This window comes from Urocitellus parryii, chromosome 9 (genome assembly GCF_045843805.1).
Source record: "Urocitellus parryii isolate mUroPar1 chromosome 9, mUroPar1.hap1, whole genome shotgun sequence".
NCBI classification, from domain to species: Eukaryota; Metazoa; Chordata; class Mammalia; order Rodentia; family Sciuridae; genus Urocitellus; species Urocitellus parryii.
The window spans coordinates 21655586-21799152 of NC_135539.1; the positions used below are offsets into that span (position 1 = coordinate 21655586).

The 143567-nt window shown below is 41.0% G+C and overlaps 4 protein-coding genes, 1 non-coding gene and 2 pseudogenes across 11 annotated transcripts; 4 read left to right on the top strand and 3 right to left on the bottom strand.

Annotated features, from left to right (window-relative positions):
- Positions 1-270: 270 nt before the first annotated feature.
- On the top strand, positions 271-8585 carry Trim72 (tripartite motif containing 72). Its single transcript, XM_026400320.2, has 7 exons — positions 271-462; positions 1007-1403; positions 4020-4115; positions 4203-4433; positions 4948-4970; positions 5611-5729; positions 6616-8585. Exons 2-7 carry the CDS (start codon positions 1014-1016, stop codon positions 7188-7190), a joined length of 1434 nt encoding a protein of 477 aa, XP_026256105.1. The 5' UTR covers positions 271-462; positions 1007-1013; the 3' UTR covers positions 7191-8585.
- On the bottom strand, positions 1412-4013 carry Pydc1 (pyrin domain containing 1). 4 transcript variants are annotated; one of them, XR_003301833.2, is made up of 3 exons: positions 2865-4013; positions 2559-2602; positions 1412-2378 (listed from the first exon to the last, which is right to left on the bottom strand). XR_003301833.2 is itself a non-coding variant. In XM_026400324.2 (2 exons), the coding sequence occupies exon 1, from the start codon at positions 3162-3164 to the stop codon at positions 2895-2897; it is 270 nt and encodes an 89-aa protein (XP_026256109.1). In that variant the 5' UTR covers positions 3165-4013; the 3' UTR covers positions 1412-2602; positions 2865-2894. The 4 variants fall into 4 exon arrangements, 2 of the variants coding, with proteins under 2 accessions (XP_026256109.1, XP_026256108.1); XR_013344354.1 differs by having other exon boundaries at positions 2854-4013; XM_026400324.2 differs by having other exon boundaries at positions 1412-2602.
- Positions 8586-36223: 27638 nt separating the features above from the next.
- Trnaa-cgc (transfer RNA alanine (anticodon CGC)) lies at positions 36224-36309 on the bottom strand. The gene has a single exon. It is a non-coding gene; the product is annotated as a tRNA-Ala (tRNA).
- Positions 36310-40002: 3693 nt separating this feature from the next.
- On the top strand, positions 40003-102487 carry Itgam (integrin subunit alpha M). Of its 3 annotated transcripts, none has more exons than XM_026400383.2 (30): positions 40003-40074; positions 59627-59732; positions 62105-62208; positions 62521-62591; positions 62738-62855; positions 71894-72024; positions 72375-72520; positions 73608-73761; positions 75120-75270; positions 75796-75869; positions 76042-76171; positions 76461-76603; positions 82048-82188; positions 82282-82494; positions 93368-93498; positions 93580-93743; positions 95355-95509; positions 95602-95733; positions 96066-96139; positions 96384-96525; positions 96623-96745; positions 97541-97620; positions 98443-98526; positions 98864-98939; positions 99683-99790; positions 99962-100045; positions 100192-100305; positions 100391-100492; positions 100724-100834; positions 101275-102487. In XM_026400383.2, exons 1-30 carry the CDS (start codon positions 40026-40028, stop codon positions 101344-101346), a joined length of 3483 nt encoding a protein of 1160 aa, XP_026256168.1. In that variant the 5' UTR covers positions 40003-40025; the 3' UTR covers positions 101347-102487. The 3 variants fall into 3 exon arrangements, with proteins under 3 accessions (XP_026256168.1, XP_026256169.1, XP_026256170.1); XM_026400384.2 differs by lacking the exon at positions 40003-40074 and adding an exon at positions 58396-58469; XM_026400385.2 differs by lacking the exon at positions 40003-40074 and adding an exon at positions 58396-58469 and having other exon boundaries at positions 82285-82494.
- LOC144256876 (protein SET-like) lies at positions 63108-64075 on the bottom strand (annotated as a pseudogene).
- A 16296-nt stretch (positions 102488-118783) lies between the features above and the next one.
- Itgax (integrin subunit alpha X) lies at positions 118784-137733 on the top strand. 2 transcript variants are annotated; one of them, XM_026400381.2, is made up of 30 exons: positions 118784-118841; positions 119440-119539; positions 120218-120321; positions 120617-120687; positions 120839-120953; positions 122465-122595; positions 122714-122859; positions 123093-123246; positions 123509-123659; positions 123980-124053; positions 124216-124345; positions 124434-124576; positions 124741-124881; positions 124974-125183; positions 128487-128617; positions 128754-128911; positions 129053-129207; positions 129869-130000; positions 130087-130160; positions 130368-130509; positions 132895-133005; positions 133094-133173; positions 133279-133362; positions 135692-135770; positions 135880-135987; positions 136106-136189; positions 136365-136478; positions 136604-136705; positions 136987-137097; positions 137607-137733. In XM_026400381.2, exons 1-30 carry the CDS (start codon positions 118805-118807, stop codon positions 137703-137705), a joined length of 3471 nt encoding a protein of 1156 aa, XP_026256166.2. In that variant the 5' UTR covers positions 118784-118804; the 3' UTR covers positions 137706-137733. The 2 variants fall into 2 exon arrangements, with proteins under 2 accessions (XP_026256166.2, XP_026256167.2); XM_026400382.2 differs by having other exon boundaries at positions 118805-118841; positions 119416-119539; positions 130368-130508; positions 132888-133005.
- A 1612-nt stretch (positions 137734-139345) lies between these two features.
- LOC113190870 (protein odr-4 homolog pseudogene) lies at positions 139346-140714 on the top strand (annotated as a pseudogene).
- Positions 140715-143567: the final 2853 nt, after the last annotated feature.

Consider the following 143567-nt stretch of genomic DNA (forward strand, 5'->3'; position numbering starts at 1 on the left):
GGGGAGGAGTTATAGGCAAGGAGGAAGGAATCCATAGGGTGTGGAGGTGGACGTGAAGAAGGGGAGAGCTCTCCCAGTTTTCTGGCTTTTCTGTGGTGTAGAAGGCTCTGTCTCCAGTCTGGGCTAGGGAGAGAGCAGCTGATGGGCCAGGACAGGTGGCCCTGATATGAGATGCCTGCCTGCTGACTACTCAGCCCTCACTTTTAGAACAGTTTCCAGAAGTGATGGGAGGGGATGGGCAGGACAGCTAAATATAGTCCTGGGGCCATGGCTTAATCTGGGAGGGTCTGACTTCTGTTCACTATGTGCCCATCATCTGTGGTGTCCACTGCCAGCTGCCCCTGTAAGATCCCTGTCCTTGCTTTGAGTCTGCCTGTTGTGTATCTGACTCTCCTATAGTAGGGTTGACCCTTACTGGTCCTCCTGGGAGTCTCTTTTGTTCTAAGATCTCCAACCAGACCTGTGAGTCCTGTGGGCCTGGAGATATGGGGCAGGGGTGGGCTGGAGATATGGGGCAGGGGTGGGCTGGGGATCTAAGAAATGAGTGAGAGGAGGGTTAGGGGTGAATTTCTAGAGGATTTGGGGCTGGGGGTTGACCAGGCCTGAGTTAGAGGCTGATGCCTGGGGCAAGGATGAGCAAGAATAGTGGGCAAGACTGTTTGGAGCCTGACTTTGTGTTTAGGAACTGGGGTTGTTAAGGGTACGGATATGTGAGTGAGTGTGTGTGTTTAACATTTTTAAAAATGTGTTATTTTTAGATATACCTGACAATAGAGTATATTTTGACATATTATATATACACGGATGGCAGATACATTTTTTAATGAAGAAATGTTTGAATTTGCCTTTGTGACTGAAACTGAGTTCTCTTTCCCCTTGGCCCAAACCAGAGTCCCTTCCAGTATGGGATGTGAGGTCTTTTTAGGCTGCAACTCCTTCCTTTGAACACAGACTAGGACTCAGCCAAGGCCCTTGGGCCTCCCTGACCCACCTTTTCTCCTCCCAGGTTCCCCATGTCTGCTGCACCAGGTCTCCTGCACCAGGAGCTGTCCTGTCCGTTGTGCCTGCAGCTGTTCGACGCTCCTGTGACCGCTGAGTGCGGCCACAGTTTCTGCCGCGCCTGCCTGGGCCGTGTGGCAGGGGAGCCAGCAGCGGATGGCACAGTGCTTTGCCCCTGTTGTCAGGCACCCACACGGCCGCAGGCGCTTAACACCAACCTGCAGCTGGCTCGCCTGGTGGAAGGTCTGGCACAGGTGCCACAAGGCCACTGCGAGGAACACCTAGATCCTCTGAGCATCTACTGCGAGCAGGACAGAGCACTGGTGTGCGGTGTTTGTGCCTCTCTTGGTTCACACCGCGGCCACCGCCTGCTGCCTGCGGCCGAGGCCCATGCACGCCTCAAGGTGCTGGACCTTGCAGGGTTCGGGGTGGGATGGAGTTGTTGGATAGCATAGGGCCTGAAGGAGCAGGAAGTTGCTGCATTGATTTGAATCTGACTTCAGAGGTCCCTGGGCTCCTGGAGTTGCTAGGGGAAGCAGATGGGGCAAGGTGGCCAGTGTAGGGGGGCGGGCTGGGAGCAGTGCTGCTCAACTAGATTTCCCAGTGGCAGTCCCAGGAGTAACCTAGAATTGTGGGGGCGGAGTCTGCTGAATTGAGGGCTAATGTGCGATTGGATGACCCGGGTGGTCCTGTCAGGCTGGCAAGTAAGTGTGGCGTGGGATCCCATAAGACTAGAGGATTGAGATTTGAGGCATGCCAGGAGGCGGGGCACATGCTCTCCTGTAGTGCACAGCTGCTTGGCTGAGGCCCTTGCACCCAACACAAACTTAAGCTGCCAAACTCACATGTCTGAGAGTCACCACATGGGGCTTAACAGAAAGGGAGAAAGGGAGGCAGGAAGGACAAGGCATGCCTAGGCCTGCACCTCAGTGCGCAGGCCTAGGGTGGCATCCAAGAGCATAGTCCAGGTTGCTTTTCAGGAGGAGCTATAAGTCCTTAATACCTCGACAGCTCACGCACAGTTGTACGTGCCCCAAGTTTTGCAAACCTCATGGATACCCAGGAAAGATACAAACATTGACGAATGGAGACAATGGCACACATTAGCTTGCGCATATTATACGAATGCAAATCACATGCATGTAGCTGCCAAAAGATCCAAAGGGTCCAGGAAGGTCTGTCTTGAAGTATTTATTGGGTTATAAACGACAGGTGCAGGTTTGGGGGAAGCGGAGTCTGGAGGCAAGGGCGGGTTCCTAGATTGATCTCTGCTGAGGGGACGAAGGCAATGTCTTCCCCTACTGTTGTGTATGCTGGGCTGGGGTGGGGGTGGGTGCTTCATCAGCATTTTGTTGCTCCTCTTCTTAGCCCCCAGTCTCCTAGAGAGGGTAGATAACTGTTTTTTATGCTGGTATTTGAGGCCTCTAGACTTCCCCAGGGGAGTAGCCTAACAGCCCCTCCCACTTCTGCTTTTCTGCAGTCAGTCCAGTCCTGGTTGGTGGTCTCCTAGCCCATGGCAGGAGCCTCCTCCCAGGGGCCTGCCCAGTCCATGCTCTCACCTCTGCTGATGACTCCAGAACTCCCAAACTCGCCCATCTTTTATCTGTGAAGATAGAACAAAACCCATTAAATGGAACAGGGTGTTAGGCGACCCAGGGACCTCCAAGGGCTCCAGGGACCCAATCATCCAGGATCCACACCAGCCCAGCGCTAAACTACAGGGAGGGGTTGGCCAGAGGTCTGAAGGGGAGCTTAAGAGGGAACCTGAAGGAGGAGGGGTCAGGAAGACTCTGGGGCAGAACTGGACACCTGGAGCCCTGCGAGCAAGAGGGGTTGGGTCCCGTGCCCCCGTACCAGACTCATACAGAATGAATGGAATCCTCGGTGCTGGAGACTCATGCAACCCCCTTAAGTCTCGTCGCCTCTTCCTGCATGCCCATGTCCAGCAGCACGGCTGCGGTGAGTTCTGCTGCGTAGTCCTCACGGTAGAAGACCACCAGCTTGTCGGTGAGGTCCACTGCGTCGAGTGGCATGAGCGCCCCCCGCGGGATGTTCCGACAGCCCTCGCGCAGCTGCACCGCCCCCACTTTCAGCTTGAACTTCTTGAGCTCATCCGTGGTCAGGTTCTCCAATGCCTCCAGGATGGCGTCGCGTTTCTTCCCCATGGCTCAGCTCTGCAACCTCTGAACCTCCGAAAGCCAGCTCCTTGAGCCTCCAGACCTGTCTGTCCGTCCCGCACCAGTTGGGGACGACGCCTGAGAGGACGTCTTAGGGAGGAGACTGATCTGGCAGCCGGCCCAGGAGGAGGCTGGCTCCTGCTGGGCGGGGACTACGCAAACACCTAATGGGCCCCCAGGTTCCCCCTGAGAGAATAGAAGGTTCCAATTTGTTGAGGTGGGCATGGCTGCTCCCATTCTGCAGAGGAAAAAAATCGAGGTTGGAAGCCATGTAGGCAGTAAGGCATGGGTGATTCTAGGACCTTGCAGCAAGAAGTGGCTTTGGCAGGAGCAATTAGGAGTTTCCCTATACTCTCATTTCACAAACTAACAGGTCTTGGGTAGGATCCAGCTGTGTTTACTTGGTCCGTGTAGGGATCATATGTATTAAATTGCCTGCTCCCAGAGCCCAGGGTGTGCAGGAAGCCTGGCTGGAAATTAGGCTGATGTTCTGCTTTTAAGTAAGGTGTGAAGTCAGGAATAGGGAGAGATTACATTTCTTCTTTTCCACATCCTTTATTCACCCTGAAAGCCAGTTGTGTGCCAAGTACTGTACTTCCCTGTCTGGGGGTGGAAGGGGGGAGTCCAAACAGCATGAGAGGGTAGGGTCAGTGGAAGGTAAGGCCAGAGAGGAGTTAACAAAATTGAATGACCAGGGCCTTAAGGCATGCAAATGTGTTTGGGGTTGAGGATGTGGCTGGAAGTAGAGCTGGCTTTGAGGTTGAGCTACAGAGGATGAGTTTAGGGGGAAGGTGTGGGTTTGGAGTGGGCAGCACAAATTCCCTCTTTTGCCCTGCTTCCCAGACACAACTCCCACAGCAGAAGCTGCAGCTGCAGGAGGCCTGTATGCGCAAGGAGAAGAGTGTGGCTGTGCTGGAGCATCAGCTGATGGAAGTGGAGGTGAGGGGCTAGCATGGCAGAGCCTGCTCGTGGTCCAGGCTGGGAGTTCCCAGCCAAATGCTTTTGCTTCTCTCCCATTTCCCCCAGGAGACAGTGCGTCAGTTCCGGAGTGCTGTTGGGGAGCAGCTGGGCAAGATGCGGCTGTTCCTGGCTGCGCTGGAGGGTTCTTTAGACCGTGAGGCAGAAAAAGTTCGGGGTGAGGCAGGAGTTGCTTTGCGGCGGGAGCTGGCAGGTTTAAACTCTTACCTGGAGCAGCTGCGGCAGATGGAGAAGGTGCTGGAGGAGGTAGCTGACAAGCCACAGACTGAATTTCTCATGGTGAGTATTGAATGACTTCCTCTCCCAAGTCCCCTGGCTCAGGCTTCATCCCATTGTCAAATGGGGACCCTGAGGCCCAGAGAGGGTCAGGGATGAACCAGGGTCACATATTCAGGGAGTAGGCTTCAGGACTGTAGTTTAGGCTGGACATTGCAGAAGAATACTATCTTTAAGTGGGTACCATCCATATCACAGACATTATAGGTTTGCATAATTAGTAGCATAATTTTCTTTCTTTTTTTTACTAAAAATAATAATTATTTATTTATTCATTATTAGTATAAATATTTAACAGGTAAATTCAAGTTTCTTGGTGAGGGGGCACTTTTTTTTAAAAAAAATTGACATAAAGGTAAAAGACTGGGATGGCCTTGAGCGTGTGTATCTTAACTTCTCTGATTTTTCCTGATCTTATACTCAGCATTTGTGTTTGTCTGTCCCATCCTCAGAAATCCCTAGAGTCCTTCCTGTGTGCTTTACTTCCATTATTTTTTTTTTCTCTCTCTCTTTCCAGAAATACTGCCTGGTGACCAGCAGGTGAGATCAACTTGGCTCTACTCCTTTGCCCAACTTGTACTAGTCTTCTAGGGTCACTAGCTGGCTTACCCTCTACTCACAATAAATCTGCAAACCCCTATTCACCCACTGCTGTGTCCCTGAACTTTGTATTGAACATAGACATGAACCAGACCTGGTCCTTATCCTACTTTAGGGTAGACATGGGCAGGGACAGAGGCATCATTGTGTGCTTGATGCTGCTGGAGAGGGAAAGGGGTGGCCAGTGGGGGACAGAGTGAAGAGCAAGTGCAAGAACTGAAAGGGATGAGAAGCTTGGACTTTGTTTCAACAGAAGGTCCCCTGCCCACATTGTATGTATATAACAAAAATTTGGCCATTTTAAATGCACAGCTTTTGTTCAGTGGCATTAAGTATATTCATGTTGTGCAACAACTATCTCCATCCATTTCCCATTTCCAGGATTTTTTTTCTTTCTTTCTTTCTTTCTTTTTTTTTTTACATTCCCAAACTGAAACTCCAGTAGAAGAGTTTTAAGCAGGAGTGTGATGTGGGGAGATCCTGGAGCTTCCTCTCCCATAGCTTCTGTCTTTCTGTCCTTGGGCACTTTCTCTTACTCTTCTTGCACACAATCACTTCTCTCTCATCTCTCCACCTCCAGACTGCAGAAGATCCTGTCAGAGTCACCACCACCTGCACGTCTGGATATCCAACTGCCTGTGATCTCAGATGACTTCAAGTTTCAGGTGTGGAAGAAGATGTTCCGGGCTCTGATGCCAGGTACTGGGAGGGGCTGACTCAGGGTTTGTATAATGGGGTGCGGGTGTTGATAGCAGACCCCAGCCACATGTAGAGAGGCCTGCCAACCCCAGCTTGGAAGGTGCCCATTGCCCTTTTACCTCTGCAGCCCTATAACTTGTACTTGGAGGAGGACCTTTAAGGGCATGGGGTTGACAGTGGGTTACTGACAAGGAAAGAATGCAGCTAATCTCGGGTTTTGCTGCTGCAGCAGATGGGAGGCTGGGGCCTGGGTTTGAACCATTGATTCCCTGTATGATCCTTGGCCAGTCCCAGCCCTTCTCTGGGTATGGAGTTGATGATTTCTGCTAATTGGGGGCTGAGGATCTGCAGAATTCTTGGAACCTTGAGGACTCTGGCCTAGGTGAGACACTGATATTAATGGCCTATATTTGGGGAGGTCCAAGAATTCAGCCTCCATTCCAATGAGCTAGAGCACCTCTGAGTGCTATAGGTTACAGAGCTCCATACAAACACTTATGCCTGGTGCCGCCCTTACTGCCTCTGAGGGTTGGGGTGGATTGGAGGTGCCCCCAGCATATTTAAGAGACAACTATGGCCCAGAGGATAGGTCAAGCTAGAATATGAACTGTTCTATTTCTTGCTCTGTGACCCTGGGCCTCACTCAGATAGTCAGTGTATTCCTTATATCAACTTAGTCTTTTTCCCCACCACCTAGAGAGGTAATCACGGCCTCATTTTACAGCTGAGCAAACTGAAGTTCAGTGGTGTGTTTTTGGCCCTAGCTAGAAAGCAGAGAGGGGCCCACATCCAGAGATATTGAGAGGATTAGAGGAAACAAGCTGGCCCTACGCTGGTAGAGAGGAGGCTCAAGGAGGCAAGGGCCTGACTACTGTCTCTCTGGCAGCGCTAGAGGAGCTGACTTTTGACCCAAGCTCAGCGCACCCCAGTCTCGTGGTGTCTCCCTCTGGCCGCCGTGTGGAATGCTCAGAGCAGAAAGCGCCGCCAGCGGGCGAGGATACTCGCCAGTTCGACAAGGCCGTGGCGGTGGTGGCGCACCAGCTGCTCTCCGATGGCGAGCACTACTGGGAGGTAGAGGTGGGCGACAAGCCTCGCTGGGCTCTCGGCGTGATGGCAGCGGATGCCACCCGACGTGGCCGACTGCATGCAGTACCCTCACAGGGCCTTTGGCTGCTGGGGCTGCGCGATGGCAAGATCCTGGAGGCGCACGTGGAGGCCAAGGAACCACGTGCTCTGCGAAACTCTGACAGGCGGCCTTCACGGGTGGGCCTCTACCTAAGCTTCTGTGATGGTGTCCTCTCTTTCTATGATGCTAGTAATTCCGACGCGCTCGAGCTGCTCTTTGCCTTCCACGAGCGCCTACCTGGGCCGGTGTATCCCTTCTTTGACGTGTGCTGGCATGACAAGGGCAAGAATGCCCAGCCGCTATTGCTCGTGGGGCCTGATGGGGAGGAGGCCTGAGCCACCTGTCTGGGTGGGAGAGGGGTGCTGGGGTCCTGACCATAGGAAGAGTCTCCTTTGTCAGGCCTGGAGGGACTTGGGTGGGGGGCGGGTGGCCAGGGCTGAAGACAGGGCAGAGGGGCTGGATACTGGGGTGTCTCCAAAAGTTCTGAAAAGTATGGGAGTTGGCATAAACGGGAACAACTGAGAGGGATTAGGGTGTCCTTGTGAATGGGACCCATAAGGAAGGGAGATCCAGAGTCAGGTCAGTTAGGTAATCTTTCTCTGGGGACCAGGAGGCCCAGAGTTCCAGGAAGAAACTGAGGTTGAGGGAGAAGAGGGAATGCGGGTTAGATTTGGTGAAGATTGAGGTGAGAAGTTTGAGAAATCTGAAGAAGGGGTGCCTGGAGCCTCACATCCCACTCCTCTGTAAGGCCCTGGGGCAGGAGCTCTAGACTCCCCAAACCTGAAGACCTTTTACTTAGTGCTTGTTTCAGATGGTCTTTTTCAAATCATGGAGTAGTGACTAGATAAAACATAGATAGTTGATTTTCTGATGCAGTAGGTCTGAGGCAACAAGAAATTATCACTTTTAATAAGTTCACTGGGAATCCTGATGCTGCTGGTCACAGTGGGATCACACTTAGAAGCACACCCTGCCTCTTTAGCCAGCCATTAGTTAGATCAAGTCATAAGTCCAAAATATATTCCTCCATTCTACAGACATTTAAAAACTGCCAGAGCCTTGGTGGGTAAATAAGTCAAACTTCAACTTATTTCCCTTTGCTTCTGGAATGTCTTAGACACCGAGGAAATCCCCCAGGTTGCCCACCAAGAGAAAAAACCTGATGCTAGACCCTCTTTGGGCCCTGCTGCTTGTGGAAAATAAAAGATTCCCACTAGGGTTTACAGAATTGGCCTCTCACTACTTACTTCTTGGTTCATACCTTTAGTTTTATCTCAGAGGCTGCTCCAGAGTAACCACTAAGGCTCAAGGTGAGTTTGCTGGAGGGAGAGGCCTTTGGGGATTTGAGCAGGTAGGATTGGAGGCTGCTCTACCATTTATCCAAAGGTGATGGCCCTGATCATTCACTCTCACAGGCTAGATCTGTCACTGCTGCTGTGTGACAGACAGAGCCTGGGGTCCCCTGGCTCCTGAATCTGTGTGGGGATTTTCTTGTTGGGGGCTGATTATGGGACTGAGAAGGTAAAAGGAGATTGTGGGTGGGATAAGAAAGACTTAAAGGGGGAATACATTTGAGTGTGTCTCTCAGAGGGAGGCCTGTAGACCTTGGCTTTGGGAGACATGGAGGATTAATTTAAGAAGTTCTTTCATGCTAGAAAGTAAAGCAATAAAGTTAAAAGAATTACTTGGTTGTAGAATCCAGCACCATTAATAAAAACTATTATAATCGAGCTTCCTCATTAAATCTGTGTGAAGAGATAAATGGCCTGTTTTTAGACAGTAGCCTTCGAATTGCCCTCTTTGCCTTTAGATGATCTTTCTAAAAAAAAAAAAAAAAGGTTCCATCGCCAGCATTGGAAAATAAAAACAAAAACAAAAAACAAGCAAATGACTCCCACAACAACCTACAAATGTGGTCAGATGTTTTAGTTGCTCAAAACTTTCAACAACTCCCTGTTGCCTACAGGATCGAGCCCTAAGTCTTTGGCTCTGCATTTGAGGTGCCCAGTCATTCTCCATGCTCACCCTCTATCACTGTCCCATGTATTTCTACACTTGGGCCCTATAGAATTCTTGGGGTCCCTACACTCCCTACATCTTGGAACTCTTTCTCTAGGAATGCCTTCAAGACACTCCAAACACTACAATTTATTTTCCTGTCTTGACTGTCTAAGCCTCCAGAGTTACTGTCCATTCTGGATCTCTCAAGCACCTTCTTCCTAAAGTACATCCATGGCATTGAACTTTCTATATGGGTGGCTGAGGAGAGATGCTGGTATCCAAGAGTCCCTAGTCTCTTTCTCAGGAAGTGGGTACTTGAGAAGGAGATACCAAAATTAAATATTCAAGAACTTTATAAGGGCAGATACCTGTGTGAGAGAAAATGGGGAGGGCCATCAGATTGTGATGAAATCCTACCCTGAGTGAAGGAGAGAAGATTGGAAGGAGAGAAGCATCTTTGACTGTTTTGGGGACTCTTGCAGCCAAAGCCAACTATCCAAAGAGTCCTGTGTCTTCCAGGTACTATCCTTGACTTTGTCTCTCTACTATGTTTAGTCAAAGTCTGACCTCTGTCATTTATGTTCCCTTTGGTTGGAATTATGTCAGGGAACTTTCTTTTCACAGTGGCCACATGTTCTTGCTGCATAGAGTTGCCCCGACTTGAGCTGTGTGCATTGATGGGAATGATCCCATGTCTGCCATGGCTGACTGGGTGAGAGATGGAGTTTGTGGGCAACTCCTAGAGAGAGAGTTCCTTGTTGAGTGGTCTGACCCAGTCAATATCCCTTGGGATGTAAGATGATGAAATGTAAACAAAGAAGTGGATCCTTTCAGCATTTGTGTCCTAGAGGACAGTATCTCCTCTTTTAGTACTATTATGGTGTGAATATCGTTTGTCCAAACCAAAATTGACGCTTGCTCCCAGTGTAATGATGGTCTTTCTTTCTTTTAAATATTTATTTTTTAGTTTTTTTTGGGTGGACACAATATCTTTATTTTATTTTTATGTGGTGCTGAGGATTGAACCTAGTGCCTTGTGTATGCCAGGCGAGCGTGCTACCACTTGAGCCACAACTCCAGCCCCTCTTTTTTTTTTTTTTTTTTTGGTACCAGGGATTGAACCCAGGGACATTTAACCACTGAGCCACATCCCCAGCTTTTAGATTTTATTTTGAGACAGGGTCTCGCTAAGTTACTTAGGGCCTTATTAATTGCTGAGGCTGCCTTTGAACTCGTGATCCTTATGACAACCTCCTGAGCTGCTGGGATTACAGGTGTGTGCCACCATACCTGGCCAGTATAATGACATTGAGAAAAGGGAAAGCAGAGGTATTTTGAGTCATGCAAGATTTACCCCATGGGCTGGGATTGTGGCTCAGTGGTAGAGTGCTTGCCTAGCATGCATGAGGCACCGGGTTCAATCCTTAGCACCACATAAAAATAAAGATATTGTGTCCACCTAAAAAAATAAAAAATATTTTTTTAAAAAAGATTTACCCTCATTAAGGTATTAAAGTAATTCCCATGAGAGTGGGTGAGTTTTGGGGAGAGTGAGTTGTTATAAAGTGAGTTTGGCTTCCTTGGCTTTCTCTTACTTCCTCACTTACCACATGATCCTCTCTTCTGCACACACCCAACTTTTGTTTTTCTCCTATACATGGAGCAGCATGTGACTTTTACCAGAAGCTGAGCAGATGCTGGTGCCATGCTCTTGGACTTCCAGGACTGTGATGTAAAGAAACCTGTTTTTGTAAATTACTGCGTCTCAGGCATTTTATCATGGCCACAGTAAATGAACTAAGACAAATACTCCCCCATCTGCTTTGGGGGACCTGGGAACCTAGAGAAACTGCTAAGACATTTCCTGTGCCTTCTGATGTCCTCAGTGATTTGGTACTCCATATCTCATTTATCTTCACATCTCTAGGCCTTGCAACTACTAGAGCTCTGTGGCTCTTTACACTGCAGTTTTGGTATCCTGGGGTGCATGAAGATGTTACTGGCAGTAAAGGCAGGGAAATGCTTGTTTCCTGGCTATCCTAGCTTGATGGAATTGGTCACTTGCCCATAAGAAATAAGCAAATGATGTAAAAAAAAAAAGAATTTAAAGCAGCTTGATCATATTGGAGATAAGCAGTTAGGTTGTTTCTCTGCTGGAACTGTAGAAGCATTTAAAATTTATAGAAACAGGCCTGGGGTTGTGGCTCAGTGGTAGAGTGCTTGCCTAGCATACTTGAGGCACTGGGTTTGATCTTTACCACCACATAAAAATAAATAAATAAAATAAAGGACCATTTACAACTAAAAAAATATTTTAAAAATTATAGAAACAAGCCTGGTACATTGGTGCATGCCTGTAATCCCAGTGACTTGGGGTGCTGAGGCAGGATGATCAAAGTTCAAAGCCAACCTAAGCAAAAGCAAAGCAATAGGCAACTCAGTGAGACCCTGTCTCTAAATAAAATACAAAATAGGGCTGAAGGTGTGGCTCAGTGGTCCAGTGGCCCTGAGTTCAATCCTCAGTATGGCCCCCCTAAAAAAATTATAGAAACAAAAGCCAGGAAATACACATATTTAGATTTAACTAGGCTGTGCTAATCAGAGAAAGTGTCATAGTTTCAACTTCCTTGGAAACTCCGGCTGTGGAAAACCAGTTATCAGGGAGTTTACTTTTAATATAAAAGTGGCTCTATTTCAGGATCACCTTGAAGGACTTGACTCTACAGGTGTATGGTGCATCTTGAAATATTCTCTCTTTTTTTTTTCTTTTTAAATTTTACAGTGGTGGGATTGAACTCAGGGCTTTAGAGCCAGGCAAAGAGCTCTACCACTGAGCCCACCCATAGCCCTTATTATTATTCTCGACAGTGATGGCAGTGAGAAGAGTGTGTAATCTAACCATAAGCACAAATTGAACATACTGTTTGTATTTAAATAAACATATTATAAAGCAGAATGCAGAGTTTGCATGAGTTTTCAAGATTAAACAAGAGATATCTATGAAGTTTTGCACTGGTGCTGGTTATTTGTATTTTAGACTCCAGACTCTCAGCAATATAAGATTTAAAAATTATTTTAAACAATATAAATAATGAGAGAATGTAATTAATATCTTACACATAAGGATATAATTTTTGTCAACTACATCTTCCAATCCTGATTTTTTTTTTTTTTATTTTAGTACCAGGGATTGGACCTAGGGACACTTACTTAATCACTGAGCCACATCCCCAGTTCTTTTTATATTCAGAGACAGAGTCTTTTTTTTTTTTTTTTGGTTAATACTTTTAATTACACGATTGTAATTGTACAATTTCCACTATTCAGTGTTTCGTATAAAACCAGTTCCAATACACAAGATTTTCAAATGCAACAGTATGTATCAAACCACATATATATGCAAATTGACAGAGTCTTAATAAGTTGTTAAGGCCTCACTAAGTTGCTGAGACTGGCTTTAAACTCTTGAGCTTCCTGCTTCAGCCTCCTGAGCCACTGGGATTACAGGCATGGGTCCCTACTCCTGATTTCTTCTTGTCCTTCCTCTTCCTCCTTTGTTGCCAATTTGGCCAGAAATATATATTTGATTTTTCATCCCATTTTTCTGGCATATAATTCCTAAAATCCTTGGAATTTCTAAAGTGATGTTATTTTGCTTGACTTGAGTTTACTGATGACTGGCAGCTCCTGGAGAGCTTCAGGTTAGGGACTGGTCACTGGAAAGGCCAAGGCAGAATTAGAGGGTTAGGACTTTCAGCCCCATCTGCCAAGTGTCCTCCAGGGAGGAGAGTGAGGCTGAAGGTTAATTGATCACTGAGGGCCAATGGTATAATCAATCACACCTACATTTAAGAAAATAAAACTTCCTTAAATCCCCAAAGGCCAGGGCTTGGAGAATTTTAGGGTAGCTGAACAGATGGAAGTTTCTGGAGGGTGGTATCCCTAGAGAGGGCAAAGAAGTTCTGCACTCCTTCCTACAGGCCTCGCCTTATGTATCTCTTCATCTGTGTCTTTTGTAATATCTTTTATAGTAAACCTGTAAATATGAGTAGGTATTTCCCTGAGTTCTGTAGGTCTCTTTAGTAAATTAATGAAATTCAAGGAGGGGTCTTAGGAACCTGACACCTGATTTATAACTGGTTAGTCAAAAGCACAGGTGACCTATAGTTGGCATCTGAATCAGGACAGCAGGGTACTGATCCCTCAACTTGTGGGATCTTATCCTTTCCCCAGGTAGATTTGAAGGCACCTAGCTGTTGTCTGTTGCTACAACATTACTTGCTTGATGTGTAGGACACCCACCTCCCACCCCTGGCGTCAGAAGCAAGCTGAATATATAGTGGGAGAGACTGCATTTGGAGTTGTTTTTTCTACTGTTGTTCCCCAGAACAATAGTGTGTGTGTGTATAATATCCCATAGAAAATATATTGTGTTTTCTTTCTATATACATGACACTCTATATGAGTATGACATTATTCTATGCGTAATTTTGTGCATGCTCCTTTCATTGAACCATACTGTCAGGAGATCTGTTCATGTTACTACACTGGGCTGAGGGTATGGTTCAGTGGTAGAGCACTTGACTAGCATGTGTGAGGTCCTGGGTTCAATTCCTACCAGCTGCCCCCACCAAGTATATTTTCTGCATAGTATTCCATTGTATGGATATGCCATTGCTTATTTTACCGTATCTCCATTAACTGGATTTTTTTCCTATATCAGGATTGAATCCATGGGTCCCTCTACCACTGAGCTTGTAGCCCTTTGTATTTTTCATTTTGAGTCAGGGTCTTGTTAAGTTACCACGGTTTGCCTTGAACTTCAGTCCCTCCTGAGTCTCTGGGATTACAAACTGCACCACGGCACAGGACTGCACTCTCTTCTTGATCCACAGCCTTCCCCAGAATCCTCCTTTCTATTGTTCTGCTGACTCTTTAAAAGTTAAGGTTGATATAAGGAAAAAGGGCAGGGTGACGCATGATTGGTATGCCTGTAGTCTGAGATCCTCCCCATGGGAGGTGTTGGGTTCCTCAAAGATGATATAGGAGGACACTCTGATTGACCTGGGCCTTTCTTTCTTCCCTTATTTATTTTTTTTGCAGTGCTGTGTATTGAATCTAGATTGCACAAGCTAGGAAAGCACTCCACCAAGCTAAATCCCCAGTCTTCTTTAACAACCCTTTTTTGCCCTGTTCCCACTCCTCCCTGGGTTGCATTTCCTGCATCCTCTCCCTTTGCCAAGGTGGTCAGCTATCTTGGGTAGGGGCCTATCACAAAACCTCCAGCCTGCTACTTTTGTCAGCACTCACTTGATCTCTAGGGTGTTTTACATATTTTTGCCCAGCCAAAAGGACATACTCTTATTTCTCTCCTTGTCTGACCACCTTGAGCTGCTCCCAGCTATATCTATCCCTCCTGTGGAATCCTCCAGGTTAGAAGCCAACACTAGGGCTGGGGATGTGGCTCAAGCGGTAGCGCGCTCGCCTAGCATGCATGTGGCCCAGGTTCAATCCTCGGCACCACAGACAAAGATGTTGTGTCTGCCGAGAACTAAAAAATAAATATTACAAAAATTCTCTCTCTCTCTCTTAAAAAAAAAAAGATATTATATAAAAAAAAAAGAAGCCAACACTAGTCTCTTTGCTCATTTAGGACTCCAAACCCTGAGGACAAGGAACAGGTGAGAGGCAAGGATCTGTGTGGTACTTTTTGTCTTCTGAATTCTGAGAATGAGATCCATAGACATGAAGGGTGAGAGCAAAGTAGCAGGAATTTATTAAAGTAATAGAGGGGCTTGGGTTGTGGCTCAGTGGTAGAGTGCTCGGCTTGCATGTGCAAGGCCCTGGGTTCGATCCTCAGCACCACATAAAAATAAATAAATAAAATAAAGTTATTGTGTACAACTACAAAAAAATAAATATTAAAAAAATAAGGGTATTGTGTCCAATTAAAACTAAAAAATAACTATTTTTTTAAAAAATAATAGAAAGCAGAGCTTCTGCAGGGGGTGAGTTGCTCACAGATGTCTGTTGTCTATGGGTTTATATGAAAAGGTTAGACGGGGGGGTAAGTTGGATTTGAAGACCATAAGCTAGAATTTTAAAAACAGTTCATCTTTGAGTCCACTAGGGCACCTGGTGTTCATGAGTCCCCTGTCCAATCAGTATTTTGATCGTGCTCTGCTTTGCCTCAGGGACTGGCTTAGGGTTCTGATGAAGAACTTCAGGCTTCAGTGGAATTACTGGTCAAGAGCTGTCTACCCTATTTGTAAACTCCTGCATGGGATGGGGGGGGGGTGGACAGTCCTTAATCCTGTCTGACTAACACATTTCTATCTCCTACTCTCATAAGTTTTCCTAAGAACTTAACCCAGCTTTATCCAGGCTGTCCAGTTCCTGCAGTCCAGGAGGGGTATCACTAGTCTCCACAAGGAGTTCTTTTGGAGCAACTTCCTTGCTTGCTTGGATGTATAGGCATTCCCAGTAGGGGTATGAGGGGAAAAGCTACAACTCTCTGTTTCATTGAGGAAGTTTATGAGAATAGAACCTTTGCAGGTCTGGACCTGCTTTTTCTCTAGGCGGGGAAATCTTGAAGGGTATGTCTGTAACCCTATTTATTTATTTTAAAATATTTATTGTTTAATTATAGGTGGACACAATGTCTTTATTTTACTTTATGTGGTGTTACGGATTGAACCCAGTGCCTCACGCATGCTAGGCGAGCACTCTACCTCTGAGCCACAACCCCAGCCCCACAACCCCAGCCCATGTAACCCTATTTAAATGTGGGGCTTTCAGCTTGGTGTGGTGGTTCATGCCAATAATCCCAGTGACTTAGGAGGCTGAAGCAGGAAGAGTAGAAGTTTGAGGATAGTCTGGACAACTTAGACCCTGTGTTTAAAAAAAAAAAAAAAAAAAAGGTTGTTTGGTGCTGGGGATCAAACCCAGAGCCTAATGCACGCTAGGCAAGTGATCTACCACTGAGCTACACCCCTGGCACAACTTAGGAGTTTTAAGAAAGATTCTATTAATTTACCCGCCAAACAACACCACATGAGAATAGTTTCTCCAAATCTTCTCCAGCACACTCAATATTATCAAATTCAAAGTTTATTTTTCTTTTTGCAGACATGATAGGAAATAAATAAATAAACAGATGGTATAACATGGTTTCAGTTTTAATTCAGACATTTCTCATTGCATGTATTTTTTTTTTTTTTTTATGTGTGTGTGTGTGTGTAGTGCTAGGGAGCAAACCCAAGGCCTCACCTGTGGTAGGCAAGTGCTCCACAACTGAACTATGCTTCCAACTCCATGCATATATTTTAAAAATTATATTTTTATTTTTAATTACTACATATAATTGTACATATTTATGGGGGTATAGTGTGACATCTCAACACATGTACACATTGTGTAATAATTAAAAATTGGCCTACTCATTACCTCAAAATCATTGCATGCATTTATTGATCAGTTATAAATCCTCTTCTAAATATTGCTTGAAATATATATATATATATATGAATAAATAAAGCTTGAAAAATATATATGTATACACATATATATATATATATATGTATACATATAAAATTATATATAAATATATTACTTGTTCATTTTTATTTTTCTTTTTTTGGTACCAGAGATTAAACTCAGGGGCACTTGACTACTGAGCCACATCCCCAGCTCTATTTTGTATTTTATTTAGAGACAGGGTCTCTGAGTTGCTTAAGGGCTTCACTTAGTTGCTGAGGCTGGCTTTGAACACATGATCCTCCTGTCTCACTCAGCCTCCCAAGCTTCTGGGATTATAGGAGTGTACCACCGTGTCCGGCTTCTTTTCCTTTTTCCAGTACTAGGTATTGAACCCAGGGGCACACGCTCTATCACTTTGCTCCTTTTTCTTGATGAATTATAGTGGTTCTTTACATACTACATATAGTTATCCTTGTCTATTACACATGTGTGTTGTAAGTATTTTCTCCTAATTTGACACCTTGTCCTTTTTTATGGAGTTCTTTTCCTTGTGGCTTTTGGAGAAAAAATTTGAAAAGTTCTGTCCTAAGTGCCATCTGCATGGGGTATTTTTGTGACCTCAAAGTGCTTGAGTGATGACACATGCTTGTCTTTGCACTGTGAGCTCCTGCCAGTGGACCAGGACTTCTGAATCCTGAGCATGTGCTCTTTGTATTGATACCAGCACATTGTAGGAAAATTCATTATTTCTAAGATATTTTTTCTTTCTCTTTTTCTTTTTGTGATACTGAGGATTGAACACTGGGCTCCCTGCATGCTAGGCAAGTGCTCTGCCAGTGAGCTATATCTCCAGTCCTTTTTATTTTATTTTGAGACAGGGTCTCACTAAGTTGCCAAAGCTGGCCTCTAACTTGTGGTACTCATGTCTCAGCTTCCTGAGTAGCTATGATTACAGGTGTGTGCTATCATACCTGGCTTGTTTCTAGACTATTTTAAACTGGAGCTTGAAACTTGAACCCTAACTCATAATTTCCTAATTTCAATGCAATCACATTTTATGTAGGTATTGCTCTAGGATTTTATAGAATGTTTTCAAATTCATAAACTCATTTCAACCCTCTTGCAGAATGTGAGAATTACATCTCCATTCTTTTGGAGATAGCTGAGGCTCTCAGTAGTTCTCACTGGAGACTAAATGATGAAGTCTTTTCCACACAGTTATTATTTAAAAATCTTTTCCACACAGTTATTATTTAACCCCCCATCTTAAGTTTGACAGGTATTCTGAGATCCTTCGAGGGATGGCTTATGTTAGTAAAATTGGTGGTAATCATGGCCAATCTAAATTATTGATACTGTTTTCCAACTTTGGTCCCAGTATAGGCTAAGCAGAGAATTTAGCAAGACTGGGATGGAGGTGGGTGTATCAAGAAAGGACTCAACTGAGGAAACTCAATGAGGCTAGGAAACGTACCCTGTTCAGTCCAGATGAATAGATAGAGACAGCTCTAACTGTGTAAACTTATTTTCCTTCAAACCGCCATGGAATGTTATGAACCAAATAGTATGAGATATAATGTCAAACAGTTTTTTTTTCCTCCTGTATTGGAAATTGAACTAGGAGTTCTTAACCACTGAGCCACATCCCCAGTCCTTTTTATTTTTTATTTTGAGACAGGATCTTGCAAAGTTGCTGAGGCTGGCCTTGAACTTTGATCATTTTGCCTCTGCTTCCTGAGCTGCTGGGATTACAGGTGTGTGCCACCATGCCCAGCCAAACTATTTTTAATGAAATACTCATGTTATAAGAGAGTACAACAAACATTTCAAACTGTAAATCCACTATGGTTGCAGTTATGAAAATAAATTCTCTGGAAAAAAAAATAAAACAAATGCCAACATATGCCACCAATGGGATTTCTTTTTTATATTTCTCTGTGTCTCCTCATTTTTGGTAGGGAGTAAGTGCCATCTGAGTGTCCATGTGATGACAGAATGAGAGCTAGAGAGGGAGGGAGAGAGAGAGGTCTCATGGGACACATGCCTAGGAATGCTGTAAATCAGAGATTATCAATGCTATTTTCTTTTTCAAGTCAATGAGAATATTAATGCTTAACACAAGTAGGAAGTGGCAAAGCCAGTTCTGACTCAGAGCTAGTTTACAGCTCAAGGCCGTCAGATGCAGTCTGTTTCTGGATGGGATGCACTACCGATGATAAGTTGATGGTTTTGTGGGACTCAGCCTTAGCAGTTATCAGTGACATACTTAACAGAATGTTGTTCACTTTTCAGGACTCCTGTAAGCTTGCTTATTCATATAGGGGGAAAGTCTCTCATGGGACTTTTAAATCCTCAGTACTATACACCAGTATTCATGTTTGCAACAGAGAAAGAACAAATCTCAGATCCAAGCCTTTGTCAAGCTCATGTTCCTAGAAATTTTATTTTCCTTTATATTCATGTATTTATTTTTATTATTACCATCTATTGAAAAACAAGCGATTCTGGCTTTTACTGATTTTTGAATAACATTAACTTTTAAACACATATATTAAATATATATAGTAAGAGATTATTTTGGGAAAGATATACAAGAAACTGGGACTATGGAAGTGGGAGCCAGTGGTAGGAAAGGGAGGAAGACTTCGTTATGAACATTATTGAACCTTTTGAATTTTGAATCATATGAATATATTATCTATTGATATATAACTTTAAATTAACAAGAAAAAAAGATGCTTGAGGCACTAGCGCCCACCTGTAATCCCAACAACTTGGGAAGCTGAGTGAGGAGGAGGATTGTGAGTTTGATTTCAGTCTGGGCAATTTAATGGGACCCTGTCTCAAAATAAAAATAAGTAAATAAATAAAAAAGACTAAGGATATAGCTCAGTGGTAAAGTGCTCCTGGGTTCAATCCCTAGCACCCCCCGAACCATAAATTTAATATAAAAAGTCTATTAAACTGTATTAGCTAAATACTCTAGGTGTAATGTGGTTATCACAGATATGAAAAATGTACATGGATCATGGGGAAAATTGGGGCTGTTGGTAGATTGCATGAAGAGTCTGGGAAACACTACTGAAAGAAGGCCACGTGGGCTATTTTATGGTGATGACCAGGTTTCAGAAAGGACAGATATCTCTCTTCCCTATGCCTCAGTTTCCTTATCTGGAGCGGGAAGCAGTTGGCCTACATATTCTCTGACATCACACTGTAGTTGGGTTCTCCCAGAAGCAGATCTTAGGACAAAAATTCCAGTGAAAAAGGGCTTACTGGCATGGTTCAAGAACCATGCATGGGGCTGGGCATGGGGCCAGGCATGGTGGCTCATGCCTGTAATCCCAGTGGCTCGGGAGGCTGAGGCAAGAGGATACCAAGTCAAAGCCACCCTTTTGAGACCCTGTTTCAAAGTAAAAAAATACAAAAAGGTGGTGGTGGTGGCGCTGGGGTTGTGGCTCAAGTGGTAGAGCGCTTGCCTCACGTGTGTGAGGCACTGGGTTGATCCTCGGCACCATATAAAAATAAATAAATAAGCAAAATAAAGGTATTGTGTTCATCTACAACTAAAAAAAATAATTAAAAAAAAAGAGCTGGGGGATATGGCTCAGTGGTTAAGCACCCCTGGGTTCAATACCCCGCCAAAAAAAAAAAAAATAAAATAAAAGAAACATTCATACATTCATGGAGAGTGGGGATGTGAGACAGGAGCCAATGAAGCAGGTTAGTATTATGGGAGTTGGAACTTCATCCCACTGGGAAATGGTGAGAAAATACTTGTTTCATCCCACCTGAGACACTTACACACTGACCTCTATCAGTCACTGGGAAGGGCTGCTTCAAGGGGTTCGCTCCCCTGCATGTCTATCTTGCTCTTTACAAGGGTAGGGTCACTTTCTGAAGCTTGGAGAAAGCCTCTAGTCAGGAAGAAGCAACTACAGTGGTTGGAAGTCCCCAGAACACATACAAGTGCAAAACCTGGAGGGGGCGGGGGACGGACCCATGATGATGTCAGTCACATGTTCCAACTCTTGTTTGAAGTCTGAGTCTCAGCTTCCTGAGATCAGAGTGGATGTGACAGGAGGGCTTTCAGAGATCCTCAGCCACTGCACAGGGGCAGAACAAAAGGGGAGAGGCAGGGGAACAAATGGGACTGACTCGGGAGGGGCATGGCAGCAAAGCAGGCTCTGATGATGTCCTTAGCTGTGCTGAGTCACCTCTGCTGTGAGAATCAAGTTACACTCTCTGGACTGGAGTTGCTGAGACCTGGATCTGCCTACAAACTTTGTGTTCAGGAGCAACATTGCAGACATGGAGAAGGGAATGTGGTAGTTTCATGGACCTTTAGGTCTTAACACTAGATCTTCAGGGACCTAATCCAGGACAGATTTCCTGAGAATGTTTAGGGGCTAGGATCTCTGGATGTCTGAATGGGATGACAATTGGGAAAGAGGGGAGACCTTGGGTAGAGGTTAGGTCAGCACAGATTCTGCAAAAATAAGGTGGGGGCCAAATCCAGGGTCCTGGAAGGAGAAATAGATAGGGATTGAGAGATGGGGCCCTGGGAGAGGATGGGATGAATGAGGGGCACAGGTGGGCTGGGGGCTAGGACTCCCAGCAATTGGGAGGGACTAGAGGGATTTTGCCAGAAACATTGGTTGGTCAGGATTCAGTTGTCCTCCTTAAGAGGAGCTTCAGCAACTATTTGGCCAAAATGGCTCATTTTGTTGGTGAGGAAACTGAGCCAGCCCCAGGAATTGGTTTCCAGAGCAATATGGAAAGTTAAAGGCAGAATAAAGAGCACATTTGCTTCTTTTTTTTTTTTTTAAGAGTGAGAGAGGAGAGAGAGAGAGAGAGAGAGAGAGAGAGAATTTTTAATATTTATTTTTTAGTTCTCGGCGGACACAGCATCTTTGTTGGTATGTGGTGCTGAGGATCGAACCCGGGCCGCACGCATGCAAGGCGAGCGCGCTACCGCTTGAGCCACATCCCCAGCCCACATTTGCTTCTTTTAGTTGTAAATGGTCACAATACCTTTATTTTATTTGTTTATTTTTATGTGGTGCCAGGTATCGAACCCAGACCAGCAAATGCAAGGCACTGGACAACTCAGTGAGATCCTGTCTCTAAATAAAATACAAAATAGGGCTGGGGATTTGGCTCAGTGGTTGAGTACCCCAGAGTTCAATCCCCAGTACCAAAACAAACAACAAAACAAATAAACAAACAGAAACCATCAAACCACCAACCAACAAATAAATAAACAAAACCAAACTAAAAAACCACATATATTGTGAAATAGAATTCCCAATGAAAGAAACATTAAGATGGGTGACATTTTTAAGCTTATTATATTCCAGATTCACAAAGGATCCTGAATCAGATCTATTTTTCATATTCTAGATGGTCCTGGAGCCATTTAACTTTGTCTCTTATTATTCCCAGTTGGTTTACATAGAAATGGCACTCTTTCCTGACTGATTTTGCAGGATGACAGTTACCAGAGAGTCCAATTGATTTTGTAAAGTCAATACAAATTGGTGATCTGTTGGATATCTGCAATGACCTGTGCTGACAATTTTTATAGTGAATAGAGGTTCCTGATCCTGCTGCTCCTGTGCTAATCCTGGTGATGTTTTTAGTCCTATGCGTTAGGTAAAAATTAGGGGGCTTTCTTACATCAGAATTTGGAAGGGCATCAGGGCTGTGAGAATGACACAGTGTACATCGTAAGTTCTATTTAGAAGAATGATTGCTTTCATTTTTAAATGCCAAGGTAGGGCTTATTTTGGTTATAACTGTTTTTGCTAGGTGCTCAAGACCAAGCTAACCAAATTGACCTTGTTTCCATCTGCTAACGAGTCAGCTGAGTTCCCATTGGAGTCACTCTTGGGGAACTTGAGAGAAGCTTCTTAGCTCTTTTTAGTGCCATCTAAAAAGGTAGGGTCTCCTTGATGATGTGGCTTCCCTTGGAACATGAGGGATGTCTCCTTTGTTCAATGACCCTCCTCTTTGCAGCAGATGTACCGATTGACTTTTAGTTCTCCAGCAGTCTCATTAATCTCCCTAATTGGGAAGTCCTGAGGCCCAGAGTTGTAAAGCACCTTAGAGAAGTTCTCTTATTCTCTGGGTTTAGGCTGACTCAGAGGGCAGGAGCCAAATATTGTTTTCTTTTCTAAAAAAGCCTGAATCTTTAAGCCTTGGCCTTAAACATTCAGCAAGCCAATCTCACCAGTCTTAAGGTAAGAGAACTGGGCTTTAACTTTAATGTCTATAACCTTATAGTCATTTACTGCTGTTATTTAATTAGGGTCTGTATTACTCCTAAAAGTTAGCTTTATATCCTGTCCTGTAGGTGATGGCTTATTATTATGTTTGTTCTTGAAGAAGTACTTCTGCAAAACATTAACAGGCAACAGCCATAGAATTATATAAAGAAAATACAAAATGAAATTAACAAGAGAAAAAACACATTCAGTTTGTGTAATAGCTATCTTGAATTTTGCTGAGTTATGGATTATATGCCCCATTTAAGATCACTGTTGTTAGTTGCGGAGCACGCTGAACAAATGTTAGCTGTAAGGTGGGATGAACACTGGACCCTCACCCTCACCTGACTGGTTTCTTGTCGCTTGTTTGCCTCAAGTCATAACATCTGAACCAAAGATAGGCTAAGAGAGCTTTTAACTTTCTTTTTTGGAAAAAAATGGCAGAATGCTTCCATGTTTTACAAGGTTACCTTTAAACAGATCAGGTTCTCCTTAATACCTTCCAAAAATACATTGACATTCTAATTCCAGTGTGAAAAGTAACACAAACTTGTGGCTGTGGCTCAGAGGTCTAGCGCTTGCCTAGCATGTGTGAAGCACTGGGTTTGATCCTCAGCACCACATAAAAATAAAATAAAAATATCGTGTCCGCCTAAAACTAAAAAATAAATATTAAAAAAAAACTTAAAAAAGAGTAACACAAACTTGTATATACAACTTATTGACAACAAGTTACTTTATCCAAATTTGTTATTTTTATACAAAGTGGAGAATTTTGTTATATATAATTTTAATTTAGAGAACAGCAATTTGGTAAAATGCTTTCCTGTTTCACATTTAACTAAGTTGAAATTTTAATGCACAATTTAGAATCCAGAATGTATGCAAACAATAATCACAGGTCTGCATGTATTAACAAAAATCAAAAGATAGCCTTAAATCTCTTATACATTTAGGAAACAGTGTTAATCATCAGAAATTGACTTAACTGGGGCGTGGTACATGCCTGGAATCCCAGAGGTTTGGGAGGCTGAGACCAAAGCCAGCCTCAGCAACTATGAGGCGCTAAGCAACTCAGTGAGACCCTGTCTCTAAATAAAATACAAAACAGGGCTGGGGATGTAACTCAGTGGTCAAGTACCCCTGAGTTCAATCCATGGTACCAAAAAAAAAAAAAAAAAAAAAGAAAGAAATTGACTTAGAGCAAACAGATATGAGGCAGATGAGACAGGTCTTCAAATGAAGTGTGGCTTTTTAAAAAAATTTTTTTTGAATTGTAGGTGGACGAATGCCTTTATTTAATTATACATTATACTAAGGATAGAACCCAGTGCCTCATACATGCCAGGCAAGTGCTCTGCCACTGAGCCACACCCCAGCCCAGTGTGGCCCTTCTATGTCAGATACTATATATAAAAGAGAGCACTTATTGGTTAATTTGCCAGTAAATTTACATAAACTTTCATTTGATAAACTTTTATATAACACTGCGACAAGGCTTAGAAAGATACATATGTATATCTAGTTGCATATATTTAGGGTGTCAACAATATTGTTATAACCTAAATAAGAGTTATTTTTTTAAACCAGTTACAAAGTAATCATTGCATTTGAAAACAAGTGTAATCTCACTTCCCTTAAGACTTATTTTCCTCAAGTAGATAAGAGCAGATCAATGTTTTAGATTTTGCTTTATATCAATACATTAAGGTTAAAGTAGCCTCATCTGACTGCTAATTGTAGCCAATTTAATCACAGACTTTTTGAGATTTACCTTCCATAAACCTGCAATCTACTTTGACATTCACAACTTCATATATTTAGTTTTGTCCTCTTTCATTTTGGAATTTAGCCCAAGAATATTACTTTACCAGACAAAATAATTTCTCATCCGGAAACTTTTATAATTTTCCATCCTAAAACATTTAATTAGCTGGTGGGGCATGGGGGCACATTCCTGTAATCCCAGCAGTTTGGGAGGCTGAGGCATGAGGACTGTGGATTCAAGCCAGCCTCAGCAAAAGCAACATGCTAAGCAACTCAGTGAGACCTGCCTCTAAGTAAAATACAAAATAGGGCTGGGGCTGTTGGCTCAGTGGTCCAGTGTCCCTGAGTTCAATCACTGGTACCAAAACAAAAACAAAAAACCAAAACCATATTTAATTATTACAGTCAAGCAGCATGAGAGAATAAGAAGGGTGGGGGCAGACTGAAGTCAATTTTTTGTCTTGCAACCTGGGGAAAAGTTAAAAAGGACACACTTTTCTCCTCCTCCTGCTCCTCCTTCTTTTTAGTCTTAGACCCCTTATTGAGACTGTTGTTGGCATTCCAAAGTAAACTTCAGTGCAGCCAATCTAGGGAAATCTCTGCCTAAAGCTTTTTAACCCTTTTTTCCCTGGTTGGTAATAATCAGGTTAGGTTTGGATGTATAAAATTATGAAACATTATTTCCCATAACTTTTAAAAAATATTTTTTAGTTGTCAATGGACCTTTATTTAATTTATTTATATGCGATGCTGAGAATCGAACACAGCACCTCACACATACTAGCAAGCACTCTACCACTGAGCCAACCCCAATCCTTTCCCATTACTTTTGAGACTGAGGGTATTAAGTATTTTTCCTCTCAGTGACAAACAGATTAAATTGTTGCTCCATAGGTAAATTGAGGGTAGGGGCTTAGAATAAGTCTCCTGTTCATATGACTTTGGGTTGGGATTTCACTAAAAAATGAAGATACTAATTAACCTTTTGATAATTATTTTAAGTTAAGGGGAGACATTTACTAGCTCATTGTGCCCTTAAAATCTCTTTAGAAGGAGAATATTTGCCTGCTGCTTGGTCATTCATCATCCCTATAACTTGGGGTTCCTAAGATGTATTATCTTTTCTTTTTTAAAAATATTTTTTAGTTTTCCATGGACACAATATCTTTATTTTGTTTATTTATTTTATGTGGTACTGAGGACCCATTATGGCTGTGGGATTTGGTCCTCTCCCTCCAAAAGCTTAGTGTATGGGACCTGGGAAGATGGCTGCAAGGAGAGGAGGGGTGTTTTGCCCTGGGGACAATTCTTCAGTCCAGTGTCACTTTTGTTTACACTTGGTGCAGGGCTTGGTGGAGGCCTCAGGTTAGGCAGGCTTTTGCTCAAAGTTTCCACATTGAAACAGGGTGCAGGAGATTTATTAGAAGTCTGGTGGGGCCGTGAGCAGCAATGGCCTTTTTTAGGCCTATGGATGGCTGAGGCTAGGAGCTGATGCATTTCTTTCTCCTGTTTGGCCTTGTCTTCCCTATTATTAAAGGTCTTGAAAGCAGTATATAGAAGTTGCTTCTGGGAACTGTTTTAAGTTTTTATGGATATCAAGTGTAGAACCTATGAAAAATTGGATGGGGGAAAGAGAGTACCAGCAGGAGTATGAAGGTCTGGGGTGGTATATTTGGTAATTGAGTGAAGGAGAAAAAAACTTGGAGGTAGAAAACCTCAGACAAACTTGCCGTTCTGTAAATTTTAGGCAAATTTTCCAATCTATAATAGGTAATTTTTGAATTTTGGAGAATTTCTTGATCAAATATTTTATATTTGCACCATTGGTGCAAATTATCTAATTTGTTTTGTGGCCAAGTTTGAGTTATAAGGCTAATTAAGCATTAATTTTGAGGTCATTAGGAGTAGAGGGTCTTAAAATGGGTAGAGAGACAGCCTAGGGGGGATCTCTGGAAACTGTGTAGTTTTCAGCCTTGGTGAAGCTTGACTACAGAAGGTGACAACAGAGGGCAAGGTATACCTTACACTCTTTATGCCATCAATGTGCCAGTCCTGGACTGGACTTTCCCCACTAGGAGTTGGGAAAACATCTTTCCCTCAATCCAAGTGGTAAGGGACGTGGTCCCAGTTATCCTCCGGGCGGAATTGCTGTTCAGCAAAGATGAAATGAATAATGAATAGAGTCTTACTTCTCCAAAGAGATGAGAAGACAAGAAGGCTGGTGGTAGATATAGAAGCAAAATGGCAAGGTCCCTGATCCAGAGGTTTGTTGGTTGTGCAAGGGAAGAGAAGGTTTGGGGGTGGGAAGTAGAAGTAGGCCTCCTTTAACATTAACAAAAGGTTTGGTACAAATCCCTTTACTGTCCATGGGGCATAAAGCCACACAAATTTAGCCGGTGATTGATATCTGGTATCCCTGTTGGCTGTTGGGGTGTCAGATTTTAGATTTAAAGCCTTGGTGCAACACTAGGGAATTGCCTTGAGTTCTCCTATTTTATGCATGATTTTTTTTTTTTTTTTTTTCAGAAAGTGGACAGCAGAGGGTGTGGAGGGCCTATATTCTATGGGGTCGGGAAATGCAATCAGTTTAGGGATTCAGCCCTAGCTGCATGAGCTGTGGCTGGAGGTTTGTTCCCCCAACCTCAGAGATCCTTGGGGATGCTGGACACTCAACAGTCACTTCCCAGATCCCATCAATTGTTTGACTTAACTACAGGGGGAGAGGAAGTATTCAGGTGGGACAGCGAAAGGTTAATTTTACCTTACTCCTGTTCAGGGAACTGTTAGGACAAATAACGCACACATGATGAAGGCAGGAAATGGGAAGCAAACCTAGGATCAGCAAGCTTTTCTTTATTCAGTATTTAACAGTGGAGTCAATTGGTGGAACCCTGGTGCAATTCATTTTCAGGGCGGAAAATGGCGGTGGGCTGAAGCAAGGGTCTGAGTTATATAGGCTTCAGTTAGTGTGAAACAGGAAGGCAATTCCTGGGGTTCATTGTATTGGGATCCCCCTGATTCATTGGGGTAGGACAGAAATGTGAATAGGGAATTTCCTGGGGCTTATTGTATTGGGGTCAGGTGACCCATTAGTGTTAGGGGGTCAGGTGCCATTTTCTTTTGTGTTTCTCTGTTCTGGCTGAGGCCTGGGATTTTAAATGACAAAAGCATAGGGAAAATGTCCTTGGACTTATTTTCTATATCCTTCAGGTTCAATCCCTGGGGAGGAGTTTCATTATGAAATTTCAGATTCACATCATTAATGTCTTCCTTCTTGAAAGGTGAGTGACTCAATGGAGACAGAGATTCAACCAAGAGATTTTATTGGGGGGCTGTCTGAAGGGGAAGAAAAGGAGAGGCAGAGAGGAGAGGAGGAGAGCAGAGAGAGTGGACACTGTGTCCTGCGGGGATTGGTGGAGAAAACTTTTGAGAAAACTTGGCTTGGCACCCTTCAGAGAGGAGGGGGAGGGGTAAGGGATTAGGTGACTTTCTTGTGACTTAACTTCAGTGAGGACTTTCCCACATACCCAATGGTTCTCATCATTCCGGTTCAACAATAAGCAAGAATTTGCCTCATCTATTAAGTTTTTATTTTCCTGGAATATTCAAAAGCAAGTCCTACACCTTATTTTACTTATACATAAATTAACATTCATTTTAAAAATTGTTGGCATCTTCTGACATAATCATAATCCAACTGTCACACTTAACACTATCAATAATTCCTGAGCAACATCCTACACCAGGAACCTGCTAATACTGAAGAGTTATGGAAAGTGAGAATCTTCCGAAACAATCCCCCAAGAAAAACAGAGAGAAATGAAGCTAGGGGAAGGGGAAGGAAGGGGAAACTAGCCAAGTGTTAACCTTCCTTAGTAAATCCTTTCCTGATTACATTGGGTGAATGTTAGGCTCTGGACTTTGACCTTCCCCCATTGCAAATTAGTCCTAAAAGAACACACAGTAATACTGAACAATGAGCTCTGAAGGAAGGAAATGAATACTGAAACTCTGGGAGTCAATAAGTTCCAGAAAAAGAAATACCCATCCCTCACAATCTGGACTCCTATCTCTCCAAGTAACAATGAATTTCAACCTTTTACAGCTGCCCTCCTGAGTTAAAGTTTTAACCTATATAACTATAGCCCCTGACTATCTGAGTGGTACACCTACAAGTTTCAATGATGAAACCACCCTAATTGTACCCTATAAAACCAAAATCCCCTCTGTAACACAGATGGCCGTTTTTGTATCCAGAAAATGAGTCCCCATCCACCCAAGACTGAGAAGAACAATAAATGGCTTCCCTGAAATCTGTTGAGGTCTGCACCCATCATTTCGTGCTTACAAATAAGGCTTAATATTGTATTACTAAGATCCATCTCTGAAGTTCCATTTTGCTGTATAATATACTATTTATCCACTGTATCTGTCCATTATCTCATTGATGGACATTGGGCTGTTTCTAGATTTTAACCATTATGGACAGTGCTGATATGAATATCCTGCATGTTTTTCCTGGTGTATATGTGCTGAAATTTCTTTTGACACAGATCTAAAAGTGAAATTGCTAGGTACCGTGCAATTTAAAGAAGTGCTATGAATCTGTTTTTCAAAAAGTGCTTCTGTCAGTTTTCACATTAGCCAGTGATCCCAGTGGTCCACAGCATCTCCAATACTTCTTAGATGAATGTATGGAAGTAAAATTTATTTTTCCAACTTGGTTATATTCAGAAAAGTGTGAAGAACATTGGCTCGAAAAGTCAAATATTTATGTAAGATTTAGAACCTGAGTCATTCTCCCTCCATTCTCCAACAACAGAGACAGTTTATTTCAACTTGTTTAGCTGTTGATTTTGGTATGTACCTCCATAAATCCAACACACCCGTAATACTACTTCTTAGGCATTATTTACTAGACCTTCCTATTATGGGAGATGGGATTTTGTTCTTGTTTATCTATTCCCTCTCCCTTCTCTCCATCATGCCAATAGAGTTAAAATTTCCCTCCCTCCCTGCCTGCCTTTCTTCCTCCCTCCCTCCCTTCCTTCCTTCCTCCCTCCCTTCCTACCCACCTTCCTTCCTCTCCCTGTCCCCTCTTTCTTTCTATTGGTGATTGAACCCAGAGGTGTTTACTACTGAACCTTAATCCCAGTTATGTTGCTGAGGTTGACCTTGATCTTGAGATCCTCCTGCCTTAGCTTTCTGAGTCACCAGGATTACAGGCATGTGTCATGCCTGGCTAAATATTTTTTAAAAAATATTTTTTTTAGTTGTAGATGGACACAATACCTTTATTTATTTATTTATTTTTATGTGTGCCAGGGATCGAACCCAGTGCCTCCTACATGCTAGGCAAACGCCCTACCACTGAGCCACAACCCCGGCCCTGGCTAAATATTTTTGATTAAATTAATGTAAATGCCTTTTACTATGAAATCATGTAATAAGTTCTGATTTCTTTCCCCTTTTGTGTAACTTTTTGTTTTCTCTTATAGTTAATAATTGCCTTATTTTCTGGTTGCTTAGTCATAGTAATCACTAATTTTGTCATCAACCTCTCTGCCAAGCATCTAAAGCTTCTTTCAATGTCAGATCTTCAACATCAGATCTTCCACCCAGTGTGGAATGGTGCATTTTACCTCACTGACTTCTGGTTTGGTGTGGCCTCAGGCCCAAGGCCATTGCCCTTCCTTCCTTCGGGTGCAAAAGCCACACCTGCTTATTCTTCAAGCTACAGTGGGCTGTTGCCACATCCCTAAGCCTCTGCAATTGTCTTTCTCAAGGTCCTTTTTGTGTGGATAAATACAATGGACACTTTTTTTGTTCTTATCAGCAGCATCTCAAAGTAGTTTTCTCACTCTTGTTTTCATCTGTCTCTCTGTTTAGGTTTCAGTCCTCTCAGAAGCAGATCCTGAGACAAAGGATTCAAGTACCAATAGCTCATTTATGGGGAGGGGGTGGTAGTCCAGGGACCAGTGGTAAAGAAACAGGAATGGGAAAGGGACTAATAAAGGGCACTGGGTATTGAACCGAGGGGCACTCTATCACTAACCACATCTGCAGCTATTTTAATTTTTTATTTGAGACAGGGTCTGGGGATTGAACCGAGGGGCACTCTACCACTAACTACATCTGCAGCTATTTTAATTTTTTATTTGAGACAGGGTCTCTCTAAGTTGTTAAGGCTGGCCTCCAACATGGGACCTGCCTGTCTCAGTCTCCTGAGTTTCTAGGATTACAGATGTGCATTACTAGGCCTAGTGAAAAGGGCCCTTATTAAGTCATTTATCTCAGTGGGGTGGTTGGACCTTAATCCATTGAGGAACCAGGAAAAATGAAAAACACCTCAGAGTTATCCCACATAAGGTGTGTGGGAGCCGATGTATTTATATGCTAATTTCTCAATGTGAGTGAGAGCTGATTTGGTGCTGGGTTGGACTGGGTGTTAATTCTTCTGCACTATTGGCTCAATGGGATGCGGGCATTGAAGATGTCTAGAAGTTGACAGATAGGATCTGAGGGATGTTAGGATCTGAAGCATTGAGGACAGGAAGTTGATGGTGTCTACTACACTCCCAAGATAAAATATAAGGTCCTGAGGGTAGGGACCTTGTGTGTTTTGTTTACTTCTAGTGCTTGTCATATAGTAATTGCTTAATAGATATTATTTTGGTGAATAAATAAATGAGTGAGGAATTCACTAATTCAATTGTAAAGATCTGGCAAGTGATTAAATAAATTATTGTAGTAGATACTGGGGAAGCTAAACACTTAAGTTAAGGGAGCCTCACTTTAATGTGAACTAGGGGAAGTAAGGAGAAATTTTATAGTAGTATAGAAGAACTTGACAACAGTTCAGTTCAAGCCTAATTGTGAAATTTGAGTGATATGAATTGAAATCACTGGATCCTTAAATATGCCACTGAGTTTCTGAATCATGCTGTTCTGGGGTCTCCTTTTAACCTGTTGGCCAGAAAATTTTGAAATGTGGGCCTTCTGGTACATGCCTGTAATTCCAGTGGCTCAGGAGGCTGAGACAGGAGGATCTTAAGTTCAAAGTCAGCCTCAGCAACTTAGTAAGGCTCTGTCTCAAAAATAAAAAAAAGGGCTGGGGACGTGGCTTAGTGGTAAAGTGTCCCTGGGTTCAATCCCCAGGTACCAAAAAAACCCCAACAAAACAAAACAAATAAAAAAACTGGTATATTATTATACTATTTAGTATATTATTTATTATCCTATTATACTACTACTTATTATACTATTATTTATTATACTGTTATTATTTATTTTATGTTCTTAATGTTTTCAGTTTCTGAGAATTAGGTTGTCAGTTATATTTTCCATTTTATGTTAATGTACCATGGTCAGAGAACTTGGCATGTATGATTTCTGTCCTTCTGTAGTGTAAAATTGGAATGTTTTGTAAAATAGGCTTTAGTGGTGAATCTGAAAGAACTATTTCTGAAAGTTAGTCTTCTACATATATCTATTAATGTTATCTTATTAGTGTTGTTCAGATAAACCAGTTAAACTGCCTTATCTATAATAAAATCTGAAGTTTTACTCCCTTTTCTTCTTTGGAAATCTTTCTAAAATTTACCTCTCCTTCTTACGTTATAACTAGACATCATCTAAACGGTTAGAATGCCTTTTCTGAAATTTGTTTGTTTCTAGATTTATTTCTGAGAACTTCCTGTTTTCTAATTCAAAAATAACTTTCACTGTCAAGATTCTGGAAAGGATCCCAAGCGTTGGCTTTGCTAGCTTCAGTGGCAGGTCCCGTACTAAGCCACACTTCCTCTTGCTGTGTGAACAGGAAGTGTCTCAAACCTTGTGTTCCTCCTTTCTAGATGCTACAGAGAGCCAGCCTTCTTCCTCCCATCATGGCCCTGAAACTCAGCCTTGGCCCATACTATTGATCTTTGTTGTAGCAGTTCTTATATTTTCCTATCTGAGGATAAATTTTTTGAGGACAAAAGATACTATGGCACCACCCACTATAGCTTATGTGGGTTTCATTGGTATTTTTATGATCAAGAAAAGGAGTTTTCAGTGTAAACTCAAGAACTAGGAGCTGGACCAGTTTTACAGGGAGATCTTCCTACTTGCTTACTTACTTGCTTTCCCTTCTTTCTCAGGTCCTTCCCCCTCCTCTTTTTTCCTCCTTCCCTTCTCTCTCTCTCTCTCTCTCTCTCTCTCTCTCTCTCTCTTTCTTTCTTTCTTTCTTTCTCTTTTCTTTCTTTCTTTCCTTCTTCCCTTCTCTTCCTTCCTCCTTCCTTCCTTCCTTCCTTCCTTCCGTCCTTTCTTTCTTCTTTCTTCTTTCTCTTTCTTTCATGAGGAATTGAACCCAGGGGCACTTGACCACTGAGCCACATCCCCAGCCCTATTTTGTATTTTATTTAGAGACAGGGCCTTTGAGTTTCTTAGCACCTTGCTGGTGGTGAGGCTGGCTTTGAACTCTTAATCCTCAGCTTCCTGAGCCACAGGGATTATGGGCATGTGCCACCACACCCAGCTAGGATCCTATTGTTTTGTTGTTTAATGGTGGTGCTAGGGATTGAATCCAGAGCCTTGTGCATATGAGAGAAGCACTCTACCAGTTGAGCTATATTTCCAGCCCTTGAATCCCATTCTTATGAGTGTAAATGATATGAAGGTTCACTGTGGTGTATTCATATATGAACATAGAAAAGTTATGTCTGATTAATTTCATTGTCTTTTTTCTATTCCCATTCCCCCCCCCATTTGTTAGGAGCCACAGCAAAAATATTGATACAGGCACCTTTGGATTTTATTGACTGCCAGCCAGCAATTCACATTCATATGGTAATTGGACTCATGCTGTCCAGCTGGGCCCAATTTCAGGACTCAGGTTACTCATGTCACTCTTGTAATGGGAGAGTTCCCATTGGTTGGAAAAGGATGGTAGGAGGGTGTTCCGGGGGAAGTGGAAACCCCCCCGGCTCAGGTAGACACACACGTGTGGACCCACTTGTTAGGGGACGCACATGGCCTCTCTCTAAATAAAACTTTGTCTCAGTTTGACTGGCTTGTGTTTTTGTGCCCAACCGGGCTGTAAGATTGCAAGCCGGCGTGCACTGATAGCTCAGCAGGGGATCGCTCAGCAGGGGTGCCGCAGGCAGTGCTCGGCAGCAGGAGCGGGACTCAGCCGGCCCGGGGCCGGGCAGCTTGCGGCACCCATTTCCTTCATTTCCCTTTATCTAATCCACTGAACTTCTATTCTCATTCTCGTGCGTTAGCATCTGCTTATCAGGGAGAACATTCAACCTTTTGTATTTTGGGATTGACATTTCTTTTAGCATGATAGTCTCCATATCCATTCACTTACTGGAAAAAGTCATAAAGTCATTCTTTATAATGGTTGCTAATATTCCCTTGTGTGTGTGTGCGTGTGTGTGTGTGTGTGTGTGTGTGTGTGTGTGTGTGTGTGTATATATATATATATATATATCACATTTTCTTTCTTTAAAAAATATATTTTTAGTTGTATATGGACACAATAACTTTATTTAATTAATTTATTTATTTATTTTTATGTAGTGCTGAGGATCAAACACAGTGAGTGTTTTACATGTGCTAGGCAAGTGCTCTACCACTGAACTAAAACACCAGCCCTACATTTTCTTTATCAATTCATCTCTTTAAGGAATCCTAGTTGGTTTCATAGCTTGGCTACTGTGAATTGAGCTGCTATAAACATTGATGTGGTTATGTCACTATAGTATACTGATTTTAAGTCCTTTGGGTATATATAGAGGATGGTATAACTAGGTCATATGGTGGGTCCATTCCATACTGGTTGCACCAATTTGCAGTTCCACAGCAATATATGAATGTATCCTTTTCCTCACATCCTCACCAACATTCATTGTTGCTTGCATTCTTTTTTTTTTTTTTTTTTTTTTGTGGTGCTGGGGATTGAACCCAGGACCTTATGCATGCAAGGCAATGTTGCTTGCATTCTTGATAATCACCATTCTGACTGGAGTGAGATGAAAGCTCAGTGTAGTGTTAATTTGCATTTAGTTTGCTAGAGATGTTGAACATTTTTTTTATATTTGTTGATCATTCATATTTCTTGTTCTTTGAAGTGCACAGTAATACAGTATACTAACTAGTGCCTCTTCAGTTTCTTTGCCGATTATTGATTTTTTTTTTTGGTGTTGAGTTTTTTGAGTTCTTTATATATCCTGGAGGTTAATGCTCTGAGGTGCAGGTGGCAAAGAACAAATCCCCAATTTCATTGAGGCACATAATTACTTAGAATAAAGATTGCATTTCCCAGCCTTCATTGCAGTTCTGTGTGGTCATGTGACTCAATTCTGGCCAATGATGTGTGAGGGAAAATGATATGGACATTTTAAGTCTAACTCTTAAAGAAAGGAGGCATGCCCACCACTTCCTCTCCTTATTCTTCCTGCCAGCTAGAGAAGGTGGTGCACCATCTTTGGATGAGGAGAAAACCCTCATGAGGAGGATGAGGACAAAAACCCTCATGTTAAGCAATCTGTTATAGGGAACTTGGATTTCCAGCACTAAATTCTCTATAAACTTCATGGTTTGCTTATATTTGGACTGTCAACAGGACAGAATGGTTTAACCCTATATAATTTGGGGTCTTGTTACAGCAGTTGAACCTCAGTCCCAACTAATACATATTGCCATGTTGAATACAGCCCATATGCCAGGTACTGTGCTAGGCTTTTCATATACACTACTTAATTTATCCCTGACAAAAACCATATGTAGTTAGGGCCTTTTGGGCAAAAAATAGAAGCAGATTCTGGATACCAAGCGAAAAATAGAATTTATTGGAAGGAAATAGGGTGGTTCACAGGATGGGAGGGAGAGTGGAAGATGCAGACTCAATGCGAACAAGACACCTCAGCTTTGGAGTTCCTACCAGCAAAGATAAAATGTTAGTATACTGTATTACTGTGCTCAAAATAGAAATAAAAATGTAAAAAGTGTTATGGCCCTTTCTTGGGTCAAGGGGAAGGCCCCTTAATTAGATGACATATAATGACAGAGAAATGACCAAAGGAAATTTGGTGCTATTAGTAGAAGAAGGAAGGAAATGATGCTGAGTGGCCTAAAAATGACATATGTCCATTATGGGTAAGAAATATATTTGATTATATGACAAGGGAAATGAGGCTCAGAGAGGTCAGTTGACCTGTTCAAAGTCATGCAGAGTCAGTGAAGGAACCCTGGATCTGCTCTCTCTCTCTCTGTCTCTCTCTTTTTTTTTTTTTGGTGTGGCTGAGGATAGAATTCAGTGCTTTGTGCATGTGAGGCAAGCACTCTATCAACTGAGCTATGTCCCCAATCTACTACCCTGCTCTAAACCACAATGTTGTGTGGTTTCCTGTGGCTAACTCAGTCCAGCCATGTTTATGTTTGAATCTCCACATAATGGTTCTGTACCCAGTGAGCTTTCTATCAACTGATGCTGCTTCTAAGAGAGTATAAAGATAAGTCTAATGGAAACTTTTTTTCCTGTTGATTCTTGGCCTTATTTGGCCACAAATGGGGGACATACTTTGACAACCGAACAAAATATTTGAAGTTGAAATTTTTGGAAAATCAGAGACATTTTATCAGGTCCACTTCTTTGAATATAATCCTTGCTGCTCTGCCACTGTGATTTACTTTAAAACTGTAATTTTTCTCCCTTCTCTTCTTCCTCTCCCTTTTCCTAACCACAGGGGAAGGAAGGTTAACCTTCTGAAGGGTCCTAGACTGAGTTATCTGTCCTTTGGTTCATGGACCACAGGAATAAAGGACTCTGGACTTTGTCATTGGTACCTGTGGAACTAAGAAATAGCTATCTTAGTGCTGGGGATTGAACCCAGGGCCTTGTGCATGCGAGGCAAGCGCTCTACCAACTGAGCTATATCCCCAGCCCTAAGGCCAGAGGTCTTGTTAAAGGATTTGTCTTTCTTTTTTTTTTTTTTTTTTTGAGAGAGAATTTTTAATATTTATTTTTTAGTTCTCGGCGGACACAACATCTTTGTTGGTATGTGGTGCTGAGGATCGAACCCGGGCCGCACGCATGCCAGACGAGCGCGCTACCGCCTGAGCCACATTCCTAACCCTCTTTCTTTCTTTCTTTCTTTTTTTTAACCACATTTTGCATTTGCAAACACACTTCTACAAACTATTATACTGGATAAATGTTAGTGAAAAAACTAGTAAAGGGCGTTCAGCACCTGGAGTGCTGATTTCTTCTAGGCGAGTGGCCAAGTAAAATAGAGCAACAGGAAAATAGGAAGATTAACTACATTGAACTCTTTTGTAGAGACTCTCTTGGTGACAGTCCTAAAATCAATTATGGTAAAGGTTTCTGGAGAAGCTTAGTTAATATTTTCTGTGGAAGAGGGGATGCCACTACAGAACTCCTTTTTTCTTTTCCTGAATGATATAGGTTGTTCCACCAATTGGTCTACTCTGAGAAAAAAGGCACTAAATGCTATCTGGTAAACTCCCCCAGTGTGTATGCCAAGACCCTTGATTCCACATATCTGGTCCACCTTTGTGAGGACATCTGGTTTTCCTTCATGGGAATACCTAGTCTTTCTTTGTGGGACATCTGTGGCAGTATGGTGTAGGAGGCACAGATAAGGGGGAGTAGGGAAGCTGGAGGATTTCACAATACTCCCAATCTTTTCTATTTTAATTGCTCCCATCTTTCACTCTGGTTTTGGGATTCCCCTCCTGTTGTCTGTCTCTGTTTTTTTAAAAAAATTTTATCTGTTACTGGCTTTTTAAAACATGGGCAATGCTATGTTGATCCCCATGGTAGTCTCTTGGGAAAGATCTTGGCTGAAAGGGTCACATATAATATAAGCCTATGACTAAAAAAAAAAGATAATATTTTACTGTAACATGATCTGATCATAATTATACATTCTTGCAGCAGTCAGAGTTTGTTTATCAGAGGTCAAACAAATAGAAGAAATTCTTTATGTGCAGGCATTTATGCAATTGCATGATAAGGAGTCTGAACATCCAGGAACTAAGTTGATGGTGCAAAACCAACCAACCTACCAATCAAACAAAAATAACAACAACAACAACAACAACAAAATAGCACCTCCTCTGGTGTGCAAGGATAGCAGGACACCAGAAGAAAAAGTTAAAAAAAGATTTAAATATTTTCAACCAGTGCTGGCAGGCTTGGCATAGCTTCTCAGTCTGGCCCCAAGCAGTTGCAAATCATCCTACTGTGGGACAGGGACACTATTCTTGGGTTGGGGGTAAAAAAAAATCCCAGAAAAGTTGCATGAGCTTTAGAAAAATGAATAAAAATGGTTTGACCTCTGTCCTGCCTTCTAGCCTACTTTGCTTAAGTGTGTGTGTGAGAGAGAGAAAAGACATAGCAATGGGTGTCAGCACTGCTAGATTATGGCTTGGGTCATAGATTAAGAATGGTTTTCCAGGCTGGGGTTATGGCTCGGAAGTACAGCGGTCGCCAAGCCTGTGTGAGGAACTGGGTTCAATCCTCAGCACCACATTAAAAAAAAATACAAAAAAGATATTGTGTCCATCTCTAACTAAAAAATAAATATTAAAAAAAAGAATGTTTTCCCCTTTTAAGATCAAACAGGATACCTCCATTTTTCTAGGGGACACCCATTACTGGAGCAGACCAATTCTTGCTCTGACAGCATCCTCTCAACATAAAGGCACAGGAGGATTGGAAGGATAAATAACTGCATACAAGAAGAAGAAGAAGAAGAAAAAAAGCCCAGCTCTGGCTTTAAAATGGATAGTTAGAATAGAGGAAAAAACTGCAGCCTCTTTGGCACTGGGTAAAAACAGTAGATGAGTTGAACAACCTAAGGGTTCTAAGGTCCAGCTCAAAAAAGCTAATAGCCCTGGATTGCTTGGGCTGTGCTGTAGCTGTACCATAAGCATCAGGGACTGCCTTCAGGTGAAGAGAAAGAGGAGACTTGGCATATAGGACAAAGCTCCCAGGCCATGGCTGCTCTCTGAGGTAGGTGGAGGTAGTCAGGGAGAAGAAAGGCCCCATGCATGCTCCCCCACCTTGTGTGCCCCAAACCACTGAGTTTTTTAAAATATATTTTTTAGTTGTAGTTGGACACAATACCTTTATTTAATTTATTTATTTTTATGTGGCGCTGAGGATTGAACCTAGGGCTTGCACGTGCCAGGCAAGCGCTCTACCACTGAGCCACAACTTCAGCCCACTACTGAGCTGTTTTTCCTGCCAGTGGACACTTCTGGGTGGAGCCCTGCCTGCTGTCCGCATTGCTAAGTAGAAACAAGGGCCATCTGGGGTCCCCATGTGTGTAGGCACCTGCGTTTTGGCTCTTCTGGTTTCTACAGAGAGAGGCCTTTGAAAATCTCCATATGGTGAAAGTGACCTTCATCTGAAAGAGTGCCTGTCACAAGAAAAAAGCTTTAGTGAGTGGAGGGGACACTGGCATGAATCCCTCACAGTTGCCTTTTAGTAATTTAATACCCAGAGGAACAGAAACTAAAGCCAACTCATGTTTTGTTGACATCTCCTGCAAAGGAATCTTCAAGGAAGCTCAAAGAAAAGGATAAGAAGGGCCTCCCTCCATCAAAAATCAGTATGCCAGGCTAGGGTTGTGGCACAGTGGTAGATAGCTTGCCTAGCACGTGTGAGGCACTGGGTTTGATTCTCAGCACCACATATAAATAAATGAATAAAATAAAGGTCCATCTACAACTAAAAAAATATATTAAAAGAATCAATATTCTTATTGTAAGAAAAAGGCCCATCAGGAGCCCGCAGGTACAACTGACAGTGGGTAGCTCAAAGTTGATGACATTGTGATAATGATAAAAGTGACAGGTCAGGCTCAATCCCATTGTGTGCAACCCCTTGAATGCAACTTGAGCAAATGAAAATTAAGGCATAGTTTTTTGTATATGCCAGATTTTCTGATCTCTCTTCTTGGATGATTTTTTTGTGTGTGTGTGTTAAATACATGGATAACATTTTCACCTAAAAAGCAACAACTTCATTTGCAAGTACCACCAGAAAATGCTCTGGTTCCATCTTTCACTGGCCATCCAGGAAAAGGAAACTGAGCCTGTTTTCTAGGGATCTACTAAAAAAGTAAGTAAGGCTGTATGGGCTGAAGGGAACCTGGGAAAGGTGATCAATATTATCCCAAATGAGATTTTGTTTAAGGAAGAGATAACCTGCTCTGGTCATAACGATTCTTTGCCATATTGTTGGTAGACTTCACATAACCTTCATTTTTTGCAAACACCTTCATTTTTTGCCTGTGAAAATATTGATTTCAATAAGGTGTATGTTGGTTTAACCATGCTTGTTGGGGGGGGGGCGCCCTGAACAGGAGCTGCGCATGGCCCCAACCATTAAGAAATGGGGGTATTGAACTGGCATGCATGCAGTGAGAAGCAAGTGGGCCTTACCTTGGCTCAGCAAGGAAGTGCAGCTCTGGGATTGCGTGTCACCTATTGGGACTGGGCTACACCTCTCTATTTGTTGTAACACAATCCCTTGCCTTATTTGAGTGGAATATCCTATCAAATATCTTTCCCCTAATAAGTACAGGGATTCGGAGTGTACTGGCTCCCTTACCTCTCTTGCTCCTTTTGCTCTCCAGCATGGGAACTGACACCCGAGGTTTCAGAGCTGTCCCTGATCCTGCAAAAGGTATTTCTGTGGTTTTTTTTTTTTTCGTTGCTAGCCCAATTCACGTGGAGTGACCTTGAATCCCTCGCCTGTACGGATGTGGGTGATGCATGCTTTCCAGCATATAGCCTTGTGTGGTGGTGGTTTCAATACCTGCTTGTCATCGACAGAGGGACATTGAACTATTGGGTGAATATGAGTAAGTCAGACTGTGAAGAAGAAAAAAAGGACAGTGGAAAGGAGGTTTTAACCTGGACCTTTGTAATCAGCATAAAAAACAGAAAGTGGCTTTTTAGTTGTATTTTTGCTTTTAAATTTTGTCTCTCTCATGCACTGGCATTGAAAGGACTGACTGGCTTTGTATGGTACTATGCAGTGCCTTTTATCCAACCATGTTGAATAAGTATTGGTATTTGTCACTAATTGCTTTTTTCAACCATTTTAAAGTATTTTTGACATTAAATATTTGTTAGACAAATGCCAACCTTGGAACTGTGTCTATGTTAAATCCAGAAACTCTGTTGCCAGCAGATGATAATGTACCAATACAACATGACTACTCAGAGATCTTAGAGATTGTTTACTCTAGCAGGTTGGACTTGCTTGATCAGCCTATCACAGAGCCTTACTGGGACCTCTTCATTGATGGGATCAGCCTTGTGGACAAAGGCATATAGATGAATGAATATGTCATGGTCAGGGAACAACAGGTGCTAGAAGCCAAGGCTTTACTGCTGAAAACATTAGCTCAGAAAGTTGAACTAATAGCTCTGACAAGAACTCTCAAACTGTCTGACTCAAGACATGCTTCCATGAGATATATACATGAGGAGCTATCTGGAAAGATAGAGGGCTCCTCACAGCTAAGAACAAGGACATTAAACATGCCCTTGAAATACTGGCATTAATATAAGCTATGGCCAAATGAAAGCAGAGGGTATTCATGCACTGTCCCATCCATACTTATGTTGCCTGGAGAAATGGGATTTCTGATAGGGCAGCCAAAATGACCACAAAGAGCAAACTGTTTATTAGGGACTTAATACCTCAGTTTGAATTGGACCAGTACAAACTATTTTATACTGAGGAGGATGAGAAACAGGCCAGTGAATGGAATTTTAACTCCTGGGATAGCTGCCAAGTGGAGAGGAAATTCCCATGAGCTCATCCTGCTGCCTGAAGCACTGGTCTGATCTGGATTGAACACCTACAGGAAAGTGCTGAATATGGGAAGAATGCCTTGGTGAATTTCATCAAGCCCCACTTGTGAGAGCCACACCTCCAACTGACTGTTCAGATGACTCAAAATTGTGCCTGAAACCCTCTTAAGATGGGAAGGCAGCCTACTATAAAAGGAAAACAATGTATATAAATGCAGACATTTGATGATTGACAAACAGATTTTACTCGAATGCTCTGTGCCACAGGAAAATTCAAACATTTGATTATACTGGTAGATACCTCCTTTGATATCCCTCCAGAATAGAAAAAGCTTCAAAAAAAATTAAAGCCCCTTTGAAGGAGCTGATTCCATTCCTTCATGCAAAGTGACAACAGGCCATCTTTCATTGCAAAAGTGACCCAAAAAGTGAGCAAAACATAGGCTATCTGATGAAGTCACACACATCCTGGAGACCCCACTCTATATGGAAAACAGAAAAGATAAATCATACTTAAAAAGATGGTGGCTCTATTATGCCAGAAAACCCAACTGCAGTGCAATAAGATATTATCAATTGCTCCCTTCAACTAGAGTATCTGCTAGAAGCAGGATTAAATTAAGTCCAGAAAGAAATAGTGTATGGGAGACCCTTCCTGGTACCCACTGGGGACAAGGACCAATTTGACACCTTTACAGGCTGGTTGACCTTACACTGTTCTGAAAGGCCCGGATGTTTCAGATAGCAATCAAGTGACCTCTCATGTGTGAACAGACTCCTCTCCCTGTGTGGTATGGAAAGAACAAAATTCCTAACTGGTCTTGATCCTTTGAGTCTACCAACATGAAACAGAAATTGTGAGAACAACTGTAATCCCTGCAGATTTGATTGTTGATAGGAATAGAGACTTGTCTCAAATTTCTACAGGAATATGGGGGCATGGTGTGAAGGTCTGTTGGGGCTCAGGCATGAGGTTGTGTGTGGGCTGAACTAAAGTTGGAAAGCATCCAGAGATCAGGCTGCTCCCATCTCACTCTTCACCTCTGTCTCAGAGGATGTGTGGCTCCCTCATGGTCTCTCTGATTTATTCTGTGAGTAGACTACATTCTCTTCCTGGTATCTCTGTTCTTTCATAACTTGGTTTGCCTCAAGCATCACTTCCACATTCTAGGCAGGAAGTGCAAGGAGGGGAGGAGTCAGCTTCTCCATTTGCACTTTCCAGAAGCCTTGTAGACTTTTTCTTATTGGTCAGAGTGTGGCTACATGGCCACTCTCAGCTGCAAGTTGGCTGAGAAGCCTGTAAGTAGCTTTTCCAGTCTATCTGTTAGAGAGAGGCTTGGAGTTAACCCATTGAAGTGTCTGCCCTAGGAAGCAGAAGTCATGTCAACCTGCCATCTTAGTTGAGATGCAACTTATGAAATAATTCAAAACTACAACACACTCTGTAAATGTTGGTTTAAAAATAAAATGTATGCTGTACAACCCATTTTGAAGGTTGTTTGGCAGTAGGCATGGAAGGTCCCACAGGTGCATTTAATTTGCCCCTAGTCATTTTATTTTATTTTATTTTTTGGTTCTCGGGTGCTTAACCACTGAGCTATATCTGCAGCCCTTTTTATTTTTTTTTGAGACAAAATCTTGCTAAATTGCTTAGGGCCTTGTTAGATTGCTGAGTTTGGCTTTGAAATTGTAATCTTCCAGCCAAGCTGCTGGAACTACAGGAAATGGCCAATATGCCTGGCTCCAGTCATTTAATTTAAAAATAACCTCTGGAGGGAAAATTCCAAAGAAGTATAATGGTATAATATAGAAAATAATTTAATACAGCATTGTCTAAAATGGTAAAATGCTAAAAATTCTCAAGGGAATATTTTATGCTCATTAAAATTATAATCATGATTCTTATAAAAGCTACATGAGATATGTTTGTGTTAAAATATTATATGGCAAAACCATAGTACAGAATTAAACCTATCCCATCATGACAAGCTGGTAAACTGTATCTGCCTGGGAGTTAGTGCAGAAAAGCTGATATGGTGGTGGGACTATGTATTTGTCTTTTTTATTCTTTAAAATATTGCCATCTTGTTGTTTGCATAGTCAATATAATTGGGAGAAACATAGAATTACAATGGCTTCTTGGGTCTGGCTCAACTTCTCAGAGGTTGAACAGGGTCAGGTATCTTAGGACATATCTGACTCATTCTTCAGAAAAGACTTGCCCTGTGGAGTTAGGAAGAGATTGTTGCCCTTTGATATTTGTATTCATCCTTTTACCTCTAGAAGCAAGGACTTTGTAGTTCTCCCCAACTAATAAAACTTCCTTCTTGTATTAAGAATAAAATTGGTTTTATTCCCCTACCTTGTTCAGGTCAGGCCCTGAGCTATTTCTGCTTTCAAGAGTGGGAAGCAGGAGGAACTGTTTTAAGGATGGTGAAATGACTTCCTCTGTCCCCAAAGTGAACTCTAGCCAACCATGTTCTTAGTGTGACTTTAGTGGAAACCCCTGAAATTTCCACAAAACCTGTAGTAGAACTTTTTCTTCGCCTGACATTCAGTTCCCTGATTGGACAATCGAGGAAGCAGTGGAGTACCCACTGGGGACAAGAATGTGTAGAATGCTTCCTCCTGAGCACCTGAAAACTTTGAGCCAATATATATTTCCTGTATGTGTTTTGGAGGCTATGTTAGCCATACATGTACATGAATTCAAGAGTTAGTAGAATAATGTGGACTGAGCATTCATTACATATACATTGACATCTATTATATCGTTTAATTGTCATAACAACCCCAAGATAGTCATAGTATTACGACCCCCATTTTCCAGATGAGGACAGTAAGATCTAAAGAGTAACTTATTTAAGGTCATGTACTTACAGAGCAAGGATTTAAAAAATTTTTTTAGGTAAGGGGAATTGAACTCAGGAGCAGTTGACCACTGAGCCACATCCCCAGTACTATTTTGTATTTTATTTAGAGACAGGGTCTCACTGAGTTGCTTAGCACCTCGCTTTTGTTGAGGCTGGCTTTGAACTTGTAATCCTCCTGCCTCAGCCTCCTGAGATGCTGAGATTACAGGCATGTACCACACAGCTAGGATTTTAACCCTATATTTATCCTCATGCCCCAACGGCTTAACCAGATGGTCAAGGGAATATGAGATGGTGCCACTCTTAATCAAATGTTAGTGACCATCCAGGGTCAATGGAAAACCAATATGTTGTTATTAGTGCTTCCTAGAACCTCCTCCAGAGAGTGGATTCTATGTGGCAAGTTCTTTTGAATGTGGTGAGTCATTTAAATTGGAGGGTTTTTTTTTTTTTTTTTTGTACTGGGAATTGAACTCGGGCACACTCAACTACAGAACCACATCCCCGGCCCGATTTTGTATTTTATTTAGAAACGGGATCTCACTGAGTTGCTTAGCACCTCACCATTGCTAAGGCTGGCTTTGAACTCTCAATCCTCTCAAGCTGCTGGGATTATAGGCTTGTGCCACTGTACCTGGCTGGAGGAGGTTTGATAGAGATAATTTGTCCATGTGGGCAAGGGAAGGTGGGTTTTGGAGATTTTGCTGGGAAAAGAGAAGCCATAATCCTGGGAGCCACATGGGGCAATGGGAGATGAAGGAGACCATGATGCCTTCATTCCCTTAAGAGCAAAGCTAAAAAAAAATTGAGATTAGAAACATGAAAAGATAATCTTTGAAGTTGAGGATAGAGAGTCATGTGATGTCAAGCTCACTTATTGGAAGGTGGGGAGGGAGTGAGTCAGATACCTGGGGGAAAAATGGTCTGGTCAGAAGGAATGGCCAGTGTGGTTGGCCTTAGGATGGAGGTGTGTCTGGCATGCTTGAAAAAGAACCAGGGTAGTAGAAGGAGCAAGGAATAGAGAAAAGGACATGAGCACAGAGTGGTAGGGGCAGAGGCATGAAATGACAGACCACACATATCCTTATAGGTTTTAGAAATAACTGGCCTATTTATTTAATTATTTATTTTTGGTACCAGGGGTTGAACCTAGGGGAGCTTAACCACTGAGCCACATCCCTAGCTCTTGTATTTTTTATTTTGAGACAGAGTCTTGCTAAGTTGCTTAGGGCCTTGCTTAGTTGCTGAGGCTGGCCTTGAACTTGGAATCCTCCTGCCTCAGTCTCGAGCAGCCAGGGTATAGGCATGCACCACCATGAATAACAGGACTGGCTTTTACTTCTAGTGAGTTGAGGAGACTTTGCAAGGTGTGGAGCAGAGGAACAGAATGAGATGGCTTGTATTTTAAAAGGATTCCTCTGGCTGTTGTACTAAAAACTGACTTTGGAAGGAGGTTAGTGTACAAGCACTACGGCACAGAAAGAGGCTTCTGTAATAGTCTAGGCAGGATGAGGATGGATTCCACGATTTTGGTAATAGAGGAGTGGATGAGAAGAACCATGGGAGTTCCTGATGACTTTGGTCTGTAACTAGAAAGATGCTGAATAGAATGAATGTAGGGGAAAAGCTCCAACATGGTGCCTTAGTGATGTTGTGTGTGTCTACACAGGTCACTTAAGCCAAGGCTTGGATCACAGATAATCTTAGTCATGATGAAACACTTTGTAATCCCCTCTGAATTGAGGGTAGGAGGCCTGTCAGTGACTGCTCTGGGGGTATTCTCTTGCTCATCTTCCTACCTCCCTTAGGAGGGAGGCAGGAGGCAATTTTTTGTCATTTCTCAGGTTTGAAAAAGTATGAGGCTTTTTGCTTTGGTCTCCCCCTAAACATCTGACAACAGCTGCTTGCCTTTTTTGGTATCATCCTTCCTGATGTGCTGGACAAGAACTATAATGAATTTTGGCTACTTTTACTTTTGCTGTCTATGTAGGTAATAAACTATTGGAACCTAAGAATGGTCCATTGCATCTTTACTGGTCAAATCATTCAGGCTTTGGCTGGCCTGGCTTTGTCTTATGGGCTTGATATATAGGTTGGGCAAGCTGAGGTAAGGCAAGATTGAGAGTGATCAGGAGTTCAGTTTTAGACATACTTGATCTGAGATACTAGTTATACATCTAGTGGGCAGTTGAGTATCTGAGTCTGGAAATCAAGAGAGAGGTCTGGGATGGAGACAGAATCATCAGCATGCAGATGATATTTGTAGCTGTGAGTCTACCTAAGGACTGCTTATATATTAAAGAAATAGGGTCTGGGGATATAACTCAATTGGTAGAGTGCTTGCCTCGCATGCACAAGGCCCTGGGTTCAATCCCCAGCATCACTCCCCCCCAAAAATTCTGTTGACATTATACTAAATAACTGAGTAATGGAGAACTATCATCATTATGATATTAAGTCTTGTCATTCATGTAATATGTCTCGATTATTTCCTTCAGGAAAACCCAATGATTTTAAAAATATATGTTCTTACATTTTTTTTTTTGTTGTTGTTCTGGGGATTGAACTCAGGGGCCTTGAACTCAGGCTCACCACTGAGCCACATATACATGAATTCAAGAATAGAATAGATACAGCTATTGTGGACTGAACATTCATTACATGTACGTTGACATCTATTATATCATTTGATTGTCACAACAACTCCCTGATATTCATAGTATTACTATCCCCATTTTCCAGATGAGGACAATAAGGTCCAGAGAGTAACTTACTTAAGGTCAGATACTTACAGAGCTAGGATTTTTTTGGGGGGTTACCAGGGATTGAACTCGGGGGCACTCAACCACTGAGCCACACCCCAGCCCTATTTTGTATTTTTATATAAAGACAATCTCACTGAGTTGCTTAGTGCCTTGCCAATAGCTGAGGCTGACTTTGAACTTGCAATCCTCCAGGCTCATCTTCCCTAGCTGCTGGGATTATAGGCGTGTGCAACCTGCCCAGCCTTATATATTTAAAAAAAATATTTTTAGCTGTAGATGGACACAATATCTTTATTCGTGCTGAGAATCAAACCTAGTGCTTCACACATGCTAGGCAAGCTCTCTATCACTGAGCCACAAGCCCAGCCCTGTTCTTACATATTTTTTGTTAGATTTGTGTCTAGGGTTTTATAGATTTTTTTTTGTTTGTTATAAATGGTGTTTTTGCAGGCTGGGGATATACTTCAGTTGGTAGAGTGCCTGTCTTGCATGTATAATCCCTAGCACCACACACACACACACACACACACACACACACACACACACACAAATTACATGGTGTTTTTCCTATTATATTTCTATTTAGTTATACTACTGAATAAGAAATGGATTAGACTTTCATAGATTTATCTTGTTGTAACAAGTTGTCAACTTGTGGTCTTGGATTCTCAGACCCTCTGCAAATGATGACTTTTTTTTTTTTTTTTTTAATTAACTTACCTCATGTGGGAAATCCTTGTGTGTGTGATATGAAGTAGGGAATTCAATTTAAGACTGAGGGTAGGAAATAGTGTTATGTTTGGATGTTTCCACTGCTCATCATTATTGCATTTGAAGAGGCAATAAATGGGTCTGAACAATTCTTTTTTGAGGTGGTTTCCTAAATATATGCTCATAGAGTTGGGTTGTGGGCATCTATATTTGTTCACACTCAAAGGAAAAATAACACTGGAATCTTCTTTTATATTGACTTGGGTAGAAGCTAAATATGCTGTAAAATAAAAGTTTGACAGATATAGGGAACTAAAATTTTCTATTTCTTATTTTACTTTTTACAATCCTGGGGATTAAAGCTAGGGCCTTATGTATGCTATGCAAGTGCTCAGCCACAGACCTACACCCTTAGCCTTAACAGTTTATTTTCAAAGAATAAAATTCAATATGTGGGCCTAGGAAATTATTTATTCATATGGACAAAAATGAAATTGAATTTCTTATTTCACATCACACACACAAAGATTACCTCTGCAGAAAATAATAGCTTAAATAATGGAAAAAAAACAGGTTGGCAAGAATATATTGGTGAATACTTTTTTTTTGGTGTTGGTAAGGATTGAATCCAGGGCCTTGGAGATTAATGAATTTGGCTATCCCTGAGAACTGCCCAAGAAAAATGACAATAAGAATTAATAACAGGATCTAATTTTTTTTTAAAGAGAGAGTGAGAGGGGGAGAGAGAGAGAGAGAGGAGAGAGAGAGAGAGAGGAGAGAGAGATAATTTTTTTTTTTAATATTTATTTTTTTTTTAGTTCTCCGCGGACACAACATCTTTGTTGGTATGTGGTGCTGAGGATCGAACACGGGCCGCACGCATGCCAGGCGAGCGCGCTACCGCTTGAGCCACATCCCCAGCCCCAGGGAATTTTAATGTAATCAAAAAGGCTAGAATACTGAGATAACACATGTAGGATAGCTGCTTAGAAGAGGTTCTTAAACCACAGTGATATTTGGATAAATGAGAATAAACTTTCATATTAGGAAGTGAGATGTTGGTACTGTTTATTACTGCAACAAAACTTTACCTATCTTTACTGATGAAGAAATTCATAATCTGGATTGAAAACTAATGTGAATCAGAGACATCTCTAGAGTGCTTTTCTTCTTCATTCTTCTGGGGACTGTGCTGTTTCTCACTCAGGCTATCTCTACCTCTCTGCAAATTGCTCTCCTTATAATTTTATAAGTAAGATCTGCACCCTGAACTTTCAGCCTCAGTTCCCACTGCCAACCAAATGTCCTCCTTTCAGTAAGTTTTAGTTCTTAATCTAAATTCCTAGGGGAGGATGCCTGAATGGGTGTAGTTCATATTTTTAGTCCAGATCAAAACTCATTCATTCACTCAGTATTTCCCCCAAATTTTATTGTGATAAAATATGTAACACACAATTAACAATCTTAACCATTTTTAAGTGCAGTTGGTATTAAGTACATTGATATTGTTGCTGGAAGTCAACATCATGTAGTTCCAGAACTCTTCATTTTGCAAAACTAAAGCTCTATACTCACCCTCACCTCCCATTCCCTGGCAACAAGCATTCTATTTTTTGTCTCTATGTATGCGCTTACATAGAGACCTCAGATAATTGAAATCATATAATATTTGCCTTTAGGTAGATGACTTGTTTTGCTTAGCATAATGTCCTCAAGTTTCATCTGTGTTGTAGACTATGTCAGAATTTCATCCTTTCAAAAATTTGTTTTAGTTGTAGATAGACACAATACCTTTAATTAATTAATTTATTTTTATGTGGTGCTAGGATTGAACCCAGTGCCTCACACTTGCTAGGCAAGTGCTCTACCACTGAACCTCAGCCCCAGTCCTAGAATTTCTTTCCTTTTTAAGGCTGATTAATACTTTGTTTATCTTTTGAAAAGAACCAACTTTTTATTTTTCTTGATTTTCTCTATCATTTTTCTAGTCTCATTAGTTTATCTCTGCCCTAATCTTAATATTTCTTTATGTTGTGTCTGAAAACATAAAATAATAATTAAAATATTTATTTCTTAAATTATGTGGAAAATAAAATGTAGAGTTATACACCATTGTTACAATATTAGCTTTTATAGCTGTCCATGTACTTATCTTTATTGAGATCTTTTCCCTTCATGTGACTTTGATATTATTTAGTGTCCTTTGACTTCAATCTGCAGGAATTGCTTTAGCATTTCATGAAGCATCAGTCTAGTGGCAATGAATTCTCTTGGCTTGTGTTTATCTAGAAATGTCCTTCTTCTCTTCCTCTTCCTCCTCCTCCTCTTCCTCTTCCTCCTCCTCCTCCTCTTCTTCCGGTCTTCCTTCCTTACTTTTTTTCTTTTTGGTACTAGAGATTGAAGTCAGGAGTGCCTAACCACTGAGTCACATTCTCCACCCTTTCTATTTTGAGACAGTCTCCCTAAATTGCTGAAGGCCTCACTAAGTTGCTGAGGTTGGCCTTGAACTTGTGACAAATACCTTTTGCCTCAGCCTCCCGAATCACTGGGATTACAGGTGTGTGCCACCATGCCTGACTAAATGGCTCTCTTTTTTGAAGGACAGTTTTGCCAGAAATAAGATTCTTGGCTGTGAGTTTTTTTTTTCCTGGTAGAATTTTGGATTTATCAGATCCATTCCTTCTGGCCTCCAAAATTTCTGATAATCTTATTGAGGATCTCTTGAACATGACAAGTCACTTCCATTTTGCTGTTTTCAAAATTCTTCATCTTTTGAATGTGCCTTAATATGGGTCTCTTTGAATTCATCCAACTTGGAGTTTGTTATTCTTGGATTTATGACTTTCATCAAATATGGGAAGTTTTTGACCATGATTTCATCAAATACCCCTTTCTTTTTCTTCTTCTGGGACTCCTATAGGGCATATGTGAATCCCTGTGATGGTATTCTACAGGTTCTTTAGACTCTGTCTGTTAGGAAGAACTTGACATAGGCATCGCCATTTAAAAACATCTTAGAACAAGAGTCACCTTATGGTCACTCTTACTCAACCTGAGCTAAACCCTAGAAAATACTCCATCATCATGCAAAGAAAGGAAATTGTTATCTGGGACTGAGATCCTAAAAAACACCTGGTTCAACAAAAGACCCTTCTTCTGACATCCCCTGACTGCAAAATTCCTGTCTCCCTCACTCTCCTACATCTATCTACCTGAGGCTGTAAGTGGGAGATGTGTCTCAGTCTTCCTTGTCCCCCCAACCACAAGTTTGTCTTGAATAAATCTGTGTTACTATTGAGCCACCTCTCCTCTCTCTTTATTTCCTTCATTCTGTTATTTTCTTACACTGTTTATTTTTCTTCAATATAATTTTTCTTTATGTTCTTTGGACTCAATAATTTCTATTCTCCTATCTTTAGATTTGCTTTTTCTTCATCTACTTTCTCAAATCTGCCTTTGAATCTCTCTAGTGAATTTTTTCATTTTAGTTGTTGTATCTTTCATCTGCAGAACTTGTTTGTGGTTTCTTTTAAGTTTTTTTAATCTCTTTGTTGATATTTCTATTTTGTTCATGCATTGTTTTTTTGACTTTCTATATATCTTCTTTTTGTTCTTTGAGCATTTTTTTACTATATGTAATAATATAATAATATTTCACTATAATAATAATATAATAATATTATTTTAAATTTTGTTTTATACATGGCAGTAGAATGTATTTTGACATATTATACATATATAGAGTATAACTTCCCATTTTTGTGGTTGTACATGATGTGGAGTTACACTGGTCTTGATTTAATATATGAACATAGGAAAGTAATGTTTGATTCATTCTACTTCCTTTCCCCCTCCCTTCCCCCCACTCCTCTCTGTCTAATCTGGTAACCCTCCCCACTGACCACTGTGAGTTAGTGTACACTTATCAGAGAGAACATATAGCATTTTTTTGGGGGGGGGGATTGGCTTATTTTACTGAGCATGATAGTCTCCAGTTGGATCCATTTACCAGCAAATGCCATAATTTCATTCTTATTTATGGCTGAGTAATATTCCATTGTGTATATGTACCACATTTTCTTTATCCATTCATCTTTTGAAGGGCACCTAGGTTGGTTCCATAGCTTACCTATTGTGAATTGAGCTTCTGTTGTAGGGATAGACGAGGCAAGGCACCAAAGACAGGAGGAAACAGTTTTATTTGGCTGTAGCCAGGTTCAGAGGGCACAGCTTTTGCTGTAATCAATTAATCCTCTGAAGTCCGACTTCAGGTAGTTTCAGAGTTTTATACCCAGCATGTAAGGGGAGGGGCTCAGAAGTTCACAGTCTTCAGAAGTTCACATAAAAGCTGCTTTTTCTTTCACTGTTTTGGGCAGATTAACCCTTCAAGGATAACACCTGAGAAGAGGAGAACTGCTTCTTTCCTCTCTTTCCTCCCCCTGCCACCTATTACCATGGCCCAATTGGTAAATTAGCTTAAAAATGTAGACATCTTTGTGAAGCCCCAGCTCAAGGCTGGAGGCCTTGTCTACACGTTTCTACAAACTACTATACTGGATATGTTTGTGAAAAACTAATAAGGGGGTATCCAGCACCTGGAGTGCTAGTATCTTTTTGGCCAGTGGCCAAGTAAAACAGGGCAACATGAAAATAGGAAGTTTATCTACATTGAACTCTTTTGCAAAGACTCTTTTGTTGATAGTCCTAAAATCAGCCATGGTGGAGATTTCTGGAGAAGCCCAGTTAAGACTTTTCTGTGGAGAAAGGAGGTGCCACTACACTTCTGTAAACATTAATGTGGCTGTTTTACTATATTATGCTGATTTTAAGTCTTCTAGGTTTATGCCAACTTTGATCATCTTTAAAACAGATATTTTAAAGTTTTGTCTAAGCTTCCTGGATGGCTTCTACTGGTTTGTTTTTTTCCTTTGAATAGGACATATTTTCCATTTCCTTTGTATGACTTATGCTTTATTTTGTTGTTATCTAAAACGGAATTTTTAAAATAATAATGTGATAATTCTGGAAATCAGATTCTTCCCCTTTCCTAGGGTTTGTTGTTAGTTTTTGATCTTATTTAATGCATTACTTTTGAATGCCTAGTCCTTAAAAGCTTTGCTCTCAAAGCAGAAAAAAGGAGAAAAATGAAGGAGGAGGAGGAGGAGGAGAAGGAGGAGGGGAGAAGGCAGCTTTGGCTCTGGTTTTTTAAATTCCCAGTTGCTGTAGTCAGAGGTGGATTTTTTTTTGTAACAACATGGAGATGGTCCAACAATGACTTCCCATCTCTGTCTGCACATCTGAGATCAGGAATGGTAATCAACAACTGGAGTACTAACCTGATATTTGGAGGATGGGGTCTTATTGTCCACTCTGGCTCCTATAATTCCAAGTATCTCCTAGTGATAGGGGGCAGATAGATGCAAGTGGTAGGATTATGAGTTTAAGATAATAATTCTATAAAATGGGCCCAGTGTGCTGACCCCCACGTGCTTTTTTTTCCCCCAAGAAACAATTAATCTGCAGCCCTACTGGGCTTAAGTGGACAGGATATGTCTTATTTCTCACCAAATTACCTGTTATCTCCAGGTGAAATTCAGGCCCAATTATTCTGAAGGGGAGGAACTTTGTGACTGTTTTCATAGACCAGATCCCGGAACTCAGGGAGATAAGGATGATTCCTCTTAATTATAAAACCTGTAAGAATGTATGGTTAAAAATCCAATTAGAACCAGAGTTGTCATGGCAGTGGGACTTGAAAGTCTGATGTCATCTTACTGTCAGTCAAAAGTCAAAATGTGGATCTGGGCAGGACTCTATGTAAACTTCTCTGGGATCCCCAAAAACTGGAGCACAGGAGAGGCACACTGTCCCTTTTCTCTCTGAGATGACCCACTCTCTCCTTTGAGAGTGTCCCATTTTCCTTTGCTTATTCCTTCAATAAATTCATGCCTGTTTCTCTGAATGACATGTCTGAGATCCTTCTGACTTGATCACAAGAATTGGATTTGAAGTGTGTATTTGGGGGGTGTCTTCATGCTGCCTCAGTTTTCTGGAACGCTCCAGCCCTGAAACACTCTCAGTCCCCTTCCATATATGGGACTTTTCTCCCTTTTTACTTAAATAAAATAAATCCTACTCTGTTCACTCTTACTTTTCATTATTGTCTGTGGATTTTATTCCTCAAATATGTGAGAAAAGAATCCAGAAGGATCCCCAGTACCACATACATAAAGAAATTTTTTGAGTGTCTGTAACAGATGCTATAGTTGCCCCATTCATGTTCTGTTGGCATTTACATTCTTATGTAAGCTGGCCTGATTTCCTGCTTGCAGCACCCACAAATACTTGCCTGAGGATTTTCTTTTTTCTTTTTGGTACTAGGGACTGAACTCAGGGGCACTCGACCACTGGGCCACATTCCTAGCCCTATTTTTGTATTTTATTTAGAGACAGGGTCTCACTGAGTTGCTTAGTGCCTCTCAAAATCCTCCTGTCTTAGCTTCCCAAGCCTCCTAAGCTGCACACAGGTGTGCACCACCATGCCCATGCCCGGTCTTGCCTGAGGTTTTTTTTTTTTTTTTTTTTTTTGGCTCCTGGAAGCTTTTCTGCATGGGTGAAGGGCAGGCTGGATGCACCAGAGAATTCAGACTTCCCCAGAAAAAACCACTCAACCAATAGCTGTTATGAATTGTAAATAAGAATCTAGTTCTCTTTTTCCCAGGGCAGGAAAACTATGACGCCTGTTCTAAAATGACTTCCAAAGTTCCTCAGTGTATTGAGCATTAGTTGTCCATAGTCTTCAGTTTTTTCATACCTTTTATGAACTCCTTCTTTCTGCACTTTCCACTAGTGTTTCCCAGATAGTCTTCCAAATACATTACCTGTACTTGAATCCTTGTCTCAGGGTCCACTTACAGAGGAACAAAAGTTAATTTTATTTTGGTACTGGGGATTGAATCCAGGGGTGCTCTACCATTGAGCTTTATCCCCAGTCCTTCTGTTGTAGACAGACGAGGCAAAGCACCAAAGATAGCAGGAAACAATTTTATTTGGCTACAGCCAGGTTCAGAGGGCACAGTTTTTACTGTAATTAATCAATCCCCTGAACCCTGAGCTCAGGTAGTTTCAGAATTTTATACCCAGTATGTAAGGGGAAGGGCTCAGAAGTTCACAGTCTGTAGAAGCTTTTTCTTTCACTGTTTTGGGCAAGTTAACACTTCAAGGACAGCACTGGGAAGAGGAGAGCTGCTTCTCCCCTTTCTTTCCTTCCACATGCCAGCTGTTACCATGGAGCCCAATTGGTATCTTCTCTTAGAAATATAGACATCTCTGTGAAGCCCAGCTCAAGGGCAGAGGCGTTGTTTGCTCATTTCTATAAACCATTATATTGGAAACTAGTAAGGGGATGTCCAGCACCTGAAGTGTTGGTATCTTCCTGGCCAGTGGCCAAGTACAACAGGACAACATGAAAATAGGAAGTTTAACTACATTAAACTCTTTTGCAGAAACTCTTTTGTTGACAGTCCCAAAATCAGCCATGGTGGAGATTTCTGGAGAAGCCCAGTTAAGACTTTTCTGTCGAAAAAGGAAGTGCCACTACACTTCTTATTATTATTTGTAAAATTTGAGACAGAGCTTCCTAAAGTTGCCAAAGCTGGCCTGGAATTTAGGATCTTCCTGCCTCAGCCTCCTGAGTTGCTGGTTTTAAAAGAAGTTACTGTGCTCAGCTTCAAGCTAATCAAATGTGGGTGTGGGGGACAAGTTGGAGGGAAAGATTGACAGCTTGTAAATATGTACTCACCTTCAGTCTCTAAGTGAGGGACACACCCCATTGGTGGGCCATTGAGAAAAGCTCTGCATATTGGACAGTCATTCTGAGACTTTGCTTTATCTTTAAAGACAGTGGAACTTTGGTCACTGTTTTGATAAGGAGGGCTTCAACATCTGAGTTAGAGTAGCCCCTTGTGGTGGTTAGAATGTGAAAGCTTTTACTAAAACAACCTTATCTTTTTTTTGGTACTGGGAATTGAACCAGGGGTGCTTTATCACTGAGCCACACTCTTAGCCCTTTTTAAAACAACTTATATTTTGAGACAGAGTCTCACTAAGTTGCCCAAACTGACCTCAAACTTGCAATACTTCCGCTTCAGCCTAAAAATTGCTGGGAGTATAGGCCCGTTGCCACCAGGCCTGGCCAAAACAAACCCATCTTATCTATGAAAGCACTCCCCCACATCCTGGTAAAGATCTTCTCATCTTGGGCCCATGGTTCCTCCTTTCCTCAGCCTTTTAAATGATATAGGCATTTTGTTTTAAATTATCTACTGGTATAATTTTTCTGATTTAAAAACTCATTCTTTTTTGCATTAAAGTTTTAAATACAAAAATATTGAAATCACTCTGTGGCAGATTAAAGGTAGCCACTGTTCTTTGGACACAATTATGAGAAGTGAGATCTGTGTCTTTTCTCCTGGAATATGAATGGGTTTTTGTGTCTGTTTAATGAACAGAAAATGGTGGAAGTAAATCTATGCCAGTTTCTAGTCCTTAAAGAGGTTTCCAACAAACCTCTACTTCTTGTCTCTTGGAACGCTTTCTCTTGAAAACTAGCCACCATGCTGGGAGAATCCCAAGTCCTATGGAGAGGGTACATGTAGGTGTTGCAGTTGACAACCCTAATTGAGCTCCTTGTCTACAGCCAGCACTAATGTGAATGACCCATTTTAGAAGTCCAGCCCATGAGGATGATATGACTGTGATCATGTGAGATACTTCAGTGAGAACTGCTGAGGCCAGGCTATTCATAGAACCATGACAGATAATAATGTGTTGCTGTTTTAAGTCACTAAATTTTGAAGTGGATTGCAATGAAGTAATAGATAACTGGGATATATCTGTAACCCTAGCATATTGGAGCTAACCACTATTAACATTTTTGTTTTCCTGAATATATATATATATATATATATATATATATATATATATATATATATACACACACACACACACACATATACACATATATACATATGTTTTGGTACTGAGGATACCTTGAACATGCACTCTACCACTTGAATGAGCACTCTACCACTGAGCTACATCCTTGGTCTTTTTTTTTTTCTTTCTTTCTGGCACTGGGAATTGAACCCAGAGGTGCCCTACCACTGAGTGACCTCCCCAGTCCTTCTATTAATTAATTAATTGATTAAATATATTTTATTTGTTCTGATTATCTATACATGACAGTAGCATATAATTTATTTATTGAGACAGGATCTTGATAAGCTGCTGAGGTTGGCCTTGAATTTGTAATTCTCCTGCCTCAGGCTCCTGAGTTGCTGGGATTACAGGCATGTGCCACTGTGCTCAGCTCTCCTAGTCCTTTAAAAATGTTTTAAATTTTGACATAGGACCTTTCTAAGTTGCCCAGGCTGGCCTTAACTTGCATTCTCCGCCTTAGCCTTTGGGCTGCTGGGATTACAGGTGTGCCCCATGTTGCTCAACCACACGTATATATTTAAACATAATTTTAAACAAAATGTGCAGAATTTTTTTTTGGCTGGTAAACATAATTTTCATTTGATTATTAGGAAAGTGGCACTAGGAATAAAGGAAAATGTGTTAAGAAAGTGAAGAAAATCATTGGATTGGAAATCACATTAGCAGTCACATATAAGATATAGTTTGATGGTCTATGTATTTGATGAAAGTATTTTCCTGCATTTTTGAATTAGAGATTACCATTCACAAGGAAATATAAGGATAGATTACAGAGTAAGATATTATTTAAACATTTTTCTGTTGGATATCAGATTGTTCTAGTTTTTCATTATTAAAAACAATGCTGTAGGCTGGGGATATAGCTCAGTTGGTAGAGTGCTTGCCTCACATGTACAGGCCCTGGGTTCAATCCCCAGCACCACAAGCAACAATAAAAACAACAAAAAAACAATGCTGCAATGAATGATCTTGTATGTATCTCTTTGTACTTCTTAGTGACATTTTTATACTTTTCTTCTTTTTTTTTTTAAAGAGACAGGTTCTCACTATGCTGGCCCTGAACTTCCTGCTGTAGCCTCCCATGTAACTGGGACTACAAACAGGAGCCATTAGGTCCAGCTTTTAGCTATTTCCTAAGACAAATTCTTGGAGGTGAAAATTTTGGATAATGGGTCTGAAGCTTTTTTTTTTTTCAACATGTATATATATTCTTAGTTGTAGTTGGACACAATACCCTTATTTTATTTATTTATTTTTATGTGGTGCTGAGGATCAAACCCAGTGCCTCCCACATGCTAGGCAAGTGCTCTACCACTGAGTCACAACCCCAGTTCCCTGAGGCTTTTTTAAAAGCAAAATATTATAAAACATCATCTTTCTCTGTGTCGGGTTGTCCTTGTTGATGGCTATAACAAACAGCTCTGGTGAAGGGTGCTCCTGTTTCTAGGGGTTAGAGGAGGGCCATTTTTTGGCAAAGGGTTTTTAGGGAGAAGCAGGGTTGAAGCTCCTATACTCATTTGATCTGTATTAATGTTCAGAACACACATTGCAGAAGGCAGGCTCAAAAGCTATTTTGCTTGCTTTCCATAATGCTTTGGCCAAACCTAGGTGACAAATGACATCTTTTGGAGAGTGACTTTTATGGTTTGGGTCAGGAAATTGGGCAGGGCAGGAGATCAGGCTGTGTGCAGTCCCAGGAAGGTCAAGCGGGGCTGGGTGCTCAGTGAGCCTCCCTCCTCTTCCTTTGAGTCTCTTAAAGTTTTAGCCCTCCTACTTCTCTTTTTCTCCCTTCCTGGCTTTGGTGGCTTACTTGAAGTGGCTCAGTGGGGCTTGCAACCCCACAGTTCATGCTTCTTCCCGGTTCCTGCTCCTTTCAGCCATGACTTGTAGAGTTCTTCTGTTAACAGGTACACCAGGGACTTGGGGGGCCCTCAGGGTAGAGAGGAGGGGGAACTTTTGGGTCTGTGAATGGAGAGAAAGGACACAGAATATGTAGGAGTTAGGCTGGGGAGAGGTAGAGGGGTTTGGGGGGAAGGATGAAAGATTCAAAGAAGAAGCAGAGAGTAGAGTAAGATCAAAGATGAGGTGGCCACAAAGCGTGGATGAATGACTAAATTCATAGACTGTGCAAGGCTCTTTGGCATCCAGTCACTTCACAAATGAGAAAACTGAGGCCCAGAGAAATGAAGTGATATGCCTGAGGATGCACAGCAGGTGTTAGACTCTTGTCAGAGAGGGCTTCCTCTTGGATTCTACCTTATGGCCTCCACTTTGCCTGCAGTTCTATTTAACAAGGATCAGGTGTAAGTGTTTGTTGAATGACTGATGAATTAAAATGTTTTTGAGTGTGTTTCCTTTTATGCCTATATTTTGTGGAGAATGAGCCAAGAAGGGAAGGAAATGCTTGAGAAGGAACCTTGCATGGGAAGGAAATTATCTAACTGAGTCTATAGAAACTTGGGCAAATAGCATTGTCTATAGGATTGTTGGGCAAATCATTTGATGAAGAGGACATTTTTGTGCTCAGAAGGGAGGGTGGAGCTCAGAGATGGACTGACTGCATCCTCTGATGGTAGTAAATGTGTCAAATGTGGCTCACCACCTATTGTTGGCTATAATCTGCAAGCCAGAGGTTGAAGATAACATTTATAACCAATTTGATGACAGGGAATAGAAATTTGGAATCCAGTGAGGTGAAATGTCATCTCCCTACAGAGAACTTCATTTGCCTCATTATTAAACTTATATTACAAAAATTGTAATTAATAATTATATTTTGAATTTCCTTGATGAAAAATTTGTGGAGGTGAATTTTTTTCCTGTTATATTTGTACATATGTATTCTATTAGACTCTTGGCCTGCAAAGCTTGAAATATCAGCCTCTCTATAGAAAAAATGTGCTGACCCCTGCCCTAGGCAGTCAGAACTAGACCCTGGAGGCAGACATCCTGATGATGGGTTAGGGTGAATCTGGACAGGATAGTATGTGGTGCAGGAAGGTGTGCTCCTTCCTTTACTGTAGAGGTTCCTCTCCTGACCCTAAACACCTTATTCTCCTTCCAGCCTTCGCCTTGTGTCGTGCATTCAACCTGGACACTGAAAATCCAATGACCTTCCAAGAGAACGCAAGGGGGTTTGGGCAGAGTGTGGTCCAGTTTGAGGGATCCCGGTAAGAGCACCAGTGGGGCATCCTCTGTCTCATGTGCTTCCCTCAATTGTTGGAAAACAGTAAGCTGTTTCCTTGATTGATTTTTGAGTAGGTAACAAATTTGGAACCAGGACAAGTTTCCAAATTCAAAAGATGCAAAAGTGTGTAAGAATAAAAAGCTCTTCCGCAACCCTTCCCCCACTTCCCTTTCCAAGAGGCACATTGACAAATAATTTCTTTGTGAGTTCTTTCAGAGATTTCTATCTCTATATTTATATCTTTATGTCTATATCTAGCTCCCTAGTATCTACTCCATACTCAATTTATACCACACATTATACTTAATCTATGGCTGTTGCTTGTACTTTTTTTGGTACCAGAGATTGAACCCGAGGGCACTTAACCACTGAGCCACATCCCTAGCCTTTTTAAAGTTGCTTAGGAGCTGGTGAAGTTGCTGAGGCTGGCCTTGAGCTTGTGATCCTCCTGCTTCAGACTCCAGAGTCTCTGGGATTATAGGTGTGCACCACTGCATCTGGCTTGCCAATTATTTTTGTAAATAAATTTTATTGAACACAACTCTGCCCATTTGCCACTTATTGTTTATGACTTCTTTTGAGTTATGCTGGTAAAACAAAAAATCTGTGACAGAGACTGTATTGTTCATAAAGACTAAAACATTTACCAGAAATATTTATGAAACTATTATAACTTTTTCAGAAAAATGTGTTGACCTCTACTTTCTGCTACATTTTGCTGATTTTGTACATTAATCTGATTTTACCAGATTAAGTACATAAAAAGCATACTCATTCTGTCTTCTTTTTGCATCATATTCTGTTATTAGGAGATACTAGAATTTACTTTTATATTTCATTAAATCTCTTCTTTTTTTCCCCAAGAAAGTTGTCAACAGTTGTATTATTATCCACATAGTTCATAGGAAAAGGAAGGCTTCAAATGGGTTTGGGGACTAGGACAAGAAATGCAAGTCTGCTCGGTGTACAGTTGGCGGCAGGGCTCTTTCCACATCAGGTGCAGCAGCTGCACTTGTCCTCTGCCCCTTTGTAGACACAACCCTGGGTACACTTGGCATAGGAGCAGCAGCTCTGCTTTGCTTTGCCCTCCCCCTCCCCTCCCCCTCCCCCTCCCCCCCTCCTCCCCTCCCCTCCCCCTCCCCCCCTCCTCCCCTCCCCCTCCCCCTCCCCTCCTCCTCCCCTCCCCCTCCCCCTCCCCTCCTTCTCCCCTCCTCCTCCCCCTCTTCTCCCCTCTTCTTCTTTCTCATCTCTCCTCCTCCTCCTCCTCCTCCTCCTCCTCCTCCTCCCCCTCCTCCCCCTCCCCCTCCCCCTCCCTTGCAAGAGATGCATCTGTACTCTTTGCATGGGCAGGGGTTTAAATCTCTTAAGGCACATTTAAATCATTTCCAAACTTTTATATGGACTATACTGTCCTTTTGCAGATGTGCAAGTATATTTGGAAATAAATTCCCAGAACTGGTAGTGCTGGATCAAAAATGCATATACAATTTTAAATTTTTGTGGTACTGGGAATTGAACGCAGGGTGGTTAGGCAAGCTCTACTATAAAACTGCACACCTAGCCTTATATTTACTTACTTACTTTGAGATAGGGTCTCCCTAAGTTGCTTAGGCTGACCCCGAACTTGCAATCCTGTCTCAGCCTCCCCAGCTGCTGTAATTACAGGGGTGCACTTCTGTGTGTGCATATGTGATTGCAATAAAATTTTCCAGATTGCCCTCTGTAAAGCATGTAAAGCCCTCTGTAAAGCATGGCAGCAAATTACACTTGCACCAGAAATTTGTGGGAACACTTATTTCCCCATCCACTTGCCAGTTCAATTTGTTATCAAACTTATTGATCTTTGTAAAAGTGAGTAGATGAGTAAATTTAGTTTTAAATTGCTTTCTTTCTTTTTTTTTTTACCAGACATGTAGTTCTTTTTAAATTTTTTTTTTTTGCAAATTCTTTTTAAAAATCTTTTGCACCATTTTCTATTCTTTTATTTCTCTTACTGGTTTGTAGGAACTGACTATATTGAAGGTAGTCTGAGTTATAAGTTGCTAATATCCTTTCTTACAACTTATTATTTGTCTTTTGTCTTTGCATGAACTAGTTTTCATATGCAGAAATTTATTTAAAATTACTCTGTGGATGAACTGATCCATTTTGAAAATGCCCTCTGAGTTGCATGTCATTCTCAGGCCCTTCTCATTGAGACTTAATATTTTTCCATTTCTTCCTGGGCAAATTATTCTTCCTATTTATGGAAATTCAAGAATCCACATGAGAGTCCCTACTTTTCCCTTGGGTGGTAGAACTCTTCGATGATCTCCTTCTTTTCCTGCACATCAGAGTTTTCTCTATTCTCCCCAGGATTGTGGTTGGAGCCCCCCAGGAGATAAAAGCTGACAACCAAACAGGAGGCCTCTATCAATGTGAAATCAACACCCGCAACTGTGAGCCCATCTACTTTCAGGGTGAGTCACTGGCCCCCCTTTGGGTCCCTGGTAGTGCTGGATTCCATCTGTGACTCACCTGTACTTTCCAAGAATCCCCATGTTCTGGGGGATCTACACTGGGGGACAGAGGGAGTCTGGCTCTCCAGTTTCTGCTCAATCTGAAAACTCTACCTCAGATACTCTCAGGTGGCCTCTGTCTGTTACTTTCCCATGATGTGTGCCCTTGACCTGGCACACATCTGTGTCTCCAATTTGAAGTGATCCCTGCCTAGCTGTTTCACAGCTCCTTTCATCCCCTTGAGAGTGACCATGTGCATTCTATCTCTGCAGTCCCCATGGAGGCTGTGAACATGTCCTTGGGCCTCTCCCTGGCGACTGCCATCAACCCCTCACAGCTGCTGGTGAGTTACTCTGGGTCACAGGAGGGTCTTGAGGGGAGGAATGGGGACCTGAGGCTATTGGGGCTGGGGTCTTGTGGGAGGTGGAGGTGCTGCTATGAAAGGACAGGGAGCAGAGCAGCTCCTTCCATTGGTACCCTGTCCCTCAGGCCTGTGGCCCCACCGTGCACCAAACTTGCAAGGAGAACACATATGTAAATGGCTTCTGCTTCCTATTTGGATCCAACCTACGGCAGCAGCCCCAGAGGTTTCCAGAGGCCCTCAGAGGTATGTGCCTTTTGGAAGAGACTGGAGGATAGAGGGTAGGACTGAGCTTGTGGTCTAGGGGATAACTTAGAGGTCTAGGTGCAGAAGGATGGGGAAGCCATTCCATTAAAAAGAATTGGTGGTGGGGACGGGGTAGGGAAAAGTGGGGGAAAAGACTGCAACTTGCTCCCAGGGACTGAACTAAAAAAACAAAAAACAAAAGAAAAAAACAAAAGAAAGAAAGAAAAAAGGTTGGAATTCATCAGTGTTTAATTACTCGTCTTCTCCTTTATCCTCCTCTCCTTCCTCCCCTTCATCATCATGTTCATCTTCTTCACCTTCATCCTCATCCCCTTCTTCATCAGTATCTTCCAATCCTTCGTCATCATCATCATCATTATCTTCTTCTCCTCCTTCCCCTTCTTCATCATCCATATCAGAAACCAAGTAGTACTGCAATGGATTTGGCCAAATATCATCTTTGATGACCTCTCCTAACTCATCTGCACCTGCAGCAGAATGGTCAGTAAACCAGGTAGAGAAGCTCTCTGGTTCTTCATGCGGCCTCTTCCTGCTGGCTTTATTCTGCGTTTGACTTGAACATTTCATCAAATCCTTTCCAGATTTCTATTTGATTTCAGTGGACTTTGAAGATGGATCACCACTCTCATTCAGATGAAATTCTTTGGAGAGAACTTTATTTTCGAAGTAAGGATTTTCATCAAAATAAAAATCTTTATTCTGTAACCTGATTTGATATCTTCAAATTCTGTCACTTCAATTCTGGCCTCTTCATCTTCCTCCCCCAGCAGTGCAGACATTTGTGGATAGTTGACAAATGTTGTTACCCCAAAATTTGGGATTTTTGGAGATCAATTCTGACCTCTTTTGAAAAAATGGTTGGTGGAGTTTGTTATATTTCTGTTTTACTTTCAATATCTCCTCATTGGCTTGTTCATTAAGTCTTTCTATTTCATCTTGTACTTCATCTATATGTTCAATTGCTTCTTCTTGTTCTTTTTCTGAGGCCCTGTCGTGGTTGGAGTTGAGCTCCTTTTTACCAACTTTGGCTGCCGGCGAAAAATTGTACCACTTAATTAAGGTTTTTAGTTTACATTTGGCCACCTCAAAGTAGTTGTAACATTAGATTGGTCAACAAAAATTCCTTGAACGAACTGTACAGTCAGAGCAGACTTTCCAACCTCTCCTGAGCCAAGAACGACTAGCTTATATTCACGCATGATAGAAATTTGTCAAAACTGAGTACCTTTCACGCTGTCACCGGGTTCCATAGCCAGCATCATCCCTCCAGGTCGCTGCTCTGGGCGCCACAGCAGTCCTGTCACTACCCCTCCCAGCACTGACACTATTTTAAAAACATTTTTTTAGTTGTATATGGACACAATATCTTTATTTATTTTGTGGTGCTGAGAGAACCGAACCTAACACCTCACACGTGAGACGCAAGTGCTCTATCACTGAGCTACAGCCCAGCCCCAAAGCACTAACATTTTGATGACTCTTTTTTAAGTCAATTTTTTAAAAAAATATTTATTTTCTTATAGGTATACACAATATCTTTATTTTTATATGGTGCCTCATTCTTGCTAGGCAAACGCTCTACCTCTGAGCCACAACCCCAGCCCCTTTTTAATGACAATTTAATAAAAGAAATACAAACACGGGCTGGGGATGTGGCTCAAGCGGTAGCGCGCTCGCCTGGCATGCGTGCGACCCGGGTTCGATCCTCAGCACCACATACCAACAAAGATGTTGTGTCCGCCGAGAACTAAAAAGTAAATATTAAAAATTCTTTCTCTCTCTCTCTCTCTCCTCTCTCACTCTCTCTTTAAAAAAAAAAAAAGAAAGAAATACAAACACAAATACACAAATGTATTCAGATATTTCCCTTACACAATAAATCACACTTTATAGGTCATTTTGAAATTGTTATTACTACATAAAATGATATATTGAAACTCTGAGTTTTCAGTAATATTAGTGAAGGTAGTTTACTTTCTTATTTGTTCTTTTTAGTTATACATAACAGTAGAGTCTACTTTTTAAAAAAATTATTTATTTTTTTTAGTTGTTGATGGACCTTTGTTTTATTCATTTATATGTGGTGCTGAGGATCAAACCCAGTGCCTCACACATGCTAGGCAAGCACTCTGCCACTGAGCCACAACCCCAGCCCCAAGTAGAGTCTATTTTGACATATTTATACAAGCATGGAGTGTATCTTATTCTAACTAGGATCCCAGTCTTGTGGATGTACAGGATATTGAGATTCACTGTGGTGTATTCATACGTGTATATAGGAAAGTTATGTCAGATTTATTCCACTGTCTTTCCTATTCCTATCTCCCTTTCTTCCCTTCATTCCTCTTTGTCTAATTCACAGCACTTCTATTCTACCCCCACTTCTTCTTGGATGTTACCAGCTTTGTTCTTTATGCTCAAGATTACCTTGAATCTATGGGGTCTTTGGTGGTTTTATATGAATTTTAGAATTGTTTTTTCTATTTCTTTGAAGAATGCCATTGGTATTTTTATAGAGATTGCAGTGAATCTGTAGATCACTTAGGTAATGTGAAACTTTTAACAATATTAATTCTCTCAATACATGAATACTAGATGTGTTTTCACTTAATTATGACCTCTTTAGTTTCTTTCAACAGTCTTATGATTTTCAGTTTAGAGATATTTAAACTTCCTGAATTTTTCCTAGGTATATTATTTATTTTTTAGTTGTTTATGGACCTTTATTTTATTTATTTATTTTTATGTGGTGTGGAGGATCAAACCCAGTGCCTCACACGTGCTAGGCAAGTGCTCTACCACTGAGCTATAGATAGCCCCAGCCCTCTTATTTCTTAAGTGGGATTGTTTTCTTCATTTTTTGGTAGCTTACTATTATTATATAGAAACACTGGAGATTTTCACATGTTTGTTTCCTGACACTTTACTGAACTCATTTGTTAGTTCTAATAGTTTTTTTTTTGAGTCTTTAGGTTTTTCTAAATATAATATTATATCATCTGCAAATAGAGACAATTTGACTTCTTTCCAACTTGGATGTCCTTTATTTTTTACTCTTGCCTAATTGCTCTGACTAGGACTTCTTGTACTTTGTTAAATAAGAGTGATTAAGAGGGCCTTCCTTGTCTTGTTCCTGATTCTAGAGGAAATGATTTCAGCTTTTTTCCATTCAGTATGACGTAGACTGTGAGTTTGTCATGTATGGCCTCACTGTGCTGAAATAGGTACATTTTATGCCTAATCTGTTGAGAGTTTTTATTTTTTTTGGGGGGGTACTTCCCTTTTCTGTATTTTATTTAGAGATAGGGTCTCAATGAGTTGCTTAATGCCTCACTATTGCTGAGGCTGGCTTTGAACTCCGATCCTCCTGTCTCAGCCTCCCAAGCTGCTGGGATTATAGGCGTGTGCCACCATGCCTGGCTTGAGAGTTTTTAATCATGAAGGGATGTTAAGTTTTGTCCAATGTATTTTTGTACCTACTGAAATAATCATATGGTTTTGATTCTTCACTTTGTAAATGTGACGAATCAAATTTTTTTTATGTCAAACTATCCTTGTATTCCTGGGATGAATCCTACTTGATCATAGTGAGTTATACTTTTGATCTGCTGTTGAATTCAATTCCCTTGAATTTTGTTGAGGATTTTTACATGTATCTTTACTAGGTATATTAGTAATTTTATTTTTCTTTGTTTGTCTTTGTCTGACCTTGATATCAGGGTAATGCTGACTTCACAGAATGAATCTGGAAGATTTTCCTCTTTCTCAATTTTATGAAATAGTTTGAGAAGAATTGGTATTAATTCTTTAAATGTTTGGTTGAATTCAGCAGTGAAGTTATCTAGTTCCTGGCTTTTCTTTGCAAGAAGTCTTTTTATTGCTGATTCACTCTCCTTACTCATTATTCTATTCAGATTTTCCATTTCATGGTGGCACAATCTCTATAGGTTGCATGTATCTAGGAATTTATCCATTTCTTGTAGTTTTCAAATTTGTTGGTATATAGTTGTTCATAATACTCTCTTTTGTATTTTCGTCACATCAGTTTAATGTGTGCTTTATCATTTCTATGTTTGATTCTTCTCAGTTATTTCTTTATTAACCTGATTAAAAGCCTGTGGATGTTGTTTATCCTTTGAAAAAACCAACTGTTTATTTCATTTATCTTTTACATTGTATTTTAAATCTCTCTGTTGTTTATTTCTCCTCTGATCTTTATTATTTATTCCTCTCTCTTAGAATTTGGTTTGTTATTTTGTTATTTTTTATGAGGTAAAGTATTAGATTTTTTTTGAGAACTTTCCTATGTTTTTTTAAAAAAATATCTTTATTTTACATTTATGTGGTGTTGAAGATGGAACCCAGTGTCTCGTGCATGCTAGGCGAACACTCTTATCACTGAGCCACAACCCCAGCTCCTCTTATGTTTTTTTTTAATATTTATTTTTTAGTTATAGTTGGGCACAATACCTTTATTTTATGTATTTTTATGTAGTGCTGAGGATCGAACCCAGGGCCTTACACATGCTAGGCAAGCACTCTACCGCTGAGCCACAACCCTAGTCTGAGAACCTTCCTATGTTTTGATGTAGGCATTTATTGCTATAAATTTCCCTCTGAATGCTGCATTTGCTTTCATAATTTTTGGTATGTTGTGTTTACATTTTCATTTGTCTGTGGAGATTTTTAAAATATTCCTTTTAATTTCTCCATTGGCTCATTGGTTGTTTAGGAGAATTTTTTCCCCCTTCTTTTTTTCAGGGCTTGTGATCAAACTCAGAGCTTCACACATGCTAGGCAATGCTCTGCCACTGAGCTGCAGCCCTAGCTCTGGAATGTTGTTTAGTTTCTATATATATTTTATTAGAGATGACTTTAATGTTTAAATGTTAGGGTCGTTTTTTAAAAAGGCACAAGAAAAATCAGATTTAGTAAGTAGTATGAAAGAATTTTTGATTAAGCTTACGTTAGCATTTTAGAAACTAAAAAGTTCAAATGTCAGGGGCTAGCATTACCATGAATACAATGAAGATAAATTTCTTATCACCCATAAGTTATATAAACTCAACTGAAGTAGAATAACAATAATCACTGTAAACATTTTTGGAACTCTACAAAGTTATTATTTCAATGTCTATAACATTGGGAAATATTTAAAATTACATTTTGACCACTGATTTAATTAACAGTGACACAACAAGTTGAGGGAAAGTATATTGTAATAGTCTGAAATAAAAACCTATATTTTTCTTTTCTTCACTAACTGTGTAATTAACAAAAATGTATATATTTATGGAGTACATCATGCTATTTTGATATATTATATACATTATGGAATTCCTCACATTTTTTCATAGTGAAAACATTTGAAATTAATAGCATTTCTCAAAAATACAGTATTTTTTATTAACTAGAGACACCATGTTTTACAGTCTTGGAACTTATTCCTCCTTAACTGAAATTCTGTATCCATTCACCAACATTTTACAAATCCCCGAGCCCCACCCCATTCCTCTGGTGATCACCACTCTACTCTCCATGAATTCTATTATTTTTTTAGAGTCCACAAATGAGAACATACTGTAATTATCTTTCTATGCTTCACATATGTCATTCAGTATAATTTCTCTAGGTTCATTTATGATGTCCCAAATGACAGGATATGTATTTTTATGGTTTCTAAAGTTCCTCCTATAATTGATTTCTAATTTTGTATCATTGTTGTTGGAAACAATTCTTGATATATTTCAAATTTTTAAAATATTTGATAAAGCTTGTTTTGTGGCCTACTAAATGGTCATTCTTGGAGAATGTTCTGTGTGCAATTGAGAAGAATATGTATTCTACAACTGTAAGCTGGAAGGTTATGTATAATGTTCTTAGATCTAGTTTGTCTAAAGTGCAGTTAAATTTCAGTATTTCCATGTTAATTTTTCTGTCTGATTAATTTGTTGAAAACGGGATAGTGAAGTCTCCTAATTTTATTGTCTCACTCTCATCTCTATCTTGTTGTACTTTTATGTCCATTAATATTTTCTTTATATACTTAGGTGCTCTGATATTGGCTAGCCATATATATGATTATTATATCTTTTTGATAAATTGAGCCCTGTATCATTAAATAATGACTTTCTTTGTATCTTGTAGCAGTTTTTTTTCTGTGCTGAGGATTGAACCCAGCCGGTACTCTACCATTGAGCTAAGCCCCCCAATTCTTCTTGTAACAGTTTTAAACTTGAAGTCTATTTTATCTGATATAAGAATAGCTGCACTTGCTCTCTTTAGGATAATATTTGCATGAGATACCTATTTTCTCTCTTCACTTTTAGCCTATGTTTCTCCTTAAGACTAATCTACCAGGCTGGATATAGTTGGATCTTGTTTTTCAATTCTTTCAACCACTGTGATTTTTGATTGGAGATCTTAATACATTCACATTCAAAGCAATTATTGATAGGTAAACAGTTATTATACCATTTTGTTGCTGTTTTCTCATTGTTTATAGACCTTTGTTCCTATGTTTCTCTGTTGTTGTTCTCTCTATGATTTGGTGATTTTCTTTAGTGCTCTATTTTATTTCCTTTCTCTTTATCATCTGTGTGTCTTCTCTAGTTTTTTTTTTTTTTTTTTTTTTTTTGCCTTGCTACCACAGGCTCATGTGCAATATTTTATAGTTACGGTAGTCTATTTTGCACTGATGACACCTTAACTTCAGTTAACTTCTAGTCATTTTTTGCAGTGCTGGGGTTTGAACTTCAGGTCCCACACATGCTAGGCAAGTGCTCTACCACTGGGAAACATTCCCAGCCCAGAACTCTATAGACTTTAAATCTCTCCCCAGAAGGCATGCGTGTGTGTGTGTGTGTGTGTGTGTGTGTGTATATTTCTCCCTTTTATCTTTTTTTCACTTGTTTTTGCAGTGCTGAGAATTGAAACCAGGACTTGGTGCATATTAGACAAACACTCTACTACTTGAGCTGCACCTCCAGCCCCCAATTTCTATTTTTGATGTCACATTTGACATTTTTATATTATATATTTCTTAAAAGCTTATTGAAGCTATTGTTATTTTTTTGAAAAATATTTTCTTAGTTGTCAATGAACTTTATTTATTTATATATGATGCTGAGAATTGAACCCAGTGCCTCACACATGCTAAGCAAGTGCTGTACCACTGAGCCACAACCCCAGCCCCTATTGTTATTTATTTATTTATTTATTTATTTATTATCATTTTGAGTTTTAACCTTCATACTAGAGATATATGTGATTTACAGAGCACAATATCAATAGTGTGGTATTCTGGATTTGATTATATATCTACCTTTACCTGTGAATTTTATACTCTAATATATTTTTGTATTAGTAATTAGTGTCCTTTCATTTCTACTTGAAGAATTCCCTTAATCATTTCTTGTAAGACAAGTCTTTTGGTGATGAATTCCCTCAATTTTGCTTGTCTAAGAAAGATTTTATTTTTCCTGCATTTTTCTGAGATTGTATTCTTGGATATAGTATTCTTGGTTGACTGTTTTTTCTTTCAACACATCAAATATATCATTCCCTTTTATGTTGTCCTACAGAGTTTCTGCTGAGAACTCAGTTGTCTAACAAGGACTCTCTTATAGTGACTGGCTGCTTTTCTTTTGCTGCTTTTAAATTCCTTGTCTGACTTTCGACAGTTAATTTATTGTGCTTTGCAGTGAAGACCACTTGGGATTGAATCTGCTTTTGGAATTTTCAGTTTCATTTATCTGGATATCCATACCTCTTCTAAGAATTGGAATGCTTTTAACTTTTTTTTTTTTTCATTAAATAAGCTCTCTGTCCCCATGTTTATCTCTTACTTTCCATAATGCAAATGGGGGTACTGCTTCACCTCAGTCCTGGGATGCATGGCTGCTTGGTCAGCCAAGACACTAATTTCCCAGGAGATGATGCACTACTTCAGCTCAGCTTCAGGGAGCATGACTTCTCTGAGCAGCAAGCCACTTTTCTGGAAACCCTGGTATGCAGAGTGTCGCTTCAACTTAGGCGAAAGGGAACTGCAATGACTCTGAGTACTATTTTTTTTTTTTTTTTTTTGTACCAGGGATTGAACTCAGGAGTACTCAACCACTGAGCCCTATTTTGTATTTTATTTAGAGACAGGGTCTCACTGAGTTGCTTAGTGCCTCACTGTTGCTGAGGCTGGCTTTGAACTTGCGATCCTCTTGCCTCAGCCTCCTGAGCTGCCGGGATTATAGGCATGCACCACTGCGCCTGGCTCAAATACTATTTTCTGTAGAGCTAGTGCACTGGTTCAGCTCAGGAAGGACTGGATAGGTCGCAGTGACTGGGAAGGGTAGATGAAGTGGCTTTATGGCAGCTTGCCCCCAAGGAGAAGGGCACAGCCACCAGCTGGCTACACTTCAGGGGTGGAAAGGTGCCATGACCTCTTATCCCTGGAACAGGACACACTCCAGCAGTGGCTCTGGTTCCAAGATGGCCTCAGCTGCATAGGCCACAGAGGCTGGGGCTCAGTGTTGCCTCCTTCTCTTGAGGGAGCACAGCTGTGTGTACTCTAGGCCGCTCACACAGCTGAAACTCTGTAGGACAACTGTAGACCCCAGTGGTGAGGAATGTAAGTGCCCAACATGTTGGTGATAGCTGCTGAGTTCTCTTGCTTACTTTTACCACCTTGGGAGGAAATCCCTCCTGGTTCCAAGCTGACATCTGCTGGGAGATGGGGGATGGAGGCCAGGAATTTCCTTCCATTCTCTGAAGCCATCCTGGGGTTGATATACTCTGGTACTCTCCTTTAGTTGTTTTATTTTCATCAAAATTTATTTGGTTGTTTCTTTTTCTGGCTGTCTTTGTGGATTATTGAGCACTAATGACTTCTAGCAGTCATTTTGCTGATATCCAAGGAGTGTGCCATTTTTAAAATTCAGCCCAGAACATAGGTGGAATCTTGTTTACCTGATAACAAGTCTCTAATTACTTAATCAATTCGTACTCTTTTTCCTCTTCTCTAGCATGTCCTCAGCAGGAGAGCGACATTGCCTTTTTGATTGATGGCTCTGGTAGCATCAATGAAAACGACTTTAGGAAGATGAAGGACTTTGTGTCAACAGTGATGGACCAATTCAAAAAGTCTAAAACCTTGGTAAGGGCTCATACCAGGGTGGCAAATACATGGCAGCCAGATTGCCACTATTCCCCACTACTGCAATAGCATACATGGCAAAATGGACATCTGATGGTTATGTTGTTTTATGATTCTATTTTTTGATCTGCTTGGATGCACCATAAGCATTCTTTCAAGTAGGCAGCTCGACGAATAGGGGTGGCATGGGAGATGAAATCCACATGTCACTTCTTGTAGAATTCTAGTATTGAAAGTGGGTGGGAGCTGTGGAGAAGAAATTTGGAAATTGGAGTGTTGCAAGGTTTATGTAAGGCTTGCTGGAGATGAGGAGCACCTTCTTCAGTCTAATGCCACTGCCCTGTTTCCAGTTCTCTTTGATGCAGTACTCAAATGAATTCCAGACTCATTTTACCTTCAATTATTTCAAGACAAATCCTAACCCAAGATTGCTGGTAAACCGAATAAGACAACTGCATGGGACAACATACACTGCCACAGGAATCCGCAAAGTAGTGTAAGTTCTTCCTTCTTTGCTTAGGATGGAAGGAGGAGATGATTTTAACTGGGCTTTGAAGGATGTGGGAATTGTTCAGACAAGAATGGGGCAAAGGTTTGAAGGAGGTCTGTATGTAGTATTTTTTTTTCTATTGGTGCATTATAATTATGCTTAATAGTGAGATTCATTGAGATATTTTCGTATATGCACATAATATAATTTGATCAATCTCATTCTCTAGTACCTCACCTTCTCTTGCCCTCCTTCTTCTCCTGGGTCTCCTTTCTCTAATATGTTAATGAAAAAATTGTGCATAAATGTGAAAGTAAAGAGAGGAAGTGAAAGCTGGGTGGGGTGATGCAGACCAGTAATCCCAATGGTTTGGGAGGCTGAGGCAGGAGGATGGCGAGTTCAAAGCCAGCCTTCGAAAAAGTGAGGCACTAATCAACTCAGTGAGACCCTCTCTCTAAAAATACAAAAAAAAAAAAAAAAAAGGACCGCGGATGTGGTGCCATTTTGAATGTCTCAATCCATGGTACCTACCGCCGCCACCAAAAACAAACAAACAAAAAAAAGTGAGTGAGGGAAAGGTGGCTGGAGGGAGGCCAGAAAAATTGATTGATTTCAGTAACCAAAGGCAAATTTGTAGCCCCTGAGGATCCATTGATGATCTTAAGCAGTAGGAAGATATCCTATTATGTTTTGGAAATATTCTGATTGTGTGTGTGTGTAACAGCAAGGGTGGGGTTGGGACAGAAGTGCAGGAAGATGAGCTGGAGAGCTGTAGTAGTACTCTAGGAGAGATGTGATGAAGGCCAAATTGTCTATTTCTTTTTTTAAAAAATTTTCTAGACTTAAAAGAATAATATTCAGTTTAAAATGTCAAAACATACAAAAGCATATATAAGGGTAAAGGCTTACTTTTTTCCCCATTCTTCTCCCTCTTCTCCCTTCCCCCGCTGCCTTTCTATCTCAGGAGAGAGAGAGCCCCTTCCTAGACAGAGCCCAGCTGCTTCTGTGTCTGTGACTCTGCTGACATTTCCTCCCAACACATTAATAGCCTCTTTATTTGCATTTGACTTTGTCCTTCCTCTTCTGTGAACAGAAGAGAACTGTTTCAGAGTGCCAATGGAGCCCGGGAAAATGCTGTTAAGATCCTAGTTGTCATCACAGATGGAGAAAAATATCAAGATCCCCTGAATTATGAGGATGTCATCCCTGAGGCCGACAGAAAGGGGGTCATTCGCTATGTCATTGGGGTAGGAAATGTGTCTTTGGGCCTGATGCTTTTGTTGTGGATTTCTACTTGGACATACCCTCCCTTCAACTTGCAAATACTGGTGAAATCAGTGAGGGAAGGGTTCCTGCTAACCCAGACAGACCTGTGCATCAGTTATCTATTGTCACAATAATGCTGTGTAACAAATGATCTACAAATTCAATGGCTAAAAATAATAAGTAAGCCTGTAGATCAGCTGCATAGTTTTTCTGGTCTCAGATGGGCTCACTCACACATTTGTAATCAGCTACACGTTGTCAGGCCATCTCCCCTCCTCTCCCCCTCCCCCTTCCTTCTTTTCTTCCTTCTAGCACTGGGGATTTAACTCAGGGGTACTCTACCACTGAGATACATCCCTAGTCCTGTTTATTTTTTATTTTGAGACAGAGTCTCACTAAGTTGCCCAGTGTGGCCTTGAACTTATAATTCTCCTGCTTACATCCTGGCCAGCTTTCTCCATTTCTGAGGATTGCAAGCTGGTTTGTCTGCTGGACAGATGACCTTGGTTGGAACAACTGGGTGATTTGGCCCTTCTGCTCCCTGGGTCTCATTCTACAGTGGGCTGGCCTTGACATGTCCTTTTGGTGAAGGCAGAGGAACAAGCGAGAAAGTGGAAATATTGCAGACATTTTTTTCAGATCTTTGTTTGCATCAAGTTTGATAACATCCATGGGCTAAACCAAGATACATGGCTGAGCCCAGAGACAATGAGTGGTGCAGATTACTCCCCTAAGAGTAAAGGGCACAGGAAAGTTTATGGGGAAAGGGCTTGGATACAAGGAAGAGGATCATCAGTATAATCAAACTACCACAGTACTTGTGTGACATAGAAAAAGTATCATTCTGAGTGCATGGATTACCATGTAAGACCTTCATATAAAGAAAAAATCTCTCCCTTTTCTCTGAGAGGAGGGCAGCCAGGAAGCATGGCAGAGAAAATACATTAAAAATTGTGTTTGAATCTGGATGTGGTGGCAGATGCTTATAATTCCAGCAACTCCAGAGGCTAAGGCAGGAAGACTGCAGGTTCAAGGTCAGCCTTAGCAACTTAGTGATACCCTGTCTCAAAGTAAAAAATAAAAAGTGCTGGGGATATAGCTCACTGGTAAAGTGGCCTTGAGTTCAATCCCCAGTGCCAAAAAAAAAAAAAAAAAATCCCTGAGCTGCTGCCTGTACAATGTATACTCTGCCCAACTACACTTGGCAGTGTCTCAGAGGCCTTCTGCTGCATTCTCTTATTTGACAATGTTCCTGATACTTTTCCTAAGAAATTTTTTGCTAGATGATACTGCTACCTACAGACACTGTCTGCTTTGACCTTTGTTTCTTGGCAATCAGGTGGGAGGTGCCTTCAACAATGACAGATCCCGTGAAGAGCTTAATACCATTGCCTCTAAGCCAGCTCGTGATCATGTGTTCCGGGTGAATAACTTTGAAGCACTAAACACCATTCAAAACCAGCTTCAGGAAAAGATCTTTGCAATTGAAGGTGAGCTGGGCATCTGTGTTCCCAGAAGAGCTCAAGATGCAGACTAGACCTTCCTAATTTCTGGTATCTTGACCTCAACTCTTCCCTACCACTTGGGCCTCACCAGGTCAATTCCTTTGAAATCGAAGAATCTTTATTTTCATCTCTAATTTTGCCAGTCTTGGCTATAGGTTGATAAATCCAAGTGTGGAGAAGTCAAATTCCATACAGCATTTTCCCTAAAATTTAGGTGTGTTGCTGACATGTATTCAATATTCTGTTACTCTTCACCTGTAATATTACCTGGTACATAGAAGATGGTCAATAAATGCATATTGAATAAAGGAATTAGACTTCTTGAGGACCACATTCTCATCTGACAGAAAGTAGCTATTGTGATTAGCTGCCAAAAGAAGGGCACACACTTTAGAGTTCAACACAGATCCCATTGGAGCCTCCCTTTGTCTGGCTACAATAGCATTTGAGTTTCCAGCACTATTCTATGCTCTTCTGCTTTCTTGATATAGAAAGTTCTCCTCCTCACAGGCACTCAGACAGGAAGTACCAGCTCCTTTGAGCATGAGATGTCTCAGGAAGGCTTCAGTGCTGCCATCACCTCTGTAAGTGGCCCTTCATTAAATTGGGGGTGGAGGTAGGGCAAGAAGAAAAGAGAGAAGAAGTCCAAGGGTCTGGAGGCTCTTCCTGTGATGGACTCTTGTAGTGAGGTAACTCTTTAATGGGCAGAAATGGTCTCTTCTTCCCTCATCAATCCTGTTCAACCTCTTTTTCCAGAATGGTCCTTTGCTGGGCTCTGTGGGGAGCTTTGACTGGGCTGGTGGAGCCTTTTTGCATAGGTCAAAGAATGAAATCACCTTCATCAACACAACCAGGGTGGACTCAGATATGAATGATGCTTACTTGGGTAAGTGGGGATAGCAGGGGTCCCCTAAGAGAGGATCAGGATTTCATGTAACTCAGTTCGTGTAACTGCCATTGGATCTTTCACAGGCTCTTGGGATATGTGCAAAGACATAAATTTCAAAATTTAATTTTAATTATGTTCACAAAGAGGAATATAGTATAGTGCTGTTACCCCAATCTGCCAAGCATGGGGCTGCCCCATTGCCCCCACTCAAGTATGACCTGCAAAGTGAAAAGGAGGGCAGGGCCTGTGAGGGAAAGCACTTTGCCTATTAGACTACCATCTTCAGGTTATGCATCTGCAGTCATCTTGAGGAACCGGGTGCAAAGCCTGGTTCTGGGTGCACCTCGATATCAACACATTGGCCTGGTGGCGATGTTCAGACAGAATGCTGGTGCCTGGGAGACCAACACTATTATCAAGGGCAACCAGGTAAGAGCAGAGTATAAAGCGTGAATGTGCAGAGGCACCCTGGGGACTGAGAGATTCCAGGGTGGGCATTGCCAGATGCCTTGTATAGTAGAGATTTGAAAAGGAGCCTTCAGAGGGCTTTAAGTTGGGGAGTCATGGGATCAGTTCTGCATTTGAGAATGCTGTGTTCTTAGTTTTCTAACAATAATAAATAATAATTTTTGACCTGTACAGAGCTCTTTATGAGTTTAAGTGCATCCAGAGCTGATATTTAACTGGTAACATAACCAATATAGCCACATAATTTAATAATTCCATATCAGTTGACAAATGGCTGTATCTTTGAGATTCCCCAAGAGGACAAACTGTTCTTGAAGTTTATATAGAGGGCTGGGGTTGTAGCTTAGTGGTAGAGTGCTTGCCTAGCACATGTGAGGTATTGTGTCCATCTACAACTAAAAATATTTTTAAAAGTTCATATGGAAATGCAAGGGACCCAGAATAGCCAAAACAAGCTTGAAAAAGTAGAACAAAGTTGGAAGCCTCACACTTAAACTTTACAAATCAATAGAGCCAGAAAGTAGATTAGTGGTTGTCAAGGAATGGGGGTGGCTAAGGGATTGGGAATGATGACTAGGAGACCCTAAGTTTATTTCTGGGGAGACAACAATCTTGAATTAGTGATGATGGTTACATAACATTATGTCTATACTAAAAACCACTGAATTTTATACTTTAAAATGGTGAATTTATATTATATAAATTTTATCTCAATAAAAAATAGCTATTTTGAAAACAATGTAATCCACCATAATAAGAAATTAGAGAATAAAAAGTAATTATTTTAGTAGACACAGAAACAGTAATTGACAAAAAATAGAATTCTTTCATGATTAAAAACCTCAGTGAAATAGGAACTAAGGAGAACTTCCTCAACTTGGAAAAAATTTCAAAAAATCTGCAATTGACGTCAAAAGTGCAAGAGAATGCTTTTCTGCTATAATTGGAAACAAAGCAAGAATATTCATCCTTACTATTTCTATTCAATATCATATTGGAAGACCTAGCTGGTTCAACAAAGCAAGGGGGAAACTTAGTGATACCCTGTTGTCAGCACATGGAGCTGAAAGGAAGATATAAAACTGTCTGTGTTTGCACATAACATATTTGCATGGAAAATCTCAAAGAATCTACAAAAAAGCTCCTGTAACTAATAAGTTATTTTAGTAAGTTCTCAGGATACAAGATCAATTTATAAAAATTAATTCTTTTTCTGTAGTATCATTTAACAATTGGAAGTGAATATGAAAAAAGTACCATTTACAATAGCAAACCAAGACCAAGAAATGCTTAGGAATAAACCTCATAGAATCTTTGCAATATTTATATGCTGAAAACTATAAAATATTAATGAGAGACATCAAAGACATAAATAAATGGCCAGATGTTCTATCCTCAGATAGAAGACTCAGTATAGTTAAGATGTCGATTTTCCCCAAGTTGATTGTTACACTCAATGTAATAAAAATTCTAGAAGTATGTTTTGTGGAATTGATGAAGATAATTCTAAAATTTATATGGGAAATAAAAGAAAATAGAATATCTGAAAAATTTTGCAAAGAATTTAGATAAATATCATTAGTATTTACTGGAGAACTCACATATCACTGAATTTCAGGACTTAACAATTTAAGTTATAGTAATCAGGACATTTTGGTATTGCCAAAGAAGGACATGAAGATCAATGGAACAGAATAGCCCTGAAATAGATAGACACATACACAGTCAACTGATTTTCTTTTTATAAAGTTTTGTTCCCTCTTTACTGAGGTATAATTTACAAATGAAAGTAGTATGTATTTCCCATGTAAAATGTGATGTTTTAATATATGTATACATTGTGAAATTATTAAACCAATCTAAATTAATATATCTATTGCCTTAGATGTTTATCTTGTTTTGGAGTGTGAGAACATTTAAAATCTACTCCTTTAGTAATTTTTAAGTACATGATGCATTATTATTAGTTATGGTCTCTATATGCTACAACAGAGATCAACAGAACTTATTCATTCTAACTGAAATGTAGTAGTGCCCTTTGACCAACATCTCTGCTGTTCCTTCCCAAGCCCTGTCCCTTGGCAACCACCATTCTAATCTCTGCTGTGATGCATCTGACTTTTAAGATTCTACATATAAGTGAAATCATGCAGTATTTGTCTTTCTGTGCCTGGCTTATTTCACTTAGCATAATATCCCCTGGTTTCATGCTGTTTCAATGACAGAATCTTCTTCTCTTCTCCTCCTTCTCCTTCTCTGGGAATTGAACCTAGGGGTACTCAATGTACCATTGAGCTACATCTCCAACCCTTTTTATTGTATATTTTGAGACAGGGTCTTGCTAAGTTACCTATAGCCTAAATTGCTGAGGCTGGTTTTGAACACACGATCCTCCTGCGTCAGCCTCCCGAGTTGCTAGGATTATGGGTATGTGCCACAACGTCTGGCTGGAATTTCCTTCTTTTTAAAGGCTAGATAGTATATTCATTATACATATGTGTGTGTGTGTGTGTGTGTGTGTGTGTGTGTGTGTGTGTTTGTGTGTAGTATGTATAATGCAATCACGTAAACTGCAAAATATATACATACACTTTTCTCCTCCTCCTCCTCCTTCTTTTTAGTCTTATACCCTCTATTGAGTCTTGAGTCTGTTGTTTGCATTCCAGTGTAAGCTTCAGTGTAGCCAGACTAGAGAAATCTCTTGCCTAGAGTTTTTTAACCCTTTTTTCCCTGGTTGGTAATAATCAGGTCAGGTTTGGATGTATAAAATTATGAAACATTATTTCCCATAACTTTTTTTTAATATTTATTTTTTAGGTGTAGATGGACACAACACAATGCCTTTATTTTTATGTGGTGCTGAGGATTGAACCCGGGTCCCGCCTGTGCTAGGCAAGTGCTCTACCACTGAGCCACAATCCCATCCCTATTTCCCATAACTTTTTTTTTTTAAAGAGAGAGAGAGGAGAGAGAGAGATCGAGAGAGAGAATTTTTTAATATTTATTTTTTAGTTTTTGGCGGACACAACATCTTTGTATGTGCTGAAGATCGAACCCGGGCTGCAAGCATGCCAGGCGAGCACGCTACCGCTTGAGCCACATCCCCAGCCCCTCCCATAACTTTTTAAAAATATTTTTTAGTTGTCCTTTATTTAATTTATTTATATGCGGTGCTGAGAATCAAACACAGCGCCTCACACGTGCTAGCAAGCACTCTACCACTGGGCCAACCCCAATCCTTTCCCATTATTTTTGAGACTGAGGGTGTTAAGTATTTTTCCTCTCAGTGACAAACAGATTAAATTGTTGCTCCATAGGTAAATTGAGGGTAGGGTAGGGGCTTGGAATAAGTCTCCTGTTCATATGACTTTGGGTTGGGATCTCACTCAAAAATGAGGATACTATTTAACCTTTTGATAATTATTTTAAGTTAAGGGGAGACATTTACTAGCTAATTGTGCCCTTAAAATCTCTTCAGAAGTAGAATATTTGCCTGCTGCTTGGTCATTCATCATCCTTATAACTTGGGGTTCCTAAGATGTATTATCTTTTCTTATTTAAAAATATTTTTTAGTTTTCCATGGACACAATATCTTTATTTTGTTTATTTATTTTATATGGTGCTGAGGATTGACCAGGGCTGTGGGATTTGGGTCCTCTCCCTCCAGAAGCTTAGTGTATGGGACTTGGGAAGATGGCTGCATGGAGGGGAGGGGTGTTTTGCTTTGGGGACAATTCTCTAGTCCAGTGTCACTTTTGTTTACACTTGGTGCAGGGATTGGTGGGCGGGCTTCTGGTTAGGCATGCTTTTGCTAAAGGTTTCCACATTGAAACAGGGCCCAGGAGATTTATTAGAAGGCCTGGTGGGGCCATGAGCAGCAATGGCCTTTTTTAGGCCTATGGATGGCTGAGGCTAGGAGCTGATGCTTTTCTTTCTCCTGTTTGGCCTTGTCTTCCCTGTTATTAAAGTTCTTGAAAGCAGCATATATAAGTTGTTTCTGGGAAGCCTTGGTGCCCTTCTCTCTTTTAAGTTTTTATGGGTATCAAGTGTAGAACTGATGAAAAATTGAATGGGGGAAAGAGAGTACCAGCAGGAGTATGAAGGTCTAGGGTGATATTTTGGTAACTGAGTGAAGGTAAAAGAAAGCTTGGAGGCAGAAAACCTCAGACAAACTTGCCATTCTGTAATTTGAGACAATTTTTCCAATCTATAGTAGGTAATTTTTTAATTTTGGAGAATTTTTTGATCAAAGGGAGAGGTTGATTATGATGGTGCATGAGGGTATGTTTTGGGGATGATGAAATTCTTCTATAAGTTGACTGTAGTGATGATTACATGACTTTAAAATGTTTGTCAAAATTCTATATGTTGACCGTAGTGATGATTACATGACTTTAAATGTTTGTCAAAATTCGAAAACTATATAATAAAAAGACTGGGTTTGTTGTATGTACATTATACACCAATAAACCTGACCTAAAAAATTTGTACTCCTATTGACTTCAGGATGAAGCTTAAATGCCTTTATTGGGTTATCAGTGAGGCCTTCCTCAATGGTGTGGGGCAGAGGTCATTTTTTCTTTCTAGATCTAGAATATATCCCAGTTTTAAATTGATGTGTGTGTTTGTGTGTGTGTGTGTGTGTGTGTGTGTGTGTGTGTGTGAGAGAGAGAGAGAGAGAGAGAGAGAGAGAGAGAGAATAAGTGAATGAATGAATAATTAAATGGAAAATTCTAGAGATGAATTCTCTATATTGACATTGAACATATTTAAAAATCTTTTATGCTGGTAGGTGGACATTATTTTTCACTATTGCAAAAAAATTCTGGGTAGCAATTGTTAATTTTAATCCAAACAGATTGATTCTTTTTTTTTAAATTTATTTTTTAGTTTTAGGTGGACACAATATCTTTATTTTATTTTTATGTGGTGCTGAGGATTGAACCCAGTGCCTCATGCATGCCAGGCAAGTGCACTACCTGAGCCTCATCCCCAGCTCCCAGATTGATTCTTAATTAGTAAGACTGCCTACTTTAATTTTTCATCACCCCACTCAAAGACTCCCAATATATTGAAAGGGTATCCTGTCTATTCTTCTAGGCTTTTCTATCTGGATTTTCCAATCTAACTTCTTCTTTGTTGCCTTAATAATCTCTCTAGAATACCATTTGATACCCCAAATCCAAACCTCTGCTGATTCACTTTACAATGTACTTCTATAACTGGCAGCACATTCAAATAAGAATTTATCATGAATCATCATGAATCATATAGAAAAATCACATCCTCTCCAAAGGGCTTTCATCAGCAGGCATGATTTTTCTTTCTTTTTGTTTTAAAATGATTTTTCTTCACTCTGCTTTAGGTGGGAAGAGATATGTAATACTGGATCCATCTCTTTCAGATTGGCTCCTACTTTGGGGCTTCCCTCTGCTCGGTGGACATGGATGGTGATGGAAACACCAACCTGGTCCTCATTGGGGCACCCCATTTCTATGAGCAGACCCGAGGGGGCCAGGTGTCCGTGTGTCCCTTGCCTAAGGGGGTGAGTTGAGTGGCTGATGGGACCTGGGCTGGATGGGGTCTGCGTGTGGGATGGAGAGGTTATCTGATTAAGGCCTGAACTGTTATTGTTCAGCAGAGGGCTCGGTGGCGGTGTGAGGCTGTTCTCCATGGTGAGCAGGGCCATCCCTGGGGCCGCTTTGGGGCAGCTCTGACAGTGCTGGGAGATGTGAATGGGGACAAGCTGACAGACGTGGTTATTGGAGCCCCAGGAGAACAGGAGAATCGGGGTGCTATTTACATTTTTCATGGAATATCAGTATTTGGCATCAGCTCCTCCCACAGCCAGGTAAGTCCAGGTCACTTACTGTCCTTATCGTATCAGTAACCTCTTTGCTGGATCTATTCCCTTCTAATTCAAGAGTCTCCCTGTACTCCTTTTAGAACCTTCAAAAATAATAACACACACTTCACAGAAACCATAAAGGATCTCAATTCTAGATTAATTATTTCTGTAATGATAGGAGGTGATTGGGTATGTCCTCACTCCAAGTTTACAGATAAGGACATCCAGGCCCAGAGATAGTAAATAGCAATCTGGAAGTATTGGGATATGGGGATTCATGCCTTCTGAATCTCGGTCCTGGCAGGGTGACCAAGAGTCCTGGGTTTCCCAAGTCCATCCCATTTTTAGCACTGTTTGGTGGGCTTCTTTCCAAAGGGCCCTGTGTTTGGCTTAGTACTCTGCTATTAAAATACACTGGAATTATTAATAATTTCTGTACACTGTATTTTTATTTACACTGGATCTTGAAATTAAGTAACCCATCCTGATGATTGTTCCCCCTAAATCTGGGCCCCTACAACTATTGTTCCCTCTAGGATAGTTTTTTGTTTTCTATCACATGGGGCTTACTGTCTGGAGGGACCCTCACAGTCTTGCTCCACCTTATAAATGCCACTGTAGCTAGCTAAGGCCATCTGATCTTCTGGTATCTACTCTTTAACTCTTTTCCAATTTCACATTTTTCTTTCTTTAGAAAATTGTTGTGGCTAGAAGGCTTAACATAGGATATACCCTCTTTACAGATTTTAAATCTACAGTGTAGTATTGTGATCCATTGGCACAATGTTGTACCCCAGATCTCTAGAGCTTATTCATCTGGTATAACCAGAATTTTGTACTCATTGATTAGCAGTTCTCTGTTTCCCCTCCCCACCCACTGTCTCTGGAAACCACTATTCTAGTCTTTGCTTTTATGATGTTGTGTATTTTAGATAACTTATATAAATGGAATTATTTGTCCTCTTGTGTGTAGCTTATTTCACTTAGAATAATGTCTACTAGTTTCACTGCTATTGTCACAAATGACAGAATGTCCTTCTTTTTAAAGGCTGAATTATATTTGTGTATGTATTACCACATATTTTTTTTTTGGTAATTCATCATCTTTCAATGGGCATTTAGATTGTTCCTACTTCTTGGCTCTTGTGAATAGTAATGCAATGAATGTGGATGTAGTTACGATATCTCTTTAAGGTCCTTGTTTCAATACTTTTGGATAATATCCAAAAATGAGATTACTAAATCATATCATAATTCTATTTTTAAAATTTATATTATTAGTAGTCTTTTTTGCTATTGAGTTGTAGTAGATCTTTATATATTTTGGGGATTAACTCATGATCAGACAAATAGTTTGTACATATTTTCTCCACCTTTTCACTCTGTTGTTTTCTTTGCTATGTAGAAATTTTTAGTTTGATAGTCTCATTTAATTATTTTTATTGCTTGTGCTTTTTCTTGTTATATCCAATGAAATTGCTACCTAGACAAATGTCAAGAATCTTCCCCTGTTTTCTTGTAGGAATTTTACATTTTCAGGTCTTATGTTTGTCTTTAATCCATTTTGAGTTTTTTTTTTTTTTTTGTGTGTGTGTGTGTGCATGGTATAAGATGAGGGTCCAATCGCATTCTTCTTCTTTTTTTTTTTTTTTTGGTACTAGGGAGTGAACTCAAGGATACCTGACCACTGAACCATATCCCCAGTCCTATTCTGTATTTTATTTAGAGACAGGATCTCACTGAGTTGCTCAGCTCCTTGCTGTTGCTGAAGCTGGCTTTGAACTTGTGATCCTCCTGCTGCAGTCTCCTGAGCCACTGGGATTAAAGGTGTGCTCCACCGCTTCTGGCTCCAATTGCATTCTTTTGCAAGTAAATATGCAGTTTTTCCAACACCATTTGTTAGCGAGGCTATTTTTTCCCTATTCTATATTTTTTGTGTTCTTTTGGAAGATCAGTTTACCCTATATGCAAGGGTTTATTTCTGGGCTCTATATTGTGTTCCATTGGTCTCTATTTCTGTCTTTATACCAGTACCATGCTATTTTAATTACTATAGCTTTGTAATATAGTTTTTACCTCTTGAAGTGCTGGAGATGGAACCCAAGGGTGCCCTACCACTGAGGACATCTTTAGCCTTTTTATTTTTTGAGACAGGGTCTTGCTAACTTTCTCAGCTTACTGAGTTTCTATTATTGGTGTGTGCTCCTGTGACCAGCTCTGTAATATAGTTTTAAATTAAGAAGTGTAAAACCTCTAGTTTTGTTCTTCTTTCTTAAAACTGATTAGATTATTTGTGGTCCAAAGACCATAGATTTTAGTATTTTTCCTTTTATTTTGTAAAAAACACCATTGGGATTTTGATAGGGATTGCATTGACTCTGAGGATTACTTTGGATAGTATTGATACTTTAACAGTATTAAGCCTTCCAATTTAAAATGGAATGTCTTTCCATTCTGATTTTGTCTTTTAAATTTTGTTAGCAATGTTTTGTAGTTTTTGGTGTATAAGACCTTCAATTCCTTAGTTATATTTAGCTTTATTCCTAAATTATTTTTCCATGCTATTATAAAAAGAATTGTTAACCAGGTATGGTGGTGTATACATGTAATCCCAGTGATTTGGGAAGCTGAGGCAGGAGGATCACAAGTTTGAGGCCAGCCTAGGCAACTTAGCAAGGCCCTAAGCAACCTAGTGAGATCCTGTTTAAAAAAAAAAAAGTTGGGGTGCTGGAAATGTAGCACAGGGGTATAGCACTCCTGGGTTTCATTCCCAGTTACCCTCCATGTATATAAATAAGAAAAAATAAAAGGGATTATTTTTCATATTTCCTTTTTCGATATCACATTATTAGTGTGTAGAAGCACAGTGGATTTTTAAATTTAAGTTTTATTTTTAATTGTCACATATTTATAGGATACAACTTGATATCTGTATCTCTATGTATACATTGTACAATGATTATGTCAAATGAATTAACATCCTTATCACTGCAAACACTTATTTTTTAAGCATAAGAACATTTAAAACCCATTATTCTTGTAGTTTGAAATATACAATACACTATTTATTATTGTACCCTGTGAATAGCATCTCCCCATTCCTCAGGTCTCCTTCCCCAAGCTTCTGGCAATCCCTATTCTATGCTTCATTCACATAAGTTCAACTTTTTTGTAGATTTCACATTAAGTGAAATTGTACAGTGTTTTTTTTTTTTCTGTGCATGACCTATTTCACTTAAAATAATGTCCTCCAGGTCTATCCATGTTGTTTCAAATGATAGAATTTCCTTCATTCTAAAGGCTGAATAGTATATAGGTCTATATAATCAATATTTTCATTATCTGTTCATCTGTCCATAGACACTTAGATTGATTCTATATGGTGGCTATTCTGAATGATGCTGTAGTGCCCATGGGAGTACAGATATCTCTTCACCAGACTGGTTTCCTCTGGATACACACCATAAGTGGGATTGCTGGATCATCTAATAGTTGTATTTTTAATTTTTTGAGGAAACTTCATACTGTTCTCCATAATGGCTACAGTAATTTACGTGGCCACCAAGAGTTCTGCAAGGGTTCTACTTTCTCCACATCCTTTCGAACACTTGCTACTTTCTGTCATTTCAATAATAGTCATTCCAACAGAAGTGAGGTAATAATAATCTGATTGTGGTTTTGATTTTCATTTCCCTGATGATTAATAATGTTGAATATTTTTTTTCATGTACTTCTGGGCATTTGTATGTTATCTTTTGGGAAATATCTGTTCAAGTCCTTTGCTCATTTTTTAATTGGATTGTGTTCTTGCTATTGAGTTGTTTGCTTTCCTTTCATGCTTTGGATATTAATACTTTATTAGATGTATGGTTTGCAAATACTTTCTCTCAGTGCAGAGGTTGTTTTTTCACTTTGATTTAAAAATTTTTTAGTCACAAATGAAGGATTTTCTTCTTTTTAATAGCTGAATAGTGTGTAATTACTTCACATTTTCTTTGTCATTCATCAGTGGATGTACTCGTGGTTGCTTGATTCTATATCTTGGATATTGTGAATGGTGTTGCAAAGAACACAAGAACATAGATAGTTCTTTGTCATACTGACTTCATTTCCTCTAGATATGTACATGGTGTCCCCGGATCATATGGTGATTCTATTTTTAGTGTCCTGAGGAACTTTCAAACTATTTTCCCATAATAGTTGCATTAATTTAAATTTCCACTAATAGTGTGTGTTTCCTTTTTTTTTTGCATCCTTCCCATTATTATTTTTTGTCTTTTTGATAATAGCCATTCTATCAGGAGTGAAATGATATTTCTTTGTGCTTTTAAATTTTTTTCCCCTGAGGATTATTTACATTGAGCATTTCCCCCATATACCTGTTGGCATTTTTTTATATACCTTGTTTTAAATTTTTTTTTCTATCCTCTAATTGTTCTTTTTTTAGTTGTTGATGGATATTTATTTATGTATGTATGTATGTATTTATTTATTTATATGCGGTGCAGAGAATTGAATCCAGTGCCTCATACATGCTAGGCAAGTGTTCTATCACTGAGCTACAGCCCCAGCCCCTCATATACCTTCTTTAAAGAATGTCTATTTAGGTCTGCTATGGTTTGGAGACCATCTGACTGTGTTCCACTGTGGGTTATGTGCTGGAAAGTTGATCTCCAGTGTTGAGGTGGTAGAAACTTTAAGAAGTGGGGCCTAGTGGAAGATAATTAGTTCATGGGGGCATCACCCAATCCTCAGGAAGGACTAATGCTTGTCTGGAGAAGTGGATTAGTTCCTATAATAATGGAGTGTTATAAAGTGCGATTGGTTTCCTTGGCTTTTTCTTTTGCTTCCTGACTCATCATGCCATCTCTCCCTTTCCCATTGGCTCCTCTCATGAGGCCAACTTGCCATGTTATGATGTAGCCAGAAGGCCCTCATCAGAGCCAGGCAGATGCTGGCATCATGCTCTTAAATCTCTAAATCTGTAAACCAAACAAACCTATTTTTTGTATAATTTCTCAGCCTTGGGTATTTTGTTATAGCAACATAAAAGAGATGAGGAAGGTCCTTTTGCCAATTTTTAAATGGCGTTGCAAAGAACATGAGAACATAGATAGTTTTTTGTCATTCTGACTTCATTTCCTCTAGATATGTACACAGGGGGTTGCCGGATCATATGGTGATTCTATTTTTAGTGTTTTAAGGAACTTTCATTCTATTTTACCATAATAATTGCATTAATTTAAATTCCCACTAATAGTGTGTAAGGGTTTCCTTTTTTTTTTTTGCATCCTTACCATTATTATTTTTTGTCTTTTTGATAATAGCCATTCTATCTGGAGTGAAATGATATTTCTTTGTGTTTTTAAAATTTCCTCCCCCTGATGATTATTTACATTGAGCAGTTCCCTTCATATACCTGTAGGCATTTTTTCATATACCTTCTTTTTTATTTAAAAAGTTGAGTTATTTGTTTTTTTTGCTATCAAGTTGTTTGAATTCCTTATATATTTTGGATATTAACCCCTTACCGGACGTTGGTTTGAAAATAATTTCTCCCATCCTGCAGGTTGTCTTTTCACTCTGTTGATTGTGTCTTGTGCTAGGCAGAATGCTTTTTGGTTTAAAATCCCATCTGTCTATTAGTGCTTTTGTTGCCTGTGCTTTTGGGAGCATATTTTAAAAAATCATGGCTCAGACTAATGTGGTGCTTTCCCCCACGTTTTCTTCTAGTAGTTCTATAGTTTCGTATCTTATGTTTAAATCTTTAATCCATTGAGTTGATTTTTTCATGTGTGTCAGATAAGGTTCTAATTTCATTCTTTTGCCTTGTTTGCCAAAACCAATTGATTGTAAATATGTGTATTAATTTCTAGGTTCTTTGTCGTTTTTGGATTCTCTAATTGTGTTCAGTTACTTCCTGTGCTCTGAGATTAGATGTCTATGCTCCAGGATCTGGAGAGACCACTGACTAGACTCTGCAGCAGATGGGGTTGCTGCCTGTGCTCTGTGATAATTTCTGATCAGGCAGAGTTAAGATTGTTTTCCTGGACTGGGCAATTGGATTGTTTGGATTAATATAAATGGATTGATACACTATGGAAGTATTTGTAGTCAGGCAGGGCCCCATGATGTCTCTAGGATTAGGTGAAGTCTCTGGAATTGCTGTTCATCTGTATGAGATGGGCAGAGACACAGTCTTGCTCCACAGATATATGTGGACTTGGGCTTGCCTCCTGGCCTAGGGTAGGCTTAAAGCAGAGAATGAGGTTTAGTAGAATAAATATTGCCCAGCCTGGGGTTGGCAAGGCCAGATGCTCCCTCTGCTGGTAATCACCGACCTGCAGTTATTTCCTAGTCTAGGGAAGACTTCATAAGAGCCCTCAGGCTGTGTGAGGAAGCTGGCCAGGGGTTGAAGTCTACAAGACCTGTGGACTGTGTGTTTTGCAGTACAAGGCTGCTGGCTAGTTTTTCTAGTGTGGCCTCTCAGTTGGCCAGAAGGTAGAGATCTGCATACTGGCTGCTATGAGCCCACCCACATTCTTTGTTTCTATTTCCCTTAGGATGAGCCTTCTACAGAAGGGTCCCAGAATGGTGGGAAATCTGAATACCTATCTTCAACACTTTTACCACTGTAGAAACTTTGGGTCTCTGGGAATTCTCTGTGTGGCTTGGGGTGGTCAAAGAGAACCATTCCTCTTATCTTTCAGTTGTGACTTTTCTGGTTCAGTGGGGGTGTCTCAGCCTCATTCCTGAGTTCTGGAGTATTCATGACAGTATTCTTGCCTGTGAAGAGTTGCTGATTGGATTTCTGTGGTGGGAACAGTGGAGTTGAAGAACTCCTATTCCACCATGTTGTTGGTGTCACTGACCTTATTTTTTTGTTGCAGTGGAAATCAGTCCACTTTGAGTCTAAGTGCTTCAGCATGTATATTATTAATTAAAATTAAATATTTGTTCACAGTTATTTTAAAGATGAAACTTTCAGACAGGAAATGAACAAATCTTTATTCAGTGAATTTTGACAAACTCTTATCATGATACAAAATATTATTATTAACACAAAAGAGAAAGTTCTATTTCTCTCTTTATGGAAAAGTTCTCTTTCTCTCTTTATGGAAAATTTAAAATTATAATTATTAACATATATTAATTGTACAAGTTTATGGGTTTCATTGTGATATTTCCATTCATGCATATATTGTTCTTTGATCATGATCACCCTCCCTTCTACCATCTATTAACAGAACCCCTCCCCTCTTTTCCCAGGAACAACCAAGGTTCTGATTATTTTCTAACATAGATTAGTTATACCAATTTTATAACTTCATATGAATGGATTAATACACTATGGAATAATACACTACATAGGCCCAAGTATATTTTATAAGCTTGTTAGGTGCAGCCAGGGATGAGAACCATTGCCTTACTAACTTCTCACTGCATGGAGAAGCCTCTTTCCACAATTGTACAATATTTAAACATTTTTTCCTTCCTTCTTCCTTCTTTCTTTGTTTTTACTTTGTTGTAGTACTGGAGATTGAACCCAGGACCTTGCAAATACTAGGCAGACATTCTGTCTCTGAACTATACACCCAGCCCTTTTTTATTTTATTTTGAGACAGTGTCTTACTAAGTTGCCCAGGGTGGCCTCAAACTTGTGATCCTCCTGCCTCAGCCTCCTGGGTAGCTGGGATCACAGGCTTGTGCCACTGAATCTGGCAATAATGCTTCTTTTCATTGATGCCTATTGTTTCTCTACATAAATAGGATTTGAAGGTTTTGGTTTTTAAAAATTTTTAGTATAAAAGATTTATATGCTTGTCATGCAAATATATAATCCTAAAATAAACAATAAAAGCCCTAGTTCCCTCACTGTACTCTCCATAACACCCTTCCAAAGAAAACGAGGCTTAGAGGAGGGTACTTTATTTTTTAATTGATTTTAAAAAATGACAGTGGAATGCATTACAATTCTTATTATATGTATACGGCACATTTTTCATATCTATGTTTGTATATAAAGTATGTTGACACCAATTTGTGTCTTCATATTTGTACTTTGGATGATAATGTCTATCACATTCCACCATCCTTGCTAATCCCCTGCCCTCTTCCTTTCCCTCCCACCCCTCTGCCCTATCTAGAATTCATCTATTCCTCCCATGTTCCCCCTCCCTACCCCACTGAGTCAGCCTCCTTATATCAGAGAAAACATTCGACATTTGTTGAGAGGAGGGTACTTTAAATGCCTGGGCGTGTATACACACACACACACACACACACACACACACACACACACACTTTTGGATTAAGAGCAAAACCAAAAAGAGTCATACTATTTTGTTATTCTTCTATTTAAATTTTTTACTTCTTTCCCCCTAGTGATTGAAACTGGAAATGGTCAGTGTTCAGACAAGCAAACATGCAGTGGATCTCCAAACTGCCTTATTATACATCAGTGCAAAACAAAGCATCCTCCCAACAGAATAGTATATATAGTTCTCAAACAAATGTGAGGTATAAACTATACACTAAACACACAAATCTTGAAGATGACTTTTTTGTATATTAGTAAACCCAAGTAACCACCACCTAGATTAATATGTCAAAAATTTCTAGCATCTAATGTTTCCTCATCCTTCTTTGCAGCTGAAAAAAATCAGTTTTTTTTCTTTTGTGGTGCTGGGAATCAACCTAGGCCTTTGCACTTGGTAAGCCCATGCTTTACCAATGAGCTACATATACCCCCAGCCCTGACAAAAATCACTTAAAAATGTGGTAAAATATGACATAATATTTACTATCTTAATCATTTTAAGTGCACAGTTCACTGGCATTAAGTACAGAATAAAATCATTTAAAAATTTTTAAAAGTTTATTATTTAGTTTTTAAAATATTATTCTTGTAAACAGATTGAAAAGTAAAAATAGGCTTATCACAAAAACCAGTTTCCATACACACTATGATTTCTGCTTTATTCCCCTCTGAAGACACCTATTTCAGTTCCTCCAATTATTTTCTTTAAAAAATTTTTTTTTTAGTTGTTGATGGACACAATACCCTTACTTTAATTTATTTTATGTGGTGCTGAGGATCAAACCCAGTGCCTCACACTTGCCAGGTGTGCACTCTACACTGAGTTACAACCCCAGCCCCTTTCCAATTATTTTCTATATGTCCAAATAACATAATTTTTCTACTTCTTTTTAAACACGTTTAAATTAATAGACTCAAAATATTTGCACATATTTATGAGTTATGGTACAATAATTTGATACATGTATACAATGTGTAATAATCAAATCAGAGCAATTAGCATTTCTATATACAATGTGTAATAATCAAATCAGAGCAATTAGCATTTCTGTCTCCTCCAACTTGATTAATTCTATGTGTCGGGAACCTTCAGGCTCTTCTTGTTATTTTGAAGTTTATCATAAATTATTGTGGACTATAATTACCCCACTATGCTATCGAATACCAAAACTAATTCCTTCTATCTAACTGTATTTTGGTAGCCACTACCTAACCTCTGTCTCTTTCCCTTTCCCCATTCTTTCTCAGTTTCTAGTGACCATTATTCCACTCTTTTCTATGCAATCATTTTTTTTTTTTTTAGCTTCCTCAAATGAGTGAGAGCATGAAGTATTTGTCTTTCTGGGCCTGGATTGTTTTACTTAACACAGGATCCTCCTTGTTTGATCCACATTGCCACATACAATAGGATTTCATTCTTTTTATGGATGACTAATATTCCATTGCACATTAAAAATGAACAAATGAGCTTAAAGAGATATTTTTCAAAAGAAGACCTACAAATGATTGATAGATATATGAAAAGTATTAAATATCACTAATCATAAGGGAAATGCAAATTAAAACCATAATGAGATAGCATTCACCCCCAGTTAGAATGGCTACTATAAAAAAAAAATAAAAACAAATACTGGTGAGGATGTCAAGAAAAGGCAACTCTCATCTACTGTTTATGGGAATGTAAATTAGTATATTCTCTCTGGAAAATGGTATAGAGTTTTCTTAAAAAGTCAGATATAGAATTACCATATAATCCAGTGATCTCACTACTGTATATATATATCCAAAGGAAATGAAATCATTTTATTGACAAGATACCTGCATTCTCACGTTAATTGCAATACTATTTACAATAGCTAAGATACGGAGTCATCTATGCATGAATGCATAAAGAAAAATTTCCTAGCTGGGCGTGGTGGCACACTCCTGTATCCCAGTAGCTCAGGAGGCCAAGGCAGGAGTATTGTGAGTTCAAAGCCAGCCTCAGTGATTTAGTGAGGTGCTAAGCAACTTAGTGAGACCCTGTCTCTGAATAAAATACAAAATAGGGCTGGGGATAGATGTTGCTCAGTAGTCGAGTGCCCCTGAGTTCAATTCCCATACCCTCCACTCCAAAAATGTTTCCTATTTCTTGATTTTTGTTTTAACATAGATTTCCTAGTATGAAAAGTGAAGATTGTGTTCTCTTTTGGTCTCCCTCTTGCCACACCTGAACACATTCTCTACCCTCTTCCTTCCTCGAAATTATATGATAATTTTGATTAGATTAATATTCAGTGTTTGCATTATTCTGACCATGTAAGTGAGATTCAAAGGGGCCCAAAATATACTTTTGCTTCTTTCCTATAAAACTTCTTGTTTTCTCTAGAAAGCCCAAGTAATTAATGGGAATTTGGGGTATCATCTTGAGGTTGTGGTTTAAAGGTAAATAATTCCTTGATAAGTTTGAATTGCCCTAATTCCCTGAAAATTTGTAGGGGATGAGAGTTAAGTACAGCCTGGAGAATCTCTACTTGAACCTTCCCCCTCCCTTTCTTATCTATTTTTTACCCACAGCGGATTACAGGCTCCCAGCTTTCCCCCCAGCTCCAGTATTTTGGTCAGTCACTGAGTGGCGGTCAGGACCTCACAAGGGATGGATTGGCAGACCTGGCTGTAGGGGCCCAGGGACATATACTGTTGCTCAGGTGAGAATTTGGTCCACTCTACCCTTGAAGAAGTTTCCTTGCTGTATGAAGTTTTCTGATGGTCCTTTAGTGTCCCTGTAGATCCCAGCCAGTGCTAAGAGTTGTGGTGACCATGGAGTTCACACCCAAGGAAGTGGCAAGGGATGTATTTGAGTGTCATGAACAGGTGGTGACAAGCAAGGCTGCTGGGGAGGTCAGAGTCTGCCTCCTTGTCCGAAAGAGCACACGGGATCGGCTAAATGACGGTGAGGCTTGGTGGGTAGGTCTCAAAAGATTAAATGACTAGGGGCATAGATAGGTGGCTCATTTCAGTCTGCCCAGCCTCTGGTAATCCAGAGGAAAGTTATGATAGGCTCTGATAGACTTTTCCAAGCCTGGTGAGAAGCCCAGCAAAACTCACCAGAGAAGCGAACATGTATCACCCCCTTACACTCTTCATTCTCCAGAGAACTAAGGGCCCCATTCCTGTGAACAGATTAGGTTCATTTTTCTTAAACTGTGAGAGAACTCATTTGGTGAGGTAGAATTGATGTAGCAACTCATTAGTGACCTGAAATCTCCCTTGTCCCTATTCTCAAAGAATAGAATTGTGCCTCTGGTCGGGAAGAGTAATGACAGCACTTGAAAGAAGTGAGAGGAGGAGAAAAAAAATCATCCTTCTAGCAGCAGTCTTACTGGCTTGAGGAGATAATAAACAGAGATTGGGGCAGCCAACATGGATTGAAATTGAAAGAAAAGTTTTGGAGAGTAAGGAGTTATGTAAAAGGCACCCCAAAATCTACACAGAAATTTCTCTTAAGTCATTGGCTGACTCATAAGCCACAAATGCCCAGGTCAATACTGCAGGCAATCTAGTAGAAAATAACAGCTGAAAACCTAAAGAGCTGAGCAGAGAATTAAATACCTTCCCAGTGCTGAGGAGTCAGATTTAAGAGGGGCCTTGGTAAATGCCTTGGTTTTTCCATTAAGACAATGAACAGTAACCAAGGGAAATAATAGGTAATAGAAAGAGACCCAATGGTGATTTAGAAATCAGAGTGATCAGACAGAAACAAAAAATAAAATCCCCCTACAAGTAATATATTTAAGAGGAAAAGGAAAGGATGGGAAACTTCAGGAAAGACCTGGAATTCATAGGATAGAGTCAAACTGAAATTTTGATACTGAACTATTCAATGACTGAAATTAAGAATTCAATAGATTTAATAGCAGATTAGAAGCAGAACACAGAATTATTGAACTAGAGATAAGTTAACTGAAAGTATTCAGATTAACACACAAAGAGAAAAGGATGATAAATACAGACAAAATTGTAAGAGATATATAGGATATGGTGAAAAATCTAACAATGTAATTAGAGACAGGGAAAGAGAGAGGGAGAGGGGAAGGAATGGAGAGAGAGAGAAAAAGAGTGTGGGGGATAATCAGAAGAAGCAATAAAAAAACAGTGTTAAGAATCTTGAAAGATCAAGATTCTTTAAAAAAAAATCAAAGCAGGATAAATATAAAGGAAGCCATACCAAAGTACATTATAGTCATATTGCTGATTACAAAAGACAAAGAGAACAAAATAACTTGAATGAAGTCAGAAAAATACAATCAATTTTCTAATATATAATAGAATAGCTACCTTTTTTTGAGCAATTACTTTATGGTCACAATTTTATTTCATTTTTTTACCATTGGAAAGGTATGATTATTATCCTGACTTTGAAAATAAGGAACTGAGACTCAAAAGAGGTCAGATAACATGGCCCAAGTCACACAACTGGGGAGCAGAGGAGCTGGGCCTCAGACTCCTCTCTGCCTGATCTATAGCCCAGGCTCCTCACCACCATGCTGTCCTGTTCCTTCAGGAGAAATCCAGAGCACTATCACTTATGACCTGGCTCTGGACCCTGGCCGCCCACGCTCCCGTGCCATTTTTGTTGAGACAATGAACAGCACACGCAGACAGACACAGACCTTTGGCCTGAGGCAGAAATGTGAGACCCTGAAGCTATCATTACCGGTGAGCAGGAGAGTGGCCAGATCCCTGGGCTGAGAATGGGTGGTCTTGGGAAGCTGAGGAGGGCAGATTCCCAAATCCCCACTATCTTTCAGGTTTGTGTGGAGGACTCAGTGAGCCCCATTGCCCTGCGCCTCAACTACACTCTGGTGGGGATGCCCTCATCCTCTTTTGGAAACCTTCGGCCAGTTCTGGCTGTGGATGCTCAGAGACTGTTCACAGCCATGGTGAGTCCTTGAGTTGAGGCTCTACAGGGTCATGGAAAACATCAAGATTTCATTTCATTTTATTTCTGACTAATATTTCTGTTATATGGGTGAATCACATTTTATTTATTCATTCATCACTTGATGGACATTGGTGGTGTTTCTTCTCTCCTATTCTTATCACTGTGTCTCCTTCCTCTACCTCCAGGTCACCTTTAATGTCACATTTATTGTGGGGTCTTATGTTGAAAATTATTTTACATAATTTTATTTCAACATTTTGTTTAATTGTTTCACTTCATTATTTTCTTTCCTTTCATTTTATTTTCTTCTATTTTTTTTTTTTTTTACAGTTTCCCTTTGAGAAGAATTGTGGTGATGACAACATTTGCCAGGATGACCTAAGCCTCACATTCAATTTCATGAAGTGAGTTTCTTTTCCTCATTGCCTCCTTTGAACCTGTGCATGATGTAGAACCCTGTTCTTCTCCTGGCTCCTAAGTGAGCCTTCGGAGAACAGCTAGGTCTATTGGAGGTGTCTGTGTGCTGCAAGGTCCCTAGTGGCTACTCTGTCTGAAACGTCTCTAAGTGCTGCACTTCCTTTCCACTCAAACAGCCTTCCCACAGGGAAGCCCTCAAGAACCTCCTGGTATGTTTTGTTGTCCCTACAGCCTGGACACCTTGGTGGTGGGTGATCCCCAGGACTTCATTGTGACTTTGACTGTGAGAAATGAGGGTGAGGATTCCTATGGGACTCAGGTCACCTTCTACCACCCATCTGGCTTGTTCTTTCGGAAGGTGTCAGCGGCCCAGGTAGCCAGGTCCTTCTTAGACCCAATCTGACCTTTGCTTTCCCCATCTTCATGGCTGCTGGTTATTAACACCCCTTTCTGCCTCCTTTGCCTTCCAGAACCAGCGCTCACAGCGATACTGGCGTCTGTCCTGTGACTCTGGTTCTTCCACTGAAGGGCCTGTGGCTTTGAAGAGCACCAGCTGCATCATAAACCACCCCATTTTCCCAGGCAACTCAGAGGTCTGAGCTACCAGCTCTTCCTCTCCTTCTATCCATTGTCTTCATCTGGAATTCTCCTCCTCCTCCTCTTCTTCCTCCTCCTCTTCCTTATCCCCTCTCCTTTTTCCTCCTCCTTCTTCTCATCTTAAAAATTGAAGATTCTTTTTTTTTACAAAACAGCTTTTGTTTTGCTATTGGCGATTGAACTCAGGGGCACTCAATGACTGAGCCATATCCCCAGCCCTTTTTTGGAATTTTATTTAGAGACAGGGTCTCACTGAATTGCTTAGTGCCGTGCTGTTGCTGAGGCTGGCTTTGAACTCACCATCCCCCTCCTGAACTGTTGGGAATTGCAGGCATGTGCCATTGTGCCTGGCATCAAACGGCTTTGCTGAGATATAATTCATATACTATAAACTCATCCATTTAAAGTAGACAGTTCAGTGGCTTTCAGTATACTCAGAGTTGTGCATCCATTGTCATGATCAGATTTAGAGACCTTGTTATCAGCTTTCCACCCGCCTCTCCCAGCCATTGATAACCATTGATTTACTTATCTCTATAGATTTGCTTATCCTGGATATTTCATTGAAATGGAAACATACAGCATGTGGTTCTTTGGAATCAATTTATTTGAATTAACATTGTATATTCAAGAATCATTCACCTATCAGTACTTCATTTCCTTTTATTGCTGAATAGTATTTCCATTGTATGGGTGGATCACATTTTATTTATTCATTCAACAGTTGATAGACATTTGTGTTGTTTCTTCTCTCCCATTTTTATCACTGTGTCTCCTTTCTCTACCTCCAGGTCACCTTTAATGTCACATTTAATGTGGAGCCTGATGCTTTTCTTGGAAACCAGCTACTCCTCAAGGCTAATGTGACCAGGTGCACTGTCCCTGCCTCTCCATACGCACCCTCTCCTTTGAGGCCCCAGCCCCTTGTCCATAGTGAACCTTTCCCCTTTCCTGATTCTCCATTCAGATAATTTGTTCATTCAACAAATACTTACTGAGCACTCACAGTTGTGTTGAAGGCTTGTGGGACAGTGGCAGATAGGACAACTGTGGTTCCTGTCCTCACAGAGGTTATGTGGCACAGATAGACAAGAAAACTGGCAATCATAATACAGTATGAAATGAATGACTAGATGGGGGATGTCCAGTGTTCTTGGGAGCTTGGTGTTCAGAGAAGATTCCTGAAGAAAATATATTTAGTCTGTGAGTCAATCACTTAAAGGCAGGAACTGAAGGTGGGCAGAAAGACAGACAGAAAGAAGCACCTACCAGGCAAAGCCTAAATAAAGCCTGGAAAGATCAAGATGTGTTTAAGAATGGCCTGAGCACATGAAATAGGACTTAAGGCACTGGTTATGGCCATGCCACAAAATGTTCCATAAGTGGTTTAAGGGAATTTGCAGTTTAACTTATCAGAGTGACATGATTATATTTGCATGTTAGAAAGGTCACTTTTCAACAGGGCTGGGAATTGGATTGGAAACAGTTTTAAATTCAGAGGTCTAGTTAGAAGTCTGTTTTAGCCACGGGCCTGGGCTATGTAGGGGCAGAAGGGAGTTAGAAAATAGTCAGGTTTAGGATGCAGAGATAATAGGACTTGGTGACTGACTGGAGTTAGGAGATGAAGGAGAAGGAGAAGAAAAGGCTGATTCTCAGTTCTTAAGTGCTGACTAAGCGCTCTCTTTCCCTTCAGTGAGAACAATATGCCCAGGACCAATAAAACTGAGTTCCAACTGCAGCTGCCTGTGAAATATGCTGTCGTCACGGTAGTCACCAGGTGCAGGCCCCCAGCGACCTAGCTGAGCCTTCTCCATTGGCTGGACACAGCCAATTGTGTTCATGAATCTGTGCTTGTGTGTGTGTGTGTGTGTGTGTGTGTGTGCGTGTGCGTGTGCGTGTGCGCGCGCATGTATGGTGTGTATGTGTGCACATGTTGCTTCTGTGTGAGTGGCCTAACTGGCACCCACTGTGTCTCTGACATGCATCACCCTGCTCTTGCCTTCTCAGAGCTGCATTATCTATGTGCCTGCTTACTCCTTACACACTTAGCCTGTGAGCCCCTTCCAGGGCACCCCTCATTTCTGTCACTTCCTGTTCTTTCTTTCTTCCTTTAGTACTGAGGTTTCTACCAAATATCTCAACTTCACGGCCTCAGAAAAGACTAGTCATGTTATACAGCATCAATATCAGGTGAGCACAGGGAATGTCTGGGTCCTAAGAGGATGTTGGGGAGGGAAATTTATGTGAAGAAAATATACAAACAATGATGGAGATGGGAAATGTGTGTGCCAGACACAGCTCCAAGGAAGATCTCACTCTGCACACACACAAGCATGCATATCGGTATGTGCACACATACCTACATGATGAACTCATTTTATCTTCATAAAGACTCTCTGAGGCACTGTTGCTACTCTCAGTTTACAGATGAAGAAATTGGGGCTCAGAGAGGTTAACAAAACCTGTCCAAGTGCCAGGCGCAGTGGTACATGCCTGTAATCCCAGCGGCTCAGGAGGCTGAGGCAGGAGGATCATGAGTTCAAAGCCAGCCTCAGCAAAAGCAAGGCACTAAGCATCTTAGTGAGACCCTGTCTCTAAATGAAAAATACAAAATAGGACTAGGGATGTGGCTCAGTGATTGAGTGCCCCTGAGTTCAATCCCTGATACCAAAATAACAATACAAAACAAAACAAAACAAAAAAACAAACCCTGTCCAATGCCTCTCAACTAATAAGTAGACTAGCCAGGATTTAGGAAATGCCTGTCTGGATCTCAAGTGTGTATTTAATGGCTACTCTCTCCCTCCCAGAAAGGGAAAGGACACTTGGGCCTTATTTAGGTGTACTGGGCTCTAGGAAACAAGGAGGCTGAGTCCAAGAGTTGGTGGAGTACAAGTCCAGATGCCTGATCTCTCATTCTTCCCCTGGTGTAGTTCAACAACCTGGGCCAGAGGAGCCTCCCCATCAATGTGACCTTCTGGGTCCCTGTCCAGCTGAACCATGTGACAGTCTGGGACCACCTTGAGGTCATCTTCTCCCAGGTGAGTCTGGCTGGGCCTGAGAAGTGGGTCTGGTTCCTCCCTCCATAGTCTTGATCTTTCCTAAAATTTGTTTCCTGCACTGGACTTTCGAGGCTTTCTGACCCTCTCCTGGATCCAGGCTGTCTCATCCTCCCATTCCTTTCTCTTCTCATGGTGTCTTTCTTTCCTCAGAATGTCTCAAGTGCTTGCCATACTGATAAGAGACTCCCTACCCACTCTGACTTCCAGGCTGTACTTAAGAAGACCCCAGTGGTGGTGAGTAGCCTCAGGAATACATGTAGATCCTTGGTGGTCCCCTCATTGGAGCTCAATATGGTCTCTTGACTGAGAGGGCTGAGCACCAAGTGATGATCCTGCATCAGCATCCTTATCCATTTCTCTCTTCTCCTTTTCCCCCCTAGAACTGCTCCATTGCTGTCTGTCAGATAATCCAGTGTGAAATCCCATTCTTTGGCATCCAGGAAGACTTCAACGTTGTCCTCAAAGGCAACCTCTCATTTGACTGGTATATCAAGGTATGTGGGATCCTGAGACTTTGTGGGGCACAAATGTGATACTTCAGGACCCCAGACCTGGCTATTGCTCTGTTCTTTTCCACAGACTTCACATAACCACCTCCTGCTTGTGAGCACAGCAGAGATATTGTTTAACGATTCCATGTTTGCTCTACTCCCTGGACAGGGGATGTTTGTGAGGTCCCAGGTAACTGGCTCAGACACAGAGGACTGTTGGAGGGAGGAGGGGAAACCGGGTTTATCAAGATCATTTCTGGTCATGGAGGGAGAAAAAGAAACAGGTGGGGACTCAAGAGTGAGGGCTGGGATACTGGGAGAGATGGGGAGGGAACAGCCATTGGGTTTAGGGGGAGTACAGGCCTGATTGGGGAAACCTCCAGAAATTTGGCATCTGTCTACTCTGATCTTCCTTCCCCAGACAGAGACCAAAGTGGAACCATATGAAATTCACAACCCTGTGCCACTCATTGTGGGTAGCTCCATTGGGGGCCTGGTGCTCCTGGCCCTCATCACTGCTGGACTGTACAAGGTATCCCCTGTTTGGCCCTCTTCCTAACCCTCCTCCCATCCCTTTGTGTGCAGAGGTTTGACTCCTAGCATTGCTGCTAGCTGGGCGATCTTGGGCAGATTAGGGCCTCTCTGTGCCTCAGTTTCTTCAGCTGTAAAACAGTTATCAATACCCTTTTTGTGAAGGAAATTGGGTTAATATATGTAGAGCAACTAGAATGATCCCTGGTACTGAAGGACTGTCATAGAGGGAGTAATTCTCCTTGTTTTATTTTATATTTCTTTCCTGGTTCCAACATTGATGGGATTTCCTTTCCTGCCTCATTTTCCCCAGTTCCCTTCTACTCTCTGCCCCATTATTTTGTACTGCTCTTTATTCTTTTGTCCCCACTCTTGTTTTGCATGACCCTTGCCTTCCCACTGGCTTCTGTGGTCCTTACTCCTCTGTCTCTGCCCCAACAGCTTGGTTTCTTCAAGCGACAGTACAAGGACATGATGAATGAAACTGGTCCTCAAGAGGCACCACCCCAATAACAGCTCCTTCTCCAATGCATGGCCTCTTTGACAGCAAGCAGGACTTGAGTCAGACTAACATGCAAGTCCCTAGGGTGCTGGACAGACATGACCTTTAGGAAACTGGTATATTTATGTCTCATGAAGACCTGCTTGGGCTTCCATTTGTGTGTATGCATAAATTGTGTATATGATTCAGGTGTTTTCAGCACCTCTTGGTCAGAAGGTAATTGGCTGGGGGACCTGGGGTTATGGCTCAACGGTAGAGCACTTTCCTAGCACATGTGAGGCCCTGGATTCAATCCTCAGCACCACGTAAAAATAAATGAAATAAAGGTATATGTCCAACTACAACTAAATAATATTTATAAGCCCAGTCAATAACCTTATTGTTATTATTTAATAATAATAATAATAATAATAATAATAAAATAATAAGGTAATTGGCTGGGCTTCCTTGTGTGTGGTAAAGAAGCTGTTGCGCCTTCTTCTGAGAAAGGTGATGGCAGCAGCCCTTGTGATCAAAAATAAAGGGAAATGAAGCAGGAGATCCACTCTTTGACAAAGGAAGTGAGACTTTCCTGCATGGGCAAATGAGCAGACCCCTGGAGCCTGTGAAGCCAGAACTTAAAGTACACAGAGAAGCTGTGGAAGGAACCAGGAGCTTGTGAGCTGGCAGGATTCCATCCAAATCCATTTCATACTAGAGTCAGTGGGCCCAATAAAGATGTCCAACGAAGAATGGTAACCCTCCCTTTATTTATTCGTTCATTATTTCAAAGTTACTTTTCTTTTTGAATTGATAAGCCTGTCCATCATACAAAAATTGAAAGACATTCAAGAGTGAATGGTGAAAAGTCTCTCTTCCCTCCTTGGGGGGCAGTCAGGGTTATATATCTTCAAAATCCTAGGCATGTGCAAACGCACACACAAATACACATACATATAAGCCTTTTTTTCTTTTACACAAATGGTAGCATACTTTGTACTGTTCTGTATCTTACTTTTCCGTTAATAGCTCAGATTGTTTCATGCCAAGATAAATTACTTTTTCATTCTTTTATACAGCTGCAGAATGTTCTATTGTGTGATTGTGTAATAATGTAGTGAACCAGTCTCCTTTGGATATTTTATTTCTAACTTCTCACTATTATAAGCAATGCTGAATTAATAAACTGGATGTGTCATTTTCACATATGTGTAAGGACAATTTATAGAATATATTCCTAGAAGTTTGAGTTCCCCCCAAACAAATCCAAGACAAGAATTTGAGTGACAGAAGTTTATTTAAGAAGTGTTTCCATGAAATAGCCTTAGGTGGGGAAGTAAGCTCGGAAAGGGAAGGCATTAGCTGGTGTTATTGCCAACAAAGATATGAACCCCTGGAGCTTAATTCCACTGGAAAGACAATTCCACTGTGAGACAATGAAGATCTTGTGCATTAGCATTATCCCAGCCAAGGGGAGCAGTGGGTAGAGAACATCAATAGTTATTGGCTGAGGGTCACTCTTGGTGGGGACAGGGTGTCAATCCTGTAGCACTTCTGGTTTGCCCTGAATGTGGGAAGAGTAGACTCTGATGGCCAGAGAAAGAGATGTAAGTGCTGCCAGTTGAATCTGAGAGAAGAATACATCTCCTTGCAATCCCGTGGGGGTACCAGCAGCACTGGCTATCAAGTGCAGGTAAAGTTTTGATAGCTATTTTCAGGGGGCCTCCCTTCTCTGTCAGAAGCCCACCTGCCATCTCCTACACTTCTGTGACTGCAGTAACCTTTCCCCTGGCTTAGAGCATACCAATGGCCTGAGGTCACACTGATAAGAATGGAATGAAGCTGGCATTTAATCCCAGCTCTCTGTGGCATTACCATCTTTCCAAGGGATGAAGAGTAAACATCATGGTGTGCCACTTTTGGACCTTGCAGATGAGGGCAACACCAGAGAATGCCAGAGACAGAAGGAACCTGAATATTCACTCTGAAGAACTACCATGTTAGCCTTGTACTCCATATTTTTATACTGATATATATGAGAGAGAAGGAACATTGACACTGTTGAAGGTAGACACACCAAATTTGGTCTGAAGATGTTTCCACATTTGACTCCTTATATAATGAATCGTAGCCTGACTTAGTACATGACTGAATGAAAAGTCTAACTCAGGAGTCCACTTTTGTAACACATAGCTGAATCTGGCTGAATACAGGCTGAGCTGCAGTCAATGACAGGCATCCAGATGATTTCTTCAAGGCTATTTAAGCGCACTTCAGTTTGCCATCCATGCACATTGCCTGGCCATATTGCAGGCCAGAATTCTTGAAACAGTTCTGGTTCTGAGGGTTGCCTGGTTCTAAAATTGTAAATGAAAACCAGTTAAGATCTTTAAATTTGTTTTAATTTGTCTTTTGAAGACATTGTTATTTTGGGCCTCTGATATAGCAGCTGCTCCTTTATTGTAACTAATATCACTACTTTTCCAAAGATCATTTTCCTCTTTGTTCCAAGAAACTGAACTTGTAACAAAATTTGAAGGCTCTTTACTGATGCCCTATCTCCTAGCATTTCAGTCCCCTTCCTCTATCACTTATCATGATATGGACAATACCCAGGTCCATTCTGGGATGGTCATGGGCTATAGTCTCATTTTCTTCTTGGGTAGAATTTTTTTTTTTTTGTACTGGGGATTGAACCCAGGAGTGCTTAACCACTAAGCCATGTCCCCAGACTTTTAAAAAATATTTTATTTAGAGACAGGGTTTTGCTAAGTTGTTTAGGGCTTACTAAGTTGCTGGTACTGGCTTTGAACTTGTGATTCTCCTGCCTTAGCCTCCCACCATGCCCTGCTGGGTAGGACTTCTTGGTTTTGTCTCCAAAGGTTTATCCTCAATCTCTGAGAGCACCATGGGAAAGGTCCTACCCCTTTATCCTTTCCTACCTGGTGACAGAATGACTTGATAGAGAAATTAACTGACTTGTGTGCACTGTAGAAGTGGGAGAAGGTACTAGAAATGTGATGTTAGTTGTGGTGTGGATATCCAGTCCTCCCTCTCTGCATTGCACTCTGGTCTCTGAGGCCAGGATCAGTTATTTGAGGCCCTGAGTACCTCTGCAGTCCCCTTCTGATCCTGCTCCTCCCTCTCAAGCTCCCAGTTCTCAAATGTACCATACTTAGGTGACCAACCAGAATCCTTCTGAAAGTGAAAGGTACTGTGATTAGTTATTGCACTCCGATGCTAGGCCTGTCTTGAGACAGATCAGAATGTGTTTTGTTCCCCTACCCATACCCCTTTTCAACTATTGCCTATGTTCTACTTTTTTTTTTCCCAGAACTCAGTTCCTTTCTCTATCACCTGACACTTGTCTTAGTTTAAATGTTACTTCCTCCAGATCCTCTTGACTTTCTAGTTGAGAGAAGCCCTTCTTCTCACATGCTGCCATAATAACCTGAGTTTATTCCTCTGAAAAGTATACATTCCTCAAGGACAGGACCCCTATTGCATCCCCAGACTCTAGAACAATATCTGGAACATGTAATAAATAATTGCTGAGTATATGTGTTGAGTAAATGAATCTGTGAATGAAAAGACTTGTGTTTCCCCAGATCCCTGTTCTTTTGTGCTTTCTACTAACAGAAAATGCTCTCAAAAATCTATTTCCCTCATCCCAACAAATTTCTTCACAATGATATAGTATCCAACTGAGCTGCTTCATGTTCTCTATATCCTAAGAGACTGAATATACTAAGGAAAATGAATGGCCAGACTACATATAAAATTAGGCCTCTGACCCCCATCTGCAGCAATCAACTCATTAGCTGCAAAAACCAGCCCAGGAAGTCAGCCTCACAGGAAGTCCGATCACTATCTCTAACAACCAGACCATGAAATCTAATGGTTTTAACAACTGGCCTCATGTCCAAGTCTTGATTAATAATTGAAAACTTGACTTAATTTTTGTCCTTGCTTCCAATTCATGACCAATCAGAGAAAATCAAATATGTACATTTATCCAATCTCATAGGATGGCTGCTTTTAGCTGCCTGCTTATAGCTTCTGATCAGAGCACATATAAATTTTTCTTTTTTTCTACTACTAATCTTTCCTACTCCTCTTCCTTCTTTTTAAGTCTCTGCAGTGATGGTGTCAGAATTGCCTTCGCCTGTTCTCATTTGGTTGGTCTTTGTTTGCACAGTCCTTTGGTCCAACAACTGTGAAAAATAAATGAGTCAAGCAATTTCCATAGGGCTGGCGTTGTGGCTCAGTGGTACAGTGCTTGCCTCACATTTGTGAGGCACTGGGTTTGATTCTCAGCACCACATATAAATAAGTGAATAAAATAAAAGTCCGACAACAACTAAAAAATATTTAAAAAGAGGCAGTGTAGAAAAATGGAAATGTTTGGGATGTCAAAAATTCAAGATATTGCTGGGCGTGGTGGTACACAACCAGTATTCCCAGCTACTTGGAAGGTAGAGGCAGAGAAATCACAAGTTTGAAGCCAGACTAGGAAAGTTAGTAAGGCTTTGTCTCAAAATAAAAATAAAAAGGGCTGATGATGTAGGTCAGTGGCAGAGCACCCCTGGGTTCAATTCCCAGTACTGCAAAAGAAAAAAATATCAAAATGTGGGGAGAAATGTAATACAAGTGTAAAGTTTTATAAATTAGTATTCTTTTCTTTTTTCACATAAAATTCTTTAATATAAAATATTTTAAGTGTACAGAAAATGTAGAAATGTTCACAAAAGAAATACCTGTATTCTCAATACAGTTTAATCAGATACTAATGCTTTCCATATTTGCTAAAAAATGTTTTTAAAGATTAGATAATGCAGGTAGAATTGAGTTACCTAGTATACCTCCTCTATGATACTTTACTCTCTGCAAACCCCCCTCCAAAAAACCCCCATCATTCAGAATTTGGTATTTATTATTCCTGTGCATATATGCATGGGATTATTACATTTGCATCCATAAAATATATACAATTTCTTCATATTTTAAATAATATAAATTATGTTAGACATTATATATCTTGTTGCAACTTGCTTTAATTTCTTTATCATTATAAGTATTCTTTGTAAGAATAAAAAATGAAAAACAACCATAAATAGAGGAATGATTAAATGTCTTGTGGCACATTTCCATACTAGAATGCCAAACAGACATATTCCAAAGAGCTAGCTTTACATTTTGCATAGCGTTTCTTTTGTAAAACATTAGCAAACCTCTGTGAGTTTTAAAAATAGGTGTCTCTCTTAAAAGCAGAATGGATTTTTTTTAGTCAGTTAAGCTCTGTATTTTAAAAGCAAATTTAAACTTCTTACAATTATTGTTATTTATTGATACTATTAAACTTACTTTGACCATCTAATTTTGTTTTTCGATTTGTTCTAATTAGTTATACATGAAGCAGAATGCATTTCAACTCATTGTACACAAATGGAACACAACTTCTCATTTCTCTGGCTGTATATGATGCAGAGTCACACCATTTGTGCAATCATACATGTACATAGGGTATATACATGCACATTCCACCATCTTTCCCACCTTCACACCTCCTCCCCTCCCCTCACTCTCCTCTGCCCACTCCAAAGTTCCTGCATTCTTCCATGGATCACCACAATTATGGATCAGTATCCATATATCAGAGAAAATATTTGGGGATTGGCTTATTTTGCTTAGCATGATATTCTATTGTCAAAATGGCCATACTACCAAAAGCATTATACAGATTTAATGCAATTCCTATTAAAATCCCAATGACATTTTTCATAGAAATAGAAAAGGCAATCATGAAATTCATTTGAAAAAATAAGTGACCTAGAATAGCCAAATCAATCTTCAGCAAGAAGAGTGAAGTAGGAGGCATCACAATACCAGAGCTGTACTACAGAGCTATAGCAACAAAACCAGCATGGTATTGGTATCAAAATAGACATGAAGACCAATGGTACAAAATATAAGACACAAAGACAAACCCACATAAATACAGTTATTTCATACTAGACAAAGGCACCAAAAACATACATTGGAGAAAAGATAACCTATTCAACAAATGGAGCTGAGAGAACAGGAGATCCATATGTAGCAAAATGAAATTAAACCTCTATCTCTCATCATGAATAAAACTCAACTCAAAGTGGATCAAGGTCCTAGGAATTAGACCAGAAACCCTAATAGAAGAAAAAGTAGGTCCAAATTTTCATCATGTTGGCTTAGAACCTGACTTCCTTAATATGACTCCTACAGCACAAGAAATAAAATCAAGAATCAATAAATTGAATGGATTCAAACTAAAAAGCTTCTTCTCAGCAAAAGAAACAATAATGTGAAGAGAGAGCCTACAGAATGGGAGACAACATGTACATCAGATGAACTAATCTCCAAATTATATAAAGAACTCAAAGAAACTTAGCAGCAAAAAAACAAATAACCCATTCAATAAATGGGCTAAGGAACTGAACAGACACTCCACAGAAGAAGATATACCATGGAGCAATAAATATATGAAAAAATGTTCAACATCTCTAGCAACTAGAGAAATGCCAATCAAAACTACAATTTCATCTCACTCTAGTGCAGGGAGATCCAAGATGGCGGACTGGAGGGAGGCTACATTCCTCAATACACTGTGACTTGGGATTCAAGCAGAGGGAATACTGTTTCTTTGCAAAGCAGCAGTTGCTGCCCACTGACTCTCTGCTGTTTACCCTTTAATCCATTGAAGGTGATCCCTGTAATCTACCAGCATATCGTCCACCATTTGAGCACAGATCACTTGTCTGTCAGATTGCTGTTGGGCTTGTGTGTGCCACGTTGGGTCTAGAAAGCCTGTGGAACCCCCAGAGACTAGGACAATTCCTTAGGGGGAGCTCAGGTTGAAGAAACTGGAGAAAATATGGCTCTCTCCAGCTCAGTGAGTCCTGAAATGCATGGGGATTGAAGAGGCTGGCTACAATGAGTAGGAGGACTGGAAGAAGGTATGAGAGTTTTTGCTATTGGCTTATCCACCTGGAGCTACCATCAATCTTTAGACAACCCTACCTACTGGTGGAGAAGGTAAGCTGAGGAAAAAAATATATATCTATATCAATCACTGAGAATCAAACCCAGTGCCTCACACATGTGAGGCAAGTGCTCTATCACTGAACTATAGCCCCAGCTGAGAAAATTTTTGAAAGCCAACTAAAGCTATCATTCAACTTTTCATTGAGACTTTCCCTTTTTTTCTTTATCCATTGCCCTCTCTCTCACATCTCTACCATCTGTGAATCCAAATACTTTTCATACATCAATTTATTGAGGAATGAGGTGCCTGAATAATATATTACAGTTTTGTTGTGTATCCTTATATTTTTTACTTTTTAAAAAAACAATAAATATATACATATGTATGTGTATATAATAAATATATATAATTATATTTATTTATTTTCTGTAATACTGGGTGACTTTAACACACCTCTCTCACCACTGAATAGATCTTCCAAACAAAAACTAAACAAAGAAACTATAGAGCTAAATAATACAATCGATGATTTAGACTTAATGGACATATATAAAGTATTTCATCCATCATCGAGCAAATATACCTTCTTCTCAGCAGCACATGGATCCTTCTCTATCATAGACCATATGTTATACCACAAAGCAACTCTCAGCAAATATAAAAAGATAGAAGATACTACCCTGCATTCTATCAGAGCATCATGGAATGAAATTAGAAATCAATGATAAAATAAAAAATAGAAGTTACTCCAACACTGGACACTAAATAATATGCTATTGAATGAACAATGAATGGCAGAAGATATCAGGAAGGAGATAAAAAATTCTTAAAGGTAAATAAGAACATCAACACAACATATCAAAATCTCTGGAACATTATGAAGGCAGTGCAAAGAGGAAAGTTCATTGCATTAAGCTCATTCATTAAGAGAATAAAAAGGTCAACAAATAAATAACCTAACATTACATCTCAAAGCCCTAGAAAAAGAAGAACAAACCAACACCAAAAGTAGTAGAAGACAGGAAATAATTAAAATCAGGACTGAAATCAATGAAATTGAAACAAAAGAAACAATTGAAAAAATTGACAAAAACGAAAAGTTGGTTCTTTGAAAAAATAAATAAAATTGATAAACCCTTAGCCATGCTAACAAAGAGAAGGAGAGAGAAAACTCAAATTACTAAAAATTTGTGATGAAAAAGGAAATATCATCACAGACACTATTGAAATACAGAAGATAATTAGAAACTACTTGGAAAATTTATACTTCAATAAAATAGAAAATCTCAAAGACACTGACAAATTTCTAGAGACATATGATCTACCCAAATAGAATCAGGAGGATATACACAATTTAAACAGATCAATTTCAGGCAAGGAAACAGAAGGTGCCATCAAAAGCAAATCAACCAAGAGAAGCCCAGCCAATGAATTCTCAGTAGAGTTCTACAAGATATTCAGAGAAGAACTAATACCAATTACTCCTCAAATTATTCTATGAAATAGAAAAGGAGCAAACCCTACCAAACTAATTCTATGAGGCTAGTATCACCTAGATTCCAAAACCAGAGAAAGACACATCAAAGAAAGAAAATTTCAGACCAATATCTCTGATAAACATAGATGCAAAAATTTGCAATAAAATTCTGGCAAATTGCATACTAAAGCATATTAAAAATATAGTGCACCGCAATCAAATGGGGCTCGTTCCAGGGATGCAAGGTTGGTTCACCATATGGAAATCAATAAACATAAGTCATCACATCCATAGAGTTAAAGACAAGATTCATATAATTATCTCAATCAACGCAGAAAAATGTATTTGACAAAATACAGCACCTCTTCTTGTTCAAAACACTAGAAAAACTAGGGATAGTAGGAATATACCTCAACATTGTAAAAGCTATCTATGCTAAACCCAAGGCCAGCATCATTCTAAATAGAGAGAAATTGAAAGCATTCCCTCTAAAACTGGACCAAGATGGCAATGTCCTCTTTAACCACTTCTATTCAACATAGTCCTTGAAACTAGCCAGAGCAATCAGACAGACAAAGGAAATTAAAGGAATACACATATGAAAAGAAGAATTCAAACTATCACTATTTGCAATGACATGATTCTATATTTAGAAGATCCAAAAAATTCCTCCAGAAAAATTCTAGAATAAATTAATTCATCAAAGTAGCAGGATATAAAATCAACACCCATAAATCAAATGCATTTCTGTACATAAGCAATAAATCCACTGAAAGAGAAATTAGGAAAACTACCCCATTCACAATATCCTCAAAAAAATACTTGGGAATCAATCTAGCAAAATAGGTGAAAGACCTCTAAAATGAAAACAGAAAACTAAAGAAAGAAATTGAAGAAGATGGAAAGATCTCCCATGCTCTTGGATAGGCAGAATTAATATAGACAAAAGGTCATACTACCAAAATGTTATACAGATTTAATGCAATTCCTATTAAAATCCCAATGACATTCTTCACAGAACTAGAAAAAGCAATCATGAAATTCATTTGTAAAAATAAGAAACCCAGAATAGCCAAAGCAATTCTCGTAAGAAGAGTGAAGCAGGAGGCATCAGAATACCAAACCTTAAATTATATCACAGAGCAATAGTAACAAAAATGGTAATGGTATGGATACTAAAATAGACACGTAGACCAATGGTACAAAATAGAAGAAACAGAGACAAACCCACATAAATACAATTATCTTATACTAGACAAAGGTGCCAAAAACATATATTGTAGAAAAGATGGCCTATTCAACAAATAGTGTTGAGAAGACTAGAAATCCATATATAGCAAATTGAAATTAAACCTCTATCTCTCACCCTGCACAAAAATCAACTTAAAGTGGATCAAATACTTAGACAGTAGAATAGAGACCCTGCACCTAACAGAAGAAAAAGTAGGCCCAACTATTTATCATGTTGGCTTAGAACCTGACTTCCTTAGCAAGACTGCTAAAGCACAAGAAGTAAAATAAAAGATCAACAAATGGGATGGATTTTAGTTTAAATTTAAAGCTTCTTCTCAGCAAAGGAATCAATCAGTAATGTGATGAGAGAGCCTACAGAATGGGAAAAAATCTTTACCACATGTATACCTCAGATAAAGCACTAATCTCCAGGATATATAAAGAGCTCAAAAACTTAACACCAAAAAAACCCCAAATAACCCGGATCAATAAATGAGCTAAGGAACTGAACAGAGACTTCACAGAAGAAGAAATATAATTGATCAACAAACATATGAAAAAAAGGGGGCTGGGATTGTGGCTCAGTGGCAGAGTGCTTGCCTAGCATGTATGAGGCACTGGGTTCAATTCTCAGTACCACATATAAATAAATAAAATAAAATAAATTTTAAAAAATCACAAAAATGTTCATCATCTCTAGCAATTAGAGAAATGCAAATCAAAAGTACTCTAAGATTTCATCTCACTCCAGTTAGAATGGCAATTATCAAGAATACAAGCAATAATAAGAGTTGGCAAGGATATGGGGGAAAAGGAACACTCCTACATTGTTGGTGGGATTACAAATTGGTGCAACCACTATAGAATGCAGTATTGAGATACCTCAGAAAGCTTGGAATGGATCCATCATTTCACCCAGCTATCCCACTCCTTGGTTTACACCAAAAGGACTTAAAATCAGCATATGATAGTGACACAGCCACATCCATTTTTATAGCAGCTCAATTCACAGTAGCTAAACTATGAAATCAACCTAGATGCCCTTCAATGGATGAATGGATAAAGAAAAACTGTGGTACATACACACAGTAGAATATTATTCAGCCTTAAAGAAGAATGAAATCATGGAATTTTCAGGTAAATGGATAGAGATGGAGAATATCATGCTAAGCGAAATAAGCCAATCCTATAAAACCAAAGGCTAAATGTTTTCTATCTTTATTAGCAATGTTAAGGTGCTATTATTTCAAAAAAGCTTGTTATAATCAAAAGACTTATTTTGTAAGCCTCATGGGAATCATGAAGCAAAAATCTTCAAATAATAAGCAAAAAAGTAAACAAGGAATCAAAACATGTTACTAGGAGAAAATCACTTAATCACAAAGGAATACTGTAAGAGAAGAAGAAAAAGAAAGGAACTACAATAAAGGTAGAAAACAAGCAACAGAATGGCAGTACTGAGACCTTACCACTTGATAATTACCTAAATGTAAATCCACTAAATTCTCCAATTAAAAGACATACAAAATTATCTGGAAAAGAAATCAAGAAGGCAATCCCATTTACCATAGCTACAAAACAAAATAAAAACTTAGGAATAAATTTAACCAAAGACAAAAGATTTCTATAAGGAAAAGTATATAAGGCATTGATGAATTGAAAATGACACAAAAAGTTTGGAAGTATTAATATTCTTAAAATGTCCATACTACTCAAAGAAATTAGAGATGTGATATGGTTAATAAGAAACCACAAAACTCCTGAAAACCAAAGCAATCTTGAACAAGAACAAAGCAGGAGGCATTATATGATCTAGAGAGATTAGAAATGAACCCACACATCTGTAGCCAACTGATCTTCAATAGAGGCGCTAAGAACATGCAATGGAGGACAGTATCTTCAATAAGTGCAGTTGGAAAAAGTGGATATGCATATGCAGAAGAATGAAACTAGATCTCCCTCTCTTACCACACACACAAATCAACTCAATATATATATAAAACATTAATATAAGCCCTGAAACTATACAACTACTAGAAGAAAACATATGTGAAAACCTTCAGGACATTGAGATAGGAAAGGATTTTTTTTATAAGACCCAGAAGCAAATAAAATAAAATAAAAAAATAAACTAAAGGGATTACTTAAAACTAAAAAATTCTGTACAACAAAGGAAATAGTGAACATAGTGAAGATACAATCTATGAAATGTCCATCCTGACAAAGAGTTAATTGCCAGAATGGACAAAGAACTCAATCTGATTAATAAGTAAATCTATTTGGACAATAGAGCCAAATTGATATTTCTTAAAAGAAGATATAAAAATGGCCAAGAGGTATATAAAAATGATCACCATCATTATTATCAGGGAAATGCTAATAAAAACCACAATGAAATATCACCCTCACTCCAGTTAAAATGGTTGTTGTCAAAGACAAAAGATAACAACAAGTGTTGGTGAGAATATGGAGAAAAGGAAACACAGTTGGTGAGGATAAAAATCAGGACAACAATTTAAAATAGTATTATGGTTCCTAAAAAATTAAAAATAGAATTACCATATGAGGGCTGGGGATGTGGCTCAAGTGGTAGCGCGCTCGCCTGGCATGCGTGCGGGGCCGGGGTTCGATCCTCAGCACCACATACAAACAAAGATGTTGTGTCTGCTGAAAATAAAACATAAATATTAAAATTCTCTCTCTCTCTTAAAACAAAAAGAAATTAGAATTACCATATGATCCAGCAATTCCATTACTGGGAATATATCCAAAGGAAATGAAATTGGTATGTTGAAGCACCATATGCTCTCTCATGTTTATTATAGCACTATTCACCGTAGCCAAGAAATGAAGCCACCTGAGTGTTCATCAACTGAAGAATGGATGAAGAAAATGTATTATGTGTGCATAATGGACAGCCATAAAAGGATGAAGTCCTGTCATTTGTGACAGTATGGATAAAACTGGAGATTATTATTTTAGGTGAAATAAGACACAGAAAGATGTGTACTGCATGGTCTCATGGTCTCATGGTTCATGGAATCCAAAGAACATTATCTCATAGAAGTTGAGATACGGTGGTTCGCAGAGGCTGGAGAGGGAAGGGGATAGGGAGGAATGGGGAAGGTTGAACAACAGGTACTACTACCTTCTCCTTAGGCGGAATAGGTTCTGGTGTTCTATCCTGCAACAGGGTGACCATAGATAATGATGATGGTTTATTTTTTAAAAGCTAGAAGAAAGGATTTTGAATGTTTTCACTCTACAAAAGTGATAAATATTTGAGATAGATATATTTTCCCTAACTTGAACATGATACAATGTACACACGGAAAAATATCACATGGTTGCCCATAAACAAACTTTTGTGCCAATTTAAAACATTTTTAAAAATTAAAAAATTTTAAAAAATAAGATTGGGTTATATCAATCGCCACAACAAATAGGAGCAAATACACATAACTGAGCTGCAAAAGTGAAGAGATAGGAATTATTAAATCCCGTGTGTGTGTGTGTGTGTGTGTGTGTGTCCTATTCCTTTTCCTGAGTAACATTCTGTCATTCATGAAATTCATTCATGCACCAAGGTTTAACTGTGTGCCTCTTATGTGTCAAACACTGTGCTGAGAGCTGGGGGTAGATAGAAGGTTTACGACACAGAACAATGGAGAAAGCCTATAGTCCCTACCCCAACACTTGGCACATCAAAATATTCCATCTCCCCAACCCCCAAGAATCCCCCCGGGAGACTTACCAAATAAGAGATAACTACTTCCTCTTTTGGATCATTCTGCTACTTAATAAAACTTCCAAGATGTCATCTTCTAGGGTGCAATCCTGTCAGCTGGGACCCTTTTATGTTTGCCTTATTTCCCATACTAGATGGCTGAGAGCTTGGGTCTTGTGATCAGTGTGTGTGTGTGTGTTTGTGTGTGTGTGTGTGTGTGTGTGTGTGATGGATGAATGAGTGAAGTTGTGTAGAGAGCAGAAAGTAAAATCATTAGCAGTCTGTGGTTAAGACTTCAGTACCTTAAATTCTGTCCTTGGCTTGTACTAGCCAGGTGACCCAAGGAAAAGGACTCAACTTCTCTGGGCTTCCATTCTGCATCTGTGGTATGGGGATGGTAGACTCTTTCACAGGAGAAGTGAAATTGTGCCAATTTAAAACATTTTTAAAAATTCTCATAGGGTGCTGGGGATGTGGCTCAAGCGGTAGTGTGCTTGCCTGGCATGTGTGCGGCCCGGGTTCGATCCTTAGCACCACATACAAACAAAGATGTTGTGTCCGCCGAAAACTAAGAAATAAATATTAAAAAAAAAATTTTAAAAAAATTTAAAAAAAAATTAAAAAAATTCTCATAGGACTACTGTGAGAATTCTTATTTGGATAAGTCTCTCGGGGAGATTCTTGGGGGTGGGGAGATAGAGTAATATAGAAAGTGGAGAGTGATATAAATGTTAAGTATTATGACAGCTCCTTTATTCTGCCATCGAGATGTTATTACCCTATGCTTGCTTCTCCCTTTCATGGTCCAAGCTTTCTAACCATTGGCTAAAGTCCTCTAGCACTCCTAAAGCATCCCTCCAGAATTCTATGCCCAGGAGTGCAGGAAGAACCAGGTGCTTTTGAAAGGATCCTCTTTGTGAGTTCCTATGTATGTATATGTTTCTACTCTATAGATAGAATTAAAATAAATTCTTTTTAAAGGAAATCCTGGGCTAGACAGCGTTTTTTCCTTCAAAGACAGATTGTATGTGGCAAGAGGAAGGATAGCAATTGTAGGGTGGGTCCAGTCAGGCTGCGTGGTCAGCATAAGATGGAAACGGACTGAGAAATCCAACCCTAGGGCTTCTTCCCATAAGGTTTCTGTTCTCTTTTTCCCACCCAGTAGGCAGCAGATAAAACAGAGACATGAATTAATTTGGACACAGAACCTACTTTGGAGAAAGCCTACAGTCCCTACCCCAACACTTAGCACATCAAAATACTCTATCTCCCCACCCCAAAGAATCTCCCCGGGGGGCATACCAAATAAGAAGCTTCTGCTTCTGATGTGGTTTCTCCACCCTTTACACTATGCCACATATATGCCAGATCAGATGAAGCCCTTCCTGCCTTTCACCCTGCTGGAACCTTCTTCAGCACCTCTGAGCTCAAGGATGTAGCAGAAAATTATTGAGTAGGGAATGCCAAACTCTCCAAATGGCTGCTCTCCAAACTCTCCCCGTACCCTCTGTGTGGCTTTGATCTCTTGCCACAGGTTTGGCCTGGGCTCTGTGCACACAGGGGTGCCAGACAGAGAGAGCTGGCTTTGGCTGACTCATAGTCTCACTGGGCTGAGGAGATGGGCAGCACCTCTGCCCCTTTCTGCTTATGCCATCCCCTCAGTTCCTGCCCTTTGGAAAGGAAATGTCACAGTCATGATGCACTGAAATAAGGCTGTAAGTTGCAATACCCTAAGGTCCTGGCAGGAGCCTCACTGCTCTCATCTGTAAAATGGATGGGTTATATTAAGAACACTTTGTGTTCTGCACTTTAATGATCCGAAGTTGTCCTTGGCAAAAGTGAGCTATCTTACTTTGGTTTTTCTCTGGTTAGAATTCACCTCAAGTCAGCCTCAAGTATCACAGAAGCATGTTGGGTGGCTTGAGAGAAGAAGTGTGGTCTTATTCTTCCAGTATTCTTGTCACCTCCCTCACCCACTAAGGGTAAAGCCCAATCTTGAGGAAAGGGAGCAACAAGAAGGTCAAGATTTGTGTTACCTTGGAGGGCCAAGGCCTCTTTGGCATTCACCCTGTCCGGAAGACTAACTTTATCCAGATCTTGGACCACTACCCTCCCACACACCTTTTTTTAAAAATATTTTTTTTAGTTATACATGGGCACAATATCTTTATTTTGTTTATTTATTTATTTTATTTTATTTTAAAGAGAGAGAAGAGAGAGAACTTTTTTAATATTTATTTTTCAGCTTTTGGTGCACACAACATCTTTATTTTTATTTTATGAGGTGCTGAGGATTGAACCCAGCGCCCTGTGCATGCCAGGCGAGTGCATTACCGCTTGAGCCACATCCCCAGCCCCTTGTTTATTTATTTTTATGTAGTGCTGAGGATTGAACCTAGGGTCTGATCACTCTACCGCTGAGCCACAACCCCAGCCCCCATCTTTTATTTAGCAGGTTTTTCTATTACCACTTCCTTCTTGAAATTCAACCCTTTTTCCTCCCACCTCCTTCAAATTTTCTTTAGCTACACACATTCCAGCCTCCCCCTCCCCCATATTGTGTTTGAAGTCTCTGCAGATACTCACCTCCAGGTGACACTGCTGTTCCCACCTCTCATCGTCATCCCTTGTCAGCCTGGCCTCTCCCTACCCTGGCATGGTTCACGCCAGGGTCACTGATGGTGTCTGTTGCCAGAACCAACAGAATCACTTGATGTTTAGCAACCTGTGACTGTGCTTGAGCCCCTTTTCTCCAGCTCTCTTGGATGATGCTCTTCTTGCCCCCGTGCTTTCCTCTCCCTCTTTGAGGATCCCTCTTCCCACTCTGTGGGTTCCTGTTCTGCTGTCAACACTGGCAATTCCCTGGGATTCACCCCAGACCCATCTTTCTCCTCCTTCTTCACACTCTCACCAGGACCTACCCCAGCAATTCTGCAGTTGGGTCCAAAAGATACCTCCAAACCAGGCTTTCCTCCTAAGACTCAGATCCACACACCCACTTGCAGGAAGTGAAGATCCCAGTCCTCACTAATTCCTTTTAATTCCCCCGCCCCTGCCTGCAGGACCAAAATAACATGTCTTAAAGGCCCTGCTTCCCCTTTGTCAACTCCCCAAGGCCCTGATCTCATCTCTTGTCACTTCTGACCTCCCACGTTCATCATTCCCATCATCAGTTTCTCAAACATGCCCTTCTATCTCATGCCTTATGCCCCTTCTGCCTCATGCCCCTTCTGAAGCACCTCCTCCCCACTTGCAGTTTCCTGACTTAGGCTGCCTTCAAGGTTCAACTCGAGTGCTGCCTCCTCCAGGAAGCCTTCTTGGAAACTCACACCCTCCCAGCCCAGGTAAGACACCCTATGGTCTCCGTACTTTCCCTCTCATAGCAACCATTTTGCTATTTACCCATTTGCTTTCTCCACCGACCCCAGAATGGGGCCTTGTGGTTTGTGTTTTCTTTCTTCTACCTAGCAAAAGACTTTTATAATCGGCCTCAAATTAGGCTTTTTGACTAAATGATGAATAAATGAGCAAAGGAATGAATGAATGCCCACTCTGTGCTCCTCCTAGGGACCAGACGATCTACTCCTTGGCCTATAGGCTTCCTGGTCAGAAGTAAAGGGTTTATATCAGAGTTTCCATTAGTTCCTGAAGGGCTACATTGTTCTTCTCTCCTCTCTGAGATGATAGATATTTCAAGATCAAGGGGAGCACACCGTTAGTGCAAAAGGGAAGTGTGAGAGGGGAGGCTGGTCGGGGGTTTGCACTCACCCAAGTAAAAACTGGCAAGCCAAAGAAGCGAGCCAGGTCATCTCTGATCAGAACAACTCCTGATCAGCAATGCGTGGGCTACCTGGGTTCCCTTTTCTGATCATGATAGTGGTATTTTCCTCCCCCACCTCTGAGTCATACTGACAACTTCCCTCCATGCCTCTGGCCTCCTGACCACTTCTCTGCTCATTTCTTCCTCAGTCCCTTTGTCCAGTGGTGCCTTCAGCAAGCCCAGGAGCTCAGAGCCCCACAGCTGACCTTCCAGTCATGAGCAGGACATGGACGGCCCTCCTGCTATTCCTGGGTGAGCATGGGCCCTGAGGAAGGGGGTCCCAGGAACCTGGGTCAGAGTGCTCCAGGCCCCTGAACTGTGGGGATCAGGGTCTGAGTAGGGAGAGAGACTTGGCACTAGGGGGAGGTTGGTACGTAGGGCTTGGGATCTGGAGTTTGTGGAGGGAAAGGATATTAAGGAACCAATTTTGGGAGAATTTGCTGCTGGAAGAGAGGTGAACCACATTGACAATTCAGAGGTAGAAGAAATCAATTTTGTGCTGTGTCCATAGTGCCCCTTCGGACCCCACATTTCCCTAGATTCTCCCTCATAGAAGCCTCAGAGATAGTGGTAGGGAAGGATTATATTTAGAGCTTGGGTATTGCTCTGTGGAACTGGAGAATTGAACTTGACAATGGAACAATGGGTGAAGAGCCATCTGTATACTGTGCAAAAGAGAAAAGTGAGATGAATCTAGGAGCCCAGGAGGCCAGGGGACTCTGGGGTATTGGACCTAGAGAGGAGAGCAGGAAGTTGGGGCCCTGGAAGATGGGACTGAGCATGTGGGTGTGGACGTCAGGCAGGAGGAAGACCCTTCTCTCCAAAGCTCTCTTCTCACTCTCTTCATCAGCTTCATCTCTTGGCTTCAACTTGGACACAGAGCAGGTGACAACCTTCCGTGTGGACAGTGCTGGGTTTGGACACAGTGTAGTCCAGTATGCCAACTCCTGGTGAGGACCGGTAGTGACTGACTTCTAGCTTTTTCATCAGCTCCTCTCCTCACACAGAGCCCTGTCCTTCCCCTTCTCACACTCCAGGGCATTATTTGCATACTTTCTCTCTATTGGGTGTGGCAACTTTTCCTAGTGATGAATGTTTGGTCTGAGAGTAGACACTGTCTTGTTTTTTTTAAAAAAATAATTCATTTATTTATCCTTGTTTTAAAATTTCTATTGGTTCTTTTAAATTATACTTAGCATTAGGATTAATTTCAACACAATTAGAAAAGCACGGAGTATAACTTGCTCTAAATCAGTCCCCAATACTTCCTTTTCCTGCCCCACTGTCTTGCTTTTTCAATAATCACAGCTAACATTTATTGAGCACTTACTAACTGCCAGGCATTTTAGCATGGATGTTATAGATGGGCACTAATTTAGTCCTCACCACAACCTTATAGGAATCAGCCATTCAACAAATATATATTTAGCATCTACTATATATTTCAGGAGCAGGGTTTATAACAGAGAATGAGTCAGACAAAAGTGCTGCCCTTGCAGAATTTAAATTGTTCTTAATCTCCATTTTATAGATGAAATTGAGGCTCAGGGAGGAGAGCAAACTTTCTGGAGTGGCCGTCAGGCCCCAGCCAGGCACTCTTCACTGCAGTATTCTTTGTCTCTCCATAGGGTGGTGGTTGGAGCCCCCAAGGAGATAAAAGCTGACAACCAAACAGGTGGACTCTATAAGTGTGGCTACAGCAGGGGCACATGTAAGCCCATGCACCTGCAGGGTGAGTCACTGCCTTTGCCTGTGACACAGCACCAGGCTCCAATGCTCTGGGACCAGCGGAGAGCACCGGTGTTCCATTGGCCGGCTTCAGCTCTGTCTGCAGCCCCTCGACCTCAGCCAGGAGGTTCCTGTACCCTCAAGACCTTCCAGCCCATTGCACCCCTGCACTCCCTCAGCTCCTTCAAGACCTGGAAGCCTCCTTCACATGTTAGACCTTTTTGTCTCCCAAGTTGAGGGGATGTCTACCCATATTTTACTGTTCTTGAGGGTGACCATGCATGTGTCTGTCTCCTTAGTCCCTCCGGAGGCTGTGAATATGTCCTTAGGCCTGTCCTTGGCAACCACCACCAAGCCCTCCAAGTTGCTGGTGAGTTTCCCTGGGTCACAAAAGGGTCCTGAGGGAAGGAGTGGGGACCTGGGACTCCTGAGATTGGTGATCTTGTGGATGGTAGAAGTGCTGGGATAGGAGGGTGGGCAGGACAGGGACAGCTGCTCCCACTAGCCTTCTGTGTCCCCAGGCCTGTGGCCCCACTGTACATCATGCATGCAGAGAGAACATATATTTGAATGGGCTCTGCTTCCTGTTGGTCTCCCCCTCTGAGCAGGGCCAAAGGCTCCCAGCTGCCTTGCAGGGTGAGTTTTTGGTGATCTTTTGGGGAGCTCACATATATCCAACTGGGGGTGCATTGGAGTCAGAGATGCTTTTACCAGAGTGATAAGAAGGGGGGATCTAGAAAAAATTTTACTAGACAGTGTAGTGACTCCAAACATGGCTTCCCTGCTGGCTTTGAAACCCTGTCCCATCACCGTTCAACGGTACAACGTTTCCTATGTGACCTTACCCTCTGAGCTTTGGTTTTGTCATCTGCCAAATGGGGATAATAACACACCCCACACTGAAAGTAAGATAAGATTATCTGTGGCCAGAGTTTAGCACAGTACCTGGCACAAGGGGAGAGCTCCATTAATGCAAACTGCTATTATGTTTAGAGAGAAGGGGATTCATTTTCTTCCAGTGTGCTCTGAAAATAGATATAACCAATTGATTTGTCCAGCAGTCTGGGAATGGTGGTAAGGGTGCAATTTAAGTTGTGTGTGTGTGTGTGTGTGTGTGTGTGTGTGTGTGTGTGCACGCACAAGGGCATATGTTCATACAGGTTGAGGCATTGGGCTTGTCTTCTCTGGTGTTGATGGGGAATCCAAGATAAGGAGGCTAAACAGTGAGTGAGCTTTTCAGACTTACCCATGTCAGACTGAGGCCACTCCCTGGTTTCACATTCACTCTGATGCCCTTGGAGAAAACTACATCTGACTACTGAAGGGTGCCCCTTCTATCACCTCCTTGGGTGGAGACTCCACCCACAGGGGCCATCAGAACCCTCAGGATACCAGTCTTACTATGGGAGCCCTCCAGGGAAGGAAGAGGAAGCTCGGAGGCGGGAATGGAATGGGGGCCTCCCCTGCTGATCTGGAAGTTTCCTTTTTCTGAGGACAGATTCCACATTTGCCCAGGAGAAAAGTAAGGGTGTATATTTAAGCTGAGAACAGAATAGGACCAGTGTGTAGCTGTGGCCAGGAATGATATTAAAAATAGTGAACAAAAGTACAGTCTAGCACTGACCAACAAGAACAAACACTGACCAGGGCTAGCACAGGCTTCTTTCCTTGCAAGAAGTTGGGGGTAGAGGGGATTAAGTGGGGTCAGGTCCAGGGGTAGGGGAGGCTCTCAGCTTCTTACCATCTGGATGGAAGGAACTTTCACTTTTCTGTTTTTTGATGGACGAGGCTGAAGCAGCTCAATCACAATTGTAGCCTCTCTGAGACCTTAGGAAACTCAAGTTCTCCATTTAATATATTTTATTTTTTAGGTAGACACAATATCTTTTTTTTTTATTTTTATGTGGTGCTGAGTTTTGAACCCACGGTCCCGCACGTGGGAGGCTAGCTCTCTACCACTGAGCCACAATCCCAGGCCCCCCCCCACTTTCTAACAAGGAGAGGAGCAGGGTGTGGGGGCTGAACTCTGATTGTCAGACTGGAGTGAGGGGGAAGGTGTTGGGAAACTGAGTTCTTGTGACCAGAAAGCTAAGGTCATGGGTTCTTTGGAGAATCCACTGGAGGACCAGGGCCTCCTCCTTCCCTAGAATGCCCAAGGCAGAATCAGGATATCGTGTTCCTGATTGATGGCTCAGGCAGCATCTCCGGCACAAATTTTGCCACAATGATAAGATTCGTGAAGGCTGTGATGAGCCAGTTCCAGAGACCCAACACCCAGGTGAGCTCTTGGGAGAGGGGTGCAAGTCTGCTGGGCACTGCTTGGGGCAGGCTTGCTGGGGAAAGTCTGGGGACCTGGTGAAGCAGTCTCATACCCCAGCTCTATATGGTTCTCCCAGTTCTCTCTGATGCAGTTCTCCAGCGAATTCCGGGTGCATTTCAATTTCAACACATTCATCTCCAGTTCAGACCCTCTAACACTGTTGGATTCTGTACACCAGCTGAGAGGGTACACTCACACAGCCACAGCCATCCAAAAGGTCATGTGAGTCCAGACTTCTCCTACTTCCTTTCCCAAAGCATCCGGGTCTTCCTTTGAGCCTCATCTGCCTTCTCAACAAAGGGACAGGCAGAGACTGAAAATCTAGCCTGGGACCCCCTTGCCAAGTTGGGGACTCTTGAGTGGGGCTGCAAGGGGCATGGCCTCCCTTTTACAAAGCCATCAAAGGCTGCTGTAGTTCTGTTCACAGGCCTCTGGACCCTCTTCTTTCCTGACAGAAACATACTGTTCACCACCCAAAATGGGGCCCGCAAGGATGCCACCAAGATCCTGATTGTCATCACTGATGGGCAGAAGCAAGGGGACTACCTGGATTATAAGGATGTCATTCCCATGGCTGAGGCGGCAGGCATCATCCGTTATGCAATTGGGGTAGGGCATAGAGATGCTACCTACTACTACTCCCCAGCAGGCAACTTCCCTTTCAAGGGTAGAAATTCTACTGCCTTCTGGATTAAAACTCAGCTTGGGGACTCATGATCCTTGCCCTCAAATCTTTTGATGCTATCTGAGCCTTATTTTTCTCACCTGTGCTATAAGCCTGACGTGCAGTGTTCTTGGAAGAGATCAACACCCAGACATATAGGCATATTGTATTTCTTATTTTCATGGAGTTGGTCTTTTCTCTGGACAGGTTGGAGAGGCTTTTCAAAAGATGCATTCCTGGAAAGAATTAAATGACATTGCATCGAGGCCTGCTCATGAACACATATTTAAAGTGGAGAACTTTGATGCTTTGAAGGATATTCAAAACCAGCTCCAGGAGAAGATCTTTGCCATTGAAGGTAAGTCAGAGATAGAGCTACTTGCTTCAGAAATCCTCATCCACAAGGGCTTTTCCTTCCTTCCTTCCTCCTTTTTTTTTTTTTTTTTTTTTTTTTTGTACTGGGGATTGGACCCAGGGCCTTATGCATACAAAGCAAGCACTTTATCAATTGAGCTATATTCCCAGCCTCTTTTCCTTTTTTGAATCTAGATCCCCATGTCATGGGCAATAACCCTTGTTGTAGGTGTTGATTTCCAATCTTAGATTCTCCTAAGAATCCTTCCTGGACTTGGAAAGGCTGAATTTCTCCCTGAAATCCAAACATCATGCCTTCCCCAGGTACAGAGACCATAAGCAGTAGCTCTTTCGAAATGGAAATGTCCCAGGAGGGCTTCAGCGCTGTGTTCACACCTGTGAGTGGGGTCCCTTCAGGCTGACAAAGAAGGATGAGGAAGATTGGGAGGAGGGAAGGCAGAGGAGGACTGGATGGTTGTGTAGAGCCAATGGCAGACTTTGTTTGGCTTAGGCTGCCCTCTTGCTTTGTTCTGCTCAGCCCTGGAATCTTTTCCTCCCAGGATGGACCAGTTCTGGGGACTGTGGGGAGCTTTAGCTGGTCTGGAGGTGCCTTCCTGTACCCCCCACATATGAACCCCACCTTCATCAACATGTCTCAGGAGAATGTGGACATGAGGGACTCTTACCTGGGTGAGAAAAGACTGTGGTGGGGGACAGGTGGATGACAAGCTGTGGGAAGAGGAGGAGAAGCCTTAGTGCTGATGCTGGGTCCCCTCAGGTTACTCCAGTGAGCTGGCCCTTTGGAAAGGGGTGCGCAGCCTTATCTTGGGGGCCCCTCGCCACCAGCACACTGGGAAGGTTGTCATCTTCACCCAGACATTCAGGCAATGGAGGCCGAAGGCTGAAGTCACAGGTACCCAGGTTGGTGTGGAGGGCCCATGTTGGTGGAACATGAGGGCGGGCAGGGTGGCTAGGAGCAGGGAGCTGATAGGGCAGGTCCTGGTACCTGGGGAGAGGCAGGACCTGGCCCAGAAAGGAGGTGCCTCTGGCAGGGGCAGGCAAGATGACTCAGACTCTCCCCCCAGGTCGGCTCCTATTTTGGGGCCTCCCTCTGCTCTGTGGATGTGGACAGCGATGGCAGCACCGATGTAGTCCTCATTGGGGCCCCCCATTACTATGAGCAGACCCGAGGAGGGCAGGTGTCCGTGTGCCCCATGCCCAGGGGGGTGAGTGGTGATGGGTCCTGGGCTGGGTGGGGCCCGGGTGTGAGGTGTGGATGGCCTGGATTGGACCTGGCACTGGTTTTTTTGTTCTGTAGAGGAGCAGGTGGCAATGTGCGATCATTCTCCGTGGAGAGCGGGGCCATCCCTGGGGTCGCTTTGGAGCAGCTCTGACAGTGCTGGGAGATGTTAATGGGGACCATCTGACAGATGTGGCCATTGGGGCCCCTGGAGAGGAGGAGAACCAGGGTGCTGTCTACTTATTTCATGGAACCTCAGGACTGGACATCAGTCCCTCCCACAGCCAGGTGAAGCACAATTTTTCCTGTCACTGTGACAGCTTCCTCTTTGCTTCTCCTCCTTTCACAATATCAACTGGAAAAATGTCCCCCTTTAGTATATTTTCCTCCCTGCCATAGTACTGGGCATATTGTGGAAGTGAGTAAAACCCGAAGAATTGAGGCATGGGAACACTCACTGCTGTACACCCTGCTTTGTATGGAGACTGGATGCTTGCGTAATTTGCAACTCAGGCCTTTTAAACCCACAGAAGCTTTACTAGTCTAGGCATTAGCAAACCCATATTCTTTCTTCTTCTTTTTTAACCTTTTTATTCATGCATTATGATTATGCATAGCAGTGGGATTCGTGTTACATGTTCATGCATGCACACACTAGAGCAGGATAATTTGGTCCCTTTAATTCCCGAGGACCTTCTCTTTCTTTTTCCTCCTCCTTCTCCCTGGTTCCTTTCCTCTACTCCACTGCTCTCCCTTATATTTTCGTGAGATCCCTCTCTACCTTGTTTCCTCCTTTTTCTTTCTAGCTTCCACACATGAGATAAAACATACAACCCTTGACTTTCTTAGTTTAGCAAACCCATTTTACAGATGTGACTTGCCTTGTCCAAAGTTCACGGTGGACCAGGAATGACCATTAGGTTGGTTTGGGTCTTCCGACTTCTAGCCCAGTTCTCAGCCTTTCAGTGGCTCCTTGTTGCTCATGTAGCTGCCTCAGTCAGCCAGTCCACTCACTCCTCCATCTCACTGGATGCTGTCTGATTTTATTCCATTCCTGCCATCAATGATCCTACCAAATGCCCATATAGGCAGGAACCTTTCACCCAGTGGAGCAAGAATTCCCTGAGAAGAGAAAGCTGATTTCCTTGGCAAAAAAAATCAAGAAAGCCCAAATTAAAACACAGGTGAAGGATCTGAGTAGATGTTTCATCAAAGAAGACTTGAAAAAAAAAAAAAAGAGGGCAGTGGCCAGTAAGCACATATTCACATCATTAGTCATCAGGCATCAGCAAATCAAAACCACAGTGAGGTACAACTTCATACCCACGAGAATGACTAGAATCAAGAAGGTCAATTGGTGAGGATGTGGAGAAATTGGTGCCCTCATTCACTGCTGGTGGTAATATAAATGGGTGCAACTGCTTTGCAAAATACTCTGACAGTTTCTCAGAAATGTTAGAGTTGCTCTATGACTCAAAAAATCCACTACTGGAAGAAGTCCACACAAAAACTTATACATGAGAATGTTCTTTGCAGCATTGTTCATAATAGCCCAAAGATGGAAACAACCCAAATGTCTATCTGCAGATGAATGGATAAATAAAATGTTGTATGCCCACTAGATAGAATATTATTCAGCCATAAAAGTCACAAGGTACTGACACATGCTACAACATGATGAATCTTGAAAACATTATATTTAGTGAAAGAAGGCAGTCACAGAGGACTATATATTACATGATTACATTTACATAAAATGAACAGAATAGACAAATACAGAGAGACAGAAAGTAGCACAAAAAAAGGTATCAAGGATGGTCCCTGTAGTTCTACTAATATCTGTATATTGGTCAGGTTACTCACCTCTCTGTGCTCAGTTTCTCTTTGTAAAATGGTGATCATAAGAGAATCAACCTCATATGGCTGCTGCTATGAGGGTGAGCATGATGGAGGGCTCATAAAAGGTGTTATACTCTTATAATCAGTTAATGTTGTAACTACTGTTAATATAGGTTCAAGAAGAGGGGTCTAAAGAAGAGGGTGAAAGACCTTGTGGAGAATAACCAGAAACTGCATTCAGTCCACACTAATTTGTTTAACTTCTGCTTGCTCAGAGGTATATCTGGGTAGATCCTTGATTACAAATATCACCTGGGTTCTACCTGAAAGGCCTGACTCCAAGAGGAAGCCTTTCTGAATTCACTGACCCACCCAGGATTTCCCTTTCCTTCCACTCCATCCCTTGTCTCATCATACACTTGATTGGACTGGCCTTGCCTTGTTCTCTGCTGGCTCCTACACTAACCCTGAGGACACAGCACTGAGGTCAGTTTTTCTGAGAGTTGAGGCCCTGAGCATTGACTTGATTGTGCTGTTTCTATCCCACTAGCCTTGCCATCCTTAGTAATTGGTAAGTTTCTCTTTTTATTTCATTATTTTTCTTAATAATTATTATTCTGCTAGTCCTCACAGTGCAAGAGATTTAAGGGGATTAGGATTGGGCATTACAGCAGTAATGGAAATAAAGGGAAAAGAACCCACAGGAGTAATGCCCAGGCAGGTAGAATCTGGGTCTGGGTGTGGCCACCCCCATCCCAACTTGGCCTCTCCTGTTCTTTGAAGAGATAGCAAAAGGTGCCTTGGGCTTGGAGGCAGACAGTCTGAGGTCTGGAATCAGCCTCCAAAAGGTCGTGGGAATTTGGCACAATCCCCCAACCTCTCTCTTTTATTTGTGAAATGAAAGGTGAGACTAGATGGATTCTGTGGTCACTTTTAACCTTGAGATTCATCAAAAAGTCACTGACTACTTATTTGACCATACTCTACGTGCCGTTCTAAAAGCTATATGAATAAATTCATCTACCCTTATAGTTAAACTTGGAAGTATTACTATTTCCTGTAGAAGATGGGGGAAACTGAGGTACATAAAGATTTGTGGAGAAGTTAGAATTTGAACCAGGGACTAACTGAATGAATGAATGAATGAATGAAACTCAGGTCAACAGCAGAGCCTTCTAATCTCCACTTCTTTATTTCTTAGGAATTGTTTCTTTTTTTTCAGTCATAATTTTCCCATTATAACCTCTTCTTTTTAGGCCCTTCTTGGTGACCTCTTTTCACATCTCACCCTTTCTATCTTTCACATTCATACCTCTTATTTTTTTTGTTGCTTATTTCCAACTTGTCCCATTACCCCATTTCACTCCATTTTCAGTTGCTATAACAAAATATATGAGGCTGAATAATGTATTTAAAAAAAGGCCCTTGGCTTCATCACATCATGGCAGATGGTGTCATGGTGGGAACACATGTGAGAAGTTGGGATTACATGGCAAGACAAGATGTCAGAGAGAACAAGGAGAGGGGATGGTCTTGTTCTTTTATAACAATTCTCTAGGGAACCAACTGGGCCCACATAAGAACTACTTAATGCTTTGAGAGGGCAATGCCCCAAAGACCCAATTACTTTCCACTAGCCTCCACCTCTTAAAGGGTCTGCTGCACCAAGGACCAAGTCTTTAATAAAGGAACCCTTGGAGGACCAATCAAATCCACACTGTCTCCTCCTGACTCACCTTCTCTTCTAAATAGAGAATTGCAGGCTCTCAGTTCTCCCCCACACTCCAGTATTTTGGGCAGTCACTGAGTGGGGGTCAGGACCTCACCATGGATGGACTGGTGGACCTGGCTGTAGGGTCCCAGGGACAAGTGCTGCTGCTCAGGTAAGAACAGATTCCTTCCTCAGATATTCCCCATGTGGTCCTAGGTCCAGATCGGATACCTGCACCCCCGCCCCCCATTGCAGGTTGTGCTCCCCGGAGCTAAGGACCTGTTCTCAGCTTGATGTTCTGCCCACAGGACCAGACCTGTTCTCAGGGTGTGGGTGACCATACACTTCACACCTGCAGAGATCGCCAGGTCCGTGTTTGAGTGTCACGAGCAGGACTCCTCTGTCCAGGAACTGGGTGATGCTACTATCTGTCTTGATATTTATGGAACTCCCAAGGACCAACAAAGTGAGTCCTCTCCCTCTCTTACCCAGAACATCCTGACCTCTGGAGTTCTCCTGCCTAGGATTCCTGTCTCCTGCCTGACCTTTACCCACCTGGGGAGTTTCTGGTCCACTCAGCCCTCTGCATGCCCTTCTTTCCCTACAGATAACCTCCAAAGCTCTGTGACCATTGACTTAGCCCTTGACCCCGGTCACTTGAGTCCCCGTGCTGTCTTCAAAGAGACAAATACCAGGATCCTTACTAGAGTCAAAGACCTTGGACTGAACAAATACTGTGAACCTGTGAAGTTGCTCCTTCCGGTGAGGGGTCCTCAGATGGATGCAGGGAGAGATGTGGGTAGAGGCCATTTGGAGGCTGGCAGCAGGCTGCTCAGGGAAAGAAAAGGGCATAGAATCTGGCATGCAGATGGTGCTTCAAACATGTTAGCTAAATGAGTGAAGGAATGAACAAGGTGGGCTGCAACTGTGAGAGGTTACACAATTGGATTTCAGGAAAGAGAAAAGGGCTGCTGAGAGAACTCAGGAGCTTCCTTCAGCTAAAATCTTTCAGGCATCCAGTGGGCACTTATTTATGGCTTTGCTTCTCTGAGACAGGCCCTGTCCTAGGGGGACACAGCAGGGAACAAAGCAGCTATTGCTCACAGGAGGTTCTGGGTGGGGTGGGGGGAATTCCAAACCAAACAAGTTTCCAGATAATAGGTGTCAGGTTGTGAAAACTGCTAGGAAGAAAGACAAAATCAGGAGGATGTCAGGGAGGCCTCTTGGAAGAGTGTAGTTTGAGAAGACATTGAGCAAATCAAGGGAGCCATGTGTGAATATTGGGCAATGATTCTGCATGGTGGGGATAATAAGAACAAATATGTACTGAGTGCAGATAGCTTTCATTATTACTCCTTTTACAGATGCACTTAGTAACTTTGCGCAGTATTTTTTTTAACACCCTCCCTTCAATGTCCTCTAGTCCTGTGTGGAGGACTCATTGATACCCATCATCTTGCGTCTCAACTTCTCTTTGGAGGGCAAGCCCATCCCTTCCTTCAGAGACCTCCGGCCTATTCTGGCTGCAGATTCTCAGACATACTTCACGGCCTCGGTGAGCCCTGGTGTTGGGGTCTCCCAGAGGGATAACACAGGATGGCCTCTGGATCTCTGGAAAATCCTGTGTTGTCTTTCTCTCAGCTCCCCTTTGAGAAGAACTGTGGGGATGACCACATCTGCCAGGATGACCTTGGCATCACCTTTGACTTCTCAGGGTGAGCTTCCACCTGCTTGGGCCTGACCCTGGGCCCCAGCCTCACTCCCACAACCTGGGACACCTGTCTCTGGCTCCCTAACATTCCCACCTGGGATTAAGAACCTGTCACCTGTCTACTTCCCACCTTCCTACCCCACATGTTATCCTCAGAACATTTCTAGCCTCAGTCACAGAGTCATTTCCTCCTTCCACCCCAATAACCTAGCATGAAGACCTTGGTGGTGGGAAGTAACCTGGAGCTGAACGCAGAAGTAACGGTGTCAAATGACGGTGAAGATTCCTATGGAACCACAGTCACCTTCTTCTACCCAACAGGGCTGTCCTATCGACGTGTGTCAGGGGGCCAGGTATTCTTTCTGGGGATGGAAGAGGCTGGGAATCAGGATATACCTGTGCTAGGTTCAATGCTCAGGCTGGTTGGCCACTGCTCAGCAGCCTCTACTGGTCCAAGAGATCTGGGCTGATCTTGGTTAGATGGATATAGTTGTGCTGTTTGGGGTTTGTCCCTGTTCATGCCTGCCATATTTGACTTTGGACATTTTTTTGGTGGGGGTACTGGGGATTGAACCCAGAGGGACTTAACCACTGAGCCACATCCCCAGCCCTTTTTATTTATTTATTTTTATTTTGAGACAGGCTCTTGCTAAATTGCTTAGAGCCTCACTAGGTTGCTGAGGCTGGCTTTGAACTTGTGATCCTCCTGCCTCAGTCTCCTGAGTTTTCTGGGATCACAGGCATGTACCACCATGCCCAGCTGAACATTGCATTTTTAAGACACTGACTAGGGATAGGGATATAGCTCAGTTGATAGAGTGCTTGCCTCACATGCACAAAGCCCTGGGTTCGATCCCCATACCAAATTTAAAAAAAAAAAAAAGACATTGACTATCAGAAATAAGTTCCTAGGAGGCTACTAGTATGGAGAGAGGGTAGCCTGCTTTAAATTTCTTTGTATGCCTTATCATATCCTCATTTAAAGGAAAACTTATCTCAACCCTCAAGTGTTTTACAATATGGTTCTGTAGAAAGAATTTCTTGATTACTTTGAATTGGGGTTTAGCAAAGTTTTGCTATTAAAGGGCTAGATAAGAAATATTTCAGTTTTGAGGACCTTACATTTTCTGTCCCAGCCACTCAATTCCACTGCTGTAGAATGAGAACAGACATTGATATGAATGTGTATATGAATGAGCAAAGCTAGGATCCAATAAAATTTTATTTATAAAAATAGGTGGTGGGCTACTGTTTGTCATTCTCTCTTCTAGAAGACAGAACTATGGCTATAGGGAGTCAAAGAGAAACAGATTTTTTTTGCAAAAAAAAATATTAGGAGAAAATTTAAACATTTGCAAAAGCAGCGAATAGTTCAACAAGTTTCCTAAAAAGCTATCATGTAGATTCAATGATTATCAATATTTTGCTCAATTTGTTTCATCTTTTGTTTTCTTTTGCTGAAAATATTTTAAAACAAATCCCAGACATTGAGTTCTTATTTTACTCACTCAAAAAAAAAAAAAAAAAAAAAGAATGATTCCTTGGTATTTAGACCAAAGTCAAAGTTCTCTGATGGTCCCAAAAATGTCTTTTTGTGCCTGGTTTATTTGAACAAGGTTCTACACTAGGTCTGCATGTTAAATTTGTTTGTTATGTTTGCTATATTTCCCTTAGTCTAACATTTCCAATAGGATCATACTTTTTTTTTTTAACTGGTTCCAAGTTATTTTATCCTGAATTTATTTTTAATGCCAATGACAACAAAAGACCTCTTTTACCTGAGTCATTTTACAGAACAGAAAACATGATTTCCTGAAATGGCATTTTAGAGAACTTAAAAGAAAGCAGTATTTGACCCGAGAAAGATGGAATGCAAATCACTTTGTTCACTTAGGGAGGGCTCTTCCCATACTGCCCTGTCACTGAAAGTGTTTCTAGACATATCACCAAAGGCAATATGCAGACCTTGTTAGGTATTGATTTTAGCAAATGAGTAGTGAAAAATACCTGGAGATTGTCCAAGAAAATGGAACATGAAGTGTATATTAAGTAGTTACTGTTAATTTTTCTGGGTGTGGTTTATTGGGGTTTGTGGTTATGTGGCCCTGATGCTTTGGGCTTGTGGTGAGGTATCTACTTGGTGGTAGACACTGAAGTAAAGCTGGATAAAACCATATGAAGTCTGGAATGTGCTTTAAATTATTCAGAAAAAAGAATAAATGGAATGAATTTAACAAAATCATGTTGTATTCATATATGAAGGTACAAAGGGAATTTCACCAAAGGAAGTTTAGTAGAGCAGAAGAGGGAGAATATTGGGAGGAATAAGAGGGGCAAAGGGAATTCAAATCAAATTCCTTGCATGCATGATTTTATCACAATGAACCCAAATACTACATATAATTTTAATGTTCTATTAAAAAATAAATTAATCAGGAAAAGAAGGTGAAGATAGCTGAATAAAATAAGTACCTTTAGAAATGACAATAAATAAAAAAGGAAAATTCTAATAATTAGAGATTTCTACCTTAGGAGGAAGTTTGCAGATAGAGTGTAGGGGATAACATGAAGATAACATGAAGATTGCTCACTTTGTTTTGTCCATTTTTTTCTTTTGCTGAAATCTTTGAAAACAATACCCTGCCTCATCCCTACATTAGAGTCTCTTTGAAATTCTAATAAATAAGCATCTGTTTTTTTTTTTTTTTTCCTTCCTGCCTACCTTTTTCTGAAATCAGCTGAAGCTGCGCCCCGTGCACTGGACATGTGACAGCACCCCAGCAGGGAGCCAGGGTACCTGGAGAACCAGCTGCAGCATCCACCACCTCATCTTCCGCGGGAGCACTAAGGTCAGCCTGGCTTCTGCACACCCCCTCCTCCCCTGCCTCCACCATGCTTTACTCCTTTGTGACCTCCCTATTCCTTTCTCTTTCTCAGATCACCTTCTTGGCTACCTTTGATGTCTCCCCCAAAGCTGTGCTGGGAGATAGGCTGCTTCTGACAGCCAATGTGAGCAGGTGAGATGGGTCAGGCCCAGGGGCAGCACCCTTCTCACCCCCCAGCCTCACATCCCATCCTCGTCCTCTGGGGCCTTTGGAAACTGACATTTCATCTTTTTCCAGTGAGAATAACTCCCCCAGGACCAGCAAGACCACCTTCCAGCTGGAGCTCCCGGTGAAGTATGCTGTCTACCCCGTGATCAGCAGGTACCCCACTGAGACCTCAAAAGGGTTCTTCTCCATCTTCCTAATTGGGAGAAGGAAGTGGTTTTCACCTCAGTAGCAGGTGAATGTCTGGGTTATTTTAGGTTTTATCATTATCTTTTCAAGGGCTAGGTAAATCTTCTAGTAGTGCTTATTAATCAATGGTTGTTTATTGTGGGATAGATATGATATTATATCCTGCATTTAATAATCTAACAGAGCTTATAAGACTCAGAACACTTTCCAAAAATCCTCAAAATTGTTTCTTGGGTTCCTATTGTGTGCATGTAATAATGAACCCCACTATTATGTATAATTATAATGCACCAATGAAAATGTAGGAAAAAATTTTAAAAAATAAAATAATACTAAAAAAGAGATTTTAAAAAAGATTCTCTTGGGTTCCCTAGGATATATGAGACAAGTCCCTGACTTGAGGTTTTTTACAACCTTATTGAGTAGCAATGTTACCCTGATCCAAGCCAGAATCTCATCAAGGGCTGCTCTATGGTTCTGTACCCTAAGATGGTATAGGTGTGTTAGTCAGCCTTTCATTAATATAACAAACACCTGAGATAATCAACTTAAATATAAAAGATTAATTTTGTCTTACAGTTTTGGAGGTTCTAATTCATGATCAGGTGGCCCTGTTGCTTTGGGCCTGTGATGAGGTATCACATCATGGCAGAAATGCTCACCTCATGGCAGAAAAGAAAGATACTGTGGTATCACAGTTCCCTTTAGGAGCAGGCCCCAAATGACCTAAAGACCTTTCATTAGGCCACACCCACCTCCTAAAGGCTCTACCACCTCCCAGAAGTGCCACATGGGCCTTTGGCAGACATTCAATATCCAAACCACAGTAGTGAGTTTCCAAGGGGAGACTAGGGCCTCCTGTAAGAGGTGGTCTCAGATAAATTTTGAAGGGTCTACAGCCTTGGTCTTGACCAACAGTGATTCTGAAAGGGGCTCTTGGCATTTGGGCAGGACACTTCTTTTCCCAGAGCAGATTTATACCATAGGACTTTAGAATCCCCTCCCCCTTTGCCCTCCTGGTAAGAATAAGGATAGATGATCTGCCTGCTACAGAGATTGGATGTCAGGAAGAAGTTGCATAAAAGGATAGGGCCTTAAAATGCTGCTCAGGGGGATTAGATGAGGTGTTTAAAACTAAGAAGTAGCCAGTTTTTAAGCAGATAATTTCCTTCAACAAATGCCTTCCTAGTGTTTGCTATGTGGCAGGCACAGTGCTGTGGTTACTTTCTATAAATTCATTTGACCGTCAACAAAAAATCTATTGAGCTCATATGCATCATCAAAGCCAAATATAAGCCTCTGCTCTTATGGGACATGCCTCGCTAACTGATCTCTTCCTGTTTAGAGTTTCACTTTCTCATTTGCACCTGCATGTTTGGGGTATCCCAGCCAGATGCATGCTGTGAACTTGTTTGCTGGGGTGTATACTGGGGCTCTCACACCTTCTTTCAGGGGACCCATAGGTGGGGTACACTGTCATTATGTGTGACCCTACAGCTCAGCCACACTCTGCAGATGTGGCTCTGTGGGTGGGGACCCTCAAAGGGGGCCCCAGGCCCAGTCTGAAACATTTCTTGCAAAAGAAGAATGAAACTTAAATTAGGAATAGTGGGCAGGAATTTGGACTATGCAGGCAAAGGAGAGGTACCCAAGGGATGGAGCAGTGAGGGTCAGAGGTGAGACCAGCCATCATGTGAGGGTCCTTCCTGGCCAGTGCATCTCTTGACTTGGGCTCAAGTAGACCTCAGGAAGTATTGTGACAATGAGACCCGTGACGAGTCTGTTGTTGGGACCCCTCACCCCAAGCCCCAGTTCAGGAAAAGCCAAGGAAACAGGAGAGAAGGGTCCTAGGGAAGGCCTGTGGGACTTCAGAAAGAGGCACAGTGCTTAGTAGGCACATGGTTGGCAGGGTCAGCTTGAGTCCCCCCCAATCTTTGCTGTGTCCTGTATGCCCACCAGCATCCTACATGCTCATGAAGGACTGAAAGGAGAACTGAGGTGCAGAGAGGGGCAGGCTCTGGCTCCCATCCTCCCAGAAGCTAGTGGCATAACTGTTCTTTTCACTGCCACCCTGCTCAGTGCCCAGAGAAATCTCCTCTGTGGGCAATCCTGCAAGTACTTTACACCCATGTCAAAGCTTGGCCCTACTCTCGAAACCATCCTTTATCCCAACTCAGATCTCATTCCAAGTCATGCTGAGGCCCCACTGACCACCTCTTTCATCATGCCAGAGTCACAGCCTCCTCAGAAGACCACCATGGATCTTCGAATTCACTCATGCCTTTTCTTTCTCCAGCCACGACCAATCCACCAAGTACCTCAACTTCTCAGCTTCAGAGGAGAAGGGAGGCAGTGTGGCCAAGCACAGATACCAGGCAAGTGGTGGAGACAAAGGAGCTTGGTCTAGAGAAGGAGCCCTGGAACTGGAGAGCCAGGAGGGATGCGAATCTGGCATGGGCTCTGCCCTCACTGCCTTCTGTGCAGGTGAATAACCTGGGACAAAGGGACCTGCCTGTCAGCATCGACTTCTGCGTGCCTGTGAATCTGAATGGAGCGCCTGTGTGGACAGAGGTGGAGGTCTCTCCCCTTCAGGTACCCAAAGACTGTGTTTGGTTCCTCCATTAACGTCCCTTACCTGGATTCCCTGTTTTTCCTCTTGAGCTGCCAATGTCCCAACTGAGACACTTGTTCTTTTCATGTTTTCTCCCAGAACCCGTCCATTCAGTGCTCTTCGGAGAGACTACTTCCCACAGAGACTGACTTCCTGACTCATATTCATAAGAATCCTGTGCTGGTGAGGTGGGCTCTGGGCTATTTGCCACTTTAGCCACACATCAGAGAAATTTAATTCAGGAATCCTGTTACATCAGATTCAGATGTGGATGTTTCCCTCTAATCATGCAATTTAAGTCTGTCTTCTACCTTCAAACTCACCTTCCTATGGCCTGATACTATGTCTCTCTACCTAGGACTGTTCCATTGCTGGCTGCCTGAGGTTCCGCTGTGACATCCCCTCCTTCGGCATCCAGGAGGAGCTTGACTTCATCCTGAAGGGCAACCTCAGCTTTGGCTGGGTCAGCCAGGTGTGTAGGCCCTTTCCTCAGATTCAAATGGTACCTGATGGGTCTGCACCAAGTCTTAGGCCAGGTCATTTGCTGAACTCTAAGCTTCCTTCCCCAGATCCCCTCACCCTAACACTGTCTTGCAGACATTGCAGAAGAAGGTGTCGGTCATGAGTGTGGCTGAAATCACATTTGACAGATCTGTGTATGCCCAGCTTCCAGGACAGGAGGCATTTTTGAGAGCCCAGGTAGTGACTGTGTGGTAGGCAGTGGCCAGGCTGGTAAGAGGCTACTGATACTAAATCTGTGTTGCTGGGTGGGGGGTTTGCAAGCTTAGAGGGAGGAGGGAGGAAGGTCCCTGGGCAAGACAGTTGCTCTGAAGAGTTTGAGTGCTCTTGCATCTCACCTCTTGGAGCAGGGCCTAGGGAAGGAGGGGAGGGAGCTAAAGCCAGGAAAACTGGGTTGGGGTTGGGGGTTTCTGAGGTTGCGTGAGGCCCAATACTTTCTGATGGGGTCATCTCTACTCCAGATGAAGACAGTGCTGGAGAAGAATGAGGTCTATGACCCTATCCCCCTCATTGTGGGCAGCTGTGTGGGAGGTCTGCTGCTACTGGCTCTCATCACTGCCACACTGTATAAGGCAAGTTTAAACCCACTCTAGCCATGAGGGTAAGAAAGAGCTCATTTTGGAGTTGGATGTACATTCTCATTAAGTCTCTTCATATGAGAAATTCCCTCCCCTCATATTATCAGTCACCAATCCCCCCCCCCATTTGTATCTTCCTGATTCTCAGATATCATCTCATCTCTCCCTTTCTTTTCTGCTCCTTTACCTTTCTAGTCTTTCCCTTTGCAGCAGAACATAACATAAAGCCATGAATACTTGGATTTGAATGTTTATACCACCATTAATTATTTCTTTGACTGTAGGAAAGTGCCTAGTCCACTGTAAGTCTTTACTTTTTTCATTGTGAAGCTGATTGTACTTATGGCTGACAGAATCTGGATCTAATTCTAAATGATAACGAGTACAAAGCTCCTTATGCTGGGCTTTGAACATAGTAGGAGTTCTACAAATGGTGATCCCTTCCTCTTCCCCATTTCACCACTTTTCCTTTCTCTTACTGGACTTCCTGATCTTCTCCACAGGTTGGCTTCTTCAAACGTCAATACAAGGAAATGATGGAGGAAGCAAATGGACAGCTTGTCCCAGAAAATGGAACATTAGACCCCCAAGATGCTCAGTGAAAAATGACTTCCTGTTCTCCCCGATAGGTTTTCTAGTTCCTCTTACTCTCACCTATGTTGGGCCTAAGGGGGAAAGAGCATTCCACACGAAGGAGGCTGGGATCAGGCTGCTTTCACTTTTTGGGAAAATGCAATATGTCTACCCAGAGTGTCTTGTCTGGGAAGTTTTATTCATCTTGTCAAGGCTCCAACTGGAAACCCTGAGGACTGGGTCTCTGCCATGATCTAGAGGGCTTGGAATTTCTACCCAGAAATCCATGGACTATAGTCTCAGGTTCCAGTCTCCCTCCCTCCACTAGCCACCAGTGATCTTTCTAAAATACAGAACTAAATGAGTCACTCATTCTCATCCATCATCAGTGGCTCCCGTTACTTTCAGGATAATGTCTGAACTCTCATCTTGGTGTTAGACATCCCATTCCATTTCTAGAAGGTGGGCTTCATAGCACACAGCATGAGATGCTCTGTGTCTCCTTGTCATCCTCATTCTTAGTAAATTACTGTCATGTCAGTTCCTAGCTTTGTTTTGGGAATTTCAGTCCAGATTTCTCAAACTGAATTGGGAATGAAATGACTGTACACTGGAATTCATAAAGCTGGCTTCTGGCATTGGTCAGCATTGCTAACTGGGAGGGAGGGTATCCTCTCGGGAGGGATTCTGCCCCAGTGCTACTGAAGCTCAACCAGTTCCAGGTCCAAAGAGGCCTAAGCCCCTTCCACTTTTTGAGGCCCCCAATATAATAAATGAAGAAATGCCAGAACATTTTTAAAAAGTGTGTTTTAAATGTTTGCATTAGTAAATTAAAACATGTACAAAAAGATGTATGTACCTTTAATGGAAAATATCTTAAAAGTCTAAAGTTCAGGCATTTTATGGAGGTAAGTCTTGGACATTAATGCCCATGGGGTCCCTTTACCATGGTGGACTCTGGCCAGCCCTGAGACCTGGAGTCAGGCCAAGACAGTTAACCAGAATGGGGATTAGGACCGTCCCTATATTGACGATAGATAACCTGACCTCTTACGCTACTCTGTTCTCTTGACTGTTGCTAATGGAAGCTGATGGAGCTGTGGATAAAGACTTGGCGGGAAGAGGCAAGAACAGAGAAATGGCAGCCTTCAGTGGCTTCTCTTCCATCTGGAGAGGTCATTGGAGTGAACCAATACACAAGTGTTTCTCACCAATCCTAGCATGTGTTGCAAAGCATACTGATTGCATATGGTTAATGATTCAATAACACTCTTACTTCCATATGAGGAACTTGCTTCTCCCCAAAAGGTCATTTAGTTACATTTTTTAAATGTAACTAAAAAGAACATATGTAACTAAAAAGAACAATCTTCTGCTATTTGTTCTTTTTAGTTACATATGACAGCAGAAATCTATTTTGATGTATTTATACAAACATGGAATGCATCTTATTTTAGTTAGGATCCCAGTCTTGTGGATGTATGTGATGCTGAGATTCACTGTAGTGTATTCATATATGTACATAGAAAAGTTATGTCAGATTCATTCCACTGTCTTTCCTATTTTACCCCCCCCCTCCCTCCCCTTCATTCCCTTTGTCTAATACAATGAATTCTTCCTTTCTCCCCCAAAATCAATAAATCAGCATATGCATCCTGAGAACAGGAGTTGAATTAGTTCTCAAAAATGGGAAGAACCTACATTGTAGAAGAGATTGTTGGCCAATATCTTTCAAACATCAGTCTCCAAGGAAAAGCTTTTGTCTCTGGTCTTTTGATAGGACAGAACACCACCCAAAGAAGAGCAAAATGAGAACCTCAATCATCCCAAAGCTAAGTTGGATAATTTGGATGAAGAATGGGCCACAGAACATGCCAATCATGTATCCAGAATGCTACCAGGGGGACTTTTAGTTCTTGGAGTATTTGTCATTACAACTTTGGAACTGGCAAATGATTTTCAAAATGCCCTGCGCAGACTAATATTTGCCATGGAAAAGTCTATGAATAGAAAAAGAATGTGGAATTTCACAGAGGAGGAGATCTCAGAACAAGTAATACTTCACATTTGCTCATCTACAAAAAAAAAAAAAAAATCTTGTCAATATTTTGGGTCATGATGTCCATGACCCAAAGAGTTCAGCAAGACCAGCCAATTGGAAGTATCAAAGTGGACTGTCTACTTCATGGCTTTCTCTAGATTGTACTATTCACATTGATATTCACATTCCACTTTCTTCTACTTCTGTCAGCTATACTCTGGGAAAAAATACAAAGAATGGACTTCCACACTGGGCCAAGCAAATAGAAAATGGTGTTTATTTGATTAATGGACAAGTTAAAAATGAAGATTATGATCTATTAGAAGGACAGAAAAAATCTTTCAGAGGAAATATTCAAGCAACTAGTCATTCTTTTGATGTGAGAGTGCTAACACAATTGCTTCTGAATTCAGACCACAGATCTACAGCCACAGTTCAGATCTGCAGTGGTTCTGTAAACCTTAAGGGTTCTGTGAAATGCAGAGCTTATATTCACAGCAACAAACCCAAGGTTAAAGATGCTATGCAGGCAGTGAAGAGAGATATATTGAACACAGTTGCTGATCGTTGTGAAATACTATTTGAGGACCTGCTTTTGAATGAAATCCCAGAAAAAAAAAAGATTCCGAAAGAGTTCTACATTCTCCCTCACTGAGTTTTTGTCCCCATTCCTGGATCCACTGTAAAGTTATGTGATTATAAATTTGGTGATGAATCAGCTGAAGAAATCAGAGACCATTTTATAGAGATGTTAGATCATATGGTTCAAATAGAAGATTTGGAAATTGCAGAGGAAGTCAACACAGCTTGTATGAGCTCTATGAATAATGAAGCTTCATTGAAACACAAAGATGATAAACAACTATAGCAACCGATTAAAACTACAGTAATGTTGAAAATTCGGCAAAACATAGGTGTGATTGCAGCATTTGCAGTTGCAATTCTTGCTGCGGGTATCTCCTTTCATTACTTCAGTGATTAGGGTGAGGCACAAAGAGCTTCCTGATCATCCAGAGAACATTGGTCAACAACTATGAATAATAAAGATATAAACAGTCCCTCTATAGTCAAGACACTAGCAGTCAGATCTTCTACCACACACACACACACACACAAAGAAAGAAATATAAATGGTCAACAAATATATGAAAAAATGTTCAACATCTCTAGCAATTAGCAAATTAAAACTACATTGAGGTTTCATCTTACTCCAGTCAGAATGGCAATTATCAAAATACAAGTTACCAGAATACAAGTAACATTAATTTAAGTAATAAATGTTGGTGAGAATGTGTGGAAAAAGTTACACTCATTCATTGCTATGGGGACTGCATATTGGTATAATCACTCTGGAAACCAGTTATGGGGTTCCTTAAAAAAATTGGACCTGGTTATACCACTAATCAATATATATCTAAAGGAGTTAAAATCAAAAGGTCATTCTTTTATCATGCCACCTTTCCATCATAGAGCTCACCACGGTGCCTGGCAGTTAGCTGGGGATCAAAACATGGCAAGCCATTCTCTGCCTTCAAGAGATCCTACTGGTACTGCCACCACCAAGGTACTTGGGCCATATATGTTTCAAATAGGAATAGAATAAGGAGGCAGTTGATTATAAGATCTGAAGGGAAGTTCACCTCCATCCAAAAATATCCTCCATTCACCATAATAGGGTCAAAAATTCCTTTGGATTTTGAAGTTTTGAGTCCCCAGAATGATCAATTATTGTGCAATGTCCCCTGGCCCTAGAGTTGTGTTTTCCCAAATGTGTTTCATAAAACCATTAATGATCTCCTAAGTTGTAAATTTTGGAGAAAAAATAAAGCAAGAAATGATTTTATCCTCATAGATCTCAAACACTTGGAACTGGCAATTTGAATAGAAATAGTGCTGCCCCCTTAATAATTGTGTTCTTTTTTTAAAAAGATTATCTTGTTCTTAAAGCTTCCACATGGCTCTGAGGACTGCAAGGGCTCTTGTTTAACATTCAGGCAACAAGACATAAATTTCATATAATATTATGTGTTATTTTTTATATCTGTTACATTTGCATTTTGGGGGGTGCTATTGTGTTGTACTATATCCCCAAATCACAAAAATGAACCAATGGATTAAAACCCTGAAATTTTTAATAAAAATAACAATTAATACAATTTAGAATAATGTCATCAAAATCAGCATTGACTTTGAGTCCAATGCACAGATAGAATAAAAATATATGCGGGGCTGGGTTGTGGCTCAGCAGTAGAGCACTTGCCTAGCATGTGCGAGGCCTTGGGTTCGATCCTCAGCACCACATAAATAAAAATAAAGATATTGTGTCCAACTACAACTAAAAAATAAATATTAAAAAAAGAAATATATGAAATCTGGCATGAGTGATTTTTGAGTCAAAAACTAAAATATATCTAGAAACTATTGCACCATCTAAAAATTGGATTTTCTTGGTTTTGGTATGTATTTGTTCCCAGTCTGTTTTCCTTTCTGAAACTTTGTCAAATAATAGTAGCACGAAGCTATCAGAGTTTTTGTGTCATTTTCAAACAAAGCAAAATGACCTCTGATGTAAAGCAACAAAGATTTCTTAAAACAACTGCAACATGATGCTTTCCCATCCACAATCAGACAACGTTATCAACTACAGAAAAGACAGCAGAGTTACAGTGACAAAGTTGCTTTTATAGCAAAAGTGGGTCAAGTCACATAATTTCCAAATGCTTATAAAAACAACAGTGAAGTTAATGCCTACATTGGATTATTGATTTTGGCTGTAAGTAACAAGAGAAAAAAATGCATAAGAACATATAAAGGGTCTTTCCTTAACAAGAAGTCAAGGTGCAGGTTGTTTAATTAATTGGTTTGACAATGACATTAAGATGCAGATTCTGACAGGTATGGTTAGTCCTAGCTACTAGGGAGGCTGAGGCTGGAGAGTTGCTTGAGTTCAGGAGTTTGGCACCAGCCGGGGCAACACAGGGAAACCCTGTCTCAATTTTAAAAAAAGATACATATTCTATCCAATTTTCCATCAGCCATCCAACCTGCCTAATGGGAGACAATATTTGCAATTAGTGTGGCTTTTGTCCCTCTTTTGGTTTCAAGAGGGATGCCATAACTCTGGGCATTATATTCTCAGATACTTTCAGATAACTCAGATAGGAAAGAAGGAGAGTTTCTACCCACATATCTCTTTATCAAGGAGGTACTTTTAAAAATATATTCTCATGTTTCCCTCCTCCAGGATTGATTCCACTTCCTCACTGTATAAGAACATGATCTTCTGCTTTTTGTAGGCCTAATAATAAGAGGAAACTCTGCCAGCCATGAGGAATTGCTGAGGTGAGGCTGGTGGTTGTTGAATAGATTTCCCACAGTGTCTGGCAAATATTTTACTTGAAGAATAAGCTATGGGCAAAAATTCTTCAGCAAAGAAGGGCTTGGGCATTGTGTGATGTTAGGATTGGCTATTAAAATTTCTTAAATTTCTTAATTTAAAATTCATTTAAATTAAAATGAAATTATGTTACATACTTTTCCCTGATTTGAAGTTGTTATTTACTCATTAGGAAAACAAATAACAAATGACACGTCATTGGGCATAATCAAATGTGACCTAAGACAGGATTAAGGTCCATTTACCACTATCCCTAAATCCAGAACTTAACTCTCCCTTTTAGAAAGCTCATTGACTTAGTACCTGATGAAGGTCTGAATATAATATGAGAAACTTCTCTATAACTGAGGGATTCATGTTTATCAGAAACTCCAGAGCTATCATACACAGCTATCAACACATGGCACCATTCCTGGTGACCTATGATTGATTGCAAGTTAGGATTTTCATGTT

Excerpts from the sequence above, each read along its gene's own strand:
- Pydc1 (XM_026400324.2), bottom strand. The coding sequence starts at position 3,164 with ATGGGGAAGAAACGCGACGCCATCCTGGAGGCATTGGAGAACCTGACC.
- Itgax (XM_026400382.2), top strand. The coding sequence starts at position 118,805 with ATGAGCAGGACATGGACGGCCCTCCTGCTATTCCTGG. Across the intron at positions 130,001-130,086 it reads AGACATACTTCACGGCCTCG|CTCCCCTTTGAGAAGAACTG; the intron begins GTGAGCCCTGGT and ends TCTTTCTCTCAG. Across the intron at positions 135,988-136,105 it reads TGGAGGTCTCTCCCCTTCAG|AACCCGTCCATTCAGTGCTC; the intron begins GTACCCAAAGAC and ends GTTTTCTCCCAG.
- Trim72 (XM_026400320.2), top strand. The coding sequence starts at position 1,014 with ATGTCTGCTGCACCAGGTCTCCTGCACCAGGAGCTGTCCTGTCCGTTG. Across the intron at positions 4,434-4,947 it reads CACAGACTGAATTTCTCATG|AAATACTGCCTGGTGACCAG; the intron begins GTGAGTATTGAA and ends CTCTCTTTCCAG. Across the intron at positions 5,730-6,615 it reads GTTCCGGGCTCTGATGCCAG|CGCTAGAGGAGCTGACTTTT; the intron begins GTACTGGGAGGG and ends TCTCTCTGGCAG.
- Itgam (XM_026400383.2), top strand. The coding sequence starts at position 40,026 with ATGGGAACTGACACCCGAGGTTTCAGAGCTGTCCCTGATCCTGCAAAA. Across the intron at positions 62,856-71,893 it reads GTTTCCAGAGGCCCTCAGAG|CATGTCCTCAGCAGGAGAGC; the intron begins GTATGTGCCTTT and ends CCTCTTCTCTAG. Across the intron at positions 100,835-101,274 it reads TCACTGCTGGACTGTACAAG|CTTGGTTTCTTCAAGCGACA; the intron begins GTATCCCCTGTT and ends CTGCCCCAACAG.